The sequence below is a fragment of the Hirundo rustica genome, chromosome 7 (assembly GCF_015227805.2).
Source record: "Hirundo rustica isolate bHirRus1 chromosome 7, bHirRus1.pri.v3, whole genome shotgun sequence".
Lineage (NCBI taxonomy): Eukaryota > Metazoa > Chordata > Aves > Passeriformes > Hirundinidae > Hirundo > Hirundo rustica.
In genome coordinates, this window is record NC_053456.1 from 12,335,116 (window position 1) to 12,479,294 (window position 144,179).

Here is a 144,179-nt window from a genome sequence, read left to right on the forward strand (position 1 = left end):
CTTTGCCTGCAGCTTCCCTTGGCGACTTCAAACTGCAACTTCCACAAACAGTCCCTGGCAGTGACTCGGAGCAGCGCCGCTCCCGGGCACGCTGCCCTGTGCCCTGCCAGCTGCCAGTTCAGCGAGCTGTGCAGCCTCCCTTCTTGCTCCTCATGTTTTCTAAAACACAGGGCACTTCTCCTGCCCTCTTTACCCCCTAGGAACCACGAGAAACTTGTACTAGAAATATCAGTGCAACTTAACCTATCAGAGCCACCCCTGCACTTGCTGCCCCACAAGCATTGACCACAGCATTTGTACCAGCTCTGCTGCTCCTGTATTCCAGCTGGGGAACCATGGGCAAAACTAGTCTGTCAGATATTGTCTTGAAAGCATTAAGGTTATTCCCAAGATTGGGACCTTTCAGAGATGCTGCAGCCAGCAAGCTGAGGCAAAGGTTTTGCCTGGTTAATTGGCTCAGGCTGTAAGGCAAGCCTTGACCACAACTGCTGGCCTAGAGCAAGCCCTTTGGAGTGCTTGCTAATAAAAAGAAATGAAATAGAATGAAATAAAGTGAAATAAAATAATCATTAAAGTGGCCCAAAGGGGGCAGTTAATAGCCTTCCTGTATTTTAAACTCTGGAAATATGGAAGACAGCTGATTTAGACCCTCTGTCCCCATTAGCTGCAAATGTCAGCAAAGACTGATGAAGATGGCAGTGGGAAAGCAGCTTTGTGTGTAACAGTAATTGGTTCTGAATTGCTTGACAATTCTAATAACTTTCAGCTGACTTGGACAAAGGGAAAGCCATGGACACTACAGCAGCACTGAAGTGAGATAAGGCAGTATGAAAAGGTGACAAATGTATTATAAGCCTTCTGAATGAAAGAAACCCTACCATCATTTTCACAACTTTTTTTCAGATGTCAAGCAGGTGCCCATGGCAAGGGAAAGGAGTCTCGGAAGCACTGGTAGCACTTGGGAATTCCTTCCAGGAGCCACAGACAGGGTTTCAGAAACAGTTTGCCTAAAAGCAGCTGGCACACTGCTTTCTTTTGGGCTTTGAGCCCAGGCAGAGGCTAATGAGGCAATGGAAACAGAGGTCCAGCACCACTGAAACGTCTTCCACAAGAAGCCAGCTCACTGGGAGTTCATGGTCCATGCCCCTGCGCTGTCCCCCTGCAATAGTCCATCTCTTTCTTGCTGCTTCCTGGGACATCCCAAAGAGCACATCCTGCTCCTCACACCTTTGTGTGATATTTTTCCCATGTTTTTCTCTCCCTTTTCCCATTTGTTCCTGTCTTTCACTCCATGATACGGCTTCAAAGGCAACTTCCCAGCTGCCTCCTTGCCCTCCATCCTGTGCTTTGCCTCTTGCTATGTCAAAAGGCATTATGGGATCTGGCTGATCTGAAGCTACACAGGGCTAGCTGGCAATCAGCCATCAGCAGGCAGAGGGATGGCCCTCAACTTTCCCTCAGTAGAAGCATTAATAATTTTATCTTCTATCCAGCCACAGATTTCTACATTGAGCTTATGGAAACTTCTCTTGGAAACCTCCATTTGTCTGCCTAATATGTTTATATGGACAAGAAATTCAGATTACCACAGGCAGACAAAGAAACAGGCAGAGGGACTGCATGGATACAGTTGTCTTAGGGAGCTGTGTTAAGAAGCTAGAATGTTTATTTATGTACGACTGGGAAAAAAAAAATCAGTAATAAAATAAAACAGTCTTTACTAACTTCAAAACAAAGATTTCTGGGAAGCTGACAGGTAGCAAATAGCTTTGTATGAATTGCCTGATGTCTGGCAGGTGCCCCCAGAGGAACAAAGTCCATATTTCTACATGCTCTGTTCACTCTTTGGAAGACACTTCTTCTTCAGACTGACATTTTGGTTACATTCATTCCCTGAGGCATTTTACAGGAAAACACAGGAACGTATTTGATTGTTCAGTAGGTACTGAACTTTGCATAGATGACATTTGGAAACACAGAGAGCTCACGCCTGGGAGCTCCAACTGCTCTGAAAGAAGCAACACTGCTGGGTTCAATTATTTAGAAATGCAAATTTGGGATGGCAGTAATACCAAAAGAGGGAGCTGGGCAAGCCAAAAACCCAAACCTGCCATCCTGGGAGCAGCCCTGGCAGATGTTTCATGCTGTGGGTGCAATGGTGAGCGGCCTCAAGGGGCCTCAGGTGTTACTGATAAGAGGCAGCTCTGTGGTCAGAGAAAGGTTCCAGGGGAGATGCACCCTGCAATGACCAGAGGAGAAGGAGCAGATGGACAAGTTGGCCAGCTTCGTCCAGAAGATGGGCCATGACCCAGGAAAGGTGCTGGATCATCATCACCCTGCACCTGCTTAAATGAGCACTTGGGTTTCACCTGCTTCAGGCAAAGCTGCAGCCTGAAAAAAAGGCACAGGCTCCTGGCCAGCATGAAAGGTTTTACTTGAGCCCAGTTTGTTCCAGTGACCAGCAAACGCTGAGCATTTGGCCCCATCACCTGCATTTACCCTATCAGACCTGGAGTGAATGGGAAGGCATAACACTGTGCCATGAATTATAGAAACTGGGGACAGAGGAGGGAGTCTCAAATGTAATGCCAAGATATGGCAAGTCTGTGTAAAATACACATTCCTCACTTGCACGCACACACACACACAGACATCCATATGGTCTCTCTCATTGCATCTTCCAATATATTCTCCTCCCCAGTAAAATCTCACCTCCCTTCTTCCCAGTCAAAGAGTGCAAATGGGTTTGTGAACCTCAGTACATCATTTACAGCTGCTGTAAATCTGGAGCAATGTACACTATCAGATGTGCAGGTTTCATTTATAAAGCAGGATTTATGGTTTCACCCCTTAGATCTGCAGATGGGTTTTATTGTGATTTATGCCTGTGTCATGACGGACTATATATAAGAATTACCTGATATTATCGAGGGACCTATTCTTTTTTGCCCTTATCTTTCTTCTGAAAGCAGAGACTACTTAATCACTGTTAGCTATATAGAGAGTACAGTGTCCTTTGTGAATTACCCATATCCCTGTTTTAAGTATTATTAGCTTGTGATGTTAGGACTAACCCAATGAAATAGTCACAACAGATGCTGAATTGCAACTATATATACAATTTATAAATGGCTCTTTGGTGACTGTGTTGGTAAATTTAATTACAGTCTTTTTAAAAAAGACATTACATCAACATTAACTGAATGCCAGCCTCAAACTCAGGTATGAAAAAGGCTCTCTGAGTCCTCTGAGTAAAATATTTAGGCTTCTACTCTTATTGTCAGAGGCTACACCTCAATGGCATAAATCATAGGGAAAATTTCTGAGAAAGGTGGAGGCCAGATTTCTGCAGGTATTCAGCCATTGAACCACCACTGATTTTTAAGGGCATTGTAACACTCCAGGGGATCTTTCCTGAAGAAGGAGAGCGACACCTAATAGAGTTTCACAATATCCCATTTATTAGGCTGCCATGGTTTTACCAGGCCTGGAGACCCAAGGGTATCTTGTCAGAATGCCACTTAGGTTTCCCCATGTTGCTACCAGTGCTAACACACCCCCAGAAATCAGACTGATAACCTGTTTTTCTTTGAAAGCTAATAAGTCACAGGGTCCTGGAGATGTTTTGGTATCTTACACTCACTAGAATCACCTTTGATGGCCTGGGTCTAACAGCATGAAAAAGATAACCTATGCCCCTTGTGTGGGTTTGAAACGTCTGCAGCAATTGCCAGGAGATGCTGCAGTATTTCAACAGATCTGTTTACTCTCAGTTTTGCTAACAGCCAGGTGAAGGCCCAAAACATGAAGCTCTGGCATTGTGTCCTATTCTGTAAGTGCTCCTTGGCCATATAGGCCTGATAGTCCTTTTCTCTTCTTTTAGTCCAGGAGAGACGGGAAATTTCTCCACTCAAAAACCCCAATGAGCCTGGAGCAAGGCACTGTCTGATGAGAGGCCTTTGAATGCCCTTTGGATGCTGCTTCCTGCCGATCCCAGCGTTAGGAAACGGCACAAAACGTGGCACTGCTGCTGCCTGCCCAGCAGCCGCACTGTGTGTCCTCAGAGAAGGCGTGGTGGTGGCCCCGGCTGCACAAACAGGTCTGGGCAGGGAGTGGGTTTGAGCTCAGTTTGGGTCTCAAGCACCACAGACCCACCGTAAGGGCAAACCTCACATCTAATCACACCTTCATCTAGATGAGAGGGTAATTGGGGCGACAGCCCTCTTCCCCCTTCCATTTCTAGCTCAGCAGTAAGAGGTGCTCCCGGGAAGAGGCTGGGGCAGTCAAAGGGGCGATCCCTCAGCAGGCACCAGGCTGTGAGGTGACTGATGGAACTCCTCCCCTACGCTCCCTGTTGGCCTGGCTGCTGAGAGCAGCGGCTCTTTGCAGTGCTGTCCCATTTCAGGGAAGGTGTTAAAGTGCTTTCGAGGGGCATTTTCCTCCCCTTGTCCCCCAGGATGTTTGTGATCCTGCCTTAAGTGTTAGCTTTCATGCTTTCCAGATTCTCTGCTGCCTAGGGGCGCAGTTCTGAGTTCATATTAAGTGCTAGTAAGCTCTCTTCACAGAGTAGACAGACAAAACAATTCCTTTTCCTGCTGAAGACCAAGGGTAACGAGTACAGCTTTCAGGCCTAACAAAGCACAAACCATGGTGGACCGAAGAGAGAAACAAGAAGGATGAGACCTCACAACCTGAAGCTGTATTGGACAATTAAACCCCAATATACAAATGGACCCAAACTTATAAAAGTGTAACACCTCGTGACTGTTTGTTCATTTTGTGACCATTTCAAGTCCACCTTGGGTGTAGGTAGCCCTGGTCAGGCTCTTGTCCTGCCCGAGGTGTACCCTAAAGGCCTCTCACTAAATATCTGCTTTATTCTCTGGCTCTCTCCAGTCTCTGTTTCAGCTCAGCCTTCCCAAGGCATCAGTGAGAGCAGAGAGATAAAGACTGTAGGGAGCAGCTTCTTATCCCAGACTCCCTAAAGCTTTTTGCCTTGCCGGGAAAGAACTTACCAGACATTCACCGCCGTTCTTGCCTTGCCTGCCATGACGGTAGCTTCTTCCTCAGCCATACAGGAAAAGCCCCAGGTTCCTGGAAACAAAGTTGGGAACTTGCATCAATCGAAAAGATTGCAGAGAGGATGTCAGGGTCTGATGGAATGGTTCATTTAAATGAATTCAGGAAATGACTCTCATGATTTGAGTCCTGAGGGCTTTTTTACATCCACGTGAAGATATGCAATGTGCCAAGACTTTGGTCTCAGGAGCTGGCACAGAACCCAGGGAGGGTGAGACATCAGGCACTGGGCTTCACTTGCTGTGGTCCATGTGTGGATGTAACCTCTAGGAGGTCCCTGTGGGAGATCAAGAGTGGCCTGAGCTGCTGGGAGAGGTGCAGCCCTTTTGTCTGAGGTATTCCTAGTGCATGCCCACCAGGCTGAGCCTGTGCGAGGAATTAGGGAAAGAAATGCTAAATTTCTGGATTCAAAAGAGCTCTAGGTGCACACAACATTCCTGAGCAGCTCAGCCTGGATGGGGCGGGAGCACTTTTGAGACCCAGAGGTCAAAATGACTGTAAACATCTGAAGAGCTTTAAACCTTTGGAGTTCATACACACTGAAAGTCTGGCACAGGCTGCATTCAGCATCACAGAATTAGATTTAGGCACCTGTATCCCACTTCAGGTTTAAATTCTTAAGTAGCTCTAGTTTATAACACTCAAATTTACTTCAAGAATTTTCTTATTCTGTGTGCAACTTCCCACTGACTGTTCCATTTGCTTTCAGGTTGACAGCCTAAAGCACCCCAGTTTAGATACTTAGCTGCTAAGTAATATATATTTTTCATCAAAGCAAGCAGAGAACTTAAATGAGGCAAATAGATTCTTACCAGAAATTCATCTCTCATTATTTCTTGTTACATCCATTAAAAAAAAAAAAAAAAGTTTTTTATAAGTGCAGAAACTATTTTCTTCCTCAGATTCAAACAGCAGTTTTAGAACTACATGACCCATTTTTAGTGCTTTCTATTATATCTCCCTATTTTTTCTCACAGACAGAAATTTTAAAACTAAAATCTCAGCCCCAGAGGAGCATCCCACATAGCACGAGCACATGAAAATAAAAGACCGTGATGCTCAGTGTTTTGTAGCTTTCTAAATGGGCCTAGAAACATTTACAGCCTTAGCTAATCACATTACATTTGCTTAATTAATGGGAAGAGCCTATGCTCTCAAGCTGACAGGCTTTGATAGATGAGTACAACTGCCCTGGCTTTCAGCAGCATGTGTGACTGCTTAATGGGAAGAGGGTGGGGGGCAGCAGTGGGGGGGCAAAGCAATGAAATAAATGTTCTGCGTGCAGACTATTTGTGCTTACTCTGCACCTGAGGTGGAGAGGTGGCTCAAATCCCTCTCTGGGTTAGCTGCACCTGAGACCCCCCCCTCCCTGCCTGAGGAGGCAGCCCATTCCCTGGCACAGCCCAGAGCCATCATCATGTCCTGGGTCACCAGTCCCTGAGGGTGCTTCCACCCAATTCACTTTGGTTTAGGCAGCTTGGGACAACATCACTGTGAGAAAGAATTTTCTATAAATTAGAGCTAGAGGATGGGGAGAACATCGGTGGTTTCCTAAGCAGAGAAAGAGAAATCCTGCTCTAGATGGCACAGGAAATCACCTGCATTTTTCAGAGCTTCTCCTGTACTTAAATCAGGAAAACAGCTTTGTCTCCTGAATTATCTACTCCATTCCAGCCCAAATGACTCCTCATGTGCTTGCGTTGCAGTACACGAGTCTGAAACATGTGATATAAGCAGCTGCCAGGCCAACTGCTCAGATGATAATTGAGCCAGTTGTACACACTTTTGTACATCATACCCCATCACATCGGACTCTTACTCACCCTGTTGCCAACTGCTTCTTGTCTATTTTCTCCAGGAAACAGACTTTATCAGTTATCAGTGTAATTTGCAGGAAACCCTCCCAGTCTCAGCTGGAAAGTCACACTCTCTCCCACCTCCCTTCCACCCCTTCCTTCAGGGCTCTAAGTTTCTCAGCAGGGCCAATTAGGAATTCAAACCAGGTAGAAAGTGAATATAGAGAAGTGATAAGAGTCAGTGGCATGATTGATGATGCTTATACATATGCTTCTGGCTTGAAAAGCAGTGTCTGGGTTGATTCCAGGAGTCGGGTCTAATTTCAAAAGGATTTTCTGACAGAAAAAAAAGAGGGTTAGCAGCACATGCTACAGAAAGCAACTTCTACAGATTATTCCATCCCTAAAATATCAACCAATTACTAAGAGCAAAGCGTGAGAGAACTAACAAGAGCTTTTACTCAGACTGATCCTCCTGCACATTTACTGAAATAGGGCTGAGACTGTTTTTTCCTGCGCGTTTCCCAACATTCAGAGCTGAAGTGGTCTAAGGTTTTAAACTTTGTTACATATGCTAGGAATAAAGACTTAAAATTTTGAAAACCTGAATAGCTACTAATCACAGTAAAAAAAAGCAAACCCTGAATTTCTCACTGCATTCAAATGAATCTGTGCAATTTTTGGAGACAACGAGAGATTTTCGTACATCAGCCTCTGACGACATTTGCTTGTGGTGCCTGTGGGTCCGTGTTTGTGCTCAGCTTCGACACAGTTAAACCAAAAAAACCCCATTCCTTTCCTGTCCTTCCTCATCAGTCAATGGCTCTTCAGTACTGCCTGGCACATCCCCCTCTGCCAACCACGGCAGGAAGGGAACAGAAATCCTGTGGAAAGATGTTGACCCAGATTTACCCTGGAAGCTGCCAAGCCCAGGAGCAACAGAAAATGAATGTGGGGCGAGCGTCTAGGAAGCGTGTGGACCTGCCAGCTCCACAGTGGCACAGGCAGTGAGCTAGTGGATATCTGATAGCTGCCAGGGGGGCTGCTGGGCACCCGCAGATCCTGGGAAATGCAGAGGGACGCGGCGTCCCATGCGCAGCGAGCCCGGTGCACTGGGACGCCTCAGCCGCCTTCTGCGTGTGCGGAGGCTATGCAGAGCAATCTAGTCTGGGATGCTTTAAAACACACTTCTGGCCCCCAAAGGACTGGTTGGGGTTGTACAGGCTGTACAGGACTGGGAGAGCCCCAGAAGGACAGGGCACAGGCACTGGAAAAGTGGTTACAGGCAGACAAGGGAGCTGCAGGTCTCCACTAGTTCTTGGTGCTGTGAAATTGCATAGCCCAAGCTGAGGCATTTAAATGAGGTGTCTGATTTTGGACTGTGGTCTCCAGAGTCCCTGTGCATTCCTTGGAGAGTGGTAGACTTTCCTGCTGCAGAGCCTGTGGTACATGGGAGAGGAGCCCATCTCACCCAGAAACTGCAGAGGGAGCCATGGTAGTTTGGACTCTTCCCTTGCCCATCTAAAACAAACACAGAGTTAAATGCTGTCACCAGCATGTCTGTCCAAGAGGGAAAAGCCACAGTGTTTATGTGTTTAAGCAGATATCTGGATGGGACAGGACATCTTCTGTCCTAGATGTAAAACCTGTAACCCTCACTGGACTGTATCCTGATGGTCCAACAAGAACCACTTCCCTCCAGGTCACACCAGCAGGACTGCTTCTCCTGGCCTTGTTCTAGCTTTTGCAGAAGTGTAAAACATAATTTCCATATAGTCTGAATCATCCTGGGATCTGACTGGCTCTTCTTACCCTCAGTCAGTGTGTGGTACAACTGGTCCATGGCTCAGAGGGGGGAGTTTCATCCTGCTGAGAAATGTTAACCACAGTAAGATGTCCCACCTCACTAAGGGTTTTTGCTCCTTTGGTGCCCTCTGCTTCTTTGCCTTTAAAATGGGATTGTCCTTAGCATCAGTAGAGCTCTTCAAGTAGGTTTAGAGTTTTTTAGAGGGTGCTGCCTCTTCTTTTATTTTGTAATCACTGAGCCATAGTCAGATGGATAATCACCAGTGCTTCGTTTAAGGCATTGTTGCATGTGGCAATTCATTAAAAAGCTCCAGGGAACAGGAATGAGGTTTTTATTTTAAAAGCTATACTCTCTGGGACATACACAATGTTCTCTCCCAACCCAGATTTGTCACAGCCGGCTGCTACGAAGTGCCATTCTCTGCTATAAGCCATCCTCAATGTATTGTCATTATAATTCACTACAGATTTTTTTCTTCAAGTGACACTCAAGGAGGATGGGAGGATGACAGCACATGGCAGAGTATATATATAGTTAGGGAAGCATAGGAAGAGCCGATTTTTCCCAGAGAGCTTATGGCTGTCAGGCAGGAGTTTCTTTTTTGTGTCTGAAATGGGATTAAGCCAAAAGGCTCCTGGGTTTACTGCCATTCGTGCTCTGGTTCTTTGTAAAAACACTTAAAACTGTCTATTTTCAATACACTAGATTAAGATCTGAGTTCACATTTTGCAGGGTTTGGGCATCAGAGCAAGTCCCTGGCAGGGTCTGGTGTGCACAAAGGGGTTTGAGCTGCCCTGGGCTTTCTGGTGTGGTCATCAATGACCACTTTGGCCCTTTCCAGGCTGCTGCATCCTACGAACAGGGGGGTCTCCAAATTTGGTTTTGGGGTTTAAACAATCTCCCTCCGCCACTTACATTTCAGGTGAGAAGCATTAAGTTCTTCCGTGTAATTACCGTCTGCCCTCCATGTGAAAGGCCCCTCTAACTCATCCAGCTGGCCGAGACCCCTCTTGCCTTTGGAAACAGCCCCTGCTCTGGTGCCACCTTACAGGCACAGCCCTGAGCAGCAGGACTGCAGTTTAGGTACTACATTCAAAGGGCTTCAGAAAAGAAAAAACACTAAATGTCAGTAAGCCCTAAACAAATGGAGAATCAGTGGCAAAAACTACAACAGAGTACTTACTCCAAGGCACTCCAGAAATGTGATGCAATGAAGAAAGGCTCTTATACCCACCATGATGGATAATATGGATAGAAGATGGAAAGGTAACAGCTGGAGGAGTAAAAACAACAGCCAAGAGAAAGGCAGATAAGGAGAAGGAAAATATGAAAGGAAAATTATCTGAGTGCTGGTTTGTGGGGTCTCTTCTCTGCTTGAAAGTACCCTTCACCAGCAATGCCAAGTATTTTTTGTGTAATGCATGCATTGGTGGGCACTCTGGATTATGTTGTAATGGCCTGCCCTAAGTCTCTTAAGTGTAACTGAGTGTATGTTTAACTGTAAAGGTTTTATGAGAATAGCAGGTTGGGTGGACTACAGGCCCTCTGCAAATCAAACTTCTTACTGTACTCAGCAGATACTTCTTGTCCTGACATTGCTGTGGTCTTACAGATTAAATACATTTCTGTCCAGTTTTGGATGGCACAAATACAGAAAAGTCTTGTTATAGGCTACTCTGCCTGTCATCTCTGTGGCCTGGTATTGCTGACCCACTGAAGACAGGCTCCTTGAGTGAGCAGGGCACTGTGCAAAGCAAACAGAAAGGTGATTCTCAAAGCACAAGAAATAGCAAGATTCAGAGTACAGACAAATAATAAAGTAAAGCCCCCTTCTGCTTAAGAAAACTCATGCCCATTAATAGACAAGTGATAAATTTACCTGCATAAGTGTCTTCCTGTTTTCAGGAAGATGTTACCAAATGAAGACAGGAATAAATCCTGTAACAGAATTGAATGTTTTATGGCGAGGTCATTTCTTAATTGAAATTGTCCAGAAAGAGGAATGGCTGTGAGTTAAGGTGTAATTGTGAGGCCACAGGCCTTTTGTATGAATAAAGAAGCTGGTCACAGCTTTTCTTTTAAAATGATTACTGACTTGAAAATTATTGGAGAAGTTGGCATTTTTTGAGGACTGTGTCTCCTTATACAAAAGTATTCTCCATTTCTGTTGCTGGAAGCCCACACCAGTGCAAGGTCTCAAGACACTTCTTTCCCTTATGATGTCTAACTGAATCATATCTGATTTATATTTTGTCTTGCTTATTGAAAAATCAATATTTTTTCTGCATTTCTCTCCATTGCTCTTGCCAGCCCACTGCTTATGAAGGGAGAAGCAGAGAAATAAAGCAGTTACAGAATAGAGCCTCCCAGTACCTCTGAATGGACAATGTGCTTTAGCAGTGACTGAGGGCTCCTTTGAAACCAACAATAAAAGCATCTTTTCTGTCGAGGAGTACAAGGCTCACAGGGGCAAGAGACTTTAATGACACCATTATCTTCCAGGCAATTAGGACTTGCTGGCACAATCCAGAACTGGTCCAGGCACTGTTTTGATTGCCCTGCAATGGCTTAGTGAAATGTAGACTGCTGAGACTTAGCAACACCATAAATCGCTTTTAATCTCAAACCACCATGGATCAAAATGTACTAACACAGGCATAATCAGAATTCACAGGCATATTTTCTCTCTTAAAAACATATGCCTGGGAACAGAGGCCTCCCCTCCTCCTGTTAGCTCCCCACACACACGGGCTGTGTGATGCTGATCCTCGCGCTTCTCTCCTGACACGCTCGCCGCAGAGACGGGTCTGAGCCTGCCAGCTGTGGGCATGTTTGTTGTCTCTTGTGGATTATATTTTAATGACATACCCTAAGCCTCTTAAACTTGAACAAATGTGCATTTAACTGTCTGTGCATTCGTGCCAGTTTATAAGGTAGAGGGTCAGCCAGCTTATCCCCCAGCTTCTCTGTGAGGGCACTGTCCAAGAATTTTAATGGAGCTTTCAAAAGCCTCCCGTTATGCAAGGTGCCTTAATGGAGAGTCCTCCTGCCTCTGAAAGTTCCCTCTTGTTGCTAGACACAATGAAAGGCGAGCCATAATCTCTGTGGAGAGTGCCCAGATTTTTTGCCGTCGCAGTGTGTAGCTGGGATGCAAAGCACAGCTTGCTCCGCTCCCCTGCCACAACCAGGGGGATTCATTTCATTAGTTTGGGAAGCTATTTTAGCGGGAGGGGAGGTTATGTAGGTCATCAATTCATCCCTGCTGCCTTGAAAAAAGAATTCATTATGAAATTTCACTTTAATTAATGCAATGCACCAGCTTGTAATAGTATTTCATCAGGACATCTGGTAAAAGCACATTAGCTACAGTTTAATGTTAAGACATAATTGAACAGAACTCCTGTTGGAGCTTGGCTTTTGCAATATGTTTTACTTCTGCTTCTCCTGCAAGCTGCCAAATAAAGGAATTGTAGCACTCTCTCATCAGAAGGTGATGGATCCTGACCCAAAGCCTGTTTGACATATCAGAAAGGCTCCAGTTAAGATTCACAGGCTCTGAAGTGGGTCCCTGAGGAACAGACCGAGCATCAATCCTGTATTTACATACCAGGTACGACTGGTACCTCCACTGATCTATAATCCCGAATATAAAGTAACAGCCTTGGTGTTTTGGTCCAGTTCTGTTTGAAAGGCCATGATCAAATGGTTTTTATAAACCATTTTCTATTGGCTTAACTTAGAACCTTTTCCTGTTCTAATTATATGTCTGCATAATTGTTTGTTTTAATGCTTATTTGATTATCTGCTCAAATTAGCGTCGGTGTAGCAGCTTTCCAAATGCCGTATTAAATATTTGCATCCAAATGGGATTTCTATCTGCCCTTTGTTTTACAGTGATCTGGACCATAAATGTGAACTCTCAGAAGATTTTAGTTATTTAGTAAGTACTAGGTCATGATTATTTAAATCTAACTAATAGGCTAAAGAGTCTTTGGAAGATGAATATATTTAGAAGAAGTTTGTGAAGTGTTTGAAATCTGTTTGATTTGAGGCTGCTCTCTCCACTTGTTTTCTTTTTTTGGGTAAGTGTTTGAATAGCCAATAACAGTAATGAAAAACATCCACCACCAGCTCAAGTGTACACTGTAGTTTTCCTTTTATACTCTCCCCCTTCAGCATTTTTTTAACCATTGTTTCTGGGACAGTTTTACTCCCAGCCCTCATTGAGAAGGGACACAAAGACTAAGAGGAGATTTGTCTGCTGTTTAGTTACTCTTTGGGTTATTTTCTGCACCAACAGGCAAGAGAGAGGGGCAGGACTGATCTGAAGAGCATGGTGTGCCCTTACTAAAAGCCCCAATGGATTCCCAGTGTGCTGAGCAGTCCTGCTGCCAGCACTGCACTGCACACACACAGAGGGGTCCAGGGCTCTATGGACCTCCCTGCTCATGCCAGATGCCACCCACCCCATGTGATGTGTTTGCTGCTGGACACTTTTGCAAGGGGCACGTGACTGATGGAGACTGGGCTGGAACAGTCCACATGGCAGGTAAGGTCATCTATCATCACAGATGTTCTCCTGGGGTTTAATCTGTATATAAACCACTTAATTCTGATACCACCTGGAAACATAGACAAATTGTTCCTGCCCTCAGCTGGTCAATGCAGATAATTCATTTCTTGTAAACAGCCAAATTGCCCCAGAGAGATGCTAAGACACAAGCCCAGGCCCACACAATCAAATTCAAGGCACTTACCTCTCTCCAGGGAGCAGCAGCAGCTCTGTCCCACCTTTGCAGAGCCTGTGGTAAAAGGCTGTTGCAGACAATAGGCAGCTGGGCATTAACAAAATGTTGTGCTGTGGCTGGACAGACTTTCAGTGATTTTTCAGTGCTACAAGTCCCATACTGGTCCAGTTAGAGGAAATCCAGCTTGGACTGTGGGTAGACCTGACCAAGCCTGCAGTTTGGCATTAGTTGGCAATAAAACATAAACAAAGAGGCAGTAGCGTGGAGCATTGTTCAGGCTGGTGCTAATTCCTGTCTCAAGAAGCAGCAGGGGCAGTTTTTTCCACACAGGCATCGGTACCATTATTTACAGGGCCAGGTCTGGTGACCCTCTGGATGTTGGGAGGAGCAGTCACTGGCACTAGATAGTGCCATTCCTTCGTTGTTGTCTTAGGACAACATTGCCAAAGGAGCTGTCATTTTAGAATTAAGCACCAGCCTCCAACCCTTGGAAACCTAAACCAGCAATTTATCTGTGGGTTCACACAGCTTCCACGTGGTGCTCACAGGTTTGATTTCCTCAGTCAGCCTATCCCTGATCCAGACACTGGTATTGAGGGCTCTATAGGATAAGCAGGAGTCAAGCTTTTGTTTCATAAGAAAAACAAAAGCAGTCACATAAATAAGTCCAAAGGCATTTTACAAAGAGTAATTTTTTTTGCCTAAATAAAGTAGAACTTGTGACCTTTTCCATTTTTAGTTTATCTGTAGGATGTGATAAGATGAATCTTAAATTAAGAAGGAGATAGATTGCTTAGGGGGGAAAATCAATTGAAAATACTGAGAAAATGCCACTTATGGAAGCAGCCTATATCTAGTAAGTACTTACAGATTTTATCTGGGACTGAAGTCTCGAGATAGCTGGCCTTAGACATTTTCATTTTGCATTTAATATTTATCTTCAGCTAAGTCTATGTTAATTATAGTTTCACAGCTTGAAGCAAACTGATCACAAGTCCCAGCAGTGTCTGATGTGCGGGCATCTCACCAGCCCCTGTTCTTTGTCTACATTTCAGATGTCTGTGCTCTTGTTTCTTCAGCCAATGGAACAGGATCTGCCACCTCTCAGAGTCCTGACTAAGAGAGGTTAGACTGATTCTTGAATGCTTTAAGATCCTGAAGTGAAAAAATCGTTAGTTCTCTACTTCTTTAATTAGTTCTAGTTCTCTATTCCTTATTCTTTTATGGTGGCAGGTGTCACGTGAATTTTCCCAGAACAATTTTTATGTGCTAAAGTAAAACCCGACAAAAACCTAGCAGAGTGCCTCCTCTGCTTTTAAGTGTTTTATGCTGATGATGTGACTGCTTTGCTTTCCCTATCTCCTGCCGAAACTCCTCTTCCCCATGAGGCACCTTCTGCCAAAGGCTGCCCAGACACCCCCACCACCACGCTAACCCTGCTGCCCAAAAGGTGCTGGGGAGACTAAAGAGACTTCACCAAGCCAAGCAAAAAAACCATGGGAATGAAACTTCGTGACCAGCTCTGTGGGAAACTCAATGCCAGAAACCAGCACAAGCTCTTATGAAAGTCTGGAGCCTGGGATGAGACAAGGCAAGGCAGGAAGCTCCCAGGGGAGGCTGAGTAGCACCCTGTCCCCAGCTCACATCATTGTTCGACCTCAGCAATTGTGTGAGCAAAGCCCGGAGCATCAGCGTTAACTTTGCATTTCCTGCTTTCTGTCGGCTCCATCCCAGGGACTGTTGTTTGAAACACAGCTCTTATTATGGAGCCTGCAGAAAAGAGCTCCCTGCTTTATGGGGACATGGGCTGTTGAGCTGCAGAGGCAGGCCCGGTCTCTGGCTGGGTCTGGGCCACATGATAACCACCTCTGTGTGTGGCAGCCCAAGGAGCAGCTCGTGACTTGTTCAGCTGGGCTGACTTCTCAGCAGATTGTCTTAATCACGAGCTGTACAATGTCTCTTGCCCAGATTTGCAGAGGATTTGGCTTTATAGAACAGGGTCCTGATTCACAAAGCTCCTTCCTTCGCCTCTTACTCCTGCTCTCTTATTGCCCAAATCCAGGATGTTGTCTGAGTCCCTCTGGCTCCTGGATCTGCCCACGTGCCCAGTCTGAGCTCTCAAAGTTGTGCATGTCCTGGTCTGCATGAGAGAGACCTGGGAGGAGGGATGGAAACCAGAGGAGAAGTAAAGCTTGTGGCAAATCAGACTGCTGTGTGGGGCTTGGCATGACGTTGCTGGTCCCCCGGGATTTGGCAAAAGGAACTCTGAATTCAAAGGAATTAAAAAAGCTGTCCCAGAACTGCCAGGATTAGGGGATTTTGGCAGTCTCTACCCCACACAGCACTGCTGAACACCCCCTCCTGTGTTCAGGACTAGCAGGAGCCCCTGCACTCTCCCAGCTGGCAGGTCTCACCTGCTGGGTGTGAGCCTTCCTTCCCCGGCCGCACCCTTCGGCACAGCAGTGACACAGCGCCCGCACGTTTCTCCTGCCTCGGGAAGCCTTGACCTGCCTGACCTGCTGGCCACTCATGAGTGACTTCTTGGAGCTGGAGAGAAGCAGCAGTGGTTTTCCACAGTGGTGGGAAACCCCCTCAGACCAGAGCTTATCTCTGTGCTGCAGCTCCTCGTGTCCCCCACCAAGGGACCCAGTACATGCAGTCATCTCTCTCCCTGCTCTCTTTTGCTGCAAGCAAGTCCAGTGTCATCCCAGATGTGAGATCATCTATAAAATATTTATTTCCTTTGCATGCAAGAGAAAAGGAAGCAAAAGGCCTGCATAATATTGATGGAATCCCTGATTGCCAAATATTGAATTATTTACAGCCTAATTGTGCAACTGATATGAGATAGCCTAGGCTGCAAAATGCAATTAATACATTTCACAAAATTGGTGACTTCTACTTTAGACTTTTTCTAGATGCATCGGTGAGTCCCTAAAACTCAGGTGACATCACTTTGCAGGAGAAGAACCAGGGTATCCACAGACACCTGAAATATCCACTGACTTTTTTTGGACCACTGCTGTGAAATAGAAGAGTTCTCAAAGCACCCCAAGGTACACACCTGGAGCCATTTCAGCTGCTCAGGTGAATCCTTGCCAGGCTGGTGGCTGCTGTTCCAGAAGAGGCCAGATTTCCCGTAGGTCTCATGTTACACCTGAAACTCCCAGGTAAATGCCCTGAATACCCCCAGGCATCTTCAGATGGCATTAAATGCATAAATGCAAGACACTCAACTAGCCTGTGTGACCGCTGGAGACCTCCCAGCACAGGGAGCAGTGACCAAGAAGATCAACACTTCCCATGCCACAGCATCCTTCCTCTCCTTTTCACTGTCGTGTTTGCTGTGCACTCTAATGCAGTCTCAATAAATGCACTAAAACTCCTCCCTCCTGCCCAGCCTACAGCAGGTAGAATGGGTTGGCCACTGAACCCAGCTCACAGAAAACAAATTTCCAAACACAGAGCTCTTCTGTCCATTCCAAGGTACACAGGTTGATGTGCAGGGCCTTGGCTATTTCCCTAATGCCAAACTTCTCTCAAGCCCCCTCTCTCCCTCATTAATAAATATCTGAACTCTGACATCAGCAGTAGACAATAAGTTGCATCTCTTAAAGTATCTTCTGTATTCCTCTTTATATTCTACCCTTAGCAGAGCTTTGAGCGGGATCATCTCCTTCCCAAGCACTTCAGCAACATTTAGGGACCATCCCTTGAAATCACTGGAGCTGAAGAAGGCTCTGGGCAGCCCATTTTGGCCTGAGGATGGTAACAAGCTAAAACAAAAAATCTGAACCAATATTACAGTGCTGTCCTCTCTGTGCCCAGTAATGCTCATTTCCTCTCCAGACGAGACACGCCATCTATGTCTAAACCCCTCAGCCTGTCCTAATTTGCAAATTCTAGTACAGCTGTAGGTTAAAAGAGCCAGCCAAAATTAATTATTGCAGATTAAGGAACCGAGCAACATACGGCAATGGCCTCTTGTTAAACTGAAACATCTGATCCAAAGCAAGGAATTCCAGCCCCTTGTTAAATACTTGTTTCTCTCGTTCACCATCTCCAGTGTTTTGCTGCTGAGCCCCATCATCTGAACATGGTTTATTTAAATGTACCCAGGCTATCACAGAGCAGCTTTGCCAGTGACAGCACTGCCCTTACCTGAGGCAGCCAAGAAAGCAGCTTTGTAGGTGGCCACCATGTGCAAAGCTCCTCACGTGTGCGGTGGTGGTGTTTGGTTTTGCTGTTATGAGGCTTTTGTGCCATTTAGAGTTGGCAGGCAGAGAGGGCCAAATAAATTCTGCTTGTGCCAAAGGAACCTGTATTTATTTCAAGCAGGTATTTCTCTTTTTCTTCCTTCCCACTCCCCTTTTGAGAGACATGAAGTTGACAGACAGACAGGTGACTTGGCTTGTACAATAAATGTCGTGCACCTCAGAAGTTGGTAAGAAAACAAAGCCAGTGGCCGCCTTATTGGCAGGACCAGAGAGAGGAAACAGCAACATGATTTACCTGAAAGCAGTGGTACAGCTGCTATGGGATCCCAGGTTGGGGAGATGATGACATCTTTGCAAAGCCAAAACTTAGGTGGCTTAATTCTTTTTGTTGTTCTACAAATATTATTCAGTGTCTAAAATAGAAAAAGGAGGTTACTTGGTTATTAAATACCAATAAATCTGTAAGGTTTTACCCCTCTTTTTATTTTGTTTGAAACTGTGTGTTGAAAGCAAGGTCAGCTCTATGGCCAACTCTACCTTGCCAATTCCTGTTTAATAGAAGAGGAACCAGATTGCTCTGAGACAAGGAAATGCTGATTTACCCAGGGGCTGAAGATGATGTTAGGTCACTTGCACCATCCACTCTTTGGAAATGAGCCCCACATGTGCCCTTACAGGATCCTTCTCCAGCCTGCCCCTGACAACGGCAAAAATGTCTCTATCCACTGGATGCACCATTGAAAAATATAAACCACCCACAGCAGAGTTGTTTCTCTCTGCAGCGTGTCACCAACTGGTGTCTCCCACCCAGCTCCGTGGGTGCTGCGCACGGCAGCGAAGGCGCTCTCCATTTCCCAACGGCCCTGAGTATGACAGGGTGGGTTATGTGGCAGAAGGCTTTGTTATACCTCACTATTTTCAGTGCCCTAGGATTGTCAGAGGTGTGATCCTTGCTGGAAAACACTCCTTGCTATAAACAAACTGATGAATGTAGAAGAAAATAGCCATGTTTTCCACATTGGCCCCTGCTCCATATTCTGCTGTTAATCTGCTCATTTTCCCTCCTCCTCCCCTCCATTATTCTGCAATCGCTGTTAGTTGCTAAAGGAACTGAAGAAACAATTAAGAAGCTTTAGAAAAAGCAGATAATTTCTCACATACAGTGCTGAGTACACAGCAGATGCGACTCAAGAGACACACACGCTGTTTTCAGGCATGCACTCCCAAGGGTTTAGATAAAAAATAATAAGGATGAGGTATTTCAGCAGAAATCAAGTTATTTTTAAGTGGAAGAGCTCTAGGGGGTATTAAAAGAGCTCCCTGAAAATGCCATCATCTTTTTGTGTGTGAGATCCCATTGCATTAGTAGTGTATAATTAAAACTATTAAGCCAGCAGTCAGGCTAGACGGCGATTCTGGTAGGGAAGTGGTTACAGGGGTGATGGTGAAATGGGGTGGTTGCAAAGATCAGACAATTTCTGATTTACTAGAGGCTTTCAAAGCAGAACAAATGAAATGCCTACAGGGAGACCTTCCTCCAGAAGGCAGAGACAAGTCTCAAGGACCAGAATTTGAAGCGGATGGCTTCAGTTGTTGCAGTTCTGTTCAGCCAGCACTGGAAGAAATGCTGCAATGGTTGGGAGCCACATCTCAGCTGACACAGCACATTGCTACCTCACTGAAGTGTATGGCCCACATCCAACCTAAGAGTCTGTGAGAGACACTTCTTTCCCATATCTGCCTGCTTAATCCATCCCCAGCCTCTGTCACCACACCAAAGGGGACAGAGGCAGCAGAGCCAACATGACCCTAAGCAGTGTGCTGAGCCAGCCACAGGCTTTTGCCATCTTCTGGCTGTGATGAAGATTGGACAAATTAAGAACATGTTTCCATTAGCCTCATTCACCTGAAAAATAATCAGCAGATAACTCCCTTCTAAAAAGTGGCCTGGCAAAGGGTCAAGAAATGAAATCTGGTGGTGAATAAACAAGTATGGACAACTAAGGTTGTGATGATCCGTCATCTTGGATGGATCTTCAATATCCAATACCAGGATTTTCTGTGCTCAGACACATAAATCTCAGGCATTCGTACCCTGCCAATATTTTAAATCATGCCCAGAAAGCATATTTAAATAAGATTCACGCTGATGACAAGCAAGTTGCTACTTTTAAACAGGTTTGGTGACCATGTGAATGGAGCCAATGGATTCAATCCAGCAGATGACATTCCATTAAAGACAAATTTGTCACTGCAGTTCTTTCTGCCAGGAAAGGTGTGAAAGAACACGTGCCCCCTCCAGGATGTGCACAGCCATATTTCTGGTGTTGTAGATGGCAGTTTGAATGCTTGCAGGGTTTTTGCCTTGTCTTTTCATAGTCCTTGCTGTTTTCAGGGAGACATTTTATATACAGTCAGCTTATGAAGAGACACATCCCACTTGAATAATTTTAAAAACACCTTTTCAAGTCACCAGCTTGGCAAAGGAGGGAGAAGAAGAAACATTGAGCCAAAGTCCATAAACAGATTTTTTTTCCTGTGTGTGTGAGATGAGCCTGGGAATAGCAAAACAATTAATCTACCCACGAGTGGCTTTGCAGGAAAAGGTTAAGGAATAATAGAGAGTGATTTAGATCGCACCACTTTACATGCATTTATGAGGGAGAAATTCAACACCCAAATAACAAATTCAGTTCAGATTTTACTTCCTTTCTCCCTTCCTCTCCACCCCTCTCGCCCCAAAATAACATACCCTTCCATTTGTAAATTACTTTAATTTAAATACTTCCAGGTTAACAAAATGTCTTAAGTTTGACATGTCCAAAGTTACAAAACAGAAACAAAACCTCTTGACAAAGGGTAAGGGAAAAAAAAAAAAGAAATCCAAGCCCAAACCTCCTTTTCTAAGCTGGAGTTTATGGTCTGTGAGCTGGCGACTCTCCAGAGTCTGACACAATGTCTGGAGCACCCAGAGCAGCTGGAATTAATTTTCTTCCTCCAAGTCTATGCACTTTCATATGAAGTTGTGTTTTGGCACTGCCGCCCAAGAGAGAGTTCAGTGCAAAAAATCTAAGCCTGGCCGTTGTTTCTTTGCAACCCAACACTCGCTGAGCAAACAACAAAAAGGAAGAAGGGGACAAAAAAAAATTTAAGAAAAACCCTTTCCCTTCCCCCACACATACACGGACAACTGTACCAAACAGGGGGGCTATTCAAGGCTGTGCAGAAACGGGTCACAAAGAGAAATGTTTGCAGATAAAACCAACATTTTTTAACTTCTGCCTTGTTTGTTTTGTGTGTTTTTTTTTTTTTTTTTTTTTTTTTTAATAAACATAATGGAGGCCCCTGGAAGGTGCTGGGGATGTTGGAGAGTTGAGGTGCTGCCGATCCCTTCCGCCTCCCGTTCGCACAGCTCCCACGCTGGCCCTGACGTGCAGCCCCTCTCCGGGGCTCCGGACCCTGTGAGCCGCCTCCTCCGAGTCTGAGCCGCCGCAGGGAGCCCGAGGGGCCACGGGGCCGTGTGGGCATCAGCATCGAGCTGCGGCTCCTCGCCCGGGCTGGCCGTGGGTCAAGGGGGGGGGGAGGGAGGCATCCAAGGCGCTCCCAGGGCGTCCCGTCACAAAATCACGCACTGGAGTTTATGGGAGCCCGTGGCTCTGTCCCCTCGCCATTTGGCCTTTTTCTTCTTCTTCTGGCTTTTCTCTGGGATCTGTTGCCTGTTTCGGGAGAAGAGAAGAAAGCAGGCAGGTGAGGCGTAAGGCTGGCTTGGATCCGGAGCCCCGGGCAGCCTGCAGAGCGGCATCTTGGCGTGCGTGTGCATATTTGCACACATATCCCCATACACCCTTCCAGCACTGCCTGGCTTTTCATGCCACGCAGCTGAGAACTGCCTGCATTCTCCAGGAAGGAGGAAAAGAAGCCATTCAGGCTAATGGCAGGGATGTTTGTGCTGCCAGGGCACTACGTCTCCAGTTGCCCAGGGTGAACTGCTGCCTCCTCCCCTGCCACGGGGGCTGCTCTGGGAAACAGGGATGCAACATTATCCATTACACCCTTACATGCCTTCCATGACACCTCCTCCCCTAGCAGGGAGGAGGATGAGAGAGATACAGAGAGCACAGAGAAATACACTCTGCCTTTCAGCTGGCATTGCCCTTAGCCAGCTGCACTGATGCAGACCTGGTAATGGAGGGGGACTAAAAAACAGTTATCCAAAACCAGAGTTTGCTGCCAATGGGGCTCTGGCTTCCTCTGAAGCTGTGAAGTGCACCTGAGCACAGAGAATGAGCTGACCCCAGAAAGATGTCCCTGGGTGTCTGAAGTCACAGCCACCAGGAGCACACTGCTGAGAGCCCTCCTGCACTGTGCCCCAGAGCTGTGAGCAGCCTCTAAAGCGTTTTGCTGAGGGCTTCTCCCTGTCCAGTAAGATGAGGCATTGCCCAAATGCCTGTTTGCAGCTGCACCCAACTGCAGCAGCTACTCTGCCAGCCCAGCAGTGCAAATCCAGCAGAAGGCTCTGCAGCTCAAACACCCCATAGGCAGCCTGTAGATGTAGATTTTAGTGCAAGATAAAACATACAAACACTGGCAGCTTCTGTAGACTCAAACCTGAGAGTCTGAAGAGTTCAAAAGCAGCCTCTTTGTCATGTAATATGCCAGGCATTAAACTAGGTGTTCATACCAAGCAATCCAGACCAGGATGGGACATCACTGGGGCATAAATCACTATGGTGTTTCTTAGCTGGTGTTTCTCTTACAGCCTCAGCTTCCAAATTCTTGCAACCACCTGAAAAGCTCAGCCTTGACTAGTAAGACTTTTTCTCAGTGAATATGAAAGCTGGAGGCATGAAAAATTAAAACTGTAAAGCTCAAAACTAGAAAGACGATATACAGAAAATACTTTAAATCTGGATAAGCACTAAGAGACCACAAGCTGTTCACTCTTCTGGATCTGTTTTAGAGCTACAGAAACCACACCCTGTCCCTTTTCAGGGCTTCTGCTGTGAGAGTTCCCATGTGTGCACTGCTGCAGAATAAAAGGGGAAATTTAAAACATCCATTGGGTGGACTCAATCACCCTAGTCCTTTCTGGATTACTTCCAGACAACAGTTTCTTGCATGAACTAAATAAATTAGGAATCAAGTGCAAGGAGCACAAACAGAGCAACCCTGAACAAGCATCCTCGCCCTGAGAGCTCACAAGGGCTCTGAGGAAGCCCTTCATTTGCAAAGCACTACATCAGTGACAGTTATCAGGGAGCTGAAATTTACATTTTATTTGAAAAAGCTCACTTGAGAACCAGAAAAACAATACTTGATGAGTGCTGCTACCCTTGACTCTGGACAGTTTGTAACATCCAAAAACCAAGCAAAGCTGCTTTGTGGCCAATGACCAGCCAGATCACACAGCATCTCCCTGCTCTCTGACTTCACCCGAGTTCCAGCTCTTGTGAACATTTCTGCTGCCCTTGACAACACAGAGGGTTTCACCTGGCTGGCAAGGACTTTCACAGTAGCTACTCAGGAAACTGAGGTGTACCACTCATTTTTGAGGTTATGGAGTGCATTTTCTGGGCTTGAAATTAGTAACGCCTCATTACAATACTCCTTTCAGCCTGTCTGAGGCCGTGTTATTTAGAGAAAGCAAACAAAGCCTTTCCATCTTATATTGGCTGTTTTCCTTTCCTGCAGAGCAGAATAGATGGTGGTAAGAGCTTGCTGCATCACAAAACTAATATCTAGCCAGCTAATACTGAGTTACAGAACAGTTGGGAAAGAGCTTGGGACACTTCCAACTCAGTTCTCCAAAGACTTTCTGCCCTCTGCTTTTGAGACATGAGGGAAGAGTGGGCAGTACCATCTGCTTTTGATGGAGGCTGGCTTGAGGCTGTGCTAGGATATTCACAAGTACAGATATGCTGTGAATAAATGCCTTGTGGTTTAATTGCCGGGCGAGGCACTTTGACTGCACGGCAGGGAGGAGCAGGATTTCATCTCAACGCCCTCCCAAAACATGGAAAATGAGGGCCCAGAAAATCTGGCAGACAGCTAGTGCCAGAAAAACAAATCTCAGAGAGAACTGAGGTTATCAGCTGAGCTGCTGGGATGTGTGTGCAGCTCTTTTCCTGCAGGGGAGCCGGGGTTTGGGAAGGCAGTCCCTCCCTGCTGGCAGCCGGAGCCAGGGTTCGCCCGGAGAGCGTACGTTTGCCAAAACTGGGAACAAACCTCTGCAGTCTGAGGAAACCTGGGGCTTAGCCATTAGGTCATGCAGTTTCTCATACAAAATGGCTTAATTTTTTCCATTTAGTGAGCAGAAAATGTTAGAAGTCACCTACAACTTTAGAATTTCGTAGAATTTTTTGCCAGTCCTTTGTAACTTCTGGCAAGGCAAGACCCTGAGAGGACAAAACTATGAAAACCCAAATTACTGGTCCAGAGTTTTCAGTGCCAGCCTTTTAGAGCTGATCATTATAGTAGGCTTTGCACTGTTCATTAAATAAAAAAACTCATTATGGCCACAGCTACTTCTTACTGTGGCTGGTACTGGTGTCCTGCACAGGGAGCTATGTGCTAGTAACATACCTAAGCAGATACAGGACAAGAAGGTTAATAAACACCAGAAATATCCCACCCCCAAGAAAACCTAGCCCCCCAGAAACTGGCTCCTGACAGTCTGGGCCATGATTCCTGCACATCCCACCCATGGGCAGTAAGGAAGGGAGGAGTTTGCAGCTTACCTTATTACCCTCACCAGATCATGGAAGGCCTTGTCCACGTTCAGAGGTGGGTCCTTGGCACTCGTTTCTATATAGGGAATCTGGAGAAGAGAAGTGTATCATGAAAGAGATCAGTAACAGCCTACGTGTTAGGAAAACACCAGTTTCAAAATGAAAAGCCTAAAGGCTGGAGAAATGGGCTGCTAATACCACGGAAATACAGGTAAATAAAATGTTGCCATGACATTGCTATCGACATCCTCACACTCGCAGCAAGGTCAGCGGGTGCTTACAAAAGGTCTGGAATAAGCACCAGGCTAAACAGCTGCTATTGGAGCTCTGGGTTTGGGGAGAACAATCCCAGACTTTATGTCGTCAGATGTTCTCTCCCCCTGAGCTGTGCTCACAGACATGAAAATAGCCGAAGGTTGTTGAAAGACCAGCACTTGCCAAAAATTCTTGCTTGCCACATTTTATTGGGACTACTGCATGAATATTTCATGACTACAATTCCCCTTCAGTGTAAAATGATCTTCCCCTTCAAAGTCTGACAGCCAGATGGGGCCTCCTAGAGTGCTTGTCCAGCACACTGGCAGATTTATAAAACTGCCTCTGATAAGGTATTTTCATGCAGGGCCTTTTCCAAGGCGTGTGTATGCAGATGGATACAACATGCTGTGCTGCAGTTTAGGTGTCCTGGCTCTGACAGAAACCAGATTCCTTGTGGAGGGGGGGAGTGAACCTGCCCTGCCAAACTCCCATCGTGGTTTGTTGCTTGTTTGCCTTTAACCTTTCCATTCAGTTCCTCGTCCTAAGGGACTTGTTGTCTCCCTCTGGGTATTCAGGGCTGCTGGCATTTGGAGGTGATTAGTGGAGCAGCGTGTGATCTACACCCATCTAAGACCAATTTCTCAGGCTAAACTAACAGCATGAATAATGCAGAGCGAAGATGGTGGGCCAGATTTATATAGGCTTAACAACCCTGTTAACTTCATTATCTTTAACAAGTTCAGGCACCTGGATGTACCTCCTAATGCCTGACTCTGCCTTTTCACTCCAGGAGAGTGCACTTTCTTCCCTCATTCTGAACGTTTCTCACCACTTTCAGACACCTTGTACAAAAGTCTTAGTGATGGCCACAGCTCTGCTACAGCCTGGTGCACAGCAGAGGTTCTGCTTTCAGTGATGAACTGGCCCTACTGAAAGGAAACCACATAGCTGCTACTTCGTAGTAGTCAAAAATGTATTTACAAATGTTTAATTGTAAGCTTTAATTCAGCTCCTAATGAGCAGAGATTTCAGTTCTGAACGCCTGTAATAGGACTTTCAGGAAGCCATTAAACAATCCCACAAACTTACGTTATGTTTCGTTGCCATTTCTCTCCCCTGTTCTCTTGTAATTTTCCGTAAGTGCATTAGATCAACTTTGTTTGCCACCAAAATCATTGGAAAAGACTCCCTGGAAAAGATCAAAACCACCACCAATTAGCAGACTACGACATAAATTTCACTTTTTGATGCTAACATCATTTAACATTTTCCGCTACAGACATACCACATCTGTGTAAAGAAATAGAAAGAAAACCCCCAGGCTGTGCTACACATATGTTCATATTGTAAAAATTGACTTGACAAGTTGCATGCATCCACACATTTATTGTTATTTGTAGGGACTTTGGGAGCTTATTGTCACCATTTTTGCAATGCCTGATGATAACTAAGTCTGAAGACCCAGCTAGGTGAAGAAAGATCTAGAAAATTAGCCAGAAAATCAACTGAGACATAAAGACAGATCTTGGACAGGAGACTGTGACTCTTTTGTAGCAGTTAAAGCATCTCAGTAACTGCATATCTTGGCAAGATACTGAGAGATGATGGAAGAATTGGAGTAATTTCATTCCTGGTCGTCCACTGAGAGCAGCTGTGGGGGAAGGAAAGATGGACTCTGGGAGCTTAGAGGGGCATTAAAGAGAATGAGTGGAGTGGAGAAAATGAGTGGGAGCAAAAAGATGCCCATCAGACATTACCTCAAGACAAACTGAGCTTGGCACTGGTAGCTGGAAGGAGGCTGGAGGGAACCAAAGAGATTTACTAAGCTTTAAATGCTATTGCCTACCATCTCCTGTTTCTAATCCCAGAAAAAAATACCAAACCCATCTCCCTCTGTAATGATACTCAGTATTTCCTGAACTACCAGGCATATAAGTGTCTGTCTTCAGCCACCAGCTAAGGAGAGATCCATGTATCCACAGCATGTGCTGTGCAAGGCTCTCCCCCTGCAGAAAGCTCCCCTGTTCCAGTGATAATCAAAACAAAGGTTGGGAGCCATGGGAGGTGTTGGCAGTGCCACTCTCTCCTCTGGCTTCATGAAACAGAGCAATCAGCTGCTGCAGGGCCTCTTAGCCACTGCTGGGAGGGAGGAGGTCCCTTCTGAGCACTGACAGTTACAGCAGTATTGTTGTCTCATATTTAACTTTAAAGCCTCCTAAATGATCCCAGTCTTCTCTGCTGTAACACAGCTGATTTTACCGGGGTAAGGAGCAGCTGGCTGTACTCATTTCTATATAAAACACTTCCCTGGGTAACTCTGGATTTTTAAACAGCGTTTCTGGGTCATTTTTCATCGAGATGATAAGAGCTCCATCTTCCCTCTGGCATGTTGCCCCATTGCTCTGGCTGGAAAAATACCGTACTGCACTCTGCATTTTAAATGAGTCTTAGAGTTATTCATTCCGATAATGTGACTGTGATTTAATGTTAATACCTGAGCATTGATATATCTTGACTCTGATCCTTCTGGAGCAAAATATTTGCTTGCCTGGATTATTTGATTGCTTTTTGGCTTGCGGCACATTGATTAGAAAGGGATTACTTTTGGATGGTGCCTCATTTGCTTTGTTTACATCAGGCATAAAGCTCTATGGGGACTTTGTTCCCTATTGTAAGCCAGTTGAACAAAGCTGCTACAGTTGGAAATTTTACTATAATGAAAGTTGCGGAAAGAAATGGGAGGAAGGCTTTGAACAGCCCCGCTAACACAGCAGTCTGCAATTCTTTTGGATTTTAAGTTGCCAAAACTGCTTGCCAGACTGCAAACCAGAGCGATGCGATGCTCCCAGCTACCTGTGGGTTTGGCAGGTTTGTTTTACTCACACTGTGATTTTCTAACCACGCTCAGGTTTTGGATGAAGCATTGATATGCTCCTCACGCTCGGAGTGGCGCTGAGCGGGGAAACACAAACAACCTCAGCAGCCTGTTTCACTTCCTGCCTCTCACACGCTGCTGCAGCATTTGCACAGTGTATGGAGGGTAAAAGTTTCAGTCCAGAGCAAGCAGTGAACACCGCATCTTATTTTCACCAAGTTAAATTAGATAAAATCAGCATCAGATTGGGGCAGGTTACAGGAAATTCTGTTCCGTCTCCTTCAGCTTTTAGAAACAGATTTACTTTGCCCCAAGTTAAGCCAGCAGTGCTTAGACTGCACTGCTGTGATCTGAGAGGCTGACTGAGTGACTGACTGTCTTCTTCATTTGAATGAAATCAAAGGGTGGTTTTTCCTTTACTTTTCACTCTTGTGGGCTACACTTTGGATGCTTTACTGGAAGAGCTGTCAGCTGTGAACCTCACATGATACGAGTCCACCCTTCCTGTGGGGAAGTTATTCAGAGCTGTGAAAGGAAGCCAGCAACGAAGCCCAAACCCTCTGGTGACTTTTCTTGATGACTTCCATAATTAAAAGCCATTATGAACGGAAAAACTAAGTGTTTCAAAGCTGCAGAGATATCAGGGCTTAATTCACACCCCACCCAGTGAGGATAGATCCACTGCTTCTTGAACCAGGATGGGAAGAGGGAGTTATGTTGGAGATAAACCAGCAGCTTCCCCACACTCTGCCAGGACACATTTACTTACGATGATTGAACTCCCAGTGCACCTTCTCCCCTGCACATGCAAGGAGGAGAGAGGCAACCTGTCTTGCTGTCTCCCCAGGCACAGACAGATGTTTTATTCTGTGCAATTGTTTGCTGCAGAGCACAGTAAATTAACTACATTACACCCCTGGTAAGAAATACAGTTCCTTCCAGCATGAGTTTTTTCCCCTTCCAGACACTCGTTCACACCCCCAAATTGCACAGGGCCTTTGGAGGTGTGTTTGACACAAGGAAGATGCCAGCACACACAAAATAATTAGGGCTGAATGCTTGCTGACTCCCTGCTGGTGATCCCAAAGTGCCTGCACTGTGCACAGAGCATCCTTCCCCCTCTAGGTTGAGCTGGTTACCTTCAAAGGTGTCTGATCTCTCTTTCTCACGCTGCTCTGCCAGACCATTCCGGCAGAAGTTTCCCCTTCCAGATGCATTTCTCACTCCATTGTCACACTACTGACCCTTTCTATATTGAAAGCGCTTCATACTTATCAGAAGAAGTAAATCACTCTTACTCACCACACTGAGGCCCACCAATCCCACCTAAGGCTTTGTCTCAGGACACCCAAAGGCAGAAGTTGGGGTGGGATGTGCAGCCACACCCCAGGCTGGTCAGCAGCGCAGCGGGGGAGCCTGGCGGGTCAGGCAGCACCCACCACTGACACCCACCTGTCCTTGACTCTGAGGATCAGCTGGTGGAACCGGTCCACGTGCTCGAAGCTGGCCTTGTCTGTCACCGAGTAGACGATAAGGAAACCGTCTCCAGTCCTCATGTACTGCTCCCGCATTGCGCTGAACTCCTCCTGGCCCGCGGTATCCAGAACTAGGACAGAAGAGACAAAGGTTTTTAGTTATTGTGAGGGGCCTGTAGCTGCTGATCCACTCCGTGGCCTTTCTGCCTCTGCAGGGCGTGCTCAAAGACTGTAAGATCTGATGAAATCAAGTTGGATGGACAAGGGGGTTTCTGTCCCGGGCCTCACTCATCCTTGTGTGTCTGAGTTGGGAGCAGATGGAGGGAAGCATAACTATGTGGGTTTCATTTTCCTTTTCCAGTACCAAATACTGATCACTGAATTTGGAGGGTTGCTCCTCTGGCAAGATACAGCTCAAAGTATTTCACAGCCCTCCCAACTTTTCCCTCTCCCAGCAAAGAAAACCCAAGACTGGAAGATTAGCTAAAAGCCATTTTAAATGTCAGGGATAACCTACAATGGTGAAGCAGAGCTGGGAGACAATCCAAAGCAATAGCTACAAGCATTTTCCTTTTCTCAACACCTGGATATTATTTCTAGACAATTTTGTACTTTCAGAATGAGCCTTGGGGAGCTCCTCTATAATATTTAGTCCCATATGGTATCCTGACACTAAGGAGGTAACTAAAACAGAGGAAAAAGCTTTAAGTGCCTTGCATATCCAATACAGTGATCACACTTCTGTGAATAAATCCATGCTCAAATCCCCTAAAACACCTCAGTTGTGACAGCCACCCAGATGCTGTTCCCCACTAGATTAAACTTAATGGCATCATAGTTCACTGGTTCTCCGTGGATCTGTCTCACAGGAGGTCCCATCACCTGTGGAACAAGCTACCCCAGCCTTCTGGGTAAACACCACAGACTGATACACACATCAGCACTGGTTCCTGAGCTCCAGCTTCGTGCACAGCCAGGATTTTGACTGGCAGGAGGAGAGTACAAGAGGAGTTCATCAGTTGAAGCTATACCGGTACAAACATGAGGTGCACTCGAAGTGCATCAGCTGCTCAGTACTAGTCCTAATGCATCGTTGCACCCCAGAGGCAAATGTGGGACCTTCATGATGACTGGGAACATTTTCACATCCCAGTCAACTGGGCTGGGTGGGAAAACTGTTTTGCCTGTGCTGTACAGCCATGGAGTAAACATCTGCTGCCCACAAGTGATGGGGAAAGCCCAGGACAGCCATGGATGGAGACAGTGGGAAGAACACACTGCTGACGAGCAGCAGGGCTTGATACAGGTTTGTCTGGTCTGAATGGGCCCACAGACCCAGCAAGGTGTTCCCTGTAGGGCTAAGTGCTCGGGCCGCCCCAGTTTCCAGATGGCACCATGATAAGGACCTCTTTGCTTCATCAGCACAGGTGGGCACAGGTGGACACGCTGCACATCACAGCGCACCCCACGAGCCAGCCACGCACCTCCACTGCCTGTCTGGGGGAGAGACAGCTACAGTGGAAACCTGGAGACCTTCCTTGGTGAGGGAAGGCCCTTTAAAGCCTTCAGCCTCATTTGTTCTCCTGCCTTAACTGGTGTTGAATGTCTGTTTTCATGAGCTCTTAAGGTAAAAAGAGCTTCTAGGCTCTTGAAGAGACCCTGAGATTTAGGCTTATTTGCCAAGATTGTTGGAAAGTCACCTGAGTCTCTTCATAGCCTTTTATCCTGCTCCTCCCCTCTAAATCTAAGAAACAAGGGTCTCAGCTCAAAGGCATTTAGCCTATGCTTAAGGACTGTATAAAAAAAACCAAAACAAAACAAAACAAAAAACTCTTTAAAAAAAAAAAAAAAAAAAAGGAAATTGGAAAACAACCCAAAGAGACTGCATGTGCTGGTAAATTTCTGTGCCCTGGGCAGAACTGTGCTACCATGGAATAAGGCCAGGACTCCGGAGCAGGGACAGAAGAGGAAATTAATCTCTCCTACCTGCCCAACCTGTATGGAGAGGCTGGGCTGCCCTCATCTGACTCCTGCAGCACCTAGACACGGTGTCAGGAAAGGGCTGAGAGCTGACAACCAGCACACAAACCCAGCTTGCGGTGGAGTGGGAGAGCTCCCTGCCAAGAGCCGAGCCCTCCTGCCCTCCCTCCCCCTGAGACAGGGCAGGTGCCCCAGCACAAGCTGTGGGCAGGAAGGTGGAGATGGATGTGCTGTATCCTGCATGGTAATTTGCTTAGGGACTTCCCCTTGCTCTGGCACATTTGTAAACTTCCCATGAAACGCTTAAGAGGCATCCAGCTCTGCCTTCGCACCCATCAACCCATCCCCAGCTGCTGCCCCTCCAAAGCTCTGCATCCCCTGGGAGAGGGGGCAAGCCCTGGTGGGGGCTGTGGGGATACCCCACTGCATGGGGCTCTCCTACCTTGCCTGGATCCTGGCCATCACATGAAACATAGGCAGAGCTGCTGTGTCAGCAGCTGCTATTTAAAGGGAATCCACTTGCAGCATTGATTAAAAGGTGAGCAAGTCCAGGCAGCATTTAAGATGGCAATTTGAAAGTGCAAGTAAAAGACACACAGCAGTGAAGGTTAAGGTTAATCTCAGATGGGTTTCATACAAAGTTAAGCATCGTGTAGATGGCCAGAGAAAGTCAGTGTCTCAACTTTAAGTGTGCTCTTCATCAAGGCAAACCCCCAGCTTAACACCTTTGTCCTTTGTGAGTTGTAAACAACAGAGGAAAGTGATCTGGATCCTTTGTAGGCAGGACAGGACCACATCCTGAAAAGCATCAGCACCAAAAAAGGGCCAGATCTGAGTGACTTTGCTTGTGGTCTTATCTTGTGGCATAAAAGCTTCAAGAAGACTCCTACCTACAGAAATGGGAAAGTAACAAGGAGAAACCTTGGGAAGGGGTAACTCAGAGGGTTTCCCAAAGGGATAAGGAGATTTAGCATGTTAGCCAGCATTCACCTTCTTGTAAAACTCCTGTTTCTATAGACAGAATGCCAGAATGCAGAAATAACCATGAGTGAAGGAACTGTGAGCTGGTACACTTTAAACCACCAGTTGCCCCACTGGCAGCACATAAATGCCAGCACGGAAACAAGGACAAAAGCACCGTGGGTGTCTCCTACCTCATTCTACCAAGAACTGAAATCAGACTCAGGTTGCACAGTGCTTTGTCAGGGACTTCCAACAGAAAACTTGGTAAAGTTCTCACAAATTTGATCAAAGAAGCAAGGAGGAGCAATTATGAAAGCATGCAGGTAAGCTGAAGGAGAGGGAAGGCGAGGACAATGTCTGATGTAGGAACAGACATCCAAAGAGGGCAAAGCCATTTGCAGCTATCATGAGACCAGCTGGAGACTAAACTAAGAGCAATTAGGCTGTGAGAGCCCAGCAGGAAGGACTCCTGCTTTGCAGGTAAGAGGTTGCTGAGTGAAGAGATGGCCTTTTCCACTTTCCAGTGGATGTGACCCCCAGCTGCTGTGATGAACTCCTTGCTAATTGAATCCTGCCCCTTTAGAGCTCTCCACACCATTTTTCTGTGAATCCTGATGGGTTATGCAGCTGCCTAGAGAGCACTTCTGAGCAGGCACAGGAGCTCAGGAATACACAGGAATTTGTGGTCCAAAATAGAAGCCCTTGGTGCTTCAAGGTGTAGCATGTGGCAATGTCTCTGCAACCGACTGCTCACAGTGCCCCTCCAGAGACAGGAGGTGAATTGAAACCAAGGGCAGATACATGCTGTGAATTCTAGTCAACAATGGCATTGCTTTTTCTGGAGCCTAGGCTGGCTTCAGTTCAAACACAGCATTCCCAGCCTTTGAGGAGCTCAGATCTGGTTGTGCAGGTAAGTTCTTCTCTTTTCATATCTAGGCAAAATTTCCTCCTATATCTTTACCTTTACATTGACAGGCAGCTGAGTGTATAGGTCACCTCAGGAGTTTGCACTGTCCATGGCATCTAGAGGGGATAAAGATAAACTGACATGCATGTTAACCCATTTTCTGTTCTTTAGTCTTTGGGTTTTACTGCCAGGCAGCTTGATACCTGAACTCATGGGAAAATTTAACTTGAATTGCCAAGTCAAACTAATGAGCCTCAGGCTGAGGAAAGCCACCTCCACAGTGTCTGTCTTCTCCCATCAGCAGCACTGTGGGAGAAGGCTGGCTTCAGCTGAGAATTGGTATTCTGGGCACTGCACAGGTGGGTACTGGGGTCACAGCTCCTGCTCTGTATACCCACACCCCAAGTCATCTTGAGGAGGTATGAGGTGCCCTTGCTGTGTGCAAGGCAAGGCAGATGCTGCGCTCGGTCACTCTGATGCTTCTGCTCCTTCTCAGACACAGCCACACTGCCCCTGGCATGACAGCTTTCCTCAGCAAAAAACACATGATAGGAAAACACTGGGGCTTTTATAAGCCCTTCTTCTGTGCCCTGGCTAAATACACAGATGTTATAACATAGAAAACCCATGTACTTGAATTCTTGCCCTGTCTTTAAGCAAAAAGAAGAGAGGAGTCTTCAGGAGAAAGGCTTCGACATCAATAAACAGAATAAAGATGCAAGTCCTTGAAGGAGCTCTTTCTCTAACAAAGGGCAAGTATTCAAAGCCTTGTGTTTTCCATCTTGCAACATCAAAATTTTCCTGGCAGGAAAAAATCCCCACAACCCAAGACAAAACCCCCTCTTTCATGGTCGCAAAATCCCAGCAATTAAGGGAGGAGAAATACTGTACACACAAATAAAAGAATGAAAGTACAAATTTAACTTGAATTTTAATGCTCTCAGTGATGCTACTGAACGACTAAATTAACAAAAATGAGAAGGAAGTGAGCCACAAGCCAACCCTTCTGTCTGCAAATCTGAAGTGACCTCTGATCTCCCTCTGGCCTCATGGCCGAGCTGATCTCAAGTTTCCCGAGAAGAAAAGCAGACAGTGTGCCCAGGGATGACTAGCAGCAAAAGCCCTCAACAAAAAGGGATGCAAGGGATAGACAGGTGGGAAGGCAGAGAGAGTGTGGGGGAAGGAATGGAGCTTGGTGTGACTGCACAGAGGAGCACACCAGGCTCTGCAGGTCCAGCCCAGCACAAGGGCACCCCAGGATTGGGAGCAGGTCTTGAGAAGAGAACTAGAAGGGAAACTGAAGCTCAGGAGCAGAGAGACAACTTCTAGGCTGTGAGAGTTCCATCAAAATCATACCAGGGAAAGGGAAGGGAAGAGAAGGGAGACCACAGCTTCCTTTCATCCAACACAATTCCTTGTTTGGCCCATACCAACTGGCACAGCCCTACTGACAGCTAAGAGATCAGCCCAATTCCCCAACAAGACCAAGCCATGTGCTTGTGGTCATCTCTGCATCTCCCTTTGCTTGCCACCTTTCTATGTCTGTCTGGTGTATCAGCCATAAGGAATTCTGAACCATAGGAAATTTTTTGCCATATTAAGGTGTTCCACTTTTGGCTTCATGCTCAGATTAATAATTCCAGACTGGCATTTTGCAGCCACACCAAAAGAAATCCTCTGCTACTTGCTAAGTTAGGCTGCACATAGAAAGGAGTGTGCAAAATTAATTATAGCAATGCAATTGGAGGAAGAGCTAATCAAAGTACATTAACCCTGGCCCCACTTAATTCTGACCTCATGTTTGTACAGCACCTGCGTGTGAGTTCATTTCACTGAGCACAGCACTGTGCTGATTTCAGCACAACCAGCAGGGAATAAACCAAGATAACATATGCGGAGAAAATTGGAGGCTGATCCTAAAGCCTCATTAGAGTGGCAGCAACCAAAAAAAATGGGCTAGCCACAAATTGCCTGTGCATCTTTGATTCAGGTTAAGTGCCCTCTTCCACTCTACAACACTTGTCTTCCAAACACTGCATCGATGGTCTTCTAAAGCTGGCAGAAGGTCAACAATAAAGTGGTTTTGTGTAGCGTGGAGCATGAACACTACAAACACAGGTTCACAATCTTCTGGGAGGCAGGGAACTATCATAGACAACTCTTTGGTGAGAATAATAGAGAGATGTGCCCAAGCCAAAGAACAAACATGAAAAAGAAGATTCTGAATGTAGCTTTTGCTGAAAGATTTAAAATAAAACCCTATTCCATTTCAGCCTGCTTCCAGAGAGAGATTTCAGCAAAGGAAAAAAATGCAAGTCAAACATTTCATCATGCATGTTGAATAAATGTGGGTGAAGGTCTTCATGGAGGGATGCCAAATGTTTTATGCAAGCTGCCTAGCAGAAGGGTTTTTTTACAACATAATGCTAGTGTAGTTACAAAATGCTTGAGATGCTTTGTACAGAACTGCTCAGGCAACAGCCTGGAAAAGGGTGGGCCGTTTCCCTTTTTTTTTAAGTTGTTGGATGTCTGTGTATTTGGTTTTTACAAGTAATAACTGTTTCTGAAAAAGTCAAAACTTATAGAGCGCCTCACACTATATCCTCACTTGGTTGTTCATGTTCCAAAACTAGTTCCTATTTTTGGGAGTGGGCAGCTGCTTCTGCCCACCAAGCACTGCATGAAACCTCAGCTTGTAAAGGCTTTGGTCATAAAGAACAACTGGAAAGTCTAGGATTTATCATGATGCATCTTTACCCTACCTATCATGTTTGTCCCTAATTTTATACTGTAAGTGATTCATGTAGCCACAACAAGAGCAGCTGTCCCAGTATATGGTGACCCCTGAGAATGACCTAGATCCAAAGCCTGTGACAGAGCTGAGGCAAATGACACGAGTGTTAGTCAGTCTTGCAGCCCTGTTTCTGCTGGGCAGATGGAAAAGGGTCACATCCTTTTTCAGGCACAAGAATATTGCCTTTCTTCCAAATTTGTGATTGTTCAAAATCTCAGTGGTAGGAAAGAGAAGCAGCTGCAGTTTCACTCCTCTGGCTGTGAAGCATCTGTGGGCACACAAGCCCTGGAATTCAGGGATTCCCAACATGCCATTCAAGGCCACAGCTGAATTCAGCTCAGCCCAAGTACAGCCAAGTACATTAAGCTCCATCAGAGCAAAAGAAAGGCTTTTTCATTAAAACAAAGGGTTAAGTTTCTGCTTGTTGGAAAACAATTTGTTTCACCACTCCCACTCAGATCAAGTTTGGTTGGGTTTGTTGTTGTTTTTTTTTTTTTTTTTCCTAAACAAAAATTCCAAATATTCAGTAAAAGATGCCTTTTCTACTTTTCAATAATTTGCAAAACCGAGGCTGTTTCAGCCAACACCAACAGGTACAGCAGCTGGTACTGTTATATCAGAACATGGGGCATACCAGTGAAGATAAAGGCTGCTCATTTTAGAGGGCTGGATTCTGGACTCAAAATAATGAATTTAATTTACAGCAGGACTGAATTTTTTCTTTTATACAGGACTGGCATTTTAAAAATAAGGGTGTATGTATACATTATGAGATGGTTAATTGGGAGCAGATATCTCTAATGCAGATGACAAGGAGACATTTCAGCAATTTCACAAATACTCCCTCATATCTATTAACATATTCAAATGAACAAATGTTGGCAAGATTAACTTGTTTTGTTGTTTGCTGGTTTTGTTTCTTTAATATTGAATAAAAGCTGTTCTTTTAAGTACTCTGTGGCCATATGTACTCACTAAATTATGCCTGATAAATCCTTAAGAGTGCAACTAAGATCTCAAGTTTCCAGACCAAGCTAAGAGTCTTCACAGCAAAACCCTTGAGCATCCACATTCCACACTCAGGACAATCCCCCAGCTTTCTGTCCCCACGCACCAACGACATTTATGCAGAGACACCAAAGATCTTGAGCTTTCTTGACAAGAGGGTGGAGGTAGAATTCGGCATAAGCGAGGCTAAATTTACTGCAGTTATGTTAGTGGCCACGTACATGAACTTGGGTAATTAAGGCACAAAATACCTGCTTGCTGTTATGTACTACCTAATTATTGTATAAAGCAAAACAAAGACAACATTTAAGAGCAAGATTCCCTTTGTAGCTGTGGTTAGTCTGCCTCATGCAGCACAAAGGAACAAGGTGCAGCTTTAGGTAATACAGGGTTTTCTTCCTGCCTCTTTTTTTAAATATATTTTTTTGTCTGTGTGCTTCACTGTTTTGTAAAAAAACCAAAACCAACCAACCAACCGAACAAAAAAAACCAACCAAAACCATCAAAAAAACACCAAACAAACAAACCCACAACAAAACACCAACAAAACCCGGCAGTTTTTCTTCAAAGAACTGAAAACTCTTGGTTACAAAAGTTCTCCAGGCTGGTACCCTACCCATACTTAAATGAAACAGATAATTAAATATAAAAACATCACATCTGAGTAACTGGAGTTAAGAGCTGTAACAATTCTTCACTGTCAGTGGACAACAGCTCTGATTAAATGTTCTTTCTGCTTATAACTCTCACTCAGTTACCCACCCACTGTTATTTCCCAGGAGATGAGCTCAACCACAATGAAGTATCATTAGCAATAGCCACCTGGCAGTGCTGTAATTCACCTGCTGCAGAAGCCTACTCCAAACGTCAATGAGGATCTGTAGCTTTTCACAGGCCTGCAAGAAACACTGCTGTGCAGAACTGGAACCAATGCAACTGGAAGCAGAAGCTTTGCTGGAGACCAGCTGCAGACCAGGCACTGCAGCTCCAGTTCCTGCCAGCCCACTGCAGAGCAGGAGGGACACAGGGACACAACATGCTGTGGGAGGCACGGAGATCTATTTGCAATTTGAGAGTAGCTTGCTTACCATCAAGAATTGCCCACTGCCCATCTATTTCCGTGTGCTTCAGGTAGGAGTCTTCAATAGTTGGGTCATAGTCCGGCACAAAAATCTTCTGGAAAAACTGAATAGTGAGAGCGCTCTTCCCCACACCACCATCTCCAACAACCACCAGCTTGTACGTGGGGAGGTTTTCGCTGGGAACGGCACTTGTAGCCATGCTTCCAGTGTGCTGAACCTGCTGGAGAAAGAGATCAACTCCAATCACTCAGCAGCAATGAAAAGAGGGCATTATACACAAGAAGAAGAAGTGAGAATTAAAGCAGCTCTGGCATCCAAAATCCTTTTGGACAGGAGCAGCAGCACCAACCCTTCCCAACAGCTCTACTCCAACTCAGATCCAGCACTTACAACTGCAGACAACTCCACCGCTGTGCCTTGTTTACTCCTGCCTTGGCTACAAGCATTGCTAATTGTCACCAAATGCACACGCAACACCTTTGTCACTGAATAGCTTTCCTACAGGGGCTGGATCCACATGGCAATGACAAAAATCAGTCTGACTCAGTGCACCTGTCAAGCTCCCAACAGTCTCCTGCTGCCAGTGACCAAATCTCATTGATAAGTCAGAGCTGTGCTATTCCTCACTACTTAACACAAGGTATAGCAAACACTAAATGGTGTGTTACATCTCGGGGCCAGATTTGCAGGCAGAACTGGTGGTGATGGATGAAACTGTAGTTGAAGGTCCAATACTGGCTCTGCCAGAAGACAAAAATGCACTTAGCTGCTTTCTTCTCTCTCACTTTCAAGTTTGAGAAATAAAAACAAGAAGGCAGCAGGCCAGGAACAACAGGTGGATTTTGTTTTGCCTTTTTTTTTTTTTTAAACCCCTCAACCCTGCTGTGGCGGGGAGGCTGGTGCCTGTGGCTGTGACACAGCCAGGAGAGCAGCTTCCCAGCAGCATGGTCACACTGCTCCCTTCACCTCAGAGATGCCTCCTAAAAGAAAGACGAAAAAAATATTCCCTGGCTGAAACTGGGCAATGGCACAGGTATGTGTAGAAAGGAGAAGAGGCAGCTGTTGCTTGCTGGCTGGCTCATTTCAACACTCAGCAGCAGAGACTGCTCATTTGAGGAGAAGCCAGGCAGGAGGTTCTGTACGTGTAAGTGCCCTCCACCCACCCATGGGCAGCAGTGATGCTGACTCAGAGCACAGAGGAAACAGGTGGCCATCTCCCACATCTGAATGACCATTGCATTTTCTGGGAGGTTTTTCACACACTTAAAGAGAAAATAATAAAAAAATCCATCATAACGATAACGCTGAAGACAAGGCGGTTGATTTTCTTGGTATTGGTTTTCTTGAAAACACTGTTCAGTGCAGCAGCAGCTGTGGTGACAGTTTCTGCAGGCACCTGCTCCCAGACATTCTGGTTTTGCTGGTCCCTTTGGGCTGCAGGTGCTGGCTGGGCTCAGCACTGAGGTGGGACCAGCTCAGCTCAGAGGGAACATCCATAAACTGTTGGCTCCCAACCTGTATCCCCACCAGCCCACACAAGCTTTTGGAGGATTTCCCAATAACCCTAGGGATTCCTTTTTCATTAAAACAACAACTTAAACTTTTTCATTCTCAGAAACCACCAAGCAAGGGTGGTGCACTCTTTGCCACAGAAGCTGACTGTGTTCTTATCAAAACACAAGTACATAATCCCCCAATCCAGGTTAGTTTTTGATTTCTCTAGTCCCTTTCTCCAAAATCATTACTTCACCTTAATACAAAATATCAAACCATAAAAGCACTTTTCACCTGGCAAACCTGGGGGTCTCATGTTCTTTCAGTGCACTGGAGACCTCATACCACCTCTGAAAAGAAAAGCTCATAAGGAGACAGAGGATGAGATTGCTGAATCTAAGAACAGCAAAGGACTCTTGTCCAAATTGAGACAAGCCAACATTTTCAGAGCAAGAAGAAGCATGATCAAGTCTGCTTGTTTCTGAACCACCCTTGGAGGAAATTCTTGAGAATAGGAAGAATTTCCACGGCAAGAAACAGCTGCTGGATGGGGAGAAGACCAACCCAGCTGAGGTTTCCAATAGTCTTACTGCATTTCCTCACAACAACCCCAAGGAAAATTTTCTTAGCCCTATTTTTGAGTAAGCCACTTTCTCATATTTATGAGACCACACATCAATACAGAGCAGGCTGAGCTGCAGAAAAACCTATGAATTTCAACTAAATGCCTTATTTTTGCTTGAAAGACCAAGTTTTGTTTCTGTGTAATCCTTCTTGGATCCTCACAGGCTTTTTGAGACACAGACCTTGACTAAAGCTCTGCCCCTCCTTCCAACACATTTAATGACAAGTTTTTGCTGCTTTGCCCATGGCCATGATTTCACCCCATCCTTCCTTACACGGCAGTGCAGCTCCAGCCAGGCAGAATGAAAGACTGATTGTTACTGACATGGCGGGGGACAGTCCGTGGATGCGAAAAACATACTCCGTTTGTGCACGATTTTTGACCTCCTCACAAAACCACAAGCTGCTGCTTGGCAACAAGCATTACATTTTCACTGACATTTTGTGCCAGCCCTTTAACCCACTCCTAAGAAGCCTCAAGCTTATCTTGCATGAAATGCTCCCCAAAGTACTAGGATAATGTTTAGCCCATTGTACAAACTGTGTCTCTGCCCAGCATGCTTATCAGCTGAATTGGCATGACCAGAAGTTTGGTCACGCTGTGTGTCTGAACCACCAGACTGGGTGTTACGTAGCCTGGGGAGAACAGCAAGAACTGAACTGAAAATATAATTTGAAAAAAAAAAAAAGCCAAGAACTGTAGGCTGGTTCGTTGAGCACAGTTCCCCGTATTTTAAGTGGTGCTAGCACAACAGATGAAAACTTCAAAGTGTCAAAAGGCAGCAAGTTTAGATGTTTCTGCAGGATTGTTTCTACTGCTCATGGAAACACTCCTCCTGCTACTGAAATGGCAGGTTCCATGCTCCAGCCATGCATGTACATAAAACCTTCTGAAAGTCAAGCCCTTCAGTCCCTCTACCCCTCCACCTTCCCTGATAAACAAAGCAAGAAGACAACTCATGCCTTGACAAGATTATAAACTTAACCAGCTCATGACTCAAACCTTTAAAACAACTTTTATCATTTCCTGGAAAAGACTAAACACTCCCAAAGGTGCGCAGAGCTACAGGCAAGTGCAAAAGACTTGGGCTGATTTTCATGTTTTTGGCAAGAGTACTGACACAGTCCTCCTCAGATGGGAGCAAGAATAAGCGTGTTTGCTGTAGATCTGACTGGGAAAAGTGAAGCACAAATGTTTTTTTCTATTGTCTGAATACAAAGCAGCGTGTGGTAATACACTAATAAGCTCTGATGATAATCATCTTACAATTTATATAGTTAGTTATTTCGAAGGAGCCAAGAGAAGGATCCATACCCTACACTGACAAATGCCGTCAGGGCTCTGGTTTAGTCACAGGAAGGAGGCTGATTTATACAAACATCTTCATACACACTGGCAAGACTGGTGGACTGACAGCACAAGCCAGTAATGCTGAGACAGTCAGAAGTGTGGCTACTTCTGGGGTAGGTAGAGGTGAAGAAAAGGAAGCATTGATCCAAGGGTGTCACTGAGGCTGAGCCTTCTCAGCAAAAAAATAATTTTTTTAGGAGGCAGAATAAACTGCATAAAACCCCACTTACCTGTCTGGACATGGAGAAGGAGTGGAAGGGCTGAGCTACCCCTTGGAGCAGCCAAGTAACAAAACCACCAAATTCAGCTTTGTATGACTGCCCCACAAAATGTAGGCAGTGTGTCTAATCCCCACCCTCATTACAAAACGTGCCCTGAATGCAAGTGGGTCTGAGCACAGCTTATGAGCTGTGGCCACGTAAGACAATAGTAAAAAATAAAATGGACCCCAGACAGCTGATAATTGATGTACTGGCACCCCTTTCCCTGGTTCCTGCTCTGCAGTCCTGGAGGCTGAGCTCCCAGGGCGAGGCCTTTACAGAAGGTCAGCAAGCCCAGAACCAAGCCCTGGATTTGCAGCAGAGGTTAGTGCAATTAAAGACACCGGCTCCCTGACTGAGAAGACCAGCATGACAGTGATTTACAGTCTCCATGGCAACATGCAACACAAATTGCTTAATTCTGTTATGAAACCTCCAGAAAAAGCTACAGCAGGGCCTGTGTAGGAGCTACCAAGCTCTCTCCTCCTCTGCTGCAGTTCTCCAAAGCAGACAACTTCAGGGAGCCTGTGTCCACTTCAGCTATAGGCTATGATTTAGCACGCACTAATGTATCAGCATTGATGCTGATGATTCCATCAACCCATGGCCAAGACAATTTTCCTATCATCTGCTTGTTTTGGTCCATGGCTCTTCAGCCATGGCCTGCCAGAGCTCTGCATAGCTGAGGACGCCAATCTCACCAGAGGAAGACTATCAGCCTCTGAGGCTGCCAACTACTCCCACGGCTGCAATTAAGAACTCTTCCTCTGCCCACAGCTCACTGGATTACACCCTTTTACCCGGCCACTTTGTAAGCATTAGCAGCTCCACGCAGTGCCTGCAGGGCTGAAACTCTGCAAAATCTGAACACTTCCCTCTCTGTTCCTCTTGCAGACTGCTGGCTGCAGCCACACAACCACCACGACACACCCAGAGATGCCAGCCAGGTACCAAAATAGTTCAGCCCGATGTGTTGTAGGCAATCCCTTGGGCTGGGAACTACTAAGAATCCTTGAAAGACGGGACATGCCCTTTTAGGAGGCTGCTGCTTCCCTTGAGTCATGCTGATCAGGACTGAATGAACTTCAGGAATTTCTCCCTCAAGTAGGCATGACCATGTCCCAAGCCTTCAAGTGCCAAAGGACTTGTTAGGTGTATGAAAAACCACTGCCAATTATTATTAAATAAAGATGATTAACTCTTAGCCAAGGTTTCTCCAGCCTGTCAGATTTCCTTCCCAGTCAATGCCTCCAAAAGGACACACTGAACAAAAGCTGGACCGAGTTCCAGTCTTCAGTGGGAAGTCAGCATGGAACACATCTGTCATGTGGGAAGCCAGAGTCTGATGCCCTTTCTAGTTCTGGCACTAAGTTTTTCAAAATACAACTGCAATTTCAAGTCTGAGGTTTTCTAAGAAGACAGATTCTAACAGGTGCTCCCAACTCCCATCAGCTTCCGGATCTGATGGAGCCCAGCACCTGGTAAGACCTGCACAGGAAATTAATTACAGGGATTTCCTTTTGGAGCAGTGATCAAAGCACTATCAGATTGCTATTAAAAGGGAGGGGAAAAAAAAGAAAGCCTTAAACCAACTGTCATTTAAAATAAAATCCTCTACCAAACAATAAAGAGCTGAATGTGGAGGGATGTGACTCTGGGTCCTGCAAGTGGCCTCTTCATTTCTCCTCCTGTGCAAAAAGATGCTGTACCCCGAGTGTTGTGTTCCCTGAACTGCTCACTGGCTTCCTGTGCCAGCCAGACCATTTCTCCCTTTCAACCTAAAATTGCATCACCTCCCCCACCACACAGATGCTGCTCAGATTTACTGTAAGAGAAAGCAAACGCACCGGGGGAGTAATGAAGCACTTAAGATTCACACAAAAGGCAGCTAAAGGCTGCCTGATGAATACTTGGTAGTTATTTCAGGAAACACAGAATTATAGCCTGGACAAATAATAATAATAAAAAGCCACGTCACTGGAAATGGCTTAGGTAGTAGGCGGCCCCACCACCTTCCCCCTCTGCGAATCCCTAAGCGATGTAAGGAGGAGCCCTTGCAGTAAGCTGAGCAGCAGCTTTCCCATGGCCAGGCTGGGTTCAGGGACTCACTTGTTTTTACTGGAAGCACGTGCACATTAGTGTCTCAGTCTGTATGTAAGCGCAGCACAGCATGAGTCAATCATACTGACAAATGTCATCCAAAACCAACTCTGCTCCCTCTCCCAACTCCTCCTCCACCTCCCACAACAACTCCATTAATCTTCAGCCTGTTTCCCTCAGTGACGTAGTGCCCTTTTCAAAATAAGAAGAGTTCTGTCACTCTTGACAAGCCAACAGTCAGGTGCAGAAGCCAGATTATTTTTTTTTCATTATAATTAAAAACAGCACTTCAGTCAGATTTGGGTCATTTGTAGTTAAAGCTGTGCCACTACCAGTACTGCAGAAGAATACAGTTATGTGACCAGAAAGCAGCTACACAAGATCCATTCCTGTTATCTCTAAGACCTCAAAAAAACACCTGTATGGTTGCCAGTTTAGGGGTGTCCACTGGAGGCTGATCCAAGCCTTTTGCCAAGGTACGAAATGAGAGCATCCTACTCAGTAACTGGGGCCTGGCTCAGCTATTCTTACTTCCATTACTTCTTGAGTGTTTAAATCCACCACCCCTTTCCTTACCCATTTATTTCCAAAGCTCTCAGGAGACATCATGGGATGACAGATTCCTGTATTACTCTTGCAAATTCTTTGCTAATGAGGCCAGGAAGGCCTCTCCTATGTTATCATGGAACCAGTGAAGCTGACCTAAACATACTGTAGCAAAAAAGCAGATAGCCAAGATGTTCCCCTGCCCTGCCCAGGCAGAGATAACACAGCAAGAACAAATTTAGTGGAGGAAGCAGCTTCGAATTCCAATAGCTGCCCTTCCTGCTTACACAATCCCTGGAAATGGGCAGCTTCCCTCCTACACATCCCAGCCTACTGACACACCAATAGAAAAGACCCCAAATTCACTGCCCTGGGTGCTTCTGCTGCTCTTAATACTGCTCAGTGAGGTTTCTGAAGCAATAGCTCAGTGCTTCAGCAACGCCCTGTTTGCAGCCCAGATGTTCTACCGCCTGCATGCAGCCCTGATGCTAGCAATGCATGGCACAGCCAGATGTGCATGGCACAGCCCTCCCAGCCTCAACCAGCATCACCTTGGGCAGGTGGAAGTGGTCCAGGCAGTGAATTCCCGTGCTGCAGCATAGATCTGTGAGGGGATCCTAAGCAGCACCAAGAACTGCTCAGCATGGACCTCCTCAGAGCTCCACCCTGCCTTCCCCACATCAGTCCCAAAGCCCCTGGCAAAGCAAGGGGTGCATGACCCCTCTGCCCAGCTCCTTGATGGGTCATTGCCCTGCAGCCTTATGGGCACCAGGCTGTCCACACATGGCTGGGCCAAGGCACAGACTTCATGGCACCTATGGATGCTTTGGAGATGATTAATGGATAGAAAGGGTACAGGGCCACCTCATTCCAGTCACCCTCCTGCAAATCAATCAATGCATTTGGCTCCAAGCTTGTCTTCCAGTCAGGCTCAATTCAGTATTTAATGCTTTTTACATCTCCAGTGTTGCTACCGGATGTCTTTCAGGATGTAAATGGCTTTTTAAAGACTCCCTTCCCTCCTGGCAAACACACTTTGCATCTCTTAGACAGCTGCAAAGAGCTGAAGGCTGTGAAGTTCCCTGGTAATAGCATTTCCACTAGGGGATGGGTGAATCCTATTGAGTCCAAGGGACAGATGAAGGAAGGTGAGGAGAGTGGAGATCTCCAGGCTATTTCCAAAATCTCTTCTCTACCTGCAACTTTCCAAAACTTGATTCAAGTCTGTGTCCTTCCTAGGCAAAAAGACTATTGTTGTACATATCCTATGGAAAAAAAAGACACATAGCTTGCTCACTTTGCATCACAATGTTCCCTGAAATGATCTGTGAGCTATGGGGCAGTACTAATGTTTCTGCAATAGCTCTACACCCCAAGGCACAGGGCAGGCTTACAGGGCTCTCTGTAAATTTTCCCAGGGTCTTGGACCAAGGACAGTCCTCCTGGTTCCCCACAACACATCTAATACTCACTCACAGGTACAGAAGAGCAGAGACTATGCTGGTCTGTAATGCTGGAGATTTAGTAGAGCTTCACCAGCATGGACTTCTGAAGATGAAGGAACAGCCATCTCCCAAATTTACCCAAACAGGCACATGGCCTGTTTTACTTAGAATTTAATGACGCTAAATCCCAGAACTGTGTGGAAGGCTATTCCAGGCATTTCCCAGGTCCGTGTCATCACTCTGTCACTTGGAAGACTCCAAGATCTCATCACTGGGCCAGGACCCGTAACAGTAATTTTTTCCAGGCTCGTTACAATGTCTGCCAAGAGCATAAGCCTCTTATTTACGTACAGCATGCTGGGGAGGTGACTCCATACTTGGCAAATCCAACTGCTTGTCTCAAAGAGGAGGGTGGGCAGAACTTGGGGCTGGGTACAGGGGTGAGGAGAGGGATGAGGGGGATGTACAGGCCCCTCTTCTGCCTCACACAGGATGATGCAGGGTTTTGCAAAGCCACAGCATTCCACTGAACCTGCCTGAGGACAGGGTGCATGTACACTGCCAGCATCCCAGCCATGTGCCAGGCCAGTCCTGCTGTCCCTTCCTAGCCCCTTCTCTTTGGCAAACTCCTTGGCTATCAGCTCCTTCCCTGCTCCTTCTGCTCTGTGCCAGCCTGGTGGCAAACACACACCTTGACACTCAAACCAGTTGGCAAGTGGCCAAAATACCCTGAGGAACAGAGCTTACCCATGCATGAACTCAAGTCCACTCTCCTATCAAGTGCCTGCACCCTGGCAACACTGGAGAGAAGCATCCCCTGAGAATGTCCCCTCAGAAGAGAGGTGCCATGGCCCCAGCTGGTGCTGCTCAGTACCTGCACTTTGTTCTTGAATGCCCAACTTACATCTCAGGTGTCATGAGTGGATGAATCCATAGAGTAGCAGCTGAAAATCGACACATCTTTGAAAGCATGCTGTAAAGTCAGCTGACCCAACTTTAGACCCCTGTGGCCACCCCTCAACCCCAGTTTCAGCAGAGATCTGCATCAGGATACCCTAATTCTGGTTCCTTCTACACTCAGCCTAAATTCTCTGCCTTGACTCTTAAGTCATTCAACTTGCAGCTGTGTGGGAGGGTATATATGTACATTCATTAACACTTCCATTATGCCCTGTGGTTTGGCAGGTGGTGCTGCATTATGGATTTAAACAGTGCCAGCAAACGAATCTACAGCACTTCGCTGGATTAGCATGCTATGGGAAATCATACCTCAAAAATGTTCTGCTCTCTCATGAAGCAGCTCCAATGAACGAGGCAACAGCAGGTCTCCAACCACCACTACACTGTGCAATCCCATCAGAAATTCACCCACAACTTCAGGGGAAGATTAATCCCCCTACATTGAGTAAAACTCAATTACTATTTAGTGGGGGAAAAAAAAAAAAAAAAAAGGAAAGAAGAAAGCAACAGCAGATTCTCTTGCCAGTTAAAGGAAAAGAGAGGCACACCCGCTTCTGCCACAAAGCATCTTTCACACACACCAAACAGTAACATCTGCTTTTCCCCTATAAACAGTTTTCATATGGGAGAAACACACCAATGAGTATTGGTTATACTCATTTCAGAAGTCAGGTTTCGAGGTACTCAGTACCCCACACCCAGCGTGATTCCTCCTTCTGTCTTTTCATCAGACTGACACAGACCAATTTGCAGAAGTTGCACAGTCAGATTCCCTGAGAGGCTGCTGTCCCAGAGGGCATGAGGAGATGTGCTGGGCTACAGAGCAATACAGGTAGTGAGCACGACACTGAGTCTTGGCAAAGGGGCAGGTGAGGACTTTTGATGGGACAAGAGGATAAAGCATCAGTTAAACACTGGTATCGCCACACTGCCTGTCATTTTCTGGGGCTGGACCACACCCACCTTTCCTTAACTGTGGGTGGTACTGACAGTGCCACTGTACACTGCAGCTGTACCTGAGCGGTACAGAGCTCCTGCAAGCGTACAGCACTTGTGCTTTACCTGAGCAGTGGGAAGGGTCACTTCACAGGTAAGACCATGCAAGAACCAAATGAAGCAAAGTAACTGGACAAATTTTCTGAGTCTAGACTACTGAGGTAAATCAAAAGCTACCTTCAAAGAAGAATCCCTGGTCCTTGATTAGCTCTTCCAGATCATTGCTTTGGTTCAATTACTCTGCTCTCCTTCTCCTGTTTGAAACTCAGAAGAATATGAGCAAGGAAAGATGTTCAATCTCCTACAGGTCTTGGTTGAGAAATTCCAAAGAAATGTTTAGGTTCTGCCATAAGACCCATTTTTAACTTCCAGAGCTGTTTGGTGTATGAAGTACAGCTAACTGCTGCAAAGTTGTAGCCAAGTCAATACACCAAAGCCCCTTTTCAAAACCAGTGGGATGCAGCATTATGTTGCTCTAGCCTTAGGGCAGATCTCATATGCCATTCCTATGCATGTACAATGCCATTGTTTTTAAACATCAAGCAAAGAGATTATCGATTAGCCTTAGTATTGGCAATCCAGGTAAATCTCCATTTTACATACCAGACTCACAGGAACAGCAAAAAAAATTGGATTTGACCCTTCTTTGTACTGCAGAGTTCTCTGCAAGGGATATAGACCCTTACATGGAGTTATCCTCTTATAGTCAGCATCTTCAATGGCACTTCAGACTCAAAATTTTAAATAAAACACAACTATAGATATTGCTTTTTATATCGGCCTAGTGAGTGATAATACAACATGGTGTGATTTAACCTGATGGCATCTTGACACATCTCTGCCACATCTCTATTAAAAGCACAGATAGAGACAGCATGGATGGCAGCCACTTGAAAAAAAAAATTAAATAAATAAAGCCCCAAAGCATTAAGGCCTTGTAAGGGACAAGATTACTTTCATCCTGCCACAGCATGTTTCAATTTAACCACTGCATCTCTCAGCACTTTTGGTTCATATTCTTTTACCACACAGAGACACAAGTTTGGTATACGCCCAGCCTTAGGAAGGGGAAATGGTATTTTGGGTCACCAGTTCCACCCACGGTGTCCACCCACCCCTCCACTCAACAGGCTTTTGAAGTGCACCAGTCCCAAACAGGAACCAGAATACATTAGCCTGGGGTCAGGAGGGCTTGAGGAGCCTGAGGTTGGGAGATACTTAAGGAGTTTTTTGGGGCCAAGTGGCTTTGATTGCAAGTCCCTCGCCTCCTGCTGCCCATGACGACACCCTGCCCAGGGCTGCTGGCGCGTCTGCCCAAACCATGGACACTAGCAGGCATTTCTTCAGCCCTTCTGTCGTTGTCTTGAAGGTGGCAGACCTTCAATCACTGCCCAAGTTTAGCAGTTCTTCACTGCTCTGGCTGAGACAGCTCCTCTTTGTCCCTTCCCACCTCTCAGCTATGCCAGTCCACCTTCACAAGTCTTCCCAAGCCCACATGAACTGCAGCTCCTGTAACTTTGCTCTATTCTCTTTTCCCCCAAACTCGAGAACTGCTCCCAGTGTTTTGTGCAGTAGGATTTATTCTTATGCTGCACAAAACCAAACAGATGCTTTGACCCAGGATATGCCTGAAAACACAATTTTTCTGCTTTGCTCTGACAGCCTAGCATTTATTTCCATATTCTTGGGAGATTGGTATGCAAACAACAGAGAGTAACTTGCTGCGCTCAGGAGACCTTAAAATAAGGTCCTATTTCTCTGTCCTCCTGGACTGAGTAAGTCATCCTCCTGAGGTTCAAAGAGTTTCTGAAACTCATAATTTAAAAATCCACGGAATAAAAACAGGGTTGCTGGAGATCTTTACCAACAGAAAAGTAGATTGAAACTGTTCTGTTATTTAATAATTCAAATCCCAGTTGCCTAATTAAACAGGCTCGCTACATTGCAAAAAGAATAAGGAATTATATATACTCTTAGCTAACTTCGAGTGTCAACATGAAAGCCTTTTCATGCTCCACATGCATTTGGTCCAAGTCAAACTTTTGAAGACACAATTAATACCCCACAAGTAAATCTCAACTAATGAACCCCTTGCTGCTCTCAGGACTCAGGTGATGCAGCAGCTTGTTGGTATCTTTGTGCTTCGTGGAGCTATTTTGCAGGATGCACAGAGGAAGCGATGCCCAGCCAAGCATCTTAACAGAGCATTCAGTATCTCTTTGGACCTGCCCAAATCTCAAGAAAAGCAAATGGTCTGCACAGTTCCTCGTGCTTGACATATTCCCTGCAGATTAGATCTGAAACCATCCACAGCATGTGGAGGAAACAGAAGTCTCTCTCAGAGCACTCTGCCCTTGAGCTAGAGAATATTTCCTTAGGGAAGTGCTGAAAATACTCATTCAAGTCCACTTCATTGCTACAGCAGATCACAACCTCTGGACTTGCTAATTCCATCCTTCCCCTCCCACCAAGGTCTCTTCAGGCAGTGAAGTGCAGGGAGTGGGCTCAGGCAATACCTGCCTTGTTCTCCAAGGGCAGCTGTGTCAGATGCAGGCAGGGACCTTAACAGCGAGATCATGCACTATTCTGAGAGCTACAACAGCAGTGTTTGACCTTGCACAGTTGCACAAAAACAATTCACACAGATGAGGGTTTTTCCAGAGCACTGGGGCATGTCTCCTCCTGTTCCAAGGTTAGTTAGGGATTCTTGTCCCCACAACACATCAGCAGCCACCAAACCAGCCTCAGTCTGCAACTGCAGCTCAGCAGCAAGCACTGCTGAGCGAAAGGGATTCCTACAGGGATCTCCCCACTCCCAGTTCATCACCCTGCAGCACAAGCTCTGTGGATGCCCTTCATGACTCTTTCTGGGATTGAGTACTTGGTACTGAATAGCTTCTTCCAAAGAGTCCTGCTTTATAAATACATGTCCCCCACCCAGCAAGTGTTGCACTTAGGCTGGTGGCACCAATACTTCCATAGCAAGTATTACACAAGACATCAGCTACATGTTTTCTGGAGATCACAATCTCTACTAAACTGCCAGCTGTCTATGCAGACCACTCAAGAGCTATCTGGGTATGCTAAGTACAGATGACAGACCCGATAAAGTGTCTGGATGTGTCCAAGAGATTAAATTCCATCTGCATCCTGCTACTTTTGTCATTTAGTACCCCTTCAGAGTCTGTGTTTCAACAACCCACTGGTAAAGAGATTGTATCACATGATCACAAATTTACAGAAAAAAAGCCTTTAAATGCTTTTTTGGAGTCACCAAGTACCTGAAGACATGCTACAGTGGGTGTTTTAGTAGTTCTTTAAGTAGGAAGGCCATTTCAAGAAAAATTTGGATGTGATTCCCACTACACTGATGTCCATTAACATCTTTTAATCTGGGTTGGGTGGGTCCTTGTTCCAGCTTTTGCCTATCAGACTCACCATGAGGCTTAGTGCTTCCAGCAATGCAAAGAGCAGATCCTTATAAAAAAGCTTTTCAACCCCTCTTATATTTGCAAAATGAACAAGTATTTGTTTCCATAAACTAGCGTATGCCTTGCACTGGAAAACAGAACAGGCTGCAATAGTGTACCACACAGAACTGTATTGAAGGAAGTTCAAACACATTCATTTTCATTCTGATATGACTAATTCTCAAAAAAGAAACCAAAACCAAAAACCAAAACAAATCACAAGAAAACAAATGAATAAAATATGATTTCACTTTAATAATTATTTTTTGCTCATTTTAAAACCGCCTCCTTCCAGTAAGTGGATAAAACAGAGGAACTGTGGAGCCTCTTACTGCCAAATCTGCATTTTTTAGACACATGGCGCTGTCAGGGTTTGTTCACAGAGTCCCTCTCTATACTCCATTGTTGGCTCACCCAGCAGTGAAATCCTGATCCCAGTCCTTCCTATAGCTGTGACAGGAGCTGAGGCATGCTGGCAAGCAGACGTTTGGAAAGCTAAATTCACTGGCGCTCTCAATCAGAACGCAATTTCAATAAAGAACTTTTAAATAAAACAAAGTCCAACGTTTGCACTTCATAATTAAGTGGAAGCCAACCGAATTAGCGTCAAGACATGCCATAAGTGAAAGTGTCCAAGCCCTGGCATCCCTGTGTCCCTAGGCAGCTCTGAAAGGAAAGCTCCAGCAGCTTGTACCACAGCAGACCCCGACATCACCTCTCCTTGGGACTGCAGCTCCGGCGGAGGAGCAGAAGCCAAGACATGCCAGGCTCTGCCTGCTCCCACTCAGGGGGCAGGTACCCATTCCTGTGGTGCTGCAGGCACAGCAACATCCCTGCCCTGGCAGTGACCCAGGAGTGACTTTCCAGAGGCAGAGCAATAACTGCTGGGAGCAAGTCAAGCTCCTGCCCGCGCCCAGGGAAGCCAGCAGCACTGAGCACTGCCGGGTTTCCCCAGAGGAGTATTTCACTGTAACCCACACACAGTACATGACATGGGCCCCGAGCGAGGCACAGCATGACTTACAGCTGACTTCAGCAGGCTTTAGCTTGATCTGTAAATCCTCTAGACACTTCACAAGAATGTTGCTCAACTCCCACTGCCTTCAGCCTCACAAGAGGTAGACATAAATACTTAGCATTAGCATAGCTCCCCATGACTCATTTTTTCTCCTTTTTAAATATAGCATCCTATAAACGTGGACACACTCTGAGCAATAAAACTCACATTGTTACTGTTCATCATGCAACCATAACAAAAAATTCCTCTTACCAGCTTTGGACAGCTTCCTCCACCAAACCCCAAACACTGGTCACCCTCACACAGCTGAGATGGAGCAGTGGAGGCTCTGCTCCATCAGGGAATGCAGGCAGCACAGGGACCCAGCACCATGGCAGCAGACATGGAGCTGGGCGGAAAGCTCCATCATCAACACAGCCACTCATATCAACTTTATTAAGAAGAGCAGAACTGGCTCTGGGTACAGGAAGAGCAGGGATTTTCCAGAGAAGAACATGCTGCCTGAAAAGCAGCCTGTGCCAGCCTTGGGCAAGCCACTCACTGAAGAAGTGGTGGTGGAGGCATCTCTAGCTGGGGGATGCTCCCCACTCTTCATCTTCCCCCAGACATACATTAGCTCCCTCCCTCCATCATGAGGCTTGAGCTTTCTTCCTTAGAAAAGCCAAACCCACATTGTCTAGCCAAGCAAATGCCACAAGCTTCTTCAGAAGCACTGAGAAAGAGCCAGATGGGAAAAACATGGACCAGAGCTTGTTGATTTTCATGGGAATTGAGACCCAGTTTCAGCACCCTCCTGTCTGTCCTGCTGCAGGTTTTCTTGTGTGATCAATCCTTCATGCTGTGGTTAGCTTTACTGAATACTTAGTTTCGTAGCTGTACAAATGAGATAAAGAGCAGGTCCCTATCTCACAGGTATGTTGCAAAATAAATAGATTTTGCATTACAAGTGTTACAGGAATGCTTTAAAACTTGCACAAGTATCAAGCCTAATCCATCACTGCTCAAAAAGAACCCTAGGACTGATAGCAAATTAAAATCTTACCTACACAAACATTAGAGTATGCAAGACTGTTTTCCTAGTTTATCTGTTTCTTCTGATAACCATGTTTGCCCTAGTGACTTGAACTGTTCTAGTCACGAGCTGTTTGAGTTAAGTGCACCAAATCCTGTCTAGAGAAATAGATGCTTTGCTCTGTCTACAGCAACAGCTGAAACATCAGTCATCCTCTCAGCTGTTCTAAAGACATAGCTGAAAACACATGCCCATATCCATCCTGCTGTCAGGTGACTGAAAACTACATTTTTACCTCTTGGACCTCTCTAGTAAGACTACCCATGAGAATTTATTTACAACAGTACTTATCTAATTGTTTCTCTAACATTCTTATTTCATATCTGAAATGAGTGGAGTGGCAGAGCTGTCACTCTCGTCCTAGAAACTGGCATTTTAAAGACAAGCTAAACAGAATCCTTTGCTTAAAACTTCCAGGAGTGTGTGTAGCTTAAAAAGCTAATTCCTGTTTAAAATAATGACTAAGACTCTGAGGAATCTAACTCCCAAAGTCACACAGGTAGTTTTGAATATGTTACCCTTTCAGAGTAATTATGCCATCAAAGTTCCACTCAAAAGCTGATGAGCGTTACTAATATATGCTGATGAGAGAGCCTGAACGTGAAAGACCTTCTTGGTTTATTTACACTCCAGTAAATCAGAAAACACACCAAGACTTATTTTCACATACAAGAGTAACAGATCTGACCACAAGGGACATTTAAGGAGGTTAACCCACAGCCCAGGGAGCAGGTTTACTGTAAACTGGCTGCAAGCTGATGCTGTTGTACTTGTTTTCACTGGAGATGATGGAAACTTGGAGCAGCTCTTTGGACTTCAGTGGACTAGCACCAGTCACTACATAAAGCAGTGGTTTGGCCTATTACCTGAATCACTACAAGTCACCATTCATGAAGTCCTCAGTGACATTCATCTCTAGACCAAGAACTAGGCAGATGCAGTCAAGAGCTGGGATGAAGAAAGAATAAACCATCCCACAAAAAAATAAATTCTACCACCCCATTTTAGAAAGAAGAAAAGTAGACTCAGTGAGAAGCAGGTTCATTGGTACCTGTAAGAGTTGCTAACTTTAGCCTACCCACCTTTGGCCAGTTTCCCATCCCTTCACCTAGCTCTAGCAATTGGGCTGGTCTCCCAGATGAAACCTATCTGCCTGTGCAACACTAAGCACCACTTGCTGGAAAAGCAGTATCTGAAGCAGTAAAATTGCAGGAGAGTCAGTAATGAGTACTATAAGTAGAGCAAACTACTTAAAAATATTGTCAACCTCCCCGAACCCTGTCCCTTACCCCTTCCCTCAATCAGGAGACATTTTTGTACAATTATTTCATTATTTAATGGCAAACTGTCTGACTGTTCTATCTCCAAGCAAGATTTCCACAATATTACTCTTCTGCTGACATTTTCTCACACATACACATGCATGGATCAGCAATTGCTTCACTACATTCTCAAACAGAGAATAAAAGAGCCATAAATCTCAAAAACTGAGTATGCCAAAAACTTCAGCATCTGAAGTTACAGCTGTTCATTTCTCCTCTCTGCTCAGAAAGAGCCAGTCGTGACTTATTGCAGATGTTATTGAAGTAGATGGTGTTGCTCTAGATTTACTTTGGATACAAACACTCAGGATGTGACCCACTGGGGCGCTGGAACTTTGTTTGCCCACGGAGAAAAATACAGCCAGTGACATTCAAGTAGAACAGGAAGGCTCATCTCCCCTCCCCAGTATCTTCTCTCGAGCACCCCTGTAAGCAACAACAGGAGAAAGAAGCAACAATTCCACAAAGGAGTGGGCTAATGTTCCTCCCATCTGTCGGTCCCACGCTCAGTCTGTCTTCACTTGGACCAAATTTTCCCAGCCCTTCTGCTTTGTACTTCATTAAACTTGGGTGCTTTACACAACAAAAATAATGTCATCCATCTTTGAAAGGTCACTTTCAAGGCACATTTGCGTATCTTCAACACCACTTCTCTTCCTCAGCCCTGCCTTGGAAGCCTGAAAATTAATTCCCTATTTTTCACATTGAATCTGTTCTCTGAATCCTGATCTACTTACTTGTGACACTAAAATCTTATGCAAACACAACCACCATGCCAAAACACTCCCCTCTTAATTTCTGTGGATTCATGTTAATATTCTCCACCTCCAGAGTCTGAAGTACTCCCTGCATTGAGAGCTGCACATTCCTGTGCTGAGATCAATCCTTCCTAACTCCACCTGTGTAGGTAAGGGAGGTAAAGGGATGAGCAGTCATGGAGAAGTTACAATGCTGAGGCAAAAGCAGCTCCACAAAGTATTGGGGCACTGCACTGAAGGCCCTGCATGGCTCCAAAAGCTGAGCAAGTCTGAAACAAGGAGCCACCAGAAGTGACAGCTTAGCTGAAGGAGTGACAAACAAATAACCCAGGCAAAACCGAATTATTAAGAGTAGTCAACCTGAAGTCTGGAGCCCAAAACCTTTACAGGGCATACTGATTCATCCTAATGAACTGACTCACCTGGAGCCAGCAGGTCAGTAAGGATGCCAGGCTTGGCAGCTGTGGGTAGAGGTTCTTGGCTTGAATCCAGCTATAAAAAGGACTTCACACCCAAGAAAAGAAGATAAAGATGAAAGGGCAGAAATGAATGAAGCTGAACAGTTTTGCTCAGGGAGCCTTCCAGAATTAAGAGAAGGGAGTAGAGTTTCTACTTGAATGTTGTCAGCCCTGAAACACCATTAGGAGCATGTGGTGCAGCTCATGGGCCAGGGAAGACTCGGGACACTTAAAGTGTTAAAGAAGAGCCTGAGAAACCACAGCACAACGTCAACAGTAATGAATCACCACAACCATTTTTCTTATATCCACCTGCCTTACATTGCTTTTGACAATGACAACACCAGCTCATGTGCAGGACTCATCCTCCTCCTTCCAGCCCCCAAATGTCTCCACCGGCACCAAAAAAAAAAATGTGTGGGGAGAATGAAGAAAGTCCTCTCTAACCACCTTCTGATACAATGTTATTCAGTCCCAGGCTAAAGAAAAAAAGAAATCCAATGCCACACATACCAAAAGCTCCTCCCATGAAGAAGGCAAGGTAAGTTCCTGCAGTTCTTAGCACCTCCAAAAATTTTTGAGCTTGAGAAAATACCCACCAAAAACTTCAATAAATAGAACTGTCTCTCACATCATTTCTGAAAAGAGGTGCTGGGCCAGCTCTGACCCGAGTGCATTTGCTCTGGTTCAGGAGTGATGCTTAGTGAGGTGTTTGGCCCTCTGCAATCTGGGTATACACTCCATCATATTGGCTATCTCCTGGAATGGAGGAGCAAAATCAAAGAAAGGCAAACAAATTGATGTAGAACTATAATATGAAGCTAGTCATACCAATTTTCTACATACACTATTATTTTTAAGGAGATGCTGTCAGCTTGGTATTTTCAGACTCAAATATCTAGAAAGAAATCTTACCTCCCTTATGCAGTCCAAAGCCCTAGTAGAGAAGTGTTTTTCTTTAAAGCTGTTACTTCATAATTTCCTTGCCACACCCCTTGTTCTTATCTTTCTCACAGCCTTTCTTAAATTAAGAGACCCTGTTTTTGCAAATCTGTTTTAACAGATTCAGAGCAAGAGACAAGTACCTTTCAGAGAGAAAAATGACAGTTTCAGGCCTTTGAAATGTATCTCTCTTGTGTGTAAAGAGTCTGAGCTATCCAGATAATTTCAGAGTGAAAATTCAGAAAGCAAATCTATAGCTGATACCACTATACAGTTGATTCACTTTTCTTAATATCAACTCCTGTATGAACAATAGTTTCCAGGTAAGACGTACATAAACATTTCCAGTCAATATCACCCCTTTAAGCCTGCCAACAAAATCCTAACTTAGAGGATTTAAGCTACCTGGGGAGTTGGTGGCTTAGAATTTTGTATTTCCATGGCGTTACTGGAAAGCAGTGCCAGCTGACTGTGCTGAAGGGCTGCAGTTCCCTGTGCTAGAAAAGAGCCTCACGCCCGGGTCAGGGCTCCCCTGTGCGCTTTGCTCTTCCGAGAAAAGCCCTGTCTCCACTCCGACCTGCTGGGGTGAAGTCCCAAGTTGTTGCACGACGTGATCAGTTCGACAGGGAGGGTCACTGGAGCAGAGGAGCGCAGGATGCTTGAGACTGATCCACCCGAAGTCTAATACTTAGCTTGCTCCTCAGCTTGCAGCCAGCGTGGCTTTATCTTAGTTTCTCTGTCTAGGAAGCAGGGCTTTACACGTTGTTTCTAGGGCTCTTGAGCCATTGATTAAAATAAACAAACAAACAAAAAGCCTGTAAGTTTTCTATCTAATCCCCAGCAATCCCAGTCACAAGGTCTGAAAAATCTTTGTCCTATCTGTGGTTCAGTTCGCTTTCTTAAAGCAGAGAGTAAAAGGACAAAAGTAAAAGTAAAGTAAAACCAGGGAAAAAACCCCCCAACATAAACAAACAAAAAACCAACCAAACAAAAAAACCCACAGAAAACAAACAAAAACCCCCAACAAACAAACAAAACAACAACAACAAAAAACAAACAAACAAACAAAAAAACCAACCACCAACTGAAACCCGTACCTCCTCCTCTCTTTGTAACAGAAGATAGCATCTCTACCCTTCTAAAAGTTATGGAAGCTTATACAAAGTACTCAGTGATCCAAGAGCAATTTTAATGTAAGATAAGAAACCTCGGCATACCCAGATTATATCCAAACACACCCAGGGTAGGAAACTAAAATATTACAGTGACTCTGAATCTGTGGCGGGGGGAGTGGTGGGGGGGGGGGTGTAATCCCTGACACAAGCAAAATCCAACAGACCCTCAACTTAAAAGACCCTCCATTACACCGCGTAACTCCGAGCGACCCCTCTGCCCGGCGCACACCCCGGAGACGACACGGACCGCACGGCGCTGCGACCATCGCGCCGTCCATTCCCTCCTCCCGGCGCTCGGCGGGGCAGGGACCCGCGCCCCCCGCAGCCCCCGTACCGTCCGTCCCGCGCCCGGCGCTGCTGCGAGCGGCGGCTCCGCGGCGACAGCGCTCTCTTGCCGACACCGAGCTGCGGCCAGGGAAAGCGGCGGTGCCCGGGGCGCGCTGCTCCCGACGGGGGGGGCTCATGCCAGCGTGGGGCGCCGCATTTCAGCAGGAATCGCTGTGGAGAGAGGAAAGAAGCAGAGGGGGAAGCCCCGCCGCCGTTACCGCCGGGTGTCACGGCGGTCCCGCCCCTCCCGCGGGCTTGTCACGCGTGGAGCGCCGAAAGCGCGCGGCGCTGTCCCGCGCCCCGCGGGGGACGGGCGGAACGCGCCCGGATTCTCGCTCGTTTGGCCGCGTCCCCCCCGCCCCGCTCGCGGAACGGAGCGGCACCGCTCCGAGCCCGCTCACCCGGGCTGCGGGGCCGCGCCCTCAGCCGGGCAGCGCCGGCGGCCCCCGCGCGCTCCGCCTCCGGCCCCGGCGGCCGCGGCAGCGCAGCCCGCGCCCGGCCATCCCTTATATCGCCGCCGCGGCTGCTATAAATAGCCCGGCCCCGCCGCCGCCGGGGGCCGGGCCGGGCGCGGCCGGAGGGGGATTCGCGGCCGTGCGGGGACCCGCCGTCACCTGCGGCTCGGCCGCGTTCGCCCCTTCGGACGCGCGTGGGTGCCGCTGAGCGGCGGGCGCGGCGCGGCTCCCGGGGGCCCGGGCCCGCCGACCCCCGGCGCGGCAATGGGCCCGTCCGCCGCCGCCGCGCGTTAAGGTGGAGCGGGGCGGCAGCGGCGGCACCTTAAACCGCTCGGGCCGGCTCTCCCCGCCCGCACCCCGGGCCCCACGGCCCAAGGGGAGCGGGCCGACCCTCCGGCCCCCGGCTTTGTGCGGCCGTCAGCAAACGAGAAGGAGGAGGAGGAGAGTAAACAGCCGGTTCTGTCTGATGGACGGGGCAGCAGCCGGAGGGCACGGACTGGTACAGGCGCCGTTCACGCCACGTGAACTCGGCACACACCGAGCCTTTGAGAAGCAGCCACTGTGCGCACACAACCCCCCTCCTCCCCCTCCTTGCATCGATACTTAATGCGAGGAAGCCTCATCAACTTTACTTCCAATAAAAGTATTCATGTTTAATACGCGAATTATACCAGAGCCCATCCTATATAGCACTCGGGGAACACATGGGCAGTGGTTACTTTTCTTACCTCTCATTTGTGCCCTTGCCCTCTGCACTGGGAGGCAAAACCAAAGCAGTGCTTCCCTTGCCACCTGTGGGCTCCTTTGCCACCTCACACCTTGTAACTGACACCAGCAAAAGCTCTGCTCCCGCACCTAGACACGCACTGACACGTGCTGCCCTCACAGAGGGTGCTGGCAATGGCTCTTTGGAATGATCCATGGCAGGAAGGATGTGTACTGCTGCAGGAGCACCTTGGGCACTCCCCTGCAGGGTGCCCACAGCATCTCAGGGCGCTACATTTAGGCACCTGCTCAGTTACCTTGCTGGGTCAGGGCTTACCTCCGTGGTGGTGTGCAAAGCAGAGGTACAGGAACTCAAAATGATTCTTAAACCCAAGTGAACATTCCCAGCTCTCGTCCTTGCTGAATTAGCGTTACATACACTCCAGTAGTCCCCAGAAGGATCTGTCCAAGGAGTCTGGCACAGCACTGCGGCATGCATGGAACAAGACAGCCTCCGTGCTATGTTTCCCACACGTGTAAGAGTCAGAGAGAAGTGTACTGCTGTTTTACATACAAGATACGTGAGTATACGCCTCAAAATCTGCATTGGTCCAGCAGCATGGAAGAGGTGAGAGGGAGCAGACCAGGAGGATCCCCACAGGCTTTCACAACCAAACCATGGGACAGATGTGTTTTGTTCACATGAATCGACAGCTGGGTTTATATGACATGCATTTGTCAAAAAGAGTCGCATGTTTACACCTGAATTTGCTGTGAAACAGCTTCTCTGTTGGTTAAATTTTCATTCTAGGACAAAACATTCTCCTCATCTTTCCAGGGCAGACTGGAGTGCCGTGATGGAGGCGACTGGCTACAAGGAATCTGGTTTTGGCTATCAGCACATCTTGCCACCAGTGAGGGCAGAATTGGCAAAGCTGCGCACAGCAGGTCGTTTATACATCCTCAGTGGTGTAGAAATGCTGTCACTAAATGCTGGGGACACAGCAGTCCTAGGACTGGTAGGCCAAAGATTTCAGCTTTAGATCTTCAAATCTGAGCATCCAGCTTTCTGTTTGGGCATCTGAAACAGATCACCCTTCAGAGCTGCACATTTCTGCTTCTGTGGAGATAGCTGCATTTGCCAACCAAGCCCAATACTCAGACATCTAAACCTGAAAATCTCTGATGCATTTCATACCAAAGTCAGTAGCATTTGACAGGAAAAGCCTGTGGGCTGCCTCCATTATGTCAGGTATCCAGGCTATTGCTCAATTCTCAGTAGCCTTCCTACCCATAAGAAATACTAAAAATATGGACAGAAGAAAGCCAAAAAGTCCTCTTTCAATTCCATCCAGTATCTGGGGCAGCATTAAGTTTCTTGTAGTGCATATTAGTTAACAACATTGCTAAAGGGAAATCGCTGCTGTGGTTGAGCACTTATACAATACAACTCCCATTTAAGTGCATTTTTGTATCCTGCTGAGTCACCCCAAGGAGCCCTCCAACAAAACATCACGTTCAGTGTGACAGCAGAGGCAGTGGCACGAAGAGCCTCCCCTTTACCAGCCCTCCCTGGGGGGATGTGAGTGCAGGGTGGGCGACACTTCAAACCCTGGAATGAAATACAAAGCTAAAAGAAAAAAGTGCCTTAAAATTTCAGCCAACATTTCCCCCATACAGATTTAAGCACATGACATTTCCAGTCTGTTTCAGCTTCAGTGAATAGATTAAAGTGACTGTGCAACCTCTGAACTCCTCGAGTCAGATTATACTTCAGGCAAGCTCTCACTAAATCAGAGGATGCATTATGTATGTAGCATAATATTTCACTATTAGGTCTAGATGAATGTGGCTGTTTATTATCCCATATTAAAGCTGAGTGGGTTAGTACAGCATGAGCCTCTTGGCTTGTTTTGTTGGCAGCTGCTTTTTGGGCTGCTGGGGACACTTCCTTTGCCCAAGCTCTGCAGCAGGAGGTTACAAACGTGAGGGTTTGCACAGCACCACAGCAAGGCAGGGACTGTTTGCACAAAAACAAACAAACAAACAAACAAAAAAATATTTTCCCTGCAGGAAAAAATGCAAGGGGTAAGGTTTTGTCAGCACAAGTTCCTGCTGGTGCCACATAGCTAGGGATAAGACATCTCTTCAGGGAAGTCAGGGGATGAAAATGGGGTTTGAGGGGATGCAGTGGCCCTCCCAAGAACTAACCCAAAGTGCTGCTGGCATCACTGTCTGGAGAACAGGCAGGTTGTGCTGGAGCAGGGAGCTGTACCTGTCTGCACCCTGCAGAGATGAATGCACCATCCTGCACCAGATCAGACCTTGCTAGGGCAGAGCCCTATGGGCTTGACCCTCCATGTTGAATTTGGAGAAGAGCGCAAGGAGACCACAGCCTGAACCCTGTCTGATGGCTCAGTCTCAAATGAGCTGCAAAGGAAAAAGTTGAGGTGTTCCTATACTGCCAGTTGACTCCAAATCTGCATGAAACCAGTGCAGTGACTTTGCTGTCACTGTGAGTCCAGTTGGTCGGCGATAGCAGATCACACCTTCGGACTGTGGATGAACAATACTGCTCTGCTTCTATGGGCTAGGAACAATGAAGCTATAACATAGTTTAAACAACTGAAATTGATTTCACCAAATTTCTCTGGCGCTTGGCACAGATCACAGTGAAGCTACTTAACAGTAGAGGACATCTAGTGATATTCACGTGCAACTACATAAACGTGATAAAAGTTCTCATGTGACTGCCTGAGAGTCAGCGTGGCTGGAGATGGGAACGGTGTGGCTGTGACAGCTGCAGGAGGGGCTGGGACAGGCTGACCATGAGCACTCTCTGTAAAGGGGTCACAAAGAAGAAGCCTTCTGAGAGGCTTAGGGAACATGCAGTGAGGGCACAGGTAGGAAGCTCAGGGGAGCTGGTGGTGCTGCACCTTTTAAGGAGACATTATAGGGGGTGCAGAGCTTTTATTTCTACAACAAAGACCCTGTAAGCTGGAATACAGAGATTAAAATCAGTCACTTTCTTTCAGGAACCTTTGCTCTTATCTCAATTTGCCTTTCCTGTGACTCATCCAGAGCATGCTGCAAACATCAGCCTCAAGATCAAGATTTTTTTTTTCTCTAGTACAAGATATCAGCCCTTTCTCCATGCCCTTTTACAGCCTACTGCCCTTTGTTCTAGGAAGGATACAAAGAATACTTCCATCCTCCAGGTTATTTATAACAGGGCTTTCTCTAGAAATGTTTTTCCAGACATACTCCAGGCCTAGGGATGAGGAATTTGGCTGTGAAACAAAGAGACTGCCAATTTGGTTTCTGAAAAGACAAGGATTGGCAGAGCTTTATAAAAGAACACACTTCCCTAAGGAAATAGACTCATTTTATCTGACACTTCCTTTGAATGAAACTATTGCCTCATTAAGATCAACATTAATTTAGGAGTGAGGGCTTCACACCATCTTGCACTTACTTCCATGTCAGAGGCACTCAGTTTACAAGTGTTGAGGGAAGGTGTGACTTTTATTGCTCCTATTAAAACACAAGGGAAGTAAGTTTCTGCTGGCCAGATTAGATCCTTGGAAATAGCTGTGCAAAGCTACAATACCTACTCAAAATGCAAAGGGTGATGTTGAAAGGCATCAGTGACACGGGTGAAAGAACAGAGGAAAAGGCTGCATTAGCAACTGCAACAACTGTTGATTCTTATGCCCTTCATGCATTTATGTTATTTATCAATGGGCTATATTTAGCAATCATAAGACTAGAGCGTGGAGCAGCCCCAGGTCTTTGCTCTGCTCTCCAGAGGGCAGCTGGTGGCTAGCAGAGACTGGCACAGCTCTGAGAGATCTACAGTAGCTGCTCGTACAAGGCAGGAGTAATTTCTGCAGCACACTGAGTCACTGTAGGAAGGAGACTGAATCTTACCCAATTTCCAAAAGCAGAAGAGCTCAGGGCTGTCTTATGATGAAACAAAAGCTGGCAGAGCACATGTTGTTATGTGGCAGGCAGGGAGGCCACTTGAGACACATTCAGGAGGTCTTCATGTGAGCAGCAGTGAAGGACACTTCAGAGCCTGAAAGCTGCTGGTGTTGAGCAGCGAAGGCACAGTGCAGCTGCTTCAGTACTGGAGAGCCACAATTTAATGTATGATGTGAATTTCAAGGCAGAGGAGATGAGGAAATCAATGACCCAGACAGAAGGAGAGATAGTGCCAGATGAAGCCCGATGACGACATTTCCAGGCAATTTGTTCACACTGCTGGGTGAGCTGCTTGGAGAGAGATGGAACAGATTAGAGACAACTGCATATACTTTGCCCAAGAGCAAGACTGTGAGATTCACAGTTGCAAGGGCCTTGGTGGCTGTGCTGCCTCCACACACAAATATTAATAACTGCTTCTCTTAACTATCAGAGCATTAGCTCCTGCTGATTTTACCATTTGTGCATGTAAAAAGCAATTACTTTTCCTCTTAGGGATTTCATCCGAGGGATGTACAATGTTAGTCAATTATGTGTTCACTCACAAATATAGTTTGGTGAAAAAGGCAGGCTCTCAGGGGAATTTGAACCTGACAGGACACATGTCAATCAGAACTCTAGCAAAATTTAGCTGTGAAAATCATGTTCTAAGGAATGCAGTAAATTCCATTCTACTGGGGAAAAAAGTGACAAGGGCGTCTTATGTTGCACTGGCAGTTCCAGGGCATTAACCTGCAGAAATCTGACCTTGAACAGGAAGAAAAACTAGCTAATCTGTCTAATGAATATATTTGGTTGTCGCTCAGGTTCTGGCTGGACATTCACCACACATCAGGAGCTCAGCCAACACAGTTAAGCGCAGGGGAAAGACGAATGGCCACACAGACTGGCTCTGTGCTGCAAGGCATGAAGGCAGGACATGGCCAGTAGAAAGTGAAGTAACTTTTAGCAGTTTCCATTTTAATGGTCTCAGTTCCACACATGGAAGTGAGTTTATCTTCTGGGACTACTAGAGCTTGGGGCAGGTCTGTTCATCACCACATCTGAAATGTAGCAGTGTGGTGTGCTCTGGAACGTGCTGTGTCTTAGCCTGTGACTCCAAATACAAAGCAGGGAACACACTCTGAGAAATATTAGACTGGGAGAGCTGTAACAGCTGCAGTTGGTTGTGGCTCTATCCCGCTGTGCTCTAGGACCTCCCTACAAGTTATTTTTTATTCCTAAGCTAATTTCAGTTACCTTATCCAGTGATCTTATGAGCTGCTTCAGTATGGTTAGAACCTAGGACAGATGATCCCCCAAGAGAAGACACAAGACAGGCTTAGCAAGGAGACTAAGAAATACAGGCTCAGGATTTCCCAGATCTCTGTCCTTGCACCTGGAGCTCATTTCTGCTTGTGCTGCACAGACCATAACTGTATGCACAAGTGCTGTGTGTGGGTGACTCTCTGCCCACGTGCTCTGGAATTGGCAGGGCTAGTCTGCCCTGCCAGTTACTGAGGGCAATACCTTAATAAAGCTGTTGAACTTGTAGTGGCTGTCAAGCCTACACTGGGACAGGGAACCTTCTCTTGTCCCTGCTTGCTTGTATACAGAGCAGAATGTTGTAAACAGAGCTATAAATACTCCTGTGCCCACTGAATGCTCGAGGTCAGAGCAGATCAGCATAGCAATTCCTTCTGGCTTTGAAAATAAGCTATGAATCAATGCATTCATTGCAGGCTGAGTATCCCTGGAATGAGGCTGATAGTGCTGCTCCAAAACATTGGCGTTCTGAGCAAGAGCACTGCAGAGAACAAAATACATGGTAGTGAACCACACAAAGGGCACAAAGCAGCCAGGTCCCTAAAACCTACCTTTGGCAAGAAGTAATTCATCAGGACACCTGGATGCCAAACCTGGAAATACTTGGTGGCTCAAGGAAATTTTTATAGCCTTCTGAATGGCAGTGATTTTTATTTATAAATTGTATGTTTGTAACCCTCTGAATGGCAGTCAGGTTACATTTTGGATCTCCCTGCTACATCTCAGCCTCCATGCTCTGCATGTGAAACTCGCTTTATCAGCTTGTAGTTGAGGAACCAGGACCGATGAGAAGATGGGAATTGACCTGGAGGTGGAAAGCCAAACCTCAGCCCTAGGCAGGGCAGCACATCAGTTACCGCCCTGCAAGCCCAGAGAACACACTCAGGAAGGCAGGACACATCCTACTCAATATTGCCAAGAGCAAAACCTAATGCTCTTTAAATTCCTACAACCTTAAACTCCCTACACCAGGAAAAGGTTTTAGATCCAGAACCCAGCTTTAGATCAATCCAACTTGAGCCAAGCATGTGAATGAAGGTCCAGCCTCACTATATCCTTTGTGGGAAATCCCTGTAGTTACAGCTAGAAGTGATGCACCCTCTGAATCCACCTTGGTGTCTCCTGCAGGGAGACATTCTCTGGTTTCTGAAAGACAGTTTTATGTGGAAAGAACAACCGCATAAAAAAATCTCCAGTAAATTCTTGATGCTACTGACCCAAAGACTACAGTAGCCATGGAAGCTGATGAAGGGTTCGGAGCACAAGTCCTGTGAGAAGCATTCGAGGGAGCTGAGGTTGTTTAGGCTGGAGAAAACGAGGCTCCGGGGTCACCTTATTGCCCTCTACAACTCCCTGAAAGGAGGTTGTAGCCAGGTCGGGGTCAGTCTGTTCTCCCAGGCAGCCAGGGAGAGGATGAGAGAAAATGCCCTCAAGTTGCACCAGGGAAGGTTAAGATTGAATATTTGTTAGAAAAAAATTATTCACTGTTATGGTGGCCAGGCCTTGGAACTGGCTGCCCATGAAGTGGTGGAGTCATCAGCCCTGGGGGGCTTTAAAAGAGGTTTAGATGTGGCACTTAGGAAGATGGTTTTGTGATGGCCTTGGCAGTGCTGGGTTAATGGCTGGACTTGATGATCTTAGAGAGTTTTTCCAATGTAAACGCTTCTATGATTTTTGTGGAAAAACATTTCAGAGACTCTCCCTTGAATTCTCTTTCTGACTAATATTGTTCTTCTCCCCCTCCTTGCCAACTTAACAAACATTTCTGTGTCTAAATAGCATTTTTGGTCCACTGCCTGTTGCAATCAAAAGAACCTTCTTATTGACTTCTGGGACAGTCAGGCCCAGCTATTAGTGAAACATAAAAGCATTCGAACCCCACACTACTGGGACTGTGTGTGTAAATGGCATTACTTGCCTCCTCCTGTGGTTGTTCATGAGATCAGGACACAAAGCCTGTCTTTTGGGAGCCGTCTTCCCTTCAGAAGCCTGTTTGCCATTCTATCTCATAATGACAGTGAGAAATCCTTAAGGGTTTTCTAACTCCCATTCCCCAGCAGAGAGCCCCAGCAGGCGAAGGCTTTGTCAGGCAGCATATTAATGAAACCGAAAACATGACCTGAATTTTTATAGCTTGTACTTAGCAGGTCATTTACTTGTCATGAAAAGGGACATTTTGCCTTGGTTGCCAATAATAGCTTCAGAAAAGCGAGCACTTAGCTCTCATGTTTAATTCCCATGAGGAGGAAGGATGAGAGGAAGAGCCTCCCAGCTGCTCCCTTACCCCCACCCCACGCTGGGATATTCAAACTATGCTGAGCACTCTTCTAAAATTTTGTGGCAGGAGCAGGGCTCTTGCGTGACCCTGGCACCGAAGCCCACACGCAGGGCCGAGCTGTGTCCCAGATCTCATCTCGGAAGGGTTTCTTATCCCCGCATCCCACGCAGCAGCAGCCCAGCTGAGCAGCTCTTGGCAGAGCTGAGCTTGCCAATTTCCTGTCAGCCCAGCGCGGTTCTGGCCGCTCAAGTTATCTCTCCCAGTCTGGGCTGGGTCACTAGAGCCAGGCCAACATTTTGATGCAAAAGTGGGGTAATTTTCACGAGCTGTGGGGTGATTTTCACAAGCTGGAGGGTCAGGCTTTCCTCGTTGTGCAAGGGGAACAGTGAGGCATGCAAATTCCCTCAGAGATAAGGAAGATGTTCTGAAATGGGCTCTGAATGCAAACTAGCATATGTATCAGCTACAAGATATGTGAACTGGCCAAAAGAACAGTCTAGATCTGTGCCGAACTCGAATCATTAGCTGAACTGTTGCTGAGTGCCTTAGGCCTCTACAGAAGGCACAAAAAGGTCCCATTTCTCTCCTCACCCCTCCCAGGTAACAAGTGACAGGACAAGGGAAACGGCCTCAAATTGCAACAGGGAGAGTTTGGATTGGATATCAGGAAAAAATTCTTCACTGGAGGGACTGCTAAGCATTGGAACAGGCTGCCCAAGGAAGTGGTTGAATCACTGTCCCTGGAGGTATTTAAACAATGTGTAGATATGGCACTTGGGGACTTGGTTTAGTGGTGGCCTTGGTAGTGCTGGGTTAATGGTTTGACTCAATGGCCTTAAAGCTCTTTTTCAACCTAAACTATTCTATGATGAGGTAAGCTTCAAATAATAAAAAGGGTTGGCTTGGAGCTCCTCACAGAGCCTTTGAGCACCATTAAGGGCAACAGCAATGTTCAAGAGCTGACAGTTTCTCAGCGATTTCACATACTGCATTTTGAACTGTGCAACAGTCTTTGTGTCTCATGGAGAAACCTTAAATCTAAGGCAAAAAAATCTTTGTGAGTCCCACTATTTAAATGGGAAAAAACTGCAGACTTCCACAGAAATCTGTAGGGACTAGGTATTATCTGTGACTTTGCTCTCCACCCATTATCTCAGTGTTTCGTCTCAGCCTTGCCCTGCTTGCTGCCCCTGTTACCATAAGCCTCTTCAGCACCTCCTTGATGTCTTCAATTAGCTGAGTCCCTTCCAAAGAAGAATACTAAAGACTGATGAAGGAAAAGAGGCCAATGCCATAATATTGTTTCCAGACCTCTAATGATTCCCTGTGTGTATATCTAATAGCTTCTCCCCATCCTTAGACCCCTTTCTTTCTCACTAGAATGTGAATTTTACATGTCGTGCAACAGGACATGACTCTCAGGCAGGGTCACAGACTCCTGGAGAGGCTTATTGGGAGGGACTTGTGGAGGTCTGCAGTCCAACCTCCTGCTCAGACTGGAAGTTACTGCCAACACTAGACCAGCAGCTGTGGGTTTGAGCCTGCACACAACAGCAGTGTGTTAATTGCTGACTCCTGTACTCTTGTGTACGTGAGCTATGTGACTGCTGGTCAATGGCAAAAGAATTGGGTCAGGATATTTTTTGTTCATTCCTTCTGTTCCTAAGTTTACTTCTAAGTCCTGCTGTCATCTATACTATTAATGAACCATCATTTTCTGGAAGGCAATGAAGCTGAAGACTGTAGTTTCATGCCCTAATCAATTAGTAGCACTAATCACTGATTAGTGGTTCATCAGTGATTGCTGAATAGCCCTTCACTCTGAAAGAGCCAGGTGCACGGAAACCGTCCTTGCTAAGAGGTGGACCCTGTCCTCAAGAGCTGAAGCAGACCAAGCCTTGGTGAGGACACATGGCTGCATGAGGTAGGAGCCAGGAGTGCTGACGCTGCTCTAACTCGTGTAGTTCCCCACACTTCACCACATAGTTACGTGTCCGAGGAACAAATCCACAAATCTGTCAGATTGTTCTGATTGATTTCTTTCACATATGAGCTACCAGACTGCCAAACGTGCCCCTGTGCAGGGTCTCTAAGAACCTGGTGTCCAACCCAGTTCACCAGGCAGAATCACTGAATTACCGAACGCACTCAGTACAGGAGATTTAATAAGGGCATGAAAAAGCTACTGAGAAACAAAGATCATGACCCTGCTTCTACTAAGCCAGTTTAATTTTAAAATAAAAATCTCTAAAGAAAAATCTGAAGAGACTTATAAACAAGGCTAGCATGGCTCATCAGATTAATTACAGGACAGAGTGCATTTCAGATATTGATCTGGGTCTGGAAAGGATTTAATAAGATTAGTTAGGAGTTACTAGCACAAGGTGGAGATATTCATCTGGTTCATAGCTTTGCTGAAGTCAGGATACCTAGACTAGGCAGAAGTAGAAACCTTTGAAATCCCCAAGCAGAAACTACCATGTGCTTTACAAAGATCAGTAAAACAAACCTCACTGGGAAATGGGAAAAACAGGCTCATTGCCCCACTGTTTTACAGGTAGTTGATGGAAAACCTTCAAGCAAAGCAAATTTGAGAGACAACCTTACAACTCAGTGAATGTGGCAGGCATTAGATCAGGTCACAAACAAACTGAGACTCCTTACTCAAAGAAGGACTATCTTGAAATGGAAAGTCACTAAAACTGCCATAATTGTTGGTACAAGTCCACTCTTTTTCAGTGCTTCCTTAAGAAGAGTTGAGTTTGGAACAGCTTCAAAGGCAGAGTAATGATTTCAGCCTGAAGAGACTCTGCTTGCCCATCATCCATGCCCCACATGGAGACCTCATGGGGATGCTGCTGGGATGTGCTCCTCTTTAGACTTCTGCTTGCTGCCAAGTTTTAATAAAAGTGAACTATTTCTTTTCAGAAAGAAATTAATGACATGTTGCCTGAGTGAGGAAGGACTAAGCCCTTCACCCCCACATCCTCTCACTCACTAGGACTGTGTGGTGTTTATGGAAAGTCAGATATTTTCCTTGCTATCTCTTTGCAAGAAGCAAAGCTCATCTCAGGCTTTCAGTGGATGATGAATTCCTCTAATGCTCTAAGAGCCTCTGCTTGAATATTGTTGGCTGGACACATGCAAAGCTGCTTGCAGTGTTGAGGTTCCACCTCACCCTCAGTATATTGGCACTCCAAAGTCCATTTGGATAAAGGATGCTGTTGCTTGCACAGGTCTTTATATCCAATGACATAATCTTTTGAATTCTGTAACAGTCCAGGTTCCAAAGGAATAATCCAAACAGTTTGAATATGTGGGGGTGGTTTGCACTGACAAGAGGTTAATTTGATCTGAAGAGATGTTTCATCAGGCTGCAGTAATTCAGACTGCATGCTAATTCCGTCCTTGGCTTCTTCTCTGTTAAGCATGTGTCACCAAAATTTCCAGTATTCCATATCAACCACATACCTTTAGGAAATAGAAACTGCCAGTTAATTTCAAAACCAGCTGTCAAGTAACGTCAGCTTTTACTCAGACATCAGCCAAGATCCAAATCAGTGAGATTAGAATAAAAGGTTCTGAAGTGGGTTACTAGCTGGGATCCATCCATTCTCCCTCAGCTGTGCAATCATGAACAGTTAAATAACTTGAGTGCCTGAGCACTGTTTCTAAAGCAGAGAAGCCACAGAGAAGAGGACTCCAAGTGCCATGACTTGAGACACTTAAGGAATTATCACAAAAACATATGAGGACAATTCAGTGACTTGCAAAAAGAAAACAATTCCAGGATACAACGGCAGAAGGACCTAGTTCAGCCATGGATTGTGAAAAGTGATCTGTGCCATTCATGAGGGTTTCTCCTTTTTTCCACCACTGGTAGATGGCACAAGCAATCAAGTGCATTGATCATTTCCTAACAGTAGAGTAGAAAATCTAAATCTTAAGAGAAGATGCTGTGGTGGTGTGATGGTGTGTGGTTACTGAGTTTTAAAATGCTGCAGTTAAAAGGAAAAACTGAGGAAAATGGGAAGTGACACAGCAGACTAAAAAGAAAATGCTTGGAAGAGTGGAGATTCAGACACAGAATAAAGGGATTTAAGGGGCTGACACATCACGTGCGCTTAAGTGATCTGAAAAAAAGCTACAAATAAAAGTAAGCATTCCTTTGTAACTTTTCTTTGGGAGTAAGGGCAGAAAAGAAGCCGCACTGGGGGAAAAAAAACCCCCATCTGATTGTGTTCCCCTCTTAAGAAATTAAGCCAACAAGGGATTTAGATTTGAAAGGAAGAAAGATGATCCTCTTTCCTTCAAGATTAAATACCTAACAATGGCACTTCTACCCGTAGTTCTTAAAATCTATGGAAGTGCTCACATGTACACTACATCCAAAGGACTTAGGTCTTGGAGGGTGAGACTGCACAGGCCTGGTCAGCATCAGCAGTCAGGTTCCCCTTCTTCCTCCAAATCTCTCTCCTCCCACTTGCCTTTTCAGCTTTGATGTGAAATCACCATTTTCAGGATGTGTTCTTGGAAGCCCACAATCTGATTTTGGGGGAAATCCTCCCTCCATGATAAGCTGTTTCCATGGGGATTAAATATTTCATTTTCAGTCTTGTGCTGGAAGCTTCTATAGAGGATTTACTTGCCAGTTTTCATGCTGCTAAAAAGATAAGGAAAATATCACTATGACAGAGATCAATCTATACTCCCTCTATGTAGATGATAGTGGCAGGGGTAAAGTGTGGCATATCAAATCCACTTGATTCTGTATGTTAAATCCAAACATTTTCTCATTATGGAAAAATTTCAATACATAAATGAATGAGAAAGATCAAGAGGTCAATTTGAATAGGTTCAAGTTTCTCAGTCCCTATTAGCATTCCAGAAGAGCCAGTAGAAAAAACAGCCTCCTAAACCCAATCACTCTGGAGAGCAATCTCTGAAAACAGATGCTAATAACACATATAATCAGAGATTTCTCATTTGCTTTTTGTTGTATTGATGATGACTAGCCCCAGCCTGAATTCTGCAGGTGTGCAAGATCCCCAGTGAAGCCACCAAGCATTAACAAGGGCAGGGGGAGTGATGCCTAGCAGTTGCACCTTTCTTATCTGGTGTCACTCCACCTGTGCCTGGGAAGGCTGAAGATCCAGGGCCTTATTCTTTTACACTGACAGAAAAGCCCCTAACTTGTATATAACTTTATAACTTTGCAGTGTCACTTTATCTTTGATGCAGTTTATCCTCTGCTTACTAGGCTACAAGATCACTTATAAAAGCAGTGTGTCCCATAGACTGCTTAGTCTTATCTCCTGACTGCAAAACAGATGTTTGTCTCCCTCCCTATCTGCCTATTTGCTCAAGCCTGAATTGAGACTAAATTCTTATATCTTGAGCATCTCCTTCACATGTTTCCAAACCTGGTCACTAAGAACAGTTCTGAGGTCTGTGGGGTAAACTCCTTTGCTCTTGTCTCCTCAGATGGGCCATCTGAGAAGCCTAATCAACATCCTGCTCTCGGAACAGTGTCCTGTCAGGAAGAATGGATCCAAACAATTCAGCAGCAGAGACAGAGACACAAGCCAACACAGTAAAAGCGGGCAACTGAGCCCTGGGACAACCTGAAGTGCATCAGTTTTGGTGCAAATGATGCCCAAATGTGTCTTTCTTCAAGGGAACTCTGCAATGCAAGTGCTGTTACTTGTGCAATATTTGGATGGACCCTACTCAAAAATGATGATGTAGGACTCCATCAGACTATAGTCATAATCTGAAGGATTTGTCATCATCCTGGAGCTGATCAAACAGTGGTCAGGAAAGTTTGGGTTCTTTCCTCCAGAAGTACCATTTTCTGTTGAAAAAGTGTGGTTTTGTATGTGTGTGTGTTTGGGTGGGAACCCTCAACCCGGGTTTCATCAAGCATTCTCCTGCTTTCACTAGATACCTCTAGCACTTTTAACCTCAACATTTTCCAGAGGTGAAAAGCCACAAAAATTGACAACAACATCTAAAGAGATCCCCCTGGCTTTCTTCCCTCTTTCACATTAAGAATGGGAAAATACTGAAAGGTGCTTTCCAGACAGCTGTGATGGTGACTAAGATGCAAGGAGTATGGGATTTGAACAGAGAAAAGATATCCCCTCCCTATATCTGCCTCTCTGTGAAGCACAGCAGTGTCTGTCCACCTTTCTGCTGTCAGGTAACACCAGCTCTAAGGTAGTCAGAAGGATGCTGAGATTGGACACTGAAGAGTAAATAAGCGCTGCAGGAGCTAATTAGAGTGTCGAGGAGAACGGAAGGGAAGATCCTTGCTTCCAGCTGTTTTGTTGTGTGTTGTCTCGTTCTTTTAGTGATTTATAATTTGTTGCTGGTGAAGCAAACCAGAGCTGCTGTCCATTGCTGCCACATGAAGAGCAATGGGGAAAAACTCCCTCTGTAGTCTGACTGTGACACAGACCTTCCCATTGCTGCTTCTTGGGTCGAAGAACATTTGCAACACACTGCTTAAAGGCTGAATTTGACACTGTCTTTCCTTTTAAAGAAGCTTTAAAGCCACTTCTTTCTATTTAGCAAGTATTGCTACTTTGAAGAATATGGTTCTCAAATTCAACTTGTAAAATTAATCTCATCATTTCCCTCAATCCCTGTTACCAGCTGGAGTAAAATGTCCACACTGTTTTCTTGATTAAAAGATTGTTGCAATCAGCAATGAATGAACAACTGTTCATGAGGGTAAAATTGAAATGATCCCTGATGTGAGCACATGAGCTGTTACAAATTTTTCCATGCTGAGCTTTCAAAATAATTATAGCAACCCTGCATAATTTGGCCTAGTTTTTATTGTATTCCACATCAAACTAAAACCAATAACAGTTATTTTTAAAATAGCAGTATTCCTTCAGTACAACTCACCTAAACAGAATCAGTTCCTGCAAAGAAAGTGCATTTTTTGTAAAGAAATACAGTGTGATTTTCAGCTGCACAGAAAATTGGCCCATAGATGCAGTTCTCTCTGGGCCATGAATAAAAGGCTTTGCTGTCAGAGATTCACCTTGTTAAAGACAGTGGGTGTTTCACGCCCAATACATCAGTGACAGCTCAAACCTTCCAGTTACTCGAGGTCTACACCTTTGAGAAATAAATGCTTCTGTTTTTTCAGTTTTATTCTTGATCTTGCAAACAAAACCAGCTCTGCCATCCACCTCCCCAAAGCCTCAAGGTGGATGTTAACAATTCACAAGGAAAAGGATTGGGTTAGAGGCCCATATCCTGATATTTGTCAGGACAAAGAAAAGTAATCAAGAATTATGTAGGAAAGGATAACTATGCTGGATTTAAATAGACATAAAATATTGACAGATACAATTGTTCAAGTTAATGCTCAATTGGACAAAAATCAGAAGCCCTAGAATATAACTAACAGACTTTGGACTGATGAGCATTGAGTTTGGGGAACAGGACTGGGAACTGAAGGACATAATCCTCTTCTTATGCTCCTAAACTGTTGGTGGAATTACTGGTTGAAAGTCCAACTCGTGAATTGATGCCATGAATATTTACCATTAACAGGATATTTTATCTCCCTGAAATTTACCCTAGCAGTGATTGGCAGTACTTGAACAACCTGCTGCAAACTTAATCTAGAAATGTTTCACAAGAGAAATAGGGCAAGATAGTTTTTATCATTGGAACAAATCGCCGGTGGAAGGGCTGGATTGTTTCACATTTGTGCTTTTGTATAGAGAAAAGATCTGAAAAAACCCACGGGTTTTGACCTTAAAATAGGAGAACTTGGTAAAAGGAGGTTAATATGAAATACAGGGTTGTTCCTTCATGAAAGACTTCAGCTTTGAAATAGGTTTTGTTTTCTGTAGTTGTTAGCTACAGAATTAAAGCTTTCAGGGCTCCAGACTCCCAAATAGAAAAAGATTCCTGAAACAATTATTATGAGCAGCCCAGGGCTGCTCAGCAACGTGGTTCAATCCTCCTCTGTCCAAGCTGGTGAAAACTTTTGAAGCAGGTGCATTGTTCTGTGCACTCCTTGTTGTCATAATATGAAAGCTGCAAAGACTTTTGGCTGAGCAATAGTTATCATACTAGAGTTATAAAATTATTTATAAATTCTTTCATTACATTTACTAAAATAATTTCCACTCCAAAGAGATCCATTTCAGGTTTGAGGAACTGGGCAAAGAGGACGAATGAAGAGATTCTCCTGCAATTCCACGTGTCCTGTGAGGTGCAGGTGATTGAAATACATGAGCTGGTCTGCACAGACTTTATTCTCCCCAGCTTGAGACATCCAGGGAAGGAGATTTTGTTGACAAGCAAGCTGAACTTTAAAGTTAGTAATATGAGCTTAACAGGGACAGTTGTGAAAACCCGGGTTTTTTCTTCAGTCTGAAATACACGCAGAGGTCTATGGGATGTTTCCCAGTTGGATTGTTTAGTTATCAGCGAACACGTAAGGGAAGAATTACCCTCAGCATGAAGCACACATTGATGCTTTACAGAATCAGGACTCAAAATGAGACCAATAAAGTCTGCCCAGTAACTAATTAGCAGACACGGTGTGAAAGCGTTCACACTTGCTTTTGCACCATGAGGCAGACATGCTCTCTGGATCAGAAGGGATTCCCGGGGATTTTCAGGTCTGCATCAGACCCTACACGTCAGTCTGCCATACTTCACAGGTTTCGAGGAGCTAAGACAAGCCCCTGCATGAGGATTATAATGACTACACAGTGTGGGTCTCATCCTGAAGCCATTCAAGCCCAAGAGGGATCAGGAGAGATGCTGCAATCTCCTCAAGGTGCTCGATCAGAGCCTGGGGAGGACTGAATTTTTCAGATTAATTCTCGTCGTAAAAAATGCGGGTAAACTCAGGTCTTCTTGCTTTTCATCCTCTGCCCTTGCTGGAAGGAGAGCCCTCCCTTTTCCTAGCTGATCCAAAAGCGGGCGAGCGAGGACACGAAGTGGAGAGTCCCGAAACAGCAGCTGCTGCGTGCGGGCGCTCGCAGCCGGCTCCGGCTCCGGGAGCTCCCCGTGCCGGGCCGGGGCAAACCCGAGGTTTTAGTGATCGCTGGAGCTGTGTGTGGCCAGACCAAACAGCAAAACGTTCACACACGTAGCGGTGGCACCACTGGCCTCCAGACGTGCACACTGAGATACTCATGTTGTGCACCGAATAAATGTCACAGCCTGGTCCCTGTGCCAGGCAGCGTGAGCACCACAGCCCTTGGTCTGCCATGCTCCTGGGCTTCTTTCTTCGTGACAACCTGGTGCTCTGGACAGTTTAATATTTTAGTTTATTCAGTGTGACTCTGCTGGTTTTGGCTGAGGGTTTATTTTTTTTCATAGTAGCTGCTATGGGGCTATGGTTTTGATTTGTGCTGCCAGTAGTGTCGATAATTTAGGGATGTTTTCCTAGAATCATAGAATCATGAAGGTTGGAAGACACCTTTAGAACATCAAGCCCAACCGCCAAGCCAGCACTATCACTGCAACCCCTTCACCACTAAACCTTATCTCCCAGCTCCAGATGCCTCTCAAACACCTTTCGACACCTCTTTTGTTACTATTGAGCAGTGCTTACACGGAGCCAAGGCCCTTTCTGCTCCCAGCCCCACCAGTGAGGAGGCTGGGGCGGGTACAAGAAGTTGGAAAGAGCCAGTGCTGGGACACTGGACACCAGCTGGCCACAGGGATATCCTGCATGGCGACATGCTCAGCATAAAGCTGGGGAGAGAAGGGGTGTTCAGTGTGATGGCGTTTGTTTTCTTCAGTTGCCGTTGCACTGGAGATGGCTGAACACCTACTTGACCATGGGAAGTGATGAATGAATTTTTTAATTTGCTTTGCTTGTGGAGTGTCATCATTTATGACTGGTGAGGATCATTATGCTGTTGCCAGGGGAAAATTGGCTTTTTTTTTATGCCTTCTTGTGGTGGGACTGTGAAAGTACCTTGGGACTTGCAACAGTCAGGGGGGAAAAGATTGTTCCCTAGTAACAGGAGCACAGGGATTTTGTAGAAAAATGTGCAGTAATTTACTTATTTACTCTGAAAAAACCCACCTGACATCTGTATTTGATACCAGAAAGGTGATGCCTGACATTTTTTTTTGAAGAACTGGCCAAAGTATCTTAATAATGTATACATAATCTAATCTAATGGCATAATCTCTTTTCTTTTCCCTGTTTTCTGACTCCTTTGTTGCACCATCTGTTTTCACTGCAAGCTCATAACAAATTCCCTGCAATCTTTCTGCCACAGAACAGAGATAGCATAAGAGATAGAATAATAACAGTCTCAGACTAAACCAAAGGTTCCTCTCACAGAAACAATTTTTCCCAAGGCTATTATCGTGTTTGCAAACTCTGCTAACCGTGTTGAAATTAGATTGCAAATGACATTCTTTTTTGCAGAAAGAGATCTCTGTAGCACATAGGGCATTTGCAACAATGCGACTAAAAATAAGAGCATGGTCTGACAGAACTTTCAATTATTTATGTGCTCACAAGTACAGGGCTGGCAGGCTCACAGAGCTGCATCGAACACATCTCCAGTACTGCCTGGCTCCGTGTCCAGTGCAGTGTGTGCTGGATGCACGGCACTCTTCTGCTAAGAAACGGCCCAAGTTTTATTTAATGAAAAGCAATGGAAGTCCAAGGGGGAAGATCCCTAAGAAAGCTGCTTCAGCTACCAGAGACTTCATGGCTTGCTCCTGCAGGCCCTGAGGCTGCCATCACCATGCCAGCTCCTTCCTCTCAGGGGGGAGTCTCTTTGGAGACTTATGAAACATTTATTCTGCATCTATGCCGTACTGTGCACTTTTCTGTCCCAAGCTATAAAAAATGCAGCATGTCTGCCTGCCTGCAGTTAAAGGGAATGGTTTAGCAGTCATCTGGTTAACCTTTTCTTCCCCACCTTTCACTTGAAGGAATCTCACTGCAACTTTACCTTAGCTCAAAAAGAACCCAAGTGTTTAAGGCTACTTGCAGTATGAAAGCACTTCTGCTGGGGGAACTTCCTTCAGAAATGACTGGGATAGCAGGGATTTCTGTGAACAGTGAAGCAGTGGCAGGGACTTTAAAGTCTTCACCTGAAGTCTGTGGCATACCTGGTCTTTTGAAATGTGTTTGGGAGAATCTGAGGGAAGGTGGAAATGTCTTCTTTTGGGCCTCTGAAATGCTGTTCATCCTACTGTCCATCTTGCCATTAGTGAGATGAGGCACCAAGTTTTGTCATTCTGCATTTCCCCTCTTAAAAGGAGGTTAATTGAAAGACTCAAGAGGGTCCTACAGGGAGCTGCCAAATGGGAGTGAATAGGTCTCCTGGGACCCACTAGGTGAGCAGCATGAACCTCTGCAGATAGAAAGCAGGTCTTGGTGGTTTGAAAGGCTATAGTTCAACAGCTGAAGGCTGACTGTGCAGTAAGATGCAATAGGAGTTTACAGACAACCCAGTGTTAGCGAGATAACTTTTATGGTTAAGAAAGCTTACATAAATTCTGCCTTGCCAATTACTCATCTATCTGGAAGTTGCTATCCTTATGTTTTAGGTCTTATCTTTGAATGGAGTAAAATATTAATTAGTGGGCCTCAATGGAAAGGAAATTACCAGGTGCTGCAAACATGCAGAGCATAGAAGCCATTCCTGTCAGGGATACGTTTGAAATAGAACTGCCCTGGCCAAGGACAATCTTGTATTGCACAACTGCATGCTAATAAAGACCACCCATGTCTCTGTCACAGTTACTGACTCATAATGGCAGCAAAGAATAAGAAGCATTGTAAGATTAAAATGTAATAGTCCCTGGATAGCCATAACCAGCTACTTCCATTGGTGCCCTGCCTTCGGAGCAGTTCTGAAGGTGCAGAAGAGAAACTGAGTGTCTGTAAAGTAGGAGCCAAATAGTGAGCAAACATCCCTCGGCTGCCAGAATCAGCCAGGAAAAAGTGGTGTTGTCCTTCAGGTATGAGCTAGAAAGTCAAGAGACCCAACTTCATTGTGGTATATGTTTAAAAGGTGAAAGCAAGACTGATATGATTTGTAGCACTCAGACTCGTTCATCTTTAGGAATTACGTGGGTTTTTTTCATCCAACCAATAGTTCATTAACTTGGTTTGGACCTACCAAGTACTAATTTACATGTTAATATAACTTAACTCTTAATTTACTGATGCTGATTATGGTACTTTTGCAGCTCTCTCAACCCATGAACACAAACTAAAGGCAAAACCCCAAAGGCTTAAGAGTTTAGGATTGCTTGAGAAACAACCTCCCCCTACCCTGCCCTATAATACATAAGAACTTTAAAACAGCCACAACAGAACATCCCAAGAGCTGAGGTGGTGAAACAGCGGGTTCAGCCCCTATTTTGGAAGGCAAGGTCGGCAGTAGAGGCTACAGCTGGTTGAACTCATTTTGTGGAGTGGTGCTCAGGAGGGCTGGGTGCTAGGGTGGAATGAGAGATTAGACTCCTTGGGTGGATTTGTTGAGGTGGAAGTGATCTAGCTATGCTTTGTGTTAAGGAATCTGCAATTCAAACAGGAAGGAAAACTGTCTTTCATCGCCAACTTCAAAGTCATTTCCAGTAGTCTCTTTGACTGGCTTATTGATTCTGCCTTTTGTTCTCAGAGAGGAAAAGAAGTCCAAGAGACACAGCTTGCTTTAAGAAAAAAAAGGCTGTACTGTGAGTCTCATTTAAGTTCCCTGTGATTATTAATTTCTCAGCAGCTAGTTTTTAAGCATCTCTTCAGCTATTTTATGTGCCTAATTTCTGATATTTTCCATTATTATCCTGTAAGGTCCTGATCTCTAAAGCAAAGCTTCCCCCATGCAACAGAACACAAAGGAACCTTTCTGTACGTCTTAAACGTTTTACAAGCAAACTCTGACTGGTGTTTGCAAGTTCCTTGTGCTCTGTGCCAATTCTCGCTGCATCCCATGACCTTCCATGCGGCCTGGAGGTGTGTGCAGAGCATGACAAAATTGTGCTCAGCAGTGTACAGGGAAGATCAGAGACATCCTTCTCTCCTCATATGCTGCAGCATGTCTCAAGCTCTACCAGATACCCAACAGCAGATACACTATTATGTTGCACCTCAAATGCAACAGAAATGTAGCTAGGAGCACAAAAGTCCCAAACATTAAGTTCAGGCTCCTAAGCTTGATAATATTTGGTGTAATTTTTGGGAAAGAGAAAAATGTACTCAGGAAACTTTTAACCTCTAATGATTTGATGGCAACTTTAGCAGCAAATTGGCAAACTTTTGAACTGTCAATCGCTACTGTGCAGGGCAGCATTCAGAGCACGAGGAGGAGTGCAGAGCCTTGGCAAGTGGCATCAAGTGAGATGGGGAACAGCTCCAGAAATCACTGCCCGCATTTAATGGAGTTTAGCACCACCTAATGTGTGAATGTTTCACGTTCAAGCACTTCCCGGCACGGCCGGGATGAAACAGCCTAAGCAGAGCTAGAGAGAGCCTCTGGTATCAGAAAGCATTAAAATTTAATCTCTTGTCTACTCGGTTCCTTGTCGTTCCCTTTCTAGGGGAGAAGAATTTAGGAGCAGGCAGCTCTGCTGTGAGCATTCCTGGAACAGTCAAGAGGCAGAAGAGCCAGGAGAACAGGGACACAAGGGACACCTATGGTTACAGTCCACAGATGAGATATACAGGGAAAGGATTTTTTTTTTCTCAGATGACAGACATGGATATGGGAAGAGTTTGCAGCCTTCTCCTGGTTGTTTTCATCCTTGCTACTTGACATTTGCAGGCTTAAAACTGACAGATGGCCACTCCAGCTGTTTTGGGAACAGCAGATGTCAAGGGGACCGGTAAAGGATTTCAGGACTGCTCTGAGTCTGGGATCAATTTGGACTGTCCAAAAGTTCCAGGAATTGTCTTAGAAACAGCTTTGCAGGGATTGAGAGATGAAAAAAAGTACTTCCACTTCTAAATTAAAACTGCAAGTGTAATCATTCACAAGGCCCTGCAGGAGCATGGGGCTCTTCTAGCACAAGTAATTCAGTTGCAGTCTAGTGATATTTCTATGTTTCTAACTTCTTTAGCCTCCAAAGAGCTATGATTGGGAGAATATTGTCTACAGTAATCGGGATTTCTAGTCAGGAAATCAAAATAAATGCACTGATAAACTGTGTCCTCCTTCCTCCAATTTTAAAAGACTGCAGTTACAATTAAGATATGCAGACTATGGGGCTAAATGATAAATTCAGCAAAAGAAGACAGAAGAAAGGGTTTGGGTTTCTGATACATTTGGATCTAAGAAAACAGAAGAGAGGGGCTGGAGTTCTGCCAGGTTTGCCAAGGGTCACTATGGAGTACCTAGGGAGAAGTAAGCACTGAAGAGCCACCTACAGCAGCCACTTCCTCTTACACACAGAACTTACCTGCAGCTGGAACATCTCATCACACCTGTCTTACAGAGCACAAACTCCTCATATACCCATACTTTGAGCTGTTGGATATTCTTTAAAGCTCAGCTTTTGGGCCACATATGGCGCAAACAAATGTTTTGTCCTCTGGCCTGGCCAGGAGCCACCCTTGGCTACAGAAGCCTTTATGTTCTTAACATACTATATCTAAAAAGAGAAGAAGCCCAAAGCTTCCAACTGTTTTTCCCCTGAGGCAGAGAGAGGACACAAAATAGGCCAAGGTGACAGCTGCTTTTCAAAGGACCCCACAAGGGATGATGTCAGCATTAGGAAATAAGTCCTTCAGGTGAAATTCCACCAGGGTGTCAGGAAAACGGTGAGACCACATCCTGTCCAGCCTGCATTGATTTTTCAGAACAACGCATTCAAAAGGCAAGTCTAGCAATATTCAGGCATACTCAGTTTTACTCCAGGTAGGCATTCCTCAGGACTGCTGAAATACTGTTTTCAGTATTAAAAACCAGATTATGAAAGCACACAAACCTGAGCATTCTCCCTGCCCAGAGTAATTTGTCTTTACTCACTGCCTGTGTTTCACACAGGGGCCTGGGCAGCTTGACACAGCCAAGGGCATATCTGGTGCACCTGGAGATGGTGTTCTACCCAAAGCCTCTTCCAGAAAGAGGAATTCCCCAGCTCCACTGAAAAAGGGATCCCCTTTGGCCTCGTCAAAGTGACACATCAGCCTTGTAATGAGCTACTAAGAAATAGGCTCTGGGTTTAATATAGAATAAAGAATGGGGTTTCAAATAAGTATAGAAAGTCTTGGCCATACCAGGGTCATTCCAAGTCAGCTTAACAAACAGAGCCTGAATAACCCCCCTGAGAGCCCCATCGTCCTTCCACCAAGTGCACTTGTTGGCAAGGTGACTCAGATATAAAATACGTGCTTCAAAAGAATTGTAAAGTAAGGGCTTACAAGACTGTGACTTGCAGCATCTGCATTACTTGTTAAGACCTAGTGAATCCAACTTGAGAGATTTTTCTCCCCAGAATCATTGTTTGGAAATATCAGAAACTTTAAAATTACATGACCTCTTAGGGTATATGCTCAAAAATTAAAATGTCTATTATATTAGTGCTAATGCTTCTGAATATATGGTGTTGTAACAATGAAAAAGAAGTTTCATCTTTGTTAAGTCCAAAGTCAAGTGATTTTTTAGCAGACAGAAATTAATTAGCATCCCTAGAGATAATTATCTGTGTGCAGCTATGGTTCCCTGTATTCTTACCCCTTAAAAAAGTTTGATCCAATCTAACAGCAGACAATTCAGAAGTCCCTCAGCCCTTTAGATCTTGACAGCTCATGATTTTCAGCTAGATTCTTATAAATATTTGGTGTTTAAAGCAGCTAATCAATTATGATTCACAGCAAGATTGTAAGTGACTTTGCAAACCACTTTCAGGGACAGAGCTCTCCTGAGACACAATGCTCTGGACATTTTAAGTCACTGATTTTAATCACCTTACCAAAGTACATGAGAAAAATATCTGTGCCTATGTAGAGCTCATCTTAACCATAAGTAATTTTGTTAAGGCATTAGTAATACATAGGAGAAGGCTTCAGCGTTTCTCATTTATATGACAGGAAAACCATAATGAAATTTCATCCTGGCTGATTTTTCTCCCCCTTTGTTAAAAAATATCAATAAACCAAACCAAACAACAACAACAAAAAAAAAAACCCCACCACCAAAACTAGAAGTGATCCTACTTGAAAAAACTCCTTTTTTAGCCTACATCCCTTACAGAAGTTTGGTTGCCCATAAACAAACCACTGTAGTTTTGTTATTCTTTTCAATAAACTCTTGAGCTATTTTCTTAAAAGCCAGGACTGTAGAACACCACTCACCAAGTCAGTATTACAGCCCAAACCAAATAAATTAATGGATTTATAACGCAGTACTAGAAAAGCACTTAATAAAACTATCAGACTGAAAAACACTGAGAGAATTCAGGGAGCCCAAGACTAGTTTTTACAAATCTTCGGAGCATCTCAGAGCACATTCTGCTCACCAGACTAAGACAGCAGTTGAGTCTTTCTGAAATTTACTGAAGCTTCACCTTGTCAAAGCCTTTAGTGAAATATTAAAACAGCTCTCAAGAAATACATTAAAACTAAGGTGTTACAGGGCACATCAATAATTTGGAGCTCAAGGTTTGCATACCAACTCTGCCTGCATTTCCCAGCTGGCAGGTTCCAAACCAGCTCTGGTTCAAAGCCCTGTAGAACACCTCCATCTGTGCATCATTCCCTGGCCTCATGGTCTACAACTTTTTAAAACTTTCTTGTGCAGGAGTGCGTGCACTCTTTTGAAGATGCCAAGTCTCTTTTTTTTTCCTCAGCCATCACAATCCCAAGAGCGCTGTCACAGTGATCCTCTTGCTCCAACAGCATTCTCTGAAGCCTGGGATCTTCCAGCACATTCTGCCAAGATTCTCTCTCAACAAAGCTGAAAACAAAGAGGGAAGAACAGTAAGATAAGCATAATCTACATACTACGGAACATGTGACACACACCTTTGTCCTCAAACACTGTCCCCTACAGATGCACAGGTCCATTTGCCTCCAGAAGCTCATTTATCCCCACTGAACTCCTTCCTGTTCAGTCCTCCCTGTGTATGACACCTTTCAAGAGGAACAAGGTGATGTTAATGGAGATGTGATGGTCTATTAAGCCCTCTTTAATTAGTGTGGGATTACACAACTCGTGAAAAGAATTTCATTAAATTGTGCAAATGAGACGATCATTGTGGAGAAGCATATGACCTCACCATATTGCTGCTTTGAGAAAAAAGAGAGTGGAATAGCATAAAAACTGGATTAATGTCTCCTTCACCCTGAGCATATTGTCAGTTCTCCTTTAGAACAAGACAGAGCTCTCCAAAGGGTGAAGCTCATGCCAGATGCAATACAGCTGTACAGGAATAGGACTATCACTGAGCATCTTCTCCTCCAATTTAAATGTACTCAAGACTAACTTTCCAGAAGTTTGAAATTCAGGCTATGACACACTGAAACTTGAGTATCCTCCTTAAAGAAAAAAATCCAAGTGATTTTTCTTTTTTTTTTGGTAAGACTTTTGTAATTCTCGTCTTGCATCAAAATACAGCCTGGAGATGGAGACGTTTCAAAGAGACATTTTCCATTTAGGCTGTGGCAGTAGATGCATTTGGAGATGGAATTATGCAAGTACAGAACTGTGCTCATTTCAGTCTCTGTACAAGAGAATAGGATGTAAAATGAAGTTAACAACCTGTAAGACCAGCTACTGTGAGTGCTGTTCAACTCAACTGATCTTTGAATGGGAAGGTTTTTTCTGCAGCAACTATCAAATCAGAAGGAATTGAAGCTTCAGAATAACCCTAAGGAAATTACAGCAGTATGTTGCAAACACCATTGCCTTTAAGAACGTCTTGGTGGGTTTGCTTATTGCTGGAAATCGTGTTGGTTCTCTGCATTTCTACAGCCTGGTTTCTCCTGAGAGAGACCCGCCCACTGCTGCCCCTGTGGTTTGATCGGATGGACAGCAAATGCTGATGGATCTGGCAATTATTTCCTTGGCATCATGGCTAACATTACCTGGAATTGTTATGGTTAATATATTTGGCATATGGAAAATGGTACCAGAATAAACCTATCCTAATCCTGCCTTCAGTCAAACTTTGTATCACTGATTTTTGGGCTGGGAGGTTTAACTGCAGGCAGAAGCTGGCTTTGTTTTTATATAAGTGAAATGCTTCAAGGGTGTATTTTTCCCTCTTTTTTTTTTTTTTTTTTAAATGCACTTCTCACGTAGCACACTTTTTAATTCTGATTTAGTAACTCCATTGCTGCACCTCCAGTAATGAGGCAGAACCACACTATGCCAGATGCTGTGTAAAGAGAAAATAATTCCTGGTTTAAATAAGTATGAAGTGCAGCTTAGGTAAAATATTTCATGTCCCCTTCCCTGATGGTCGCCATAAGATGCCAGGAGTTGGCAGCAGAGCCTGGAGCAGCCTCTGCAGCCCCCGCAGCCCCTCTGCCAACTGCTGCAGCAAATGCTGCTTTTGCCTGAAAGGGCTCTTGTCTTTCAGGGCTGCTGCTCACTCACTGCTCAGCAGCAGTGACAACCGCGGTGCATTTTACAGCATAAACCAGAGGATTGTTCTGTGTTGAATATTGACATATGATGATGGTGCATTTTAAAGCGTAAACCAGAGGATTGTTCTATGCTGAGTATTAGCATATGGCTTTTGACATCTGGTCCTCTAAGAGCAATAAACTGCCAATCAGGAGGCGCATTGGGTACAAGCATATTTTTTATCACTACCCTTACTAATCACCAAGATTAGTCCCGGCTTGGCAATTGTGACTGACAAACACACTAAACCTATTCAAATATCCTCATCCATATTCATTTCCTTTAAAACAAATTAAATTCTCATGTAAAATAATCCTCAAATTCTCAAAAAAGCTGTTGTTTTTTTTACGTAGGTGGCATGAGTTCAAAGACATCTGGTTAAATATGCATAATTTCTTAAGAGCAAAAATTACAGCTTTTAGTGGTGTTTGCCTTCCACTTCATGAAAATCTCTTTTAATGTCACTAGAGATCTGTGTAGCCTGGTCAGAAGTTTCCTTTTCTAGCCCAGAGGGGTAGAAATGTCATCATTTTCAGAGCACAGCTGCTTTGTCAAGACAGTGGCACAGACAATTTGAATAACAAATACTGAATTCCTGCAAGCATTTCTAAATCTCCTTTGATTGAAAAAAACCCCAAACCCTCAAATCAGAAACAACAAGCTATAAAGGAAGAGGACAGGATATGGATTATCATTTACCCATCCTGAATCTTTACACTTTTGGGGAAGGAAGTAGGTTTTTCAGAAAGTGACCTTCAACAGCCAGTAAACACACATCAGAGGAGGCTGCTTTTCAGGGGTTGTCGCTCAGAGGTGAGAGAGAAGGGCATGAATTTTAAGCAGAGATTAATCTAATGAGCCATTGTATTAATAATAAGAGAAAATCTTCAAGCTAAACTGAGTTTTTTCAGGGATTCAAAGGCAGATGAAATTGAGAAGATGAAATAAAGCCAAAAGTGAAAAGTAGGTAAGATAGATTTGCCTGAATTGCTATTTGTCATGGACTCCTTAGCCCTTCATCTTTTGGAAAAAATAAAGAGAGAACAGACTCTATGAAAAACTTCATGCAGACAATCAGTGCAGGAAGGAAGAGTTTAAAGGAGCTAGGGGGAACAGGTACAGCCGTATATGTGTGACTTACTTTGGCTTGCATGTAACGTGGGCACGTTCTTCCTCTACCATAGATCTCAAACATATGATACAAAAGAGCTGAATATAAAAAAAGAGTAATCAAAGCAGTGCAGAATTATCTGGTACAATTGGCTCCTTTTCCATCTTCTGGTAATATGTCACCTCTTTCTGGTGTGTGGTTTTGTTCATGCCCTTTTTTGGAACACTTTCTTCTGAAAGGATTGAAGGATTTTCCTACTATCTATAGGTATTGGGAATTTTTATTCTAAAATTGTTTTTTTTGCTTTTTTTGTGACAACTCACTCAGAAGGCTGTACTTTATTAGATACATGGATATCTGTATTTGACCTTACATGAAATAATTTTAGAGTACAAATTATTTATCTGGAAAAGTTCTTTTTTTTTGTATGTTAATAAGAATATAAATATTCCTGAGAAACAAATATTGGATTATAGATTTTCAAGGTCTTTGCTTTCTTGCTAAATAAACTGTATAAAAGGAATGATAATGGAATCCTCTAGATCAAAAGGCAGCCCAGATTCCATTTTAACAATTTCAGAGTATTGCCATGACCTTATAAAATGACTTGTTAGGAAATTGCAGCAGTGTGAGAACCACTTGTGATGTTCACATTATGTTGCTTTGTCTCTGCATGTATAGGGGAGAATATCATGTTATTTTGCAAGTGGTATATCAAAAAGAGATGGTGATTGTGTGGACTTATGTCTTCCAGCTGCTCTCTCAAGTACATACTTTGACGTCTAATCAAGGGTCAGTCTATGCTCCACTCTTTATTCTGGGTAAAAGCTCTACTAGAGTCTCTCTGATCTTTTCTTATTTTTGCAAAATATATGGGAGTTTCCGGTCTTTGAAACTTCCACCGTGTCAAAGAAATTCAAACTGAAGGAAAGAATTGTAGAGATACTTGCAGTCCTGCAAACTTTGCTTCTACAGAAAATCAGGATAATGAGACAGATTATTCCCTGTCAGAACCTACTGGAAAATATAATGCAATTTAGAAAACATACTAAAATGCCATTAGACACATATCTTCTACTAATGCTGCCATTTCTCACTAATGTTGCCATCACTTACAGAGCAAGAAGCACTAGAAAAAGTTTTTCATAATTTAGCACAAGCCAGCCAGGACACAGCGCAGGAGACAACTGTGTGCCCGCGTCCCTGATGCTGTCCATGGACCTGATCAGGGCTGATCACTTGATAGTGTAAAGAATGCTTAAAACCCAATACAGTTTCCCTGTATCTTTCCCCAAACCAAGGGAAGACAGCTCTACAGAACAAAAATTAATCGCCATTTTGCCTCTCTTGGGGGTCAGGACAGGGACCAGTCCTCCTTTAGGCGGATGCCATCACCTTCTTCCTCGTCCACACGCTAATTTGTCTGTAGGAGCTTTTAATGCTCTGGTCTGTGCGAAGCCTCGGAGCAGCAGCCGCTGGCAGGGACGACGGCAGGCTGAAGGCAGGCGGAAGGCAGGCGGAAGGCAGGCGGAAGGCAGGCTGAAGCAGGCTGACGGGGGATTGATTGTCTGTGCAGCCGGGCTGGGCTCGGGGCCGGTCCCGGGGATGCCGCGGCAGTGCAGCGGCAGCACCGCGCGATGGCACCGCGCACACACGAATGCGGCTGCAGCCTCCTGCGGAGCAGCAAAGGCGGGGAAGGAAAGCGCCTGCTCCCCTCCCCTGCTGCAGCTGCACAGTTTATTAGGCTATTGAGGGGACAAGACTAGCGAAAACCAGAAAGAAATTCAGTCTCCCTAACCGGGAAAGGAAGAATACCACTAAGTCTTTGGAGAAGTGGGGAGCATCGGCCACCATGTACTGCACATCGCAAAGGGCCAGCAGGGATGCTCTGGATTAAAAACAAAACAAAACAAAACAAAACAAAACAAAACAAAACAAAACAAAAACACCAAAAACCCCCCAAACAATATTGAAATCAGAAGCAGCACTTTTGTCCCCTCTTTTATAAGGACAAATATTAGGAGGCTAAATTGAGCCTTCCTTTCATTACACCTCCTATTTATGAGAGAATTTGCTATCCAAATGACTGTTTGGTTGTTAAGGCAGAGAGGCTTGATTGACAACAAGCAGTCAATCAAGCATTACACTAATCCTGGCAGTCTATTAATAGGTACACAGACAAAAAGACAGAAGGAAGAAGGGAGAAAAGTGCAGGTATTTGTCATGGTTTAACCCCTGTCAGCAACTAAGTGGGGTGGGGGACAGAATTGGAAGAATGAAAGTGAGGAAACTCCAGGGTCAAAGTAAAGACAGCTTAATAGGCAAAGCAAAAGCTGCACACATGAGGACACCAAACCAAGGAATTCATACACCACTTCCCACAGGCAAGGGAGGTGTTCAGCATCCCCAGGACAGCCAGGCTCCATCACATGCAATGATGACTTGGGAATACAAATTCCATCACTCTGGACATCTCCCTGTCCTTCATCCCCCAGCTCTATGTGCTGAGCATGATGCCAATGGGATGGGATGGGATATCCCTGTGGTCAGCTGGGATCAGCCATCCTGTGTTCCCTCCCAACTTCTCGTGCACCCCCAGCCTCCTCACTGGTGAGGCGGGGTGTGGAGCAGAAAAGGCCTTGGCTCTGTGCAACTGCTGCTCAGCAAGAACAAAACCATCCCTGAAATATCAACACTGTTATCAGCACAAATTAAAAAGCACCCGAGTATTTACTATGAAGAAAATGAATACAAAGAGATGTAGAACATTCAACAAGGAAGTCTTGAAATGTTCTTGTTATTACTCATGGACTTTTTTTTTAAACTTGTGGAGGGCAAGGGCAGAGGGCATCTGTCATCGACTAGATTTATATCTGGGCATCAGGCAACAACACAAGAAGAGTAATTTCACCTGCCTCCCCACTAATCCTAAAATGATCAAATCACCTTCAGTGTTCCTGACTTCTTAGAGACACATTCTGCACATCAAAGATGGTCTTGCTGGCTAATTGTTGTCAAGATATTAATTATTATAAGATGCTCAAGGTGAAATATTTAATACTAAGTAAAATGCAGGGTTGTTTGTTCTGCCTAGTGTAATAATCTATTCCTGAAGCTTCTAAACATTTAATGAAGTATGTCTTTTACTTCATGCTTTAATTTTTGTGAAGGACTCACGTTCCATCAGGAAGTTGAATTTGTATTCAGAACCAATGGTTTCTTGATAATTTCAGTATAATTAAGTGGATACAAGGGATTAAGGCAAATTTTGAAGAAAACAGGAGCTCTGATGACCTAATTACTTCAGAAATTCTAGGCCCCAAGCAAAGCCAATACTATTTTTGATCCTATAGCCCACTATTTTTGCGTTTTCAAAGCACTCTGAAATGACACAGCAAGAATTCCTGTTTGTGGGGTGCATGATTTTTCAGAGTGTAGTTTTCTTTCCATGTCCCTGAAGATTTACTGAGAGATCAGTCAGGAACAGCATGAAACTTCTGCAGCTGGCGCTGTGACAGCAGGGAAGTCAGCTCTGTTGTTGCTGCTAATCTCGAAGCCTGTGTGTGTACCCAGCTCGCTGCTCCACTACCACTTTCCATATGAGAAGAGCCGTGGTGCTGCATGCTCTCTCCCTGGGAAATGAGACTTGTTACTCATGGTAACCTTTATCTCCGTGTGACATTTGAGCTGTGAGGAGAGGATGGCAACCCTTTCATTCCTGCGCTTGCGCCTTCCCTTGGCAAAGTGTCAGTCAGTTCTGGATTGTGCTGCTTCTGCTGCAGTCCTGGCATACTTCACAGGAGGCACAGAATTACAAGGTTTACAGGATGCTTTATCACTGCAGACAGTCTTTTCCTATGCCACTGCCTGTATTCCTCTCCAGTTAGAATAAAAGGGAGCAGAAGCTCCTATCTGGTTCTGCTGGGCATGCGGCTGATCCTCTCACCTTGCATTCCTTAAATTCCTCTGTGGCCTTGATTTCACACAGATCACTAAGGCTGTTATTTTCTGTTTTAAGGCTTGTCTACCTGTTTGTTCCAGGACTGAATAACTTTTAGTCTTTTCCTTTTTACTGAGTACCATTCTATTTTTTTAAAATAAAAGTCCATTTAAAGTAAATATATATATATATATATATATAATTTTTTAATTTAAGGGATTCTACCTAGCAGCAGACTAAACTTTGTTATCCAGGCAGTTCTTTTACTCTTACATTTCTGTTATGATGATAAATCTTTGTCAAGCTGTATTGGACTTGTGCCTTCATACTGAATCTGAAATTTGCTTCATCCAAAGTACAATGAACTAATTTTGAGGTTCGTGAACCCTTCACATCATACTCAGGTTTTCATTCTATTAAACAGGATGAAAACTCATCTGAATCTATCTGAAAGCTAATATGGCTGGCTCAGATTCTGAATGGGAAAACATCCTGAAACTGGTGTTTAAAAGAAGGCTTTAAATAAAGTTACAAGAAATGGATAACACGCTTCTTTTTCATTGCATCCCTCTAATGTGTCTATACATGAGTAAAGGCGAGGATTTTGGTAGGAAAGGCAAGGATTTTTTCCTTCCCAGAAAGTCCTGAGAAGAGTTAACACAGTAAAAATATACACATTCTTGTCTGTCCTTTCTGATACATGCCAGACAGAGGACCTGTCCCTGGAAATTGTATTTCATTAACAGATTCATATTTCCTTGAAGGTGGAACTCAGATGCAAGTAGATGATACAATGAATGTTCCTGAGCAAATCTATAGTGAGAGAAAAAGAGCATTAACAATCCAACTCAGATGGTACTACCCACATTCTGGATTTTGAGTCTTGAAATACTTTTATCTTTAAGACTACCCTCTTGAGCCCAGTGAGCTTCAGTATTCACTCTTTTTAAAGTTCATTTTTACAGCTCTAAAGAGAAGAGGTACAAATGTGATCAAATGCTACCTAAAAGTTACAAATCAAAGTAAAATGCAGTCCTGGAGATTGTGAGATGTGGCAAAGAGCCACAATGTCAGTCTTAAAACTTTAAATGAGCAGGTGTCTCCATTGCAGCATGTGGCAGTCCAACACCTATGCAAAGCAGGAGCAAGGTGTGCAAGTAAGGCTGAAAACAGCTCCCAGACACCGGTGCGCATTGAACATCTGAGTACCTGGAAAACTTTCAGGCCACTGCTGTAACAGTCTGCCTCCTTCCCACCTCCTACAGTGTGAGGTATCTCTGCAGAGCTGTACTGGCAATGAATATAACCATGTTGTTCTGAGCCTCAGGCCAGTGTTGTAAAGGTCAATGTAAATAGCTCCTTAGTTACCCCTCAAAGACTTCAATAAAACACTGCAATAATGAAGCTGTACCAGACTGCCCTAGAACAGAAATGCCACTGACACCCGGCAAAACTGATGATCTTCATAATTCTTAACAAATTCTAGGTCATTCCAGTGACCTGAGCTCATAGCCTCAGCCTTGATGCCCCTTCCTTCGAAAGAAAAGGGAAATAGAATTTGGCCTAAGATATTAGAAAATCTAGATTTCTTCAGGAAATAAGCACCCTTTTCACATAGGGGAACTGCAGCAAGGTCAGGAAAGGCTCTCTTGGTAAGGGAAAGACAATAGTTGCATACTATATTGGGTTGCTCTACTGAGTTTTACTTTCCTCTTGAATAGCTCTGAGGGATTTTTTTAAGCTTCAGTGGTGGGATTTCTGTATTTATGATCTAATCAGTAACTATGACCCATTAAACTAATATCCAGCATTAGTCACTGAAAGAAACCCGGGAAGTTAACCACAGAGCAGTTAAAGGGAGCTGATGGAAAGGCTCAAGGAAGTTCACTAGGTAGAGCTCTAAAGTGTCTTCCCCCTGCTTTTTTCCTGAATCTTACTGCCTGGTAATTCTGCAGGAATAAAAATATCCTCTTTTGTGAAGCATGAGGAGTGGGGAGGGGATTTAAGGCTGCCTGACTGCAGGAATACCACACTGGAGATACTTCAGGCTTTTGTTCTTAAAAAATTCAAACTGATTGACCTCAAGCCCAACACAGACATTTAAAGTTTTATAACAGGAGACTGAAATGCAGAAACCATGTTTATTTAGGATTAGCACTTTTGAAATGAGCAACTGATCTGTTTTCATGCTGTGTGAATGGGAAAAACTCTAAGGAAAGGCCGTTGTGCTTCAGAAAGATTTGGGTACCTCATACAGAAGGCTGGTATGTATTGATATGAATAAATAATTATCAAGTCTAAGTGCAAAACTGGCTCTTTTATATCACTGGTTATTCCTACTTTCAACTGCAAAGATTTATTGGAAGACATATTTTTCAAGGTATTTTAGATACTGCCAATTCTAATCCATGCCAGAAAACAGAATGGGAGATATATGGAAAAAATCAAGCATCAAAACAAGAAACATTACAGTAACATTAGAGGTGTTGCTTTAAATTTTAGAATGCTCAGGAAATATAATATATTGTTTTTGTCAACTTTTCACCAAAAAAAGGAACAACATTTTAATGAAAATAAAATCATCTTTTCTGTGGATCTGTATAGAATTAACTGTGTCATGTCAAGCCTGTACAATCTGCTAAATAAAACTGTTTTAGTGCAGCTTATAAATAGGCTAATACATTAGTCTGCTAACAGCCCCTACAGCCCTGCAGATGTGGAGATCCAAGTGCATAAATGAATTCCAGACAGCCTAGGAGGGAATAGTGAGGAAAAGTCCACGTGCATTGGAGAGGCATTTATGCCTCTAAATCAGTATCTTTATGTCAGACTTGGCTCCTGGGTGACTGAGTCCTGTTTGGGATTTGGGACCCTGCTGCTCAGGTGACACCTCTGTCACACAGAGGGCAGAGTGTAGCAAGTGAAGAAAAGAAGCTTGACTCTGTAGTTTCCCTTTCAATTTCCAGTCCTCCTCACTTTCGAATTCTTAGGCCCTTTTGCTGTCAAACTCAAAACCTTTCAAAATGCTCCCAAAATCAATGTTTTTCATTGAATTGATGTTTCAGAATCTCATGGAAAACGTTGACCTCACATAAAATTTCATAATACTGAGGGATAAAATTGAAGAGGATTGTAATTCCACAATAGTTAATAATGAGATCAATTAGTCCTAAATCTCTGATAGTGATGTTAAAATTGGCTTCATTAACATTATTAACTGTGATTAATGGAGTTAATAAAGGTAATGAGGTTTATTTACTTCAATGCATATAATATTATTTGTAGGCATCCCAAACAGAAGTATGATCATGGTATCTAACAGCATTTGATATGTGTAAAGTGATTAAAAAACCTTTGAAATATCTTTAAGGAAGGAAAAGAAGATGAATGATCTAGTTTAAGTAAAAAGGAGGGAAATGAGAAAAAGTAAGTGGATCTGAGTAAATAATTCAGAATTAATACTTTATTTCATATATACAGCTCTACTTTTTTGCTCATGGGATCCACTGAAATGAAGAGATTTCCTCAAACCTATTTATCATATGAACTTGATAGTTTAAAGAAAGCCTACACAGCAATGGGACCAGGAGCCTTAGAAACTCAGGCTTCATTGTGAAGGTGTGAATGGCTGGGGAAATCAGATTGTGTTATTTCTGTTCCCTCCTTAACTAAACAGACAAAGATTCCAGCACCAGTAATTCTCAATTTGGCATGTAAATGCCAGGTATTATCAATATGTATTTTCAAGCCTAAAAAACCCCCTTGGCTGTGGCTGGAACCTAATGCTCCAGGGTATTTGCAGATACATGACAGAAACACTGTGTTTGTCTTCAAGGCTGTCTACGGTGCTGGGGTCAATCCCAGGATGACATCAAATCCTATACCCTGGTCCACTGAAATACATCCAGTAAATCCCTTTTCTCCCTAGCTCAATCCCTTTTTTGAATTCTCATTCTGCTTAGTTGTTGCTTGATGCATGTGGCAGCATTTGTGCAGATTTCACCCATTCTACAGGTCACTGCCTGCAATGCCTGAACTCCCTGTTTTGATTTCTGTTTTACAGCTCATTTTCTAAATCCGCTACAATTAAATTATGGGCTTCTAGAAGAAAAATCAAATAAATATGCAAAGGTCATCTCTTGAACAGCTCTTCAAGCCAACCTGAGATACATTTTGCAGTATTTAAGGGGGAAAAAAAAAAAAATCCCTAAAACCCTACAGAGAATAACCTATAAACCAATCCTAATATTAATACAAATTCAGAGTCTACCTGAAGAAATACTAACCTTCTGCTTTAAGGTGACCCTAGTGATAGTCCTTATCACTATGGCAGTTTTCTTGAGTGAAATATATTATAGGAACAAATATCTACAAATAGGGCACCAGGCTCAATAGATGTACAAAGAACAAGGGAAAACAAGGAAGCTCCTGTAAATACTCACCCACACAAACTTTGGAAATTCACTTGTTAAAATGTCTGTGGACATAAAATTGGCTACATATGGCATGAGGTTTTAAAAGGTACACACAGGGAGAGTGAAAGCGAGTAATGGAAAAGGAATACTCTGCTGCAAGGACTACACTTACAGCTAATTTGTGATTACCAGCAAAGGGTGAAGTGGTCTTTTTGGAAAAAAGGAAGCAGAACAAACACAATCTGAATATAACAACAATAACCACGGAGATTTAGTTGTATCAAAAATTTGCCTGTTTCATTCTAAACTATCTTCCAAACAAATATGAAAGCAGTCAGAAATGTCTTACTCTGAATTAAGCAACTCAGCTTCCTGAGATGGGTACTTTCTTTATAATATAAATCAGAACACATTGAAAACAATTCTCTCAGCTTCAAGGAAAGCAGGGCTGAATTCCTGCTATTAAAGAAACTGCTTCATTTGCTCTGCACCCCATCTCTGCACTGCAGGACTGCTGGTCAATTGACCTCAGGTACCTGGCTGCTTCTTTCCCTGCACATGATTTATCTTCCTTGCCAAGGGATAGTGTAAATCAATCAATTCTTCAGGTCATGTCACAAACTTCTGAAATTGCCCTGGTAGCGACCAGTTCCCTCTAAATCATATTAGTTCTTGCCTGGAGCACAATCAGCTGAATAACAAAGGAGGTGGGAAAAATATGAATTCCTCCTCCCTATGGAAAGCTGAGTTTTGAATCAAATTCAGTCATAGTGAAAAATGTTTGTTTTTCTGTGTGAAAATCTAAAAACCATTCTTGTAGGGAATGCAAAACATCTCCATCCCCAGCCACAGCCTGTGACTCTCAGACCAACATGGTTGATGGAAGAGAAGTGGTTGGCAAGGTTTATGAAGAATCCACGTGTGTGGAGGCTCACTGTGAGATTTCTCCAGTAATCCAGGATTCCACTGGCCCAGTCTGTGATAAACCATTCACAATATATTGGTACACAAAGAAAGACAAGAAAACCAAAGCACAGAGATGCTAAGTCATGTTTCCCTCCCTTTTTGGATTCTTTAGGATGCATTCTCTGCTAATCCACTGAAAGCATTATTAAATCTCCACTAACAGGAATTTTTGATGCAGTTCTGGGCCACTCTTGCACTGTCTGGGGGCCCAGCCATCCTCTATAGCAAGGCATCTTTTAAGGGTCCCTGGGCATAAGCCCATTCTCCTCTTATAGCTTCTCCAACAAAACAGTGTTGAAGGTCACTATGAAAGGAACTGGTCAGAACAGGGAAGATTTTAGAAAAACAGGCTGAAGTTTTTAAAAAGCAATCCAAGATCTGATTGATTTATCAGGGCCTGCCAGCAAGCTTCTGCCCTCCATGAATATTTGCTAAAACAGGCTTCCCATAATTTAAGGGACTTAGGCTGTAGGCAGCTCTTGAGATAGTAATGAGAAATTTCTTGGTCAGTATGGGTTGTTTTATTTTACTTTATTTATTTTATTTTATTTATGTATTTATTTATTTATTTAAATGGGGTTTTTTGTTTGTTGGTTTGGTTTGTTTTGTTTGTTTGTTTTGGGGGGGTTTTGGTGTGGGTTTTTTCGTTGTTGTTTTGTATTTTGAGGCAGAATTAGGAGTTTCCCACACTCTGCTGATGGAAAAGACCTACAGCAAAACCACTCATGGCCCACCCGTGCAAAACACCCATGCCATGGGCACTAAGGCTTCCCACAGTAATTCCCCAGAAGGAAACCTGCTGCTCCCAGCACTGTCAGCTGTGCTGTTTTCATGGGTACTTGAACAAGGTTTAACTCTGAAATTTCATCTGGTGAAACTCAGCATTTCATCTGGTGAAATGTGCAGCAAAACCAACCTCATTGTGGGCTGCTCAGACACTCCTCAAGTAATTTACATTAACTTAATCTCGCTAAACTCTTACAAACTGCACCATGGGGGACTTCTCTGCTGTCAGCCTTTTATATTAAAAATGTGTCTTTACAGAAAGCCTTTCATTTGAATCCTTAATCCCATTTTAATTCTTTTTTTCTTTAGCAGCACTGTGAGACAGTATAGAAGCCTATTGTCCATGCCTAACCTTAAAACTCAACAGAGGCAGCACAGTGCAGCCTGTGCATTTGTGTGCTTCTTGTTGGAGGATGGGTTTCATGTCATGACAGCTCATTGTGAGGAATCAAAGGGACAGCACAGATTTCAGGAGCTAGCAAAATTCTTATGAGAGCCCTTGAAATCCCAGCAACTTGGACGACAGTCTTGTTCACTTTATTGCCCTTGTCACTTGACTTTTTTACCTGCTTTAGTCAATCAGAAAGGCAAAAGCTGTCTTAGTATTTGCAGTAAAAAGTTTCTAATTGAACAGGAAAATAATGCCTTATTATGCTAAGTGAAGCCCTTCTGGTTGGGTACAACATTTTGCTAATTTTGGAAAGGGAGAAATTAATCCTCTAGGTGCATTTAAGTAGTACAGTGGAGCCTTGAAAGGTTTGGGACCTTCACCTGCACGTGAATTTTCAGAGACACTCAGATAAGCATCTCCCTTGTGATGAATTTAGGCAAGTACTCAAAAGAGCAGCTTGCTGGGCTGCATCCAAACCATGTTAATTTGGCAGTATGGGTGGTTGATTTTGACCTGGCTCTCGTGGTTGATACTGAGCTCTTGAATACTTGGCCTTCTGTGACTAGCCCAAGGTCACAGTGGAGGTCAGTGCCAGAGTTGAAAAGCAGACTCAGATTTTGAAATAATTTCGTTCTGGCTGTTAACTCAAAAATACACCCTCCCTCATTAGGCACACATGAGGCCACAGGAGGCACCTGAGATAGAAAACCCTATTTGGATCTGGTGATCTCTAGTAGAAGATGAAATGGACACATAGGAAGCTTCTCCTATTTCCTCTTAAGGTTTCAACTGATTAAATTAAAGCAATGTGAGAAAACCTGCCGTAGGCCACAACGTCTTTCAGGGCTGTGGAAGGAAAAAACCCTTATAGCTTTTAATGAGCTCATGAGATTTTACCCTCTGTAACCACTAAATCCATCACTTTGCAACAATGAAGGTAATTTATGGTTGCCTCAATTGTTTCTTTTATTTATGGGACATTTTTAGTATGGAATTTAATCAAAGAGATTAAATGTCACACTACCTATTACCTTGCTGTTAAGATATTAATCCTATAGAAAGAAATATCAAACTCTGGATTAATCATAAAAGAAAAGTAGTATGATGGCAATGCAATTGCTTTAGGATTCATGATTTTTTAACTTATTTAATGGGGGCAGAAGTTGAGATGTCACTGCTTCTTGTAGCATACTTGTTGTTTTTCAGAATTAGAAAAGAATATGAAAATAACCAGAGTTAGGCCTTGATTTAACAAAGTGCTTAGCACACACTTAGCTTCAATTTGCTTGCCTTAACTCCAATGAGACTTATGACTGTGGTTTAGAACTATATAAGGCAGGATTAAATCACATGCTTAATTTTATGCATCCACTTAAGTGCCTCTTGGTAGGTAGGGCTTCAGTAAGTTAAGTTACATATTTGACAGGTTTGCCAGCTTAATAGGATAATTTCAAAACTAAGAAAAGGGAATGAGTATGCTGCCTTTATTTATGTTACATGTTCTATACAAAATGGTTTCTCAAAGCCCTTTATGAACCATAAACTGAACTACATTTCAGCAATTGATTTCAAAGCCTTTTCTACTGCAAAAGCATAGCACCAAGGAATCTGGTGAGAAAGCACAAAGACAAAAAGTTCAATACACACTTGCAGGAGCTATTGTATATTGAGGGAGAAATCTGAGACCACGGGAACACAGCAACATGGTGTTAATTTGTAATTTTAATCTGCTGATGCACTTTTAAAAAGACCTGTATTGAGTTAAGCACTGTTCCTGCCGAAGCTATTTACCATCACAGAAAGTAATGGTCATCTCTGTGTTATCAGGAATAAAATTATAAGTGCCGTGTTCTCTTCACTGTGTAAACACTCTACTGTCCAAGCCAGCCATGAGCTAACCAGTTCATTGGCATTTACGCTTTACTGCATCAGTGATAGCCTCTCTGGGTAGGCAGAGTTTTCAGTACTCAGATCAGCCAGCTTACTGTAGTGTCCCATGGCTGGTTAGACTTCCTTTTCAGAAGTTGTTGGGTGGGTTATTTTTCACCAGAACTCCCCTCAGTTCTATGCTTTGCTTCTCCCCACATAAGCCCTTCTCATGCATGCTGACCTAGACTCAGGCCAGTGTGGCCTCTCAGGGATAATGCACAAAGAGCTTCCAGTGGCACCTTCAGAAAGCAAGCAATCTGACAACTACTGGAACTGCAACCTCTGGCTTAATACTTGCCTGAAGGAATAGGTATCTAAGTAAGCTTAGTATGTGTATAAATTGAATTTATATAACCAATTAGTCACTCCTGACATCAGCTAGGATGAACCTGGCTGGACTGGTGTGGTGGTGCAGAACTGAACCAGACACAGACTGGAATCAAGCAAGCAGTGAACAAGGGCTCCTTGCTTGCAGCTACCTTTGTTCCTTCCTTCACAGACAGCCCCAGTACACTGTCTGGCTTTACCTTGGCCTTCCAGCTTCATTAGGGCAAGGAGCACAGGGATTATATTGCTATGCCATCCAGAAAATACACAAAAAGCCTCAACAAAAAGCATCATCAGGTAATAATGAAATATTCAAACAGGTTTGTGGATGACAGTGCCTGTTTCTGACAGGAGAATATTGTTTGGGAGAAGTTATTTGCACAAACCAGTGAATGATTGATGCAAGGCCAATGAAAGATTGATGTGTGAAAACACAAAACACATCTGCCCTAATTGAAAATCCTGGGTTCCCCAGGATTATGGGAGGGGAGAAAAATTCCTGCCTATGAGATTCACCCTGTCATCCCATCCTCCAGAAATTTTCTAATCACTCATCCTACCTCTTTCTTCCATGCTGATTTCTCCTTGATGTCTCCATCAAGATTATCATGGAGTGACAAGCTGTGCATACATAGAGAACTTGGTAGGAAGTCAGGTTGGAAGCAGAGTAATTGTGGAGAAGGAAAGCAGCAAAGTGAGGGGAAGTGACAGGGAAAACCAGAGCTCCTGCTCTGTCCTTTAGCACCCAGCTTACTAGACAGCATCACAGATGCATAACGATCCATTCTGGTGCTTTGGTTTATGGCAATCAATAAATTACATAGAGTCAGCAGAAACTCTTACTATAATCACATGTGGTTCTTGCTTCCCCTGTAATTAATGCTTAGAAAACTTAAAAAATTCTAAAAAAATACCTTCAAAATCATGTGTATGCATCTGCAATTCAGACAAGCCAAAATGGCATCAGGAAATTTATTCCTGGGAAGTACTTTGCAAGGGCAAAAAGATATTATGCATGGACTTACCATATAGTAAAAGGCCAGTCTGGGTAGCCATTTGCAAAGCAGAAGACTGAATGTTTTGGAGATTTAGTTGTACAGAATTTTTAAGCTTCACAGTCAAATCACACTGACAATATAGCCAGGACACAGCAAGTTGAACCTTGCTCTGAATGTCATGCCCAGGATGTGCTTTCTGGTACACATTGGTACATAGCAGAATATTAAAAATGGGTATATTTTCAGTCTCCTTCTCTTGCAACAGCCTGAACTTTTCCCTTCAGTGCTTCCACTCTCTGACCTCCTCAAAAAGACACCACAGACACTGCCTTTTTCAGTGCACGGATTATCTGGCACATTCAAGGCTGGGAGCACCATTAGGAAACACCAGGGAACCTGCCCAAAAGCACAAAATAGCAGGTATTAACTCTGAGCCAGGGTTCGCTGGTAGTTCACAGCATTTCTTGCAGCTAGGAGCTAACTAAAGAGAGTAGAATGCATTTTATATATTTTAAATATCATTGTTTTCCTGCTAACCTTGCTGGTGGCACAGAGCACCAGCAGCTATGTAGGTAATGATACCTCAAAAATGGGTACCAGTTGAATCGTTAGAAAGCTTCAGTCTCACCCAAGAATTTCCTTGCTAATATTACCAAGATTGCTCTCTCCACAGAGCTATAAGATGGTAGATGGCAAGAGATGTGGTTCTGTAGCCTGGAGAGTATCTATACAGCGACAAAGAGGTGGTGCAAGGAGACTGGTCTTCCCTCAGCCTTGCAGACTTTAAGACAGCAATAAAGAATAAAGACAGAAATAATCACATACGTGATTTTCTGCAGTCAATAATCTCACATAATCAGTTTTTTGAAAATTACTGGGAGACATTCCTGATATCATTATTTAATTTCCAGTTATGTCTGGGAGCTCTGTATTTGAACTCTCCCTTCTCAAAGCAGACTCTGAACAAGTACTGAACAAAAAGCTATCTGGTCCCAGTGATCTTTCACAGAACAAGCTCTGCCAGACTGGATCAAAACTTTAATGCTTACAAATTTTCCCCAAAGAACAATACCCAGGGCTGAAAATAGAGTGTTTTTTTGTAATTATTACATGACTTGAAGCAAATGTTAATTTCTGTCCTATTAGCAAATTTAAAAGGAAGTGGGTGGAGGGTCACAAGGGGGCAAGAGAAGGCTTAAACATTTCTACTTTATCTGTTACATGCACATTGTACTGTGATTCAGGGAGAAAGTTTATATTCAGGTAGCATTAGGGTGACTTATCTGTCACTGAACTGGTTGATTTGGGCACTGAGCAAGTACTGCAATATTCTTGAGTATAATTTAGTTGCATGGACCATTAATAAAAAGTTACTTTATTCCTTCTGCTGGCCCTGCTATGGGCAGGTGTTGGCCAGAGTACTCCTTTTCCAACCTTAATTATTCCACCCATGGCAAATGCCCTGACTCATCTTTAAAATAGACTTCCCTTTCCCAACATCTTCTGGAGCCCCTATAGCTTGATCTTTGCCTCAAGAAAGCTCAGCTTTTGATTTTCCTGTGCTTCTAATCTTTAATTTCACAGGTCAAAAACAGAGGTTTTACCTTGAATTTGAAGGGGCTTGGGGGTATCTGAGAGGTTGTTGTCGCAAAGGCTGTGCTTATAAAAATACTTCAGGAAAACATGAACCCTGCTCTCCATTAGGAAAACAGCAGCTCTGTTTTAGGACTAAAAAATGTTGCTTTTACATAGAAACAACAAAAAAAGAAGGACTGTCGTTTTAACCTCTGCTCCTGATATTGTACTGTGATGGAGTGTAAATCCAAGCTGAGCAGGCTATAAATTGCATTATACCATTGCTCCTCCTGACCCTCTAGTCAAACAAGTTTTCTCTTACGAAAGCCCCATATTCAGGAGTTTATATCCTGGCTATAAAAGTTTAGTTTAACCTGAAAGTTGGTATAAAATACCATAACTCCAGAGTGAATCTCTTTTGTAAACTTGATAACAGCTTGTAATACACTTCAATAACCTCTTTCACAGAAAGAGGATGTATTGTTTACAATTCACTGCACCCCCCACGGAAGCATTTACCAGTGGAATCACCTTTGGAATAGGCAGAGTAAAATATTGCTTCTAGTTTAATTTGCAGAGAGAAAGGCTGAGTTTTGATGCCTGTTTTGGTAAACAGGGAGGAAAGCAGCAGATTATTTTCTCTGTAAAAGACCAGCACAGTCATTATAAAGTACTTTTAAAGATTTTTTAAGTTCTAAGCTAGTTCTAACTTTAGTTATCAATACTATAAAAACTAGAAGCTTCAAAACTAGGAAAAAAAAATCTATTTCTATATTTAAAACACACTTGGTAAGAAATAAAGATTGTACTAGAATATTTTCCCTTCTTTCTTACTTGCACGTTTTCAGCCTTTGGGTTTTTTCTTAGTTCAAACATTTAAGTCAAATCTCTTTCCTCTGCAGTCTTGATTTTTACTTCAGTTGATTTGATCTCTTAAATCCCATATTATTGTCCCTGTTCTCTGCACAGATTAGCATTGCTTGAAGCACTAGCAGATGAATACAAGAATCCAACTGTTAACCCATGAAGAGCAGACACAACCCAATCTCTTCTGGACAGAAGTAGATTCTCAGGAGCATTTGCTATGAAAAAGGATCAAAATCTGATCAATATATGACTGAGGGTAAATCACAGCTGTTGCTTTGCATGGGAAAGTCCAGTTCCCAACAGTTTCACAGTAAATAACTCCAGGTACAAAGTGGGCTCAGACTGGAGTAAGTCCAATCCAGGACAGTCTCAGAGGCTCTGCATTTGAGTGAGACATTACTTCAGCACTAAACAGAGGAACTTTGAAATTCTCACCCCAAAGCTCCTGTGAGCTCCTGTGATGGAAATTCTCCTTGGAGGAAGCAATCCGGGACGTAAAGCTGTGGCCACTTAAGTGGGAGGCATGCCAAGGGACACCAGTTCTCCCTGTGTCCTGCTTATGTGAGTGGAAGCTCTTGTAGAAGTAAGGAAGCGCTGTTCATACAATTGTCAAGAAAACCCCCATAAAAGCCTCCTGACTTGATAAATATCCTCCTCTCCCAGTAGGATGCGTTGTTTCTTTGCTGTTTTGGACTAAGGAGGGTTGATTGTGATACAGATCTTAACACAACCTAGTCACCAGTCAGGTGAAACTCTTGTCAATTTTTCCATGTACATGCAGAATTAAAACCTTCCTGAGGCCTAATGATCCACGAGGTAAGTGGGAGGAAAGGGGAGGAGGAGTGATTAATCTCCCACTGTTTAGCATCGCTTCATTCTTTACAGAGAAACACCTCTTTGCATGAGAGTTTTATAGATTATATCATCATACAGTGCCTCAGTATGCACATCCTTGGTCCCTATGGGGAAATCAAAGGTTTCTTGCTCAGTAAAAGTCTTCTGAAGTTTTCCTCCCCACAGCATGCAGAGCTGTTTCCCACAGTATTCCACCTGGGCTGACACAGCTCCATGCAGGTTTCAGGCTGGCAGCACAGCAAGACGAATTTAAGAAACCCCCACAAGGGATTTAAACTCCCTTCTCTGAGCTTTTTTGGGGGGCTCCAGCTTGGCTTTCACCAACCTGCTGTTGGTGCTGGGGATATAGATGGCTCAGCAGCACTAAGAGAGGCACTGCCTTATGGGGCAGCCCAGCTGGCTCTCCTTATGTCTGGAACATACAATCTGCTACACTCCCTGATACTTTGCAAGGCTGAGAGGCATACAAAGTATGGAAAGGGAGGAGATCTCACTCTTTTCTGACTCTTCAGGGTCTGTAGATACTTATTTTTTGAGTACTTCTGTCTTTAGTCTCTTCCCAAGATAATTAAAAAAGAAAAAAAGTTTGCAGCAAATGGCATCTCCTTCCTGCAGCATAAGCTTTAAAACACACAGGGAATAAACTTCTTTCAAAGATTATAGTATTTTGTTATTTGCTTAAAAAGAGCCCTTTGCTCTGGTGTTTGTCCTCCTCCATTAATCAGAATTCTTTCTGCATGTCATTTCAAACATAAGGGCATACCTATACTGCTAAAGAGAACATGGTGCAGCCTTTTATCAGGTGAGAACAACTAAGGAAAGCAGAAGCACGTACTCAGTCTCTCAGGCTGGACAGAGGGAGACATGAAATCAGCTAAACCACTCTTAGCATTCCCCCTGTAGAGGTGGCTCTGGGTACACCCAGAGATGGGTCCCCAGGCCAGGTGTTCCAGAACTCCTGCCGGGGGTTCCCCTGCATCTTTAGACAAGGATCAAAGAGTGACCCACAGCAAGAACCCACTGCTGTACTTGGCTACCTGCCCTGACTGCAGCCACTGACTGCTGGAGTAGGAGGTGGTGTGGATGTCCTCCTTGAATGCTTACCTGAGGGACGAGAAAGGTACAGGTAGTCCCACAAATTCCTCCTGTCCATCTTGTGGGATGAAGACTATCAAATACATCTCTTCCTCACTGCAGCACGTGAGGAGAGGCTTTTCTCCCTTGTCCTCTCACTCTTTAAAGGCAGTTCCCTGAGCTGATATAGTCACTCCTTCCTCTCCACTTCTCTTGCTTTATTATCAGGGAGCAGCAAAAGCAGAAGGAAACAGAAGGAAAGCTGTGAGCTGAGGAAGGCCACAGCACTGGAGGTAACAGGGTTTATCAACAGTCCTAGATAAAAAAAGGCAACACATCAAGTCCAGAATGTGTGGAAGGGATGTATACAGGAGCAAAAGAAGACAGAGACAAGGCTGCAGCCTTGGTCCAAGCACCACCCAGGAGAAAGGGCTGGAAACAAGCTATCTACAGACCTGGACCAAGTCTGAAAAGAGCTTCTGCAGTGGGGCTGAGAATAGATACATCCACAGCACAGCCTGGGGAAGGGTTGAACCCTCTGGCCTTTGCTTAAATGGAATCCCCAGACCCAGGGGAAGGGTGTGGATGTGGGTCCCAGTGGAGGCTGGTTAGGGTCATTTGAGGCCTATTAATGCCCTCACGTCTAATTACATTTTCCACACTGCTGGGAGTCCTTTTCCCTCTTCTGTGGCCCGGGGTCCCAGCCCTACCTGGGACCTGATGGTGTTTTTGCAATGCAAATAACAAAGCAGTTAATCCATGATGCGAATTAAATTCATGTCAAGTGCCACTTGAAGGGTGCCCACACAACCTGCCAGGAGGAATGTAACTGCTAATTAGCACCCATGTTGGCTGTCGGGGTGAGGACATGAAATGTGTGAATGGAATACAGAGAATAAACTACCCACGCTGGGAAACTGCAAGTTGGCACAGTCTTTTCTATGCCAGATTTTCTGCACTCTAATAACAGATATCATCAAAAGGGAAGAGAATTCGTAGGGCTGTAGCATTTCAGATACAGGAGTCTGAGAACGAAGACTTTGGATACAGATAATATTGAATTTACAGGCAAAAGTACCTTAAGAGATAGGTGTAAAGTTAAACACTTAGAATTGTTTTAAAAAGGTAACATAAGCAAAAAAAGGAGGAAACTAAACTGTTTTGGTTATTCATATTGGTTTCTCTGTGTCTCTGCTGCCTCACTCTGCTGGCAATGTGAGTAGTTTCCCAGCTTGTAACCATATTGGTTTTCCTAGCAGAAAAAGCCTGAGGTTATCGAAACAGTTTAGTTTCTTGATTCCTTGTGTTGGATTCATTATTTTCTTTCTGCCTGGATATGCTACTCTGTGTTGCACATGGTGCACCAATTTATGACCTGAGCAGAAATCGTCCACAGAGCTGGCCAACAATTGAGGCGGGTGTTAACTCTGGTGATTAACACATCAACACTTCCATCACCGGCCAAGATTTCCATTAGAATGCCTCAAAGGGATAATGGGCCAATTACTGGTGGTGTCAGTGGATGCAGTTCCCAAATTCGATGTGTTTCCTTATTTCCTGAGCTGTGTTCAGACTTGCAGCACCAGCAAAAGGGACCCTTTGAAGGTATTTCCCACCAGGGCAGCTGGTACTGACTTTGCTGAAACGCTTTCATTGATTTCATCTCAAATGCAGAAACAAAGGAGAAACAAGAGGAGTTTCCAGGAGAGGAACATAATCATTTGCATACTAGGTCATCCCATCCCTGTCAAATCCCTCTTGTACCTGAGTTTTCAGAGGCAGATGAAAATCTCTTACTAGTGCTGGTACACACCGAAAACCTGGCACGTAACACAGGAATAAGATGTGATTCCTCTCCAGCTCAAGGCCACCATAAATCATTGGCCAAACTCCTGCCTTGGAGAAGTCACCCAGGGCAGAGTAAATCCATTTCTCAGTGTAGGAGCTGTGCTGCAGTAGCAGAGGACAGGACACTCCTGCAGGCAGAAGTGCTTCAGAGCCCTTGAACCCTGTGCAACAGCTCCATCCCTGCATCCCTTTTTTTGTCTGGGCTGGAACCAGGACCATTGGCAAAGCATGTTTTGCAGCTAAAGGCCTCATGGTACAGAGCACAGGTGGGATTTGACTGCTGAGCAATGCACATAGCTATGAGAAGCTCCTTTTCCTTGACTGAGGGGGAAGCTGAAACCTCTTCAAGTCACCCCCAACACTCCATCTAGGTTCCCTGTCCACTGTAAACCCCTCTGCTCCTCCCACTGACCAGCCAGACAATTGCATGGCTTGTGCCAAAGTATGAATAGAAGGGATTGGTCATGCCTGGGCGCTGCTTGTCACCCCACTTCATGACCTGTGCCTGATTAAATACCAGCAAGCAGCCCCTCCATCTCAAGATGCCTCAGCCACCTCTCCAGTGCTGTTAGTGCCAGTAATTGTTATGGAAAAGGCCCTTGGAAGCAGTGTTTTCTGGACTGATAAATAGATTCTAGATCAATGACCAGACTACTGCAAGGCTGGGGAAAAATCACCACAGGTTGTACATGGCATGCTGGGACAGGCTGTACCGTGGCTGCTGGTGGGCAGGTACTCTGCTTTTTTTTGTGCGTTATATTCAATGAGATATTAAGCCTGTTCTCTTCCAGCATTGTTACAGATGCTGCTCTGATCTGCTGCATTAAGTAATTTGTGCTTCTCCCCCAGAAAAGAATTTATTTCCTCTCTGTGCTAACATTAGTGAGTGTTACTGAATCGTTTTACATCTGCTCTAACAGCAGCTGCTCTGCAGGAGGGTGACTTGACAAGGGGACAGGGCAGAGGAGAAAAGTCACACTAGGTGCTCAACAGAAGGGGCAGGAGGTAAGAATTGGAGACTGTGGGCAGCTGGAGAAGGGCATGGAGCACTCAGCAGCTCGGGATGCAAAGGATATAAATACTATATAAAAAGATCTCTTTCCAGATGCATGTTAGAATGCTGTGAAATGCCCCACATGAGAGGGGTCTGTTGCATAATTGTCTCCAGGGAGGCTTGTGGGGAAGTGTCAAATTAACTGCCCAAAACCTGCCTGGGAAGCGGTCTGGCAAAGAAAAGAACAATTTGTAAATTTTCTTTTCTCTTGTGCTAGCAAAAAAACAGGCTCAGATCATCCTGATTCTGAGGTAAATATGTCGAAGTTCATGTCTGCTCTTCAGCAAAATAAAGGGGCTCACTGGCAGCCAACAGCTCTGCAATCAGGTGGTCCTTCTCCTAGAGGGGGTCAAACCAAACTGGGGAGCATCTCTGATGGGCGACAGGGTGAGACTGTGCCCTGGTGGTGTGAAGGAGTGCAGCTCTGTACTCGTACTGGGTTATAGATTTTGCAGCTGGGACAGTCCCCACACTGATGTTTCCCTGCACAGGGTACCTGGTGCTGTGGGAACTAGGCTTCTAACTCATCTTACTTGATTTAAAGGGATGTGATCCCTGTCTTTTGTTCTAACTGCATTTCAGTAGGTAAGCAGGTTGCTGCTGGATCTGTGGAGATGAAATGTAAAGCCATTTGGTCAACATATCGAGGACTAAATTGGAAAATTCAAGAACTTAAGAATGTAACTGTATTTTTTTGGTCCAGCCGAGAGAGTCAGTCAGGGGTAGGGGCTGGAATGTGTTTCTAGTGCAGGGAGAAGGCAGCCCAATTGAAAGCAATGTGGCAGTCTACATCCAGCCTCAGGAAGAGATTAAGGTTTCTTTAAAAACCTAGATTTTTTTTTTCCTTATCAAATATTAGGGGTTTGCAAACCTCCCCTCTCCCCGCAGAGTCACAGCGCCTTCCGCAGGCCCCTCACGCTGGGAGCAGAATGGCTCCGCGGGGAGTTTGGGCTCCCGCAGAAAGCGCATTTCCCACTCCACACATCTTCGTGATTCCAAAACAATTTTTCCTTCTGTGCAGGGCTGGGACCAAGACAGCATGAGAAACTGGTAGTACTAAACCCTGCACGTAAGCGCATTTTGGCGTTTTAGGTCTCGGCAGGGCGCCAGGGCCCTGCCGGTTTGGCGGCCGCAGCCCGGCCTCTGGCCCGGGGGTGCCGGAGATCGCCGAGCTTCCATGGCCAGCCCCAGCGCTGTGTGCCGCAGACCTGTTCACATCCGGGGAGATTTATTTATGTTGTAAAACTACCTGCTGCTGAAGAGATGAAAAGAAATATGTGAGGGGAACCGTAGTCATTTAATACTTATTCCGTTTATTTTCTGTTCATTTAGCAATGGTGGCATTCTCAATTATAATTAAAGGGAGCCGGGTGGCCTTCTGATGCTTTCCCACATGTGTTTCTTCCTTCTCTTTGAAGGTGCTTGGCAGATTTAGGTCATATATTTTCTTCCTATCGTGCAGCAAGGGGAAGGGGGGAAAAAAATTCCCAGCACCAATCTTTTCTAATACTTCTACATTATTTCAACCCAGCAGAGGTTTGCTCTGCCTCAAGCTAAAGAAAATCTATTAGGCTCTTTAAAGAAGTAAGTCAAAGGGGATGCGTCCAGGATAAGGTCAGGCAAAGATGTGTGCAGCAGAGAATGATAGTGCTCAGTATCATTGCTTTGGCTGCCAGGAAAAGTTCACCCCACGGGATGCCAAACTCCACTTAAACTTGTCTCTTGTCTTCAAATGCCTCTGCAAGCTGGAGACAAGCACTTTACACTATTTCCTGGCAATTGCCTGAGGTAGGTGGGAAACAAAAATTCAGAGGACAGGACCAGAAGCCCTTGTCACAGCAATGCAAACTGAGAAGAGGTTGAAGCTGGAAAAGTCATGTTGCTGCTGTCTTCTGGGCATTTTAAAGCATGCTTAATAGTGCTCATATTTAACAGCTAGTGCTTGTTAAAATTATTACAGGTAGCTTTTTACTTAAAAACCAGCATGTGCAGCTCATCAGGGCACATATTCAAGCAGATGATTTATGGTTAAGTTGGGTGGTTAAACCTGAATCTTTGCACCTACTGCTACAGAATTTTTTGTTCAAGGTCTGAGACAGGGACTGGAGTATCTGCTACACTCCCAGCCAGTTGTATCCGGGACAGTTTCAGAAGTTAGGATCCTTTGCACAGTGACTCAGCCTGCACAAGACACTAAGTCTCTGTGGAAAGTCCCATCTGTGCTGCTGATTGTAACAGGGCACGAGGGTGACAGCTCAGTTAGACACCTCGTGTCAGAGGGAATGAATACAGAAAATGCTGCTGAACTGCATCTTGCCTGCTTTTCTTGGAGTTTGGCAGTTTATGAGGGTTCAGTATCAACCTTGGCACATTTCTGATGCTGTGATGGTCAGGTACAAGTAGCTGCTCCTGCCTCAGTTTTGCTAGATCCCCAAGCAAAGAAACAGCATTTTTGTCTATCTGGAGAAAGAAGACAAAGAGAAGGGGAAGATGGGAATGCATAACTTTCTGCCATTTCTCCTTCTGATCCAGCCCCACAGCAGTTTCAAAACATCCTCACCTTTAGGAGGCAGTGCCTTTTGCTCCTATTCCTTTCCTTTGGCTATCTTTTTCCTCTCCTAATCCTGGCACACTCAGAGAGTTTTCTTGTTGAATCTTTAACCTCCTCTGTATTGCAGGTGTTATCCATGCACTTCTAAAGCACCACAGCCAGAGAGGAAAGGGGAAAACTAGTTTAATTTTGAAATCCTGGTCTGTAAAACCTTTTATATAGCAGCGTGCCAGGAGAGGAAATACAACTTTGAAGAGGCAGGAAGTTTTAGAAGCAATTTTGCTTTCCCCACTTCAGCAGCTCTGGAATGCTGGAGCAAGAGGATGCTGGAGGAAGAAAAATAACCCTGAGTGCCATCGTGCTGCTGCCTGGGATTTTACTATTGGCATCAGGTTGAACACAAGCTTGGAGTATACACTGAACTCTGTATGGCCATTATGGACCAACAAATTAAAGGCAGTGGCCAAGAATACCATAAGCAGTGGTGACTGAGGGGTCTGGCACACAAAATGTCACAAATGGGAATTTCCAAAAACGTGGTCTCTGAAGTACTGAAGTTGCCAGGAAGGATTTTCAGTGGCTGTTGGTTGGGCAGCCCTGACAGCTGCCTCTAAACACCCTGCCAACCTCCTGTCAGCAGCATCCCCAGCCATGGCTTGGGGAGCTGTGGAGAGCAGCTTTGAGACGTACACGGGGTCTGTTCCTCCACAGCCTGAGTGTGGCCCTGCTGCCAGCCCCCTGCTCTCATTATTCCCACTGCTGATTGTTCTCCAGAGGAGTCCCAGGGCAATGGGGTGTGCTCTGCTCAGATAAGGCACTTACCCTGACTGGGAGCAAACAACAGGGGCTATCAATCCACATGCTTCAGGGCTCAAATTGAACACGGTTTCAGGCTAAGGATGAGCCTGTGAGAACGGTTCTCCACAAAAACAAAGGCGTGCTAAATTCACTTGCCTGCTTATAAATTCTCAAGCCCAGATTTGGCCCATTAAATTGTTTGGGTTTTGGAGCACAGGAAGGAGGTTAAGCCAAATCACATCACAGCAGAACCCCCAGAGTTCCCAGTTTCCCCGTGTTTCCTGTGCTGGGGCTTCAAGAATGATTGCAGAGTTGAATGGGTTTTGGTTTGCAGCCCTGGTCTTGCCTGTGAGTGAAATGCATATGAGGAAGGAGCTCTCTGCAGATAGAAATGGAGGAGTCAAAATGTCGACTGGCAGCACTTCTGCCCCTCTCACCTTTCCAGCTTGGCTCATAAAATGAAAAATTTCCATTGAATCATGTCAACAGCAGAGGGTATCCTAATTGCCTCTGCTTCCACCCAGCAGTTCTTATTCCAACCTGACATCTCCCAGCAGCTAATTCCAGTGTTGCTTTTTCTAATAAACTACAGAGAAATCCCAGTACCTTAAAAAAATCCTTTCTTTGGAGATAGCTGTATCTGATTCTCTAATAAGGATTCTATTAAGAGAAGCCTCTGCTGTGCTTTGTTAAGGAATTGATGCAATTTGATTTTTATTACATGAACAGACTAACATGGGTACTAGCTGTCTCTGATACAAAGAGTCACTGCAAAAAGTATTGTGCTTCCTCATGCACACCAAGATAAAGTAATTAACTTTATATTAAAAAAAATCTGTTGAGATCTGTTCTGCATAATTCAACACTGTGTGCCAATTAAAGAGAACTTCTTTGGAAAATGGTTTAGGCTGTAATTTTATAAGTCTTGAGATTTGTGTGCAAATATGCATGGCTTTATGAATGTTTTGATGAGTGTAATTTTTCTAGCAGAGTTTACACATTTGTTTCCTTTATTAATAAAGTGAGACTTAGTATAAGAGCTCCCTGATCAGGCCTAAATCTCAGACTTGATGCCCCAGTCAGGGACAGAAGAATCTTGCCCAAGATAAGAAAACTCACCCAAGCATCCCCTCTTCTACCCTCCTCCCACCCCTCCTGCCCTTCCCAGCCCCTCAACACTGACCCGTGGTTTGGATGGCAGGGTGGGTAAATTGGCAGAGGGACTCTAGTGATTCACCAGTGTGTTCCATGGTGCCTTTTTGAGTTGCAGGGAAAATTTTAGGACAAATTTGGAAACATAAAAATGAACTGAGGATCAGCTGGGAACTGTCTGAGAACAACTGAGGACAACACAGCCCAATCACCTGAAGGTGATTTCTTCAGGCCCATTGGGGCATTAGGGTGAATCCTGCACCATGGTGTCTGGCCAACCTCCTCTCCACCCCTGTGGGGAACAGAACCTGGGTGGCAGAGAAAAGTCCTGAGAGAAACATTCAGGATAGGTAGAAGTTGCCTGTCACCACTGAAAGCCCATCCTAATGCAGTGAACAGCTCATGCTGCTCCCCCATGGCACAGAGAACATTCTCAGTTAGTGCTCCTCTGACTTTAATTTGTGGGAGGCCTCAAAATAGCTTAAAAATATGCAGTCAGAAGAAAACATTTCTTGTTACCCTGGGATGCAGCAAATCAGAAGGGTTGCTTGATTGATATGGCTTTCTAAGAAGATGTAGTGAGAGTGACTGTGATAAATAGACAGTCCAGTATTGGCAACAGTAACAAAAATCCATGGCATGGATGGATTAGACTAACATCAAGAGATTAGGTGCTGTGCAATCAACTATTGAATAGGATAAATACCATACACATTAGGACTACATTTTAAAGAAGAAACTGCTAAATGAAGGTCAAAGTGAGCCTCAGAGTTTTTTCTCTCAACAGCCTGTCTACTTACCTGGACTGATAAGCTCCACATGAGGGTGATTCAGTTAAGAGGATAATAATTAACAATCCCCCAAAGCAGACAAACTCTGTCACTGAGCCAGTAAAGAGTCTCATTCCCCCTTTCATATCCTCAGCTTGCAAGTGCTGTAAGTCACTTATGCCAGAATTAGGAAGTAAAGGTAGAATAGCAACCAATGTATTTTTGCTCACATTTCTTGAAGCAGCTGGAATTGACTTGATTAGCATCTGGAGGTTGCCCTACTGGACTTCAGTGTGATGGTTGATTGTGCCACAGATGGAGATTCTGAGACTAAGAACTTTATCCCAGCGTTTGGGCTTCCAGTACTTAGAAAAGTGCCTCACATTCAATCTACCATATCTACCATCTACATCTAAACTACATCTATATCCACATCTCTTTGCACCTATATCTGCCCACATACAGCTAGTCTATGGTTAAGGTTTTTCCTTTTATTAATTTTTCTATTATAATATTGCTAAGCAGCTCTGATTAAATAAGATCCAAATAATACACTAGTTTCCATTAGAGTTGTTTACTGTTTCTTTGGGTGTTTATAAAATATTTGGTTTTCACTCAGTAAATTTTACTTTGAACCCATGACTGATTCATCCAGGGTGCATTTTTTGAGTTCACTTCAACAGCTCCAAAGAATTTAGATGGAGTGGAGGGCAGTACATCACTTCACCAGCTTTTCCCAAGCAGTTATGACTGAACCCAGGTTGCTCAGCGCAAAGAATATGTAGATACACACATGCTCACTTTAAGTAAAAGACTCTGACCTAAAGAAATTATATATTTAGACAAGTAAGACATGCAGTGGGTGGAAGATTATTAAACTCTTTTTCCCTCTGAGTGGGAGAAAAGAGGGAGAAATCTGAAGCATAAGTATTAAATAATATTAGATAATCTTTTTATAGCACAAAATATGAAGTTGCTTTCAAAATTCTGGTATAAATATGGCATAGCACTGTAAGAGTAGAGTCATGTATATCTGTATTAAGGTACCTGTAGTAATAGATCTTATTTCTGTCCAGAAAGGGCAGTATAGTACCCAGCTACTAAGAACTTTTACACTGATACAATTCATAAAATGGTATTGATTTACTCGTGCAGTTGGCATGTTCCCTGCAAGTGAAACAATGTACTGGTAAAAATAATCTGGGTGGTTGTCTGTAGGAGAGCTTGAAACTACATTTAGTTCTTCCACAGATATAGGAAAGGCATAATTTGGCACTTTATTTTTATTTTTTTTATTTTTTTTTTACCCTCTAGATTTTAATATTTAGGAAGGAATCAGTAGAAAAATCAACCCACCAGTGAATTCATTTGGGAAAAAATAGGGTTGTTAAAACTAATGCTATGTTCTTTTATCTGTATGATCCAAAACAACTGTAAATGTCATGCACAAAGACTTCTTACTAGAATGTCAGTGTTTTCTCTTCCTATTATTATTCAGTTTAGTGATCCAACAAAACCAGCATGTTTCAGTTAGGCCAGAGTCAATAAAGGAAAAATCATCACCGGTAAAACAGATGCAATTTCTCCTTTACCCCACCAAGCTGTCTGGTTATTTTGATGTAATATTTGCTATTTGTCTTGGGCACAATAGTTTTTTTTCAATATTCTTTTTTCTACTTTCCAAACTAGTCTGTCTCGTCCCTATTAGAAAGAGGGCAAAATTCTGGTTACAACTGGCAAGTCAGTAAAACTAAATGTGACCTCTGCAACAGTCTATTTGCACCTTGAATTTTTATTATATTTGTTAAATACTTTTGTTTTTCTTAAAACAGAATAATCCTTGTGCTACAACCTTTAGTGAGAATTAAGATAAAGGCACAGTCACTTCAATGTTACTGTACTCTTAGTCCTACATATTTCTCTGTCTCTGTTGGAATTTGAATTGCTTTATCTGTCCCAGTATAATAGTCTGGTCCATGAGCATCCCAGCTAATGAAGAGAGTCTGTTGTGGATTTGTGTCTTATATCCCTAGAGCTCCACTGCAGTAATAGATTGAGTGCTGAGACCCATATTTTTTCCCCCCCATAAAATTATTGGACCATCTGTGAGATCTCATCTGCTATGCCAAAATTGCTTAGAATTCTTCGTAGATTGAGAGTTGTGGGTTGCAAGGACACACTATGGAGTGTGCAGACAGTGTGATCACATTGCCTTTTCCTCCTCGGAGATCTGAGCAAAGACAGAACAACAACTGCATACAAATGAATGCAGAAAGGCTGAGTCTTGGGGCCATATCCATGGGATTAAGAGCTTAGAGATTCACTGGGCACAATCCTTCACTGTTGTGAAGGTCGGCCAGTGTGCCCATGGAAGGTCCTTCAACCCTAACCACACCAAACAATTTATCAAATCCATCAGTAATCTATCAAAAAAACACTTCACATGAGTAGGAATCCAGGCTCTGAATTGATTGCCTTTGGATGCCAGCTTTGTGACCTCTTCTTGAGACAGCGTGGTGTAAAGAGTTCTCTACTGCAGAGGGATGTTTCTAGGGATGCATATTGGAGTTATGTTAATTATCCAAAGCACCTGGAGTTCCTAGGAGAGAAATTGTTGAAGAAATGTAAAGCATCATTTTTATACTGAGAATTAGGGAGCTGCCAAGGTTTTCTTGTCAAACAGGAATAGCAATTCTGAACTTTTAAAAGTAGCCTTTAATAAGCAAATACTTTAAAATGTGAAGGCTATTGACTTAGGAACATCTGTAATCCGCTCTCTGTCTGGGGAGAGCTGTAAGCCTCTTCATGCAAATGATATGATGAATAGTCTAAAGCCATCGATGGAATGCACCAGGGTAAGCTTTTTAATGCGAGAAACACCAATGAGCTTTTGAAAAACATCTTCAATATTTTTTTTTTTTTTTTTTTTTTTTTAATGGATTAGTTGTCTTTTGTTATTTTTAAGCCTTTTCTAGAGATCAGCTGGTGGCACTGATAAATTATCCATGGAGCTAGACAATCTCTGCTTATTCAAAGCACCCTTTTCCATCAGGGAGATTGGTCTGAATGGAATGTGTTACTTTCCATTGACATGATTTTATGAAAGATTTCTTTACGGCAACACTTGCTTCACTTACAATGTATTACTTTAAAATAGCGTGTCATGGTGATGGAAAAGAGCATATCCAGAGATGTCAGCCCAGGGATGTAAAACAGTGAGAAAAATATAAATACATGAGACTTCCTACCAATAGAGACACCCCTCTATTGTGCACTCTCCATGCTCCTATAAATATGAGAACTGGTGTATTTTGAATGCTGATATTGAGTCTACCTTCTGTCCTGTTACAGAAGTCAGCTGGATTACCTCAAGTATTGCGTGTTTGCAAACAAACCTAGCACAAAATATTAAGAGAGTTATCAAACCATCGTGATTATTTTAAGCACATTAGAATTACTTTTGAGACCTCAGTTAAAGCATACCTCTACTTTTTTGAAAGGTGACAATTTCTAATGTAAAAATTAGTACTCCCTGAGCAGACTGTAATCCCAGTCTGTTGATAAATTCTGTCTCTAGCAAGCAATGGCTGGTACAACCTGCAAACACAGTGCAAGAAACCCCACAGTATTTAATTATGAAGACGGTTGCCCACAAAATCTGCTTTAACCTGTGGTAGTTAGAGGCTGTGTTAAAGCCTGAGGCATGTGGGTTTGTGGGCTTATAACCCTTTCAAGAATTCTGTGGTTAGAAAATACTTCTTGGAGGATTTTCTGGAGACTGGTGATTTTCTTACCCATTGAATATCCATTCTATCCTAATACACTGACATTATTAACTTCCGGGAAAAAGTCTCCCAGGGTACCCATGTGTGAATAAGAAAATTCATTCCTTCGTGTAAATAGTTAAAATAGTCATGCTTCCTGAGAAAAAAACCCATGAATATATATATGGTGTATATATAGAGCACTCATGAAATGTTTATTTTTAAGTTGAGAGAACATTAAAGATAACTTGCTTTCATTTAATTTTACATGTGTCAGAAAATGTGATATGTTATATGGTGATCAATGAAATAATTTTTTTGATGGTAAAAGATACTAGATTATTTTGGCCGATATCTTTATTATCTGATACTTTCCTCAGGAAAGTCATGATCTCTGACCAACCTTGGATTTTTGTTTTTCTCTTAGGGAATTCAGCTGTGCTGATGCAGTAAAGATGAGTACTGACTCAAGAAGTAATTTTGCAGTCTTGTACAGCAGAAAAGGTAAGTCATATTTCCAAAGGCTTCACTCAGGTAACTCTGATTTGGCTTGGGAGTCTCATCAGCCACTTCACAGCCCAGTTGTATCTTGCTTTAATTAGCCCCAAAATCAGTTGCATTTGAGTATTTTTTTCACTATAACCATGTTTCCAATAAATGTCCTGCCACAAAAAAGGGGATGATTTATGGCAAGCTGTGGGGAAAGGCAGCAGCTCTGCGTCTCACTTTTCCTTGTAGGGAAAGGCAGAAATAAAAATCTATGCAAAAGGCAAAGGTGCAAGCACATCCTCATGAATTTACAGTGATCCTTCTGCCTATGGTCTTCAAAGCAAAAAAAGCCCCCATTTTACAAATGGGAAAAGAAATCCAGACAGATTTCTGCTACGAGTTTCTTGATCTGTATTCCCACTTTTTTCATGCTTAACACTTCCCATAATTCTTGAAACAAGCAAAAAGTTGCATAGGTACTGCAAATGGTATCATGGCAACTTGAAACTGCAAACTCCCTTGTTAGGGAATCTAGCAAGTAAAGAGTTAACCCTGCAAGGATTTGATATTACAGAAAAACAGCAGCAGGAAATTGCACCTGGATTTTCTTTCCTTTTTCTGAACCCTTTAACCTGAAGGGCTATAATATGCTAGTCTGATAAAGCACAACGTGCATGACTTTAACACCACTGTTATTCTCTTATCCACAAAGTGCATTGCCAGTGTAAAACAAGGTATGAGTGCTAATTACTTTTGTTAAGGCTTATATTTTCATGGTAACTTAATACAGCTAATACTCAAGGTAATTCACCAGATTACAAATACAAATACAATTTAGGGCCAGATTTAACATTTTTCTTTATGTGCTAAAGCTATTGGAATTATTTAAGGACAAATAATACCCACTGTGACGTTTAGGCTTTTTCTCAAATGACTTACACGGTGTCTCTTTGAAGTCCATAAAACAGTGTCTGAGTTAGCTGCAAGTTTTTCTCCCTGGTGCATGCAACTCTCACTAAAAGCTGGCATAATATCCACTTTTTCTGTATTTTCCTGATTTTTTACTGTTGTAAGGACTATAAAGTAGGATTTTGCCTCCTCTTTATGGTAGAATTCTTGGAATTTCAGGGAACAATGAGGCAATGTGTGCCAAATCACGAAACATCAACATTTTGCTTTGCAGGATGGTGCTTAGGAGTTGCAATTCACAGCCATCTTGTTCCTCCTTGTGTCTTGTGGCCAGGGTCCCAAGTGGGATTTCGTTTTCCAGGGTGACTGGACCCACTGTGGAAGGCAGTTCACCATGAGAGATACAATGCTGTGGTAATGTGGTTTCAGCTCCCTCCACAAGTACCATTCAAAGGAATCCCAAGAAAGTAGACAGAGAAATGACCAAAGATTTTAAGGGTATGAGCTGTGGGGACATAACCTGACTTGTGTAGTCAGAAGGAAAAGAGAGTGAAGATGAAGGCACAAGAATAGCTACGGTATTTAATTTAGATTTTTTTTTTCCATATGGGCATAAAGTGAAAAATATTAGGCTGACAAGGCCATCAGGGCTGTGTTTCAGTTAGACCTCAAGGGACAAAATAATTATTGTACTAACAAGTGGGGAGGTCTCATAGTCTCTACTGCTGGGGTCTCTTGAGAACAGCTTAGCTGGATATGGGTGGTTCAAAGCAAAAATATACCGAAACTGTTTTAGAGTGCATGAATAGGCTTCTTGGGGCCCCTTAATATTAACCTTTTCAGAAAAATGGACAGTTAAACATGCAACTACCTTGGAAATACCTGGGCCATTGTGGAAGAGAGGAGAGGAGAGGAGAGGAGAGGAGAGGAGAGGAGAGGAGAGGAGAGGAGAGGAGAGGAGAGGAGAGGAGAGGAGAGGAGAGGAGAGGAGAGGAGAGGAGAGGAGAGAAGTTGGTTTCTGACCTGTTTGGGTGACAGAAGCAGTCCTATTATGTAGCCTGCCTGAGCAGACTTCTTGATGAAATCTATGTACATTTGTACCACTTTATATTTAGTTTAATAATTTATCAATGGTTAATATTTCAAAAGAGTAAAGTAGAATATCAGATAAAATTTTTATACCTGCTATTAAAAGTTGAATGGGGCATTGAGAGATAATCCAAGCAATCATCCCCCCAAACCTACTTACTGAATCAACCTGGCTTGGAGGAAAAGGGAATCCGGACGCTATGTTTTGTGCTCAGCGTGAGGGTGTGTGTGCTTGTGTGTGTTGTCCCAACAGTGAGGATGACCTCTCCCAGATATACACGTTCAGCTGGTCACCAGCTCCTGCCAGGTCACTGTTAAAAAGACCCCAAAAGCTGTCACCTGATTACTTACTGGCTCTGTTTCCTGCTGTGGTACCGGATACAGCCAAGTGATCTTTCAGCTGGTGTAATACTGACTCATGCATTTAAAGCCTTGGCTGCTACTAAAATATCAATGGCATTGAACTGATTTTTACTTTGATATGTCATGGCATAACTGAGAAATCAATAAGCTTTGTGGCCATCACCTTGTATGAAAAGTGTTGCTCCTAACATCTGACATAGTAATACAAAAATAAATTAAAAAGAAAGGAAGAAAAAAAGATAGAAAATTAAAAGAAAACTGCTTAAATGTTAACTCAGGTGGCATTAAAATAGATTTCAAGAAATTTTTGAGGCTTTTTGTTTGGGATTTTTTTTTTTTTTTGCTTACTCAGTAAAAATGACAGGAGTAATATAATAAGCGGTATGGTATTTTATAGCAGCTTTAATGCAGTCTAAGTCCATTAAGGGACCTTTCCTCTGCTTTTTCAAAAAAGGTCTTTCAATTTTCTTTTTCAAGGGAAACACTGTTCACTTTTTTTTTTTTTTTTTTTTTTTTTTTTTTTTTTTTTTTTTTTTTTTTTTTTTCAGTTTTACAGCTTAATGCACTGAGTCAAGCTCAAGGTGGAGAGTACCTTTCATGGGAAGTCAATAGGCTCTTACTACGATGAGTTGAAGCAAATTTGTCGATTTTGGTGGTAACAGAAGCAGGGCAAGGACAAAACTGCTGCTTCATGTCCCTGTGACTGAAGAGGAGCACAGATCTGTGAACTGATAAACAGCTCACAGTCATGATCAGACGTTTCAGATTAGGAAACAACAAAAAGTAGAGTAGCCAAAGAAGATGATTGAGGGAATTTTATCTAAGACACTGCACGAAAGCTAAGAGATGTTTGGGTTTTATTCTCAAAAGTGAGTCCTTTCATACTGCACAGGGCTTTTGAGAACCTTTCTGTGGAGTGCTGAAGCAAAGTTACAGTGATGTGGATGGATGGATGGATGTGTAAGTGGACATTCACAGCCCCTGACTTCAGGTGTGTTTGCTGGGTCATGCGTGGAGCCTGGTGCCGTGCAGGTCAGCACACCTAAGTCAGCTTTCTCCAGGAGCAACAGGAGGAGCTGTGATCTGTCACTTGGACATGAAACGTAGATGGTGTGACTGTGGTTTGCCCTCTCTCAGAGTTTGTGCATTGTGGAGGAACATATTTTGTTCCATCCAAAGAATTTTTGTACATTTAAATTTCTGGAGTTAAACTGCCATTTGAGGCTTTTCTAGACAGCAGGCAAAAAAACACGTGGCCTGGTTATATCACAGGAGAGTGTCCTCCTTCCTTTTCAAGGGAAGGAAAAAGAAAAGAAATCAAACATTTCCTATTTCGAGTCTTTGAGAAGCCCTTGTGCCTCTCAGCACCCATACAGCCAAAGGCAATGCATCCTGCAGGAAGAACAAAGGAGATAGCTGAATTGCTGTCCTGTCGGTAACAACTAATTCCCTTTGTCCCTGACTATTCCGATAATACAAACACGTGTTCAGTAAAGAGATAACCTGAACCCCTTTGATGCTAATGGGTCTGTTTCTATTGACTGCAGTAAGTTTTGCAATAGGCTGTGAAGATTTTATTTCTGCTTGCTTAACTGGTCAATCAGGGTTTCTTATTACATGCCTTTGAGGGAAAATGTGCCATCTTCTCACTAGAGTATTTACTAAGTTCAATTTTCCATGTTTAATTATTTACTAGTGATGTGTTTAAATAGTCAAAACCCAAGGCTATCAAAAAAGCTCTGTCTGAAATATTGTATCACTTGGAGAATATTTGCTTGAAAAAATCAGATTCTATATAGTTTAGAATAGCAACCAAAAGTTATAGCTATCAGAAAGAAAACAAGAATTATAAGGACAGCAAACTTATATTGATTTAGCATTCATCATTATTTTGTATTGTTAACTTTAGCTAGCTTATTATTAACTAAAATTACTTGAAAAAAATAAAGTTAGTTTATTTACTGTTAATACCCATTATGCCATATTTTTTATTTGACTGAATTATTTTTTTTACTGAAAGTTTACAGATCAAGTCAACTTTCCAGTCTACTTACTTAAAATATTTATGCATTATCTACTATGGAGAAAAAGAAGTTCTCATATTCTTTTTAGGATTAAGAATTTTTTTCATTAATGGACAACAAGAAAGGCTTAATTTTTTCTAGACTTGGCTAAGAATAATATAAAATGTTACAGTGTGAAATCCCCAAGTGATAAAGTAATATGAGGTTGTAAGTTGTGTCATTAAGAAATGGGATTAGTGCCTGGGATATTATTTAGTTTGAGCAAGATAGAGTAGGATTTCTTATTCCCCAGAAAGGGAAAGAGCATATGTGCTGCCCGTAGGAGCTGGAATTTATTGATTTCATTGGACTCAATACCTTAACCCTGGGGTAAGAAAGTCAGTGAGATCTCATTTTGTACTGATGTACCAAAGGTGAAACGGAAGGGTCCTGGGAGTTTTATCAGCATTAAAAGGGGTGACTGCAGCCCAGCCACCTGAAGATGAAAGGGTCCCTTCACTGAGAAAAACCAGCCAAGAAAGGTGTCAGCCACAGCAGAGGACCCCCACAACCTCCCTGTGGAAATACCTTGAGACTTGAGGTCCCTCAGGGTCTGATGAGGAGAGGGCATGGCAGTGAGGTCACCCCGAGGGCAGAGGGCAGGTTTGCCAGAGCCTCTTGCTGCTGGCTCCTGTCACTCCGCACAGCTGTTGGGGCTTAGGGCTTGTCCTTGCTGGGAGGCTTGACAATGTGTGTAAAAGGCATCACCAACCTCAGCAGCTCTGCCTGAGGATGCAAGTATCACTGTAGCTGGTGATGGCTGGGATCCATGTAAGATCCTCCTCCTCACCTGTGTCAGCAAGTGACTCAGGGTGGGCTGTCAGCCTTGGCATAGAGACCAGGCAAAAAGATAAAGCCAGGCCCAAAAAAGTCCTTCTCTGGGATTTTCTTTTGCCTGTTGAGTACATTTGACTTCTTCACACATATAGTTCAACTTATTTGTAGTTAAAGATTAATTTTTTCTTTCTCTCGATAATACTCCCAGTTCAATTCTCCATTTAGACATTTTGTATAATTAATGTTTTTGCTGCTGGCTTTAAATTTTTTTCAATAGACTCCACAACTGTTGACATAATTTAGCAATGTACAAATTACATGTAGCAAACTTTCTTAGGACAGATGTATGACAAAAGACCCCTTTTGAAAGAATGACCTTTCTGCTGTAAATAACATCTTCTTTCCTAGCCTTAGCACTAATTTACTACTTATGTAGCAACAAGTTGCAATTATAAATCTCTAGACATTTTAGGGAGCAGCTCTGGGATGATGAAAAGTCAGACTGCTGGCCATTGCTGTATGTATTGATCACTATTACCTGAGGTGCAGAGTACCATTTAATCACACTATTTACAGTGATACCAAAGGCTGAGACTATTCAGTGAGTGAATGCGTGACAAGCAAAACTTTGTGGTGTTCAGAGGGTATTAAATCCCACAATTTTGGAAAGAGGAGAGCAGCAAACTTTCTCCCTTCCTGGTGTTTTTTACTCATGTTCTTTTGCCTATGGCATTTATTTCTCCCTGGTGAGACTAAGCCACAGCTAGAAACACTCTCTTGCAATACTGATTCTCAGGCAGGTGCTTGAAATACCTGACTTTATTCTCATTTATGTATTGAAGCCCTGTTTCACTGCCAGCAGCATGTAAATCACAGCAACCCATCTTTGACTACTAGTTTTGATACAAATTGCTGCACAAAAAGCAAGAAATGAGCTAAAGGCTACAAAGCAGGTCCAAAGAAAGTCCTCTGAGAGACATTTTAAATTTTATGTTATCCAGAAAACACACGTCCCTTTTACCATATCCCCAGCTGGGACAACTGACATGGTAATCTGGGAAAGAAGGAAGACAGATCCTATGCCATGAATATCCTTAGGTATATAGAAGCTGGCAAAGAAATTTGCATGTGGGACTTTAATTTGGCAACATCTACACCTCAGGCTGTATGTCTGTATGAAAATTTGATTTCATCACATTGCCAGGGTTGGAGATGACAATGGGGGAGGTTGTGCTTGGACTGTGGAACCTAATTTTCCTCTTCTCCTTTTGGTCACTGCTTTATTGGAGGAGGGTGGGGAAAGGCACTTCAGTAAATGATGAGCTCTCCAGAGCTCTCCATACATGGATTCATTCTCTGCATACAGTACTGGTAGCAAGTTGTCTGTAGTTTCTTCCATTGTTGACAGTAGGGAAAAAAAAAAAATAAAAAAATTAACAAACCTGGGGAAACTATTAGTGCAGTTTAGAAGAGTCTGCTAGGACACACTGCCCAGAGCCAAATTTGGCCCTTGGTATCTTCACCACGCTGGCTGTGTAGAAAAAGAAACCGTATGTATAATGATTTCCTCACAAAGGAGAAGGAAATGTTAGCTGTAAGCTAAAAGGAAAGAGACAAAGAGATTCTTCCAAATTCCAAATCTTCTTCTTTCAAACTGTGAAAGAAAACTCAGCAGCAAAAAAGGAAAATTGTCTGTTGGCTGCTCCGTGACAATAAGAGAAGGCAAAGATGGGGCTGTACAAATTAATCAACTACACAGAAGAGAGTCCTTGGTGCTGCCAATGTGCATTCAGCTAATTCCATATTTCCTATGCACAAATGAAAAACTTTCTCTGGCTTAGGCTCATGAATACAACATTTTTCACCTTACCACCTAGCTGTAGTGCCTTCTGCCTTGTTCTCTTTGCACAGGCTTCAAGTGCTACTCATCAGCATCCTTCCCTCTGGCTTTATAATGGTGATTTCTTTCTGCTGGCCTCATGCCAGTTGGGTTTTCTCCTGTCTCTTCACAGCCTCAGCACTTTTAAAGAATGGATTATTATCACTACGCGTGATTAGAAGCTAATAGCAATATTTTTAACCTGCGTCACTGTCAAACAAAGACAACTAAACTCCACAGACTGTACCAACTGGCTAAGAGTAGACACAGTGTTTACACTGTGAACGAAATTGGTTCTGAATAGTGGTAAAAGTGTTAGGCATTAATGCTCTCACACTTTGCAAACCTCAGTCAGCAAGCACAGGAAGGACAGGAGAAATTCAGGACATTGTTTTTTAGGAATCTGGGACAGTGTAATTTAGTGTCTCAAGCAATGTGTTTATCCCATTATCTAAAATTGTGACTACAAGTCTAGTGATATTAACAGAGCCAACACTGACACTACCAGAATTTTCCTTGAGTAAAATTTCCTTGAACCTTTCAATCTGCAGGAGCCCTAATTTCCATAGTAATCAGGCTTAAGTTCAGTATAAATCTCGAGTACATTTAAGTTTTGTATCTGGTCTCAACATTCTGGTAGTTGTGCAACTGGCAGCTGGCTTGAATTTGTTCACCTTTGGTTTGTCTGAAGGTAACAAATGGATCATGTAAATATCCACTAAATCTATGCTTGGTCAGACCTGGTTTGCCAGGATCCTGAATTAGGTTCCACTGCAAAACATCTTCTCCTCCTCCTCCATTTTCTGCAACGCTGAGATGGTGCAGCTAGTTAATATTAAACTTAAAGGCAAACAATTTGTATTCATCTCTCAAAGGAGAAGGAAGAATAAGCAAATGCTCTATTATGATTGCGTGCATTTATATTTGATAAAAATGGTTGCAATTTATATGCAAATTAAGTGTGACTCAGCCTCCTGGCAATTTGTCAGGGAGACCCTCAGCATCACAAACCATTTATGTCCCTACCTAAGCAGCCCTGAGGCCGTCTGGAGGCATTTTTAGTAAAGAGAAGCCAAATGCTACTTTAAGGGGTTGTAAACACGTTCAAATTATATGTTGATACACGTACAAGCCTGGTTTACCACCTCTCCCTGAATCACTGAATCCTCTTTGCTCATTCCCTAAGATGTTTTCTTGTGTAGTGCTGCTTTTCATAACCTCTCCTTTCACACAGAGGCTCACTGGTAAACATGTCCCAGCTTTAAAGCACAGATCTCCACAGCTTCTTTGGGATACTCACAATGAACTTAGGGGTGAAACCTTTTTTTCATCCATGAAAGACTACTTGTTATGACCTTTTTACTGCCACATACTGCTGCTACATATTACTACCTCCCTCAGTGCTTAACAGCCTTGGAAGATGGCAGCGAAATCATGAGCACCACTTCTCACATCCATTGGAAAATGCACTTGGTTACCATCCTGTCTTAACCTGCTCTTCCTTCAAACTTTCCTGATGGTTTGTTCCCATTACCCTATTACTTCCCTTATCTCTCCCATTTTCCCCTCTTCCTTCAACAGCAAAAAATGAGGACCACATGATATGTCTTGTGTCTTTCCTCCCAGACCTTCCTGCTATGTCAGCTAGACATTTCATAATTTTTCTGGGGAAAGAACTATTTCTTGTATGTGCATGCCCTTTCTTAACCCTCACTTTGGAGAGGTACATTTAGGGATATAGAAACAGTCCATCAAATAATTCCACTGCCCTCTGTCTGGTGCTGATGTACAGCAAGGTGTGTACATACACCATTGAAGAGGAGCAGACCACCCCTATGGGCAAAACAGAGACTTGTGCCAGACAGCTGACCTATGTGTGGGCTCAGGAAGGGCTCTCAGGAGGTAACACAGAGAAAAAAGCAATCATGGAAGCCAAAAAACCCAAGGAGGAAAGACAGACAAGGCCATCTCCAGAGAAGCCCCCGTGTGAGAGTCTGTATTGCAATACTGTCAGTAACAACACATCTAAACATTCCAAGAAGCAGATGTACAAGGAGAAGTGATAACAGAGCTCTTCTCTATACTAGATTTAATTTTGTTAAAGGATGGCTGGAATTAACTCTGGTTAGATAATGCATTTGTAAATGCTAGTATAGACAGTCTGCAAACATTTATTCCCAGAGATGAATGTTTGTGGCTTACTGAACTGGCTGGCTAACACAAGTTAACTGGCAATCAATTACAGTGGTGACATACCACAACAGGGGAACCTAAGCCACCCGTGACTCAGTTTGCTGTTTGTGATTGTTAATGGATTAAAAAGTGAGCTTTTAAAGAGAAGATGAAAAAATATGCATGTGTTTTAGACCAGCTATTTGATGGCCTTCGCATTCTCAATAGCTTTCAAGTACAGGCATAAGTAATCTTTGCTTTGTATGTATGAGGAAATCAGAGGAGGAAATTAGTTTTTATTATTGGTATTGTCATGCCATAAAAACAGGGTCACTGAATAAGCCAGTGGGCATTTTTCAGATCACCTTATCTTGCCAAGGAAGAAAAAAGCTATTAATGAAAGAGAAATTAAAAAAATAAATCAACATATATCGAGAACCCTGAAAAAAATATAATTATGGCATGTCATTTATGATGGGAATGAAAGTTTGCAGCTGTAGAATTCAGTAGCACCAGTGCAAACATTTCAAAGTCAGCTGCAAGGTATTATTTATTGGATGGTTTCATTTGAATTAAATTCACTTTAAAGTTCCAGAAAGAATGCTCACACCTACATTTTTCATCCAAGTTTTGGCAATTCTGGGTGACATTCTCCTTCTCCTCTCCCATTCACTCCACCCTCCCAGAGATGAGAGACTAATCCTACATAGAGCCACTGTAGATATAATTGAACCCCAGGGTGCCAGAGCACTGCTGCTTTGACATGAATTCCATATAAAGGTGTTTCTGTTACTCTACATTTGTGCTGTCTGTGGATTTTAGTAGTGATTTACAATACTGATTGATTGCTATTCATCTTCCTTGATATTCTGCTTTGCATTCCGCTTCAGAGAGGCTGAATTAATCACTGACAAGGCTAGGAGTCTTAAAAGTATATCATGAAACTGCATTGTTTTATTAGGCATATATTCTGGTAACACATTGTTTATAAAAATTATATTTCTGCTAGGATCCAAGCAGTAAAACTCATGGACTCTTGGACAAACTAAGAATAAAATAAAATAAAATAAAATAAAATAAAATAAAATAAAATAAAATAAAATAAAATAACATAACATAAAATAAAATAAAGACCTAAACCAAAATGAAAAAAACCCCACCAAACAGACTCCGCCCCCTCCATTTTAAAATTTAATTAATCTGAGCTGATTTTTCTCTCGAAAATTATTTTTTTTTCTAAAAAAACCCAAAAAACCAACCCCCCCCCCCAAAAAAAACCCCCAAAACACCAAAACAAACCAAAAATCTCTTCAGATGTACCCGCAATGGAGCTACTTCTGTTCCGAAACTCTCCTCTATAATTTTACAAACATCACACTTTAAAACTTTATTTTTTCCAGCTGAAAATATTTATTATGATTTATGAATAGCTTCAGCCTCGCAGGTGCATTTTAGGTGTATTTTTACAATCTAGTTTGAAGGAACTCAACCATTAGAAATTTAAAGAAATTTTTATAGATAACGTGCTGGTCCTTTGAAAAGGCACATCATGTGGATTTGCTCTGTCCTTGTGAAAGCACCTTGGCTGATTAGTGGCACTTACTTGTTCTACAAAACCTGCATAAACTGAAGAAATACTTGTGTTACAACACAACACACACTGCTTGTAACACACACTATGGACTTGACCCAAGTGAGAACCGGAAGCTCAGTGAGATTCAGATCAGGACAATTGCTTGAACTCATGTGCTGGTATTGAGAAAGGTGAGTTTATGGATTGCTTGGAACCACTGATAACAAAATGCTGCAGTTTCCTGCTCTTCATCTTTCTCACATTTTTTTGTTCTGAGACAGTTTCTTGTTGCATTATGGAAGGTTTCTGGTCTGGAGTAAATGATGATAAACAGGCAGGCTGCTTCTCAAAGCAAGGAAACTCCCTTTTCTAATCTCCCCCATTACTTTTCTCCCTGTGTTTAATTTGTACAGGCTGCATGGGTCAAACAGCCCTTGATTTCAGCAGAGGTGGGGTTTTACCCTTTAAGGATGGGACAGATTTTTCTCCTGATGCATTTCCATCACAAAGGCTGTGATCGTGAGACAGAGAAACCCAGACTTTGAAATAAAAAGTCATTTGTTATCAAAGCAGCAGGTAAATCTTTCTCAGACAGTGTCCTAACCATCAAATTCTTTACAAGGTCTTGTTCTAGCACACTGTTGTGCAACTAAGCAGGATACTCCAAATGAAGTTCAGAACGGGTTGAAAAATGCAGCGTGGGGCAGCAGAGGAGTTCTGGGCTATTGTCATTCATGCTAAATGATGCTTAGCTCTCAAACACCTCAAGCATATTCCTGAAAAACAGTGTGCTGTAAGCTGTGACTGGCAGTTCTGTTGGGCCAGTGGAATTTCATGCTGTACCTTATCCCTGAAAACGCAGGTAAACATCTCTGAAGTGCTCATTTTGCTGCAATGAGTGGTTAAGAGGAAATGATGGGCATAATTACAGTATGTGCTTTGTGCTATTAAGCCAGACAACCAGTTAGTTGACTGTGTGCCCCAGGGCCACTTTCTAAGTTATCCTTACCAAAGTGAAAACCAAACTTCAGTTTAATTTTATTTGACTTGTAGGATCTGGTGTGCACATAATTTGGAAAGAGCTAATTTGCTGGTAAGCAGCTTTTAACATTTCACATTAGATTAGAAAAGGATATGCTCTAGAGGTTTGGGATAATTATTCACTAAACAAACAAGCAAACAAACAAAAATCTGTAGCATCTAGAGCTGAACTGCTGCAAAGAAAATTAGATTTAAGAGAAAGGAAAGAGAGAATTAGAGAGAAGACAAAACTGCTGGGGGACTGTGTGTGAAACAAATACATGGGGCACATAAGTAAATGCAATTTCATATATTTTAATATTCATTCTCTAGTCAGTTTGACAGGCAAAGGTTTGGCAGACCTGTAATCCTATCTCAGTCTGCACTATTTTTGTGATGTGCCTCAACATTTATCCCAGGAGTTGAAGACCGTTGGGACGGAATTTGGAAAACATTTGCTCAGGAACACATTGTATTTCCTTAAGTGAGGCTGTGTTCCTGAGTGTCTTGTGTTAAAATTTAAAATATTAAGGTATTTCATGATTTAACCTGGAGTTTTCAGAAGTACCGCTGGCTCCAAAGTCACCTGTGGATTGGTCATTGCACTAGCTGTTATTTCTCCCATTCCCATGGTGTTTGACACCTCCACTCATGTTTCTCAATCCTTTTTATGTCTCTTTATCATCTAAAAATATTTTACTCAATAGCCATTCTCCACAAAGCCTCTTGTCAATCTCAGCCCCACACTACCTCCAGCTCCTGTTGATGCCTGATTTCTGCCTCAGTTATTTCCATGTAAGTGGTTTATTTTTATAAATTCAGTCTTTCTTTTTTTATTGTGTTGAAATGTCTATTCTTAAAGTCTCAAATGTCTTTTTGACCTCATTTCAGTCCTTCTGGTTGTCTAAATCCTCTCTATCTTCTCAATTGTTTTTGCTAGTCATTCCATAATGATACATTTTGAAGACTTTTGAGGTTCCTCCAACCTCTCAGTGTACCCCACCATGTCCCAGCATCAGAGTTCTCCCACTCACTCAAACTTGTCCCATTGCCGTTTTCATGGAAATGATTCCAGTCTCTTCTCACTCCTAGCCTGTCTGCAAAAATATGTCCTTTGCATTGCAGGTTTTTTCTTGTCAAATGGTTCAGGATCAAATGAAATGAACAAGGCCCTACTTTTGTGAAAGGAGGCCTCCTTTCCTTCTCTGTGATCTTACCCAGTCAACGTTGCTCAGATCCTACTTTAGTCTTCCAAAACCAAATCTGCTCAGAGAGTATGTGCATGTATGTGCACATCTGAGCTTCCTCCCACATGGATAAGAGCTGGATCACAATATTTGTGGAGCAATTGAGATACTCTTTTTTCTACAGCCATTTTCAAATACTGGTTTACCAACTCTGGAATATACAAGAGAAAATTTTCAAAAGGAAGAGACAGAACAACACTCAGGGGAGTATAACTGATTATATATTTAGACTTTTCTTTTCCCTTTGACTTTTGCAAGCTTATTTTTACCTGTGTTTTATTACAAAGCCTTTCCTATTACTTGACTATTTGTAAAGCTTAGATTCAATATATGAAATCTGCAGCCTCTCTTCACAGATAACATCACTGACAGCTCAATATATTCTTCCCCTTTGGTGGAAAAATGAAATGAAGCAAACCTTGGAGTTAATGAAGAAAGCACAATGGATATTGAACAATGCACTGCTTTTATAAATTAAAAGTTTTTCTTGGAGGAAGGAGAACAGAATACACACAGTTATTGCCTCATTTTAAATGGTCATAAGGCTTTCTTGAGGACTCCCATAAGCTGTTATTCATAATCCTAGCAACAATGATTTAATGTACTTTTATGGAGTCAGGCTGCCTCTTCTGAGGCAGTGATGCCTGATCAGATCACTATAGTTTATTGTTACAGCAAATAAAGGGCTTTTATATATATATGTACATATAAAGATATGTATATAAAAACGATTTTTCTGCCATGGAATAATACCAGGTTATCTGTGCTTGAGGAATTGCAATGACCTTTGGGTCAATGGAATCTGTAGTAAATCACACTGGCAGGATGATTACATTATTCTTAAATTGTTTCTCATAGATGAGCATCATTTGGCTGCACTAGAAAGGATAGACCCACAAAGTTGCCACCGTGTCTTTCAGTTATTGCTGGTGTGGAAAATAGTGGTCCTAGGCATTCTGAGCATATTTTAAGACTTGGATTTTCTCTCAACATAAGTTATCTTTGCTCCATTGTATATCTTTGTTTAAGGTCAACTCTGTTATATTTTCATTTTCCCTTTATGTTGCTGCTCAGCCCTTGTGACTTTTGACAGGTGAGAAATGCAAGATTCAGTGCAGGATCTGTGACAGCTTTTGGAGGACACTGTAAGGAGATGTGGACTGAGGTGCTGATGACATCAGTTCCTAGTGCTATTAATGCAACCTTCCAGGATCTGAGCTTTTGGCAAGGCTTGGACCAACTTTTCCACTTAGTCAACTTGTAGAGCTGAGACTTTCTCCAGAGATTCCCTGGTGTTTGGAAATATCCTCAGGGAAATAATTGTGTTACAGAAATACTGAAATTATTGTGTTTGAGTATAAGAAATGCGTCAAAGACTGGACATAGACTGACACGTACATTCCCAATCTGAGGCAACTACACTCAGACAACTAAAATGAACTACGATTTTGAGACCATGCTGAGTTTGTTACCTGAATGTTGCTCAGGTTTTGCAGTCAAAAAGCTCCGCTCTTCTTGCTCCTTGGATCTACATTTTTTGCACAAAGCCATGGTCACAGAAATTAGCGCAGCTCTTGTTCAGATGCTGGATATGTTTGATGCTCTCACTCTAACTCATTGTTAACAAAACACATAAAGCAACACATAGCTCTGCAAGCCCTCCTCCACACTGTAGGCAAGGGCCAACCTCTCTTTGCAACGAGACGATTTTCTACTCCCTACCCATTACCTCCACAACATTAAGTGGCTTTCCACTGACAGAGCCCTGTAAAAGAGGCATTATAGTAAAACAAGTCAGTCCCAAAATATACTAAAAATTAGTGCATCAAGCTGCTACGAGAAGTCCCTTATGACAAGAAACAAAAAAATCTTCTCTGAAAAAACAAGTCAAGACCCTGAAATGCTTTGACTTCTTGAACATTCTTGCTGTGACTTCATCTATTAACACATATCCAGTTACACAGCATGGTGCAGCATTAACCAGGACACCTCTGATCCTTCTGTGTAGTTCTTCTCAAGATTATGGTCATGGATCAGTCTTTTAATGGATGTGTATTCATGGCTTTATCACCCTTAAATGTAATATCCCTTCCTAAGAACTGACAGCAACATTAAATGTGCTCTAAGTGCCCAAGTTTTGGGATGCTCTTTGGACCCTCCCAATGCCAAAAAAATCAATAAGTGCTTTGGCCATCCCCATCTCCTGCTGTTGGGCTCTCTGGGAAGATGGCCTTTCCAGCCATTTCTGCTTGTGCCCCTGCATAAGCCTGAAAAACAAGTGCGTGGTCACTATTGTTAGTGAACATGGTATTGAGGTACTGAGGGCACATGGATTGTACTGTTCAGTTTAACCAGGTATGGAGCAGAGATTACATTTTGTAAAAAAGGAACAGATGGAAGTGTGTGGTCAGTCTGCATATGAAGTGGCTGAAATGGCTGGTTTCACTCCTTGCTTCTAGGATATAGCAATTTAGGCAAAGAATACTGAAGCTGAAACACTTAAGAGTGTAAAGAGCCTGGGGCTTTGTGCCTGAATGTTAACTTTGCTATAGGCAGAATTTTAGAGAAAAATTGCTAAGGGCTGTTGGCCATATGGGTATGTCGGGAGAGAGAGAGAAAGCTAGAAAGTGAGAAAAAGTGCAGTCAACCATGTACCTTTCCTCTACAGGAAAATTTTTGGGGTCAATTTCTGAAGTAAAAACTATACTTTGAAAGTACTCGTTAGTCTTAAGTGAACCAATACAGTGAGTGGCCCACCCAGAGGCATTTATCTTTGCTAAATCTGTCAAAATCTTCACAGAAAGGAGTTTCTCTATTGACTGGTAATTCAAGATACCTTTTTTCCCCCCCAAGGTTTTTAGCCGCTTTCATCTTTATATGTTCTTATTTTCTGCTTGTGATTTTAATCTGAAAGACCAGTCCTGTGAGAGGATGCTTGATTAAGAATAGTAGTGAAATAATGAAAGAAGTAGTTTGTTGCATCTCTTGCTGCTTGGTTGTGGCTTCCCTTGGTGAGTGTGCCTAGGGAGCAGACAGGCTGCCCTCATTCCATTATATTTCAGCTCTGCTCATGAAGAAAACTACAGTCATCAAAACTGTACATTGTCCTGATAGCAGAATCTAAATGTGTTTGCTTTTCGTGACACCAGATGAAGGAGTATTCTTGGGCAGCAAAATAAGTGCAGGACAAAAGAAGGTCGAAGACAAGCTTTGCATTCCATTATTTACAGCAATGCTGGGAAAAAGCCTCGTGAGCTGAGAAGGGGTAAGTGGAGATAAAAGGTGGGCATTAAAGTTCCTTGGAATCAATGAGTAGGATTGCACTGACTTCTGTGAGCTCCAGAGCAGATGTGAACAGCTGCCATATAGCCACTTTGCCAATGTGGGTTGTCTTTCTCTTCTAAAAAAATCCCAGTGTCAAATACAGCTCTTCTGTAAGAAATGCCAGAGATTTTACAATTCTTCTCATTTCTTGTATATTCTTTTAAAAATTTTCTCCCCTTGATTATGGACTTTTCCCAATGTGTCAAAAAGACCATGGAGTTCATCACAAGGTTTTATCAAGTGGAAAAAATAAAAGGCATCTAAACCAGGAAAGGTTTGTGAAATGCAGTCTTCTAATTAAGTGCGTGGTGGAACAGAAATATACAGAGTTATTTTGGGAACATATTATTAGGACTACAGAAGGCTTGAACATGGGTATCTTTATTTCCCTGTAAGTTCTCTATAGCTTAACTGTGCACTATCTGAGCAGTATCGCTTAACCCTTCTCAGTTCAGCTGCTTAGCTGAAAACCGTCTCTTAGCTGAAAGGTTTCCTACCAGGGTTAAGGGTGAGTACTGCAGCTAAAGGTGCTGAACCTCTGTTGATAAACTCAGTCAAATTCTCTTTCTACACAGGGTGTAGAAGAAAGTAACAATGAGACCACTTCCTTGCTTTTAGACAGAACTTTTATCAAATTTTGTGCCTCTCCCTACAGGAAAGCCCTTGAGGTGCTGGAGCAAGTCCAAAGAAGGGCAATGGAGCTGGGGAAGGGTCTGGATAAGTCATGTAAGGAGCAGCTGAGGGAGTGGAGGGTGTTTAGTCTGGATTAAAGGAGGCTCAGGGAAGTTCTCTACAACTATCTGAAAAGAGGTTGTGGCTAAGTGGGAGTCAGTCTCTTCTCTTAGATAACAAGCAATAGGGTTGGAGGAAATGGACCCAAGTTATGCCAAGGGAGTTTAGATTGGATATTAGGAAAAAAATTCTCCATGTAAAGGGTTGTCAAGTATTGGAACAGGACATCTAAAAGAGTGGTGGAGTCATCATTCTTGGAGGTATTTTTAAAAAGTGTAGATGGAGCAGGGACCTGGCTTAGTGGAGGACTGGTCAGTACTGGGTTAACAGCTGGAATTGATGATCTTAAAGGTCTCTTCCAGCCTAAGTTGTTCTGTAATGTAATTTTAAAGTGTTTTAAAAAGAAATCTGATATATCAACAGGGAAACCACTGCAGAGAGTGATGTTATGACAGGTCTGAGTCCAGTCAATGGTCTGACCCTCTTGGTTTGAGATTAGAAGTCAGACTTCTACATTATAGTAAAAGAAGCCTTTAGGGTGCTCTGCAGTAAAAATAAATAGACAGCAATAGTGTTGAGGTGGAGGTATTATTTCTTGGTACATCTGGTTTGCCAACCTATATATGTAAAAGCTATTACCTATGAGTAACACTGAACAAATAATCTTCAGATGTGTATTTTCCTTTAATACCATTTTTGATGGAAATGTGTCTATGTTGGGTGGCACGGATGTTCTCATGAAAGGTCCTGGGCCAGATTCCACTGAAGTCAGTAAGAGCAAGCACATTCTATCCTCACTTTAAAAACAGAGGCTATCAGTTTGTGTCTCAAACAAAAGCAGCTGAGAAAAAGCAGTGCATGTAAGTACACACAAGGTATCTTTCCTTTTCCTGAAAAGCTGAATATGGAAAAAGTAGCAGTGGGCAATGGGTTAATGAATCATAAACTAAATCTTGACACCTCCACTGAAAGAACAAATGAAGATTAAGTTCCTTTGGAGAGTCATGATTTTCATTAAATTTATGAACTTCAGGATCAATAAATTCTAATCTCTAATGTCTCTACATTATTCCAAAGCTTCTTGATGGGATAAAGCTCTTATAGGAAGGCAGTGAAGTGATTACATTAGATAAATTGGGAATAGGACAATGATCTCCTGCACACCAGCTACAACAGGGCTCTTGCGGACTGGATTATCCTCTGGATGCACAAAAGGGGTCAGTAGCAGGTAAATTAAATGATGGGCTGCCAGAGAAGTTAATAACTAAAACTCCCATATCAGATGCAAAGTCCTCTAAAGGAGCAGCTTGGTGCATTCATTAGTTACTTGACTTCTTTCCAAAATCCTCAGCAGACACAGTGTCACCACATGGTCAGAAGAAGGGCAGAAGTGTGAGGGGGGGAGATCGGCATAGATCAGTTCAGCACCTGCATTCCTCTGAAAATCACAAAACCCAGAAATTAACTGCAAACCTCTCGGGCCTTTTCAAGCTGAATTTAGCTGCACTGATATCTGCAGCAGTTCAGGAAACCCCCGCAGTTCCTAAAACCTGTGATGTGGACAGCTCCCTGTGCAGAGCCTGTCTCGGATGGAACTACAGAATGATATTTGCAAAGCTTCCCCAGAAACTCAGGGCAAAGAATGTGTAAATGAAGAGAAACAGTCCATTGTTTTGCTAATCTGGGAGAAATGTGAGTTAATTACTCATATCAACCCTCCCATCCTCTACAGTTTCTATAAAAATTACTGCTGAAACCGTGGCTTTTTTTTTTTTTTTTCCTTCCTTTTGCCTTATTTCCACCTCAACAAAAATAAAGGATCGCTGCACTTGCTTTGAGTGTGTATCCATTTATGTACTTTAAAAGCTTGATCCTGCCCCAGCTGAAGCCATTAAAAGACTTTATGTATAAGTCAAAACTCTTGAACTGATAGCTGTAGCTTTTAATCATTTATTCTCTCATTTCCTTGGGCACTGCTGTTTTCGCAGGGCCATGGCTTACAAAAAAGCCAGTTTGAGGGAGCTCACCTAAACTCCTTCAGGCTAGGTGAGCAGAGAGATCTGCATGAAGCTGAGCGAAGCCTGAGTGCCTGGAGAAGCAGTAACAGCAGGCAAGGGACAGGATGGAGCTGTACAAACCCCTCTGCTAATGCAAAGGAGTACTGACTCTGCAGTCGATGCTACGTGAGGGGATTGGGCATGGAGAGACAGTTTCTACTCCAGAGCCATAGGTGAGTCTTGTTCAGCCCCTAGATGACCACCTTTTGGGGTGATAATGAAAGCTTTCTGTTTAAAAGCAGCTGTAGAAAATAGCAAATAACCAGGGGAAAAGGATGATAACAGCAAAGAGAACATCATGCTTTGCAGCAGCACACCACATTTGGGGCATTTAACCTCAAACACGCTGAACATCTTATCTTGGACGCAGCACTACAGTGAAGCATCATGTCTGTATTGGCAAGGATATGAGAGTCTTTCTGTTCTTACAGCTGCTTAGCTTTTGAAGCAGGAAAAGAACGTGAATTTGCTTGGGCATTGCTGATTTGGAAGGAAAGCCATTCTGTATCAAATAATGCTCTCTGCAACACTTTGCGTTTCCTCTAGCAGTGCCTCATTTAATTACTGCCCAAAGCCAGGCTCAGTTGCCTCAAGAGGGATTTGCCTGCTGGATCAAAGCAGTGGTCCACCTAATCCTGTGTTCTGTCTCTAACGGTGACTGCCTTCCTCAGAGAAGAGAGGGGAGATCTCCTCCACAGGCAGTTACAGGGGTACTTTCTCCAGGGAGCTGATAAGATCACACCACAGGTTGTATGAACGCCGGTGAGGTGAAAATAAATATGATTAAAAAGACATCAGGATTATCAAAGTAGATGGAAGAATGTTAATTAAGAGATGGTGTGAGGAAGAGGATATTGAGGGAAAGAGCAATACTGGAGAAACACATGTCCTATCAGGGGGCATTTTAGTAGTGTGAATACTCCCTTTAACATTGTTCTCAGGACAACAGATGGTAAATCATCAGCAGAACATGAAGAAATCAAATAACCTTCACAGCTCAATTGAGGCTGTGCCCATAGTATTTGGCTTTTACCAAGTAGTGGAAATTAACAGTGCCAGAGTGTTTTCATACATAATTTCCTTCTCCCCTTTCTCCTCTGTGCAGATTGTCATTACAGCTAAATGAATTTCACTCAAGTGAGTATGGCTGCCTAGAGGAGATGGAAAGATCAAGGCATTGTGTTAAACTGGAGTTACTGGAGAGGACAAGGCAAAAGCCAAACACATGAGTTTATTATTTGTAGATAATTACTGAGACCTGAAAACGTTTGCATTTTGTTTGGATTGCTCTTGAGCCTATCATCTGTGACTAGCACAGGCTGAAGACTGGGAGCAATCTTGGTTTCCCCTGGTTAAGTGCACACCCTGGATCAGATTTTCCATTCACATGTGGCAGGGGTGATCTCACACATCTTGCCTTATCTGAGATCATGGCAGTCTCCTTATATTCCTACTGTGTTGGTGCATGGTTGAAACATGGTCCACAAAATGAGGTTTTTTTAATTTTTGAATGCTTGGCTCAGCACAGTAGAATTTTTAATGGCTTTTCCTATATGACATGGAAGTCTAAGAATAATCTATAAAGCCTCCTAAATTATCAGACATACTATTTCTAGGCCTGTAGTATTTTTATGACAGGAATGCCAAATCTACATGTACTTTAAACTGACTTGACGGGATTCATGTTTACATCAGAAATTTTTTTCCTATATTATGTGGTACCCTGAAGCTGTTTTGATAGAAACCACCATGGTTGTACAACAATCATCACATATGGCTGGAACATGGATCAAAGACCACACGGTTCCTCCTTCTCCCAATGTCAGGATGTATATGGATAGTGTTCCTACCAGCTGCCTCTTACACCTTCAATAATGAGCACTCCCTGCCCTTCCCTGGGGAATCCACTCCAGGGAAGTGCACTTCATATTTTTGTAACATCTGAAATCCTGCTAGAGTCCCTGTGCCTAATGATTCCTCCTGGCTAGGCACCACTGAAGACACAGGGATGTAGATGGAATTAGGCTGTCTGGAGATGTCTCTGCATAGTCAGAATTATCTTACAAAACAGCTGAAAAACTCAAATAGATCAATGGGCTTTTTAATGGTAATTTACATGCATAGAGACGGTGCTGTCTGGACACAGAGGACATAAGTCCAGATTCAATATCTTCTTTTGAACTCTGGGAGCAGCTCAAATTGCATCTGATGGGACCACATAACAATATTTGGAGAATTCTATATGGAGGTTAATATATGAACAGCTCTGGTTCAACACATAATTAAAATAAAGTACATTTTAAAGTGATTATTTGCCCTACAATGAACATTTACTTCAGGCAGAGAAAAATGCCCTGAATTCAGCCCTTCTCTGTGTAGATTCATTTCCTATTGCCATTCCATAATTTTCTTTACTGGCTGTCAGTGCTTTAGCTAAGCTGGGTTCCAAAAGGTGTGGGAAATGCTACATCCACAGTTTCTTCTCGGTGTTTCAAGAAAGTCTGTTAGTACCACTGCCATTAATAATGAAAAGTCAGATGCTGTCCCAAGGAGCATCTCAGAAGCTGTCTTGGAGATGGAAGGCATCTCCTCCAACAGTTCTGGTTACTAGAAGGGGAAATCCAGGCACATGGTCCAGCTGTGTTCTTCAGGCTTCAGAAAAACTTTTTCAATATTCGTTTTAGCCCACCTCCATTTCTTCTCTAAGCTTGAATGGTTCACATGCATTTCAGGGTTATGCTAGAAATTCAGCTGGGGAAAGGTTTTCCAAGCCAAATAGCCACCACACTTCAAGAGTTTAAAGAACAACATCAGAGTATGTGACTCTTTCTAATCTAAGGTTTTCATGCTCTTTAAGCCAGGGATACTCAAACATTCCATTAAATAAATGAAGGTCCCATCACATCACCTTCTGTACTTTAAGCCCTGAATCTAACTGCCTCATTTCTGAATCTGACTGTGAACCTTTCAAACACACCTACAGCAGTCACTGCATCATTTGTTGGCATTATTAAAAGAATCTTCTCAAAATAGAAAAGCAAGCAATGGGGCATCGTGTTTCATAGAACTGATCTTTATCTCAGAGATTTTACAATCCAATTTTCTTCATGCATTCTCTGCTCCATTGGGGCCTTTTATGTGAGGAATTCACTAGAATAACGGTGCATTTCCATTTGTATCTCTTTTGTTGCGCATAAAATCTCAATTAGTATTCCAATTCACCATCAGCCCTGTATCTATTTAATGAACTTTTATCCACTTCCATGTTCCTTAAGTTTAATTAACTAAAACAGAGCAAGTATCTTGGCATTATTAAATGCTTCTGGAACAAAAAATATTCTTTCCTTGAATGATTTTATCAAAAGTCAGAGGCAAAAATCTCTGAGTTCAATTTGGATATGCTAGTAAATTTAACACTGGTTTGCAGTTTGGTGTGGGACTCAGTAAAACATTATACCATACTTTAAGTTGTTCCTTAACTGGATTTTAATCCATGTAAGATTTTCAACACTTGGTTCTGAATCCCAAAGGAAAATTCCATTGAAGCATCTCTCTTTAACAAGAATGGTAACAGAAATTATGATTCAGGCATATCAGTGGGGGATTTGTAGAAAACTCCTCCAAATGCAGTGACTGAATCTTATGTCACTATTCTGCCTTTGAGCTCAAAAAATGAGATGAACATACAGAAACATTTTTCTCACTCAGCCTATGCACAACTTTATTTTCAGCAAAAACGAAATTTGTAAATTTTTTGGAAATAATCTTTTGAGTCAGGTTTGAGTGTGATAATGCGTTTTCTGAACATTTTGCCAAGGGTTTGGCATTTTGTGTGTTGGTTCAACCTACCACGGCCTTCTGCAAAGCTCCAGCTGGTATGCAGAGACCTCAGGTGAGACACACCTTCTCTGAAGGCTCACTTGTGTCTGCTACAGTGCAGCATTTTATCTGACACTGGTGCCTACTTTTTAGATGAATGAAATTGTCTTCTACTTTCATCTTCCTTAAGATCCAGCTCTTTGCCCACTGCTCTGCAGTAACAATATTTATGCTAAAGTGCCCCAGAAAATTTAAGTGCCTACCCCAAGAGGATAATTTCTATCAACTAACTTCCTGTTACAATCACTCTGTATGAAAAGATTCCTTCAGAGAGTTTTCCAGAGGAATAACCTTGCTTAAATACTCTGACTTCCCTCCTGGAGGAGGGAGCATCCCTCTACACAGTTATTGCAAGAAGGTTTGTCCACCTCATTATAAAGGCAGGATCTCTCTCTGGGCAGGTGGTTTGTGGAGATGCATGAGATGCATTGCAGCTCATACAGATCAGGACAGGAATAAAAGGGCAGCTACTGAAGATTTCTTGTGAGGTATTGATAGAAGCGTCCAAGCAACAGCTAATGATGGGAGAGTGGCACTGGCAGGAGCAGTACGAAAGCACAGCTGTTCTGTTGACTCTCTTACATGGCAATAACTTTCCATTTTGCATTTTATTTTTGCAACATGAACTGTCCCAGGGCTTTCTGTTCTCTCTGCTCTAAATCAATTTCTTACAGTATAAGGCCATAATTGAACATGAGAAAAGCTTGAAGCCACATGGTTAGAGACATTTTTTGAATATACCCCTGAAATATTTTAGAATTTCTTTTGTCGCTCACTTTATTTTTTCCCTTTTTACCCAAAAATGCAAACAAACAAACAAGCAGAAAGGATAATAAAGAAATTTAAAAAATAGAAAGTAGTAATAAGAAACGCCCAGTCACTACTTTCACAAAGGAAAAGGTTTTCACAGAATCCTGGAATCTGTGGGATGTGCCCTGGAAAGACAATTTGCTGCTTGTTGTGTGTCAGGTTCCTGTGCCAGTGGTAGCTGCAGTTAATTGCCAGTACTCTTCTGTAGATGGGCTGATATTTTCAAAGCTGCTCAGTAGGAATTAGGTGCCTAAAACTTCCAGCAGTTTCCAGTTCTGTAAATAAACATACAAGTTGTTTTTAAATTTACTTGTTTTAGAAGCGCATGACACTGCTTGTGTTCTTTACCCCAAAGAACCTCTGCAGCCAGCATGCTACAGTTAAAACTGAGAAAAAAGGGAAGATATTTACACCTCTGGCAGTGAAAGAGAAGGTGCTTTTTTGCTGTGATTTATAGAAACTGACATTAATCTCTATTGCTTTATACTATACTTGCAATAAACAGCTTTGGAGATTGATTAAAGATTTTGTCTGCAGCTTTCACTCAATTTCAACAGCTCTTCTTGCTCCATAAACTCAAAAGGAATAGAGATTATGCCTTAAACAAAGCCCATGATATCCATCTCTAGGAGCATTTACTATTTTCGTGCTTTGAATTAAAAGTTATACACTTGTATATTTGTGCATGTGTTAATTCCAAACTTTTCTTGCAGAGTTTCTTCCACAACAAGTGGAACAACAAAATTGGCTAAATACACAGTTCTGGATCTCTCTTATTCCTTCTTTTTCCCTATTCCTTTGCCCCAAACTCAATTTTTGATAATGGACTTATTACTCTTTCCATGTGTTTTAGGAAAACACATATGAAAGAAAAAGTGCGAGAGAGAGGCAGAAAACTCTCTCCAGCATCAGCAACATTTTCTTCAACTCCAAATGCAGCAGAGAATAGTTTTATTACTTTGTACTTACTATGCCAACATCACATCATAGTTTTTAGAAGTTTTTACCTCCATCTATGCCTTGTGTTCACTATTACTGACTCCATCCTTAACATCCCTCTTATTTGTATTTAGCCCCTTTTAAAAAGGCAATTCTCTGATCATTTTGAGAACTATTTCACCCTGTGTTTCCATTTTCTTAAGCCACACCACCTGCTCCTGACTCCTGCTATCAGTTTAATCCCATGTCTGCCCTGTGTCTTGTCCCCTCCTGGCTAAATTAAAATAATTTTTGGAATTCAGATCTCTCCTCTTTTTTGTTATCATAAACTCTGTCTTCCAAGTTTTTTTGGCTATATATGACAATAGTTTTCAGCTTTGATTCTATCTTTTTAGCTTCTGTCCACACTTCTCAAAGTTCCACTCTGCAGTTTTCCAGTGCAGTCTTGTCACATGCACCTGGATAACTTTAATCCTTTATTTTCTGGCCTTTTACCTGCAGCTCTTTGATTGCTTTAATGAATAGGTACAATGATGAATATGCAATCCTTGGTTGGGATGTAAATCTATTCACATACTCATCTGCCTTCCCATCACACTTCTGACTCATCTCATCTCATCTCATTGACTGTCGCTGTCCTAGCACCACGGAGGTGCTCAGTGACTCTGAGCCACCGATTCACGGATTTGTGACTGCATTGATCTGATGAGGTGCTCCCATCTCAGCCATGACTGCCGTGCTAGGCTTTCTACTATCCCACATCTCTTTAAACACCCCTAGAGCCCCTGAGGGGAACATTCCCTTCCTGAGCTGATATATGGCTGCATCCATTTAATTTCTTCTCTTAAATCTGCTTCCATCTTTCACTGATCCCAAATTAGCCAAGCTAGCTGGAGAAATTCAAGCCTAGTTACCAAGTGCCCTCACTAGATTAACTGCCCCATGAAAATGCTACTTTGTCACTGGTTTCTTGGTACTGACTACCCTGAGAACTCTTGCGAGCTGGTTATTGCTGTCTGGCCTTCCCTAGAACAGATTTTAGTGCTGATAAAAATAATTAAAAAAACAGAACAAAACAGAATGAGTAAAATTCAAAGTTGAAGCAAAGGAAATCTAAAACTTTATATCCAACCAGCCATGTTTGAAGAAATACGAGTTTTCAAACCACACCTGGACTTTATCTCCATAAAATAATGAGTAAAAACTTAATGTTTGAATAACCTTGACTGTTGGAGAAGTCAGCAAGCTGGCAAGTTTCAGGTTAGAATTTCTCTACAGCAAGTCACGAATTACAAAAGTAAATCGGAGATTTATACTTTGAATATTCTTCTAGGTTTTTTTTGGAAATGGAAGCTGCCAGAGTTAAGAATTTATGAGTCTATTGTAAGAAAGTTCAGTGTGATGATGTTACTTGAGAAGGGGTAAATTGAAAACATCTGCAACTCTTTGAACTGATTTTTGTATAAAGTGTCTATTGCTGTTCTTCCTCACCTGCCTTCTTTCTGAAGAACAGTATTCAACAGGAAAATCCCCTGGTCTGCTGAGCAGCTTTCCCCTTACACAGATGGCAGAGATGGGCTGATGCAGCTCTGAGCAGCTGCACCAACTCCTTCCATGTGTAACAAACCCGGAGAAGAACATTCGCATCCCCACTATGGACTTCTGCTGCTGGATGGGTCCCTAGAGCTGGATGTAACAAAGATCATGATCATGCCTGTGAAGCTGCCTCATTACGTAAAGGTAGTTAAGGACTAAGGTGTTTCTATCTATTAAATATCAAAGCCACCGGTAACTTAATAAGAAAAAAACCAAACAGAAAACCCCAACAAATTTGATCAGGCAATTGTGAGATACTGAGGATGTACTATAGTTAAAAGTAGCAGGAGGCAGCATTCCCAGCATTGTTTTGTGGACACATTGGAAAAAAGCCTTTTCCACTGGGCTTTTCAAAGCAACCTATTCTATTAGATGTGATCCATGTTCTTGATTGTGAGCAAAAATATAACATTGTGCAGAAAGAGAATATGTGAATAAAAAAGGCAAGTAGGATCCACCTCTCCAGAGCAAGCCCAGACAAAGGAAGCTGAAGGCAGCTTGCATATGAGCTTTCCAGGGACATGAGTGACAGCTTGCATGGGTGAGCACAGTGCCTGTGTCCTGCTCATACCTGAAAAAGGACGTTTGTTAATTAAATAACCCCCCATTGCACACAGGTCTGTTTGATTATTATCAGTGTGGTAATTTTGTCATTTGGAAAAATAAACAGCACATCTCTGCCACCTGCCAGATTGTGCAGATTCAGAGTGGTCCTTTCTAGCTACACTGGCTGCCTGG

General features: G+C 43.4%; 1 protein-coding gene and 1 long non-coding RNA gene across 4 annotated transcripts; both read right to left on the reverse strand.

The window, feature by feature from the left end:
* Positions 1-2,893: 2,893 nt before the first annotated feature.
* Positions 2,894-6,126, reverse strand: LOC120755236 (uncharacterized). Its single transcript, XR_005701689.1, has 3 exons — positions 5,892-6,126; positions 5,016-5,356; positions 2,894-4,630 (listed from the first exon to the last, which is right to left on the reverse strand). It is a non-coding gene; the product is annotated as an uncharacterized LOC120755236 (long non-coding RNA).
* Positions 6,127-20,401: 14,275 nt separating this feature from the next.
* On the reverse strand, positions 20,402-58,294 carry MRAS (muscle RAS oncogene homolog). 3 transcript variants are annotated; one of them, XM_040069484.2, is made up of 7 exons: positions 58,043-58,294; positions 56,939-57,309; positions 37,724-37,937; positions 28,961-29,114; positions 25,723-25,822; positions 24,385-24,464; positions 20,402-21,363 (listed from the first exon to the last, which is right to left on the reverse strand). In XM_040069484.2, the coding sequence occupies exons 2-7, from the start codon at positions 56,972-56,974 to the stop codon at positions 21,264-21,266; spliced, it is 684 nt and encodes a 227-aa protein (XP_039925418.1). In that variant the 5' UTR covers positions 56,975-57,309; positions 58,043-58,294; the 3' UTR covers positions 20,402-21,263. The 3 variants fall into 3 exon arrangements, with proteins under 3 accessions (XP_039925418.1, XP_039925419.1, XP_039925420.1); XM_040069485.2 differs by lacking the exon at positions 56,939-57,309 and having other exon boundaries at positions 37,724-37,934; positions 58,043-58,293; XM_040069486.2 differs by lacking the exon at positions 56,939-57,309 and having other exon boundaries at positions 58,043-58,293.
* Positions 58,295-144,179: the final 85,885 nt, after the last annotated feature.

Coding starts and splice junctions, on each gene's coding strand:
- MRAS (XM_040069484.2), bottom strand. CDS start 56,974: ATGGAAATACAAAATTCTAAGCCACCAACTCCCCAG. Junction 29,115..37,723: donor GCAGTGGGCAATTCTTGATG/GTAAGCAAGCTA, acceptor CTTCTGTCCTAG/TTCTGGATACCGCGGGCCAG. Junction 24,465..25,722: donor AAATGGCAACGAAACATAAC/GTAAGTTTGTGG, acceptor TCTCTTCTCCAG/ATTCCCTATATAGAAACGAG.